This window comes from Microtus oregoni, unplaced genomic scaffold (genome assembly GCF_018167655.1).
Source record: "Microtus oregoni isolate MIOR12 unplaced genomic scaffold, Mior012 000114F_ref0000099, whole genome shotgun sequence".
Classification (NCBI taxonomy): Eukaryota; Metazoa; Chordata; class Mammalia; order Rodentia; family Cricetidae; genus Microtus; species Microtus oregoni.
Genome location: NW_024544743.1, coordinates 253,226 through 395,761, shown reverse-complemented (window position 1 = coordinate 395,761; position 142,536 = coordinate 253,226). Strand labels below are relative to the sequence as shown.

General features: G+C 49.1%; 2 protein-coding genes across 4 annotated transcripts; both read left to right on the top strand.

The window, feature by feature from the left end:
- Window positions 1–7,861: 7,861 nt before the first annotated feature.
- LOC121443909 (heterogeneous nuclear ribonucleoprotein A0) lies at window positions 7,862–10,506 on the top strand. The gene has a single exon (XM_041645667.1). The coding sequence runs from the start codon at window positions 8,124–8,126 to the stop codon at window positions 9,012–9,014; it is 891 nt and encodes a 296-aa protein (XP_041501601.1). The 5' UTR covers window positions 7,862–8,123; the 3' UTR covers window positions 9,015–10,506.
- An 11,456-nt stretch (window positions 10,507–21,962) lies between these two features.
- On the top strand, window positions 21,963–137,472 carry LOC121443906 (kelch-like protein 3). Of its 3 annotated transcripts, none has more exons than XM_041645663.1 (15): window positions 21,963–22,367; window positions 44,375–44,494; window positions 51,546–51,652; window positions 68,768–68,889; window positions 76,027–76,189; window positions 88,728–88,837; window positions 102,206–102,322; window positions 105,292–105,441; window positions 115,876–115,993; window positions 116,372–116,569; window positions 118,395–118,496; window positions 122,181–122,309; window positions 125,808–125,948; window positions 127,989–128,132; window positions 132,732–137,472. In XM_041645663.1, the coding sequence occupies exons 1-15, from the start codon at window positions 22,312–22,314 to the stop codon at window positions 132,758–132,760; spliced, it is 1,806 nt and encodes a 601-aa protein (XP_041501597.1). In that variant the 5' UTR covers window positions 21,963–22,311; the 3' UTR covers window positions 132,761–137,472. The 3 variants fall into 3 exon arrangements, with proteins under 3 accessions (XP_041501597.1, XP_041501599.1, XP_041501598.1); XM_041645664.1 differs by lacking the exon at window positions 21,963–22,367 and adding an exon at window positions 22,882–23,351; XM_041645665.1 differs by lacking the exon at window positions 105,292–105,441.
- The last annotated feature ends 5,064 nt before the right edge of the window (window positions 137,473–142,536 follow it).

The window sequence follows — 142,536 nt, the reverse complement described above, 5'->3', positions numbered from 1 at the left end:
TGTAATCTTTAACTCTTTAAAGAATTCACAGGTAGCTGGGCAATGTTGATGCACACCTTTAATCCCAATACTTGGGAGGCAGAGTCAGGCAAATCTCTGAGTTCAAGACCAGCCTGGGCTACAGAGCAAGTTCCCAGATGGTGGCCAGGGCTGCACAGAGAAACCCTGACTCAAAAAAACAACTCCTGACCAAAAAAAAAAAAAAAAAAAAAAATCACAGATACGGCCTGGAGAGGTGACTCAGCAGTTAAGAGCAATGGATGCTCTTCCAGAGGACCAGGGAACCCACACAGTGGTTCACAACCAGCAAAAACTCCAGTTCCAGGGGATCGGAACCCTCTTCTGGCAAAATGTACAGGCAACCCACACACACATATAAAATGAATTAAACCAATTAAGAACCAGAATTTACAGGTAAATCACGAAGTGTCATGATTTACCTCAATCAATGGGCCTGGGAAATCCACACAAGCTGTATGGACAGGTGTCCATGAACAAGGTCAGAGCCCCTGGCCATGGCAACGGTGAGAGCTCTTCTGTGGGAGCATGGTCTCACAGGCTTGGGGGCCTCAACAGTAGAATTGTATTTTCTCACCAGTTTGGATCTCAGAAGTCTGAGATCCAGCTGTCAGTGTGGTTGGTGTCATCCCCCTCGCCGTCCTTGGCTTGTAGGTGGCTGCCTTCTCCTGATGCCTCCCCGCAGTCTTGCCAGTATGAGCACATGGATTCCAGTGTCCCCTTCTTGCGTGGACACTAGCAGTACTGAAGTAGGCCCATCTGAATGGACTTATTCTACTTTAGTCGCCTCTTTAAAGACCCCATTGCAGGACAGGGAGACGGCTCAGTCAGTAAAGTGCATGCCTTGTAAGTCCAGGACCCGAGTTCAACCCCCAGAACCTACGTTTACAAAAAGCCAGGTGGGATGGTGTGTGCTTGTAATCCCGGTGTTCGAGACGCAGAGACACGTGGGTCCTTGGGCCTGCCTGCCATCCGATCTAACCCACTTGGCCAGCTTCAGGCCAGTGAGAGACCCTGCCTCAAAAAACACCCAGACACCCTCTGGACTCCACATGCAAATGCATATGTGAATGAGCGAGTGCGCACACGCACACATACACACATGTAAAATAAATAAAGTGCAAAATGAGGAGGCAGAGGGGAAATCAAACAATCAGTCAAAATGCAAAGTCAGGTTTTATTTCAGGAAGTTAGATGCCCCTTTCACCCCATGGCTTAAGCTTCTTCTTGTCTTGATTGAATTCAGTTCATTTCCTTGTCTGTCTTGGGCAGTCCCAGAATCTCCCCTGCTCATTCTATGGTCACTGTGCCTTATCAGCTTCCTCATCCTCCAGTCAAACCTAGCTGCGGCTGGCGTCTAGCTCCCTGGCTGGCTCCCACCTCCTGCTCAGGAGGCAGCAGGAGGTGCTCAAGGGCCAGGGTGTGGACACCCAGCTCTGCTCTGGATGTCACCCGACCACTCTGTTTTGTTTTGTTTTTGGATTTTCGAGACAGGGTTTCTCCGTAGCTTTTTTTTTTTTTTTTTTTATTATGTATACGATATTTTTTCTGCGTGTATGCCTGAAGGCCAGAAGAGGGCACCAGACCTCCTCATTTCAGATGGTTGTGAGCCACCATGTGGTTGCTGGGAATTGAACTCAGGACCTTTGGAAGAGCAGGCAATGCTCTTAACCGCTGAGCCATCTCTCCAGCCCCTCTCCGTAGCTTTTGGTTCCAGTCCTGGAACTAGCTCTTGTAGACCAGGCTGGCCTCGAACTCATAGAGATCAGCCTGCCTCTGCCTCTGCCTCCCCGAGTGCTCGGATTAAGGGCGTGCGCCACCACCGCCCGGCTACACCGACCACTCTGAAGCTGTATGGTGAATGTCTTTTTGTGCCTCAGGTTCCTTATTGATTCTGCGTAGGACAACACCTGCCTTGCAGAGGCGTGTTGCAGACCCTGTAAAATGCCCTTATGCTGTGACCTCACGAGGTGCTCCGTTCCATACGGACCTGGGCTCAGCCTGTGACCTTCCCTCAGCTCCATCCCAGGAATTTTCACTTGCTGTTGTCTCCTCTCTGTCTGTTCGGTTTCAGAGTTCTGATGTTATTATCTCAGGGCCCCCCTTAAATCTGCTCTCTATTCCCCTTCTGTCTCCCATCCGTCTGTCTCTCTTTTTTGTCTCTCTCATTCTCCCCTTCTCTATCCTTCCCTTCCTCTCTCCCTCTCTTTTTCTTCCTACTGATTTACTTTCAGGTTTTTATTGTTTAGAACATTCATTTGGGGATGGGAGTTTGCACATGTCACAGTCTGAGGACAGCTTGTGGGTGCCGGTTCTTTCCTTCCATCTGTGGGTCCTGAGAATTGAACTATGGTTGTCAGGCTTGGAAGCAAGCACCTTTACTCTCTGAGCCATCTTGCTGGCCTCTGTTTTCAAGTTGGTTTTTAAAAAAAAAATTTTTTTTTTTAAAAACTTTTATGTACCTTAGCATTTTGCCTGCATGTGTGTCTTTGCAAGGCTGTCAAATCTCCTGAAACTGGAGTGTGAGCTACCATGCGGTTGCTGGGAATTGAACCTGGGTCCTCTGGAAGAGCAGCCAGTTCTCTCAACTACTACCTCTTCAGTCCCTGTTTTCAGTCTTTAAGAAGAATCTCCCTAAGTCATTGGACCTTAGCCCTACACAGAGAACTGCAGGTCTCAGAGGATGCTGAGAGGGAGAGGTTGTGTGAGTTCAAGAGCTAGTTCCAGGACAGGCTCCAAATCTACAGAGAAACCCTGTCCAGAAAAACGAAACTAAAGAAAAACAAAACAAAAAGAAGGGAAGCCTCAGAGTAGAAAAATAGGGGACAACCAGCAAAAGGAATCCGGAACCCGCTTCTGTAGACCAGGCTGGCCTCGAAACTCAGAGATCCACCTGCCTCTGCCTCCTGAGTGCTGGGATTAAAGGCGTGCGCCACCACCACCCGGCTCATACACTGCGTGAGTCCTGCAGAATGGGACTTACACAGAAATTAATTTTCTCATAGTTCTGGAGGCTAGAAGTGCGAGATGGAGACAGTGCTGAAAGTGGGTTTTGGTGAATCCTCTTCTGGGTTTGTAGATGGCCACCTTTCCCTGGGTTCTCACATGGCCTCTTTTCTTGCCAGTGCAGAGATCTCAACATCTCTCCTTTCGTAAGGATATTCTAGCCCTATCAGGTTATAGTCCCAATTATGACCTCATGTATCTTTCCCCACAACTGGCTCAAACTGGACTCAGCCTAGAGGGGCCAGGAGAGAGGCAAAGCTTTTCACTGGGTTCTGATTCCCTCCAACACCTTGAACATTTCCTGCATTTCCATGCCCCATACTTAGGGTTTTGCCTCTTGAAGCTGACATGAGAATCAAGAACAAAAATCCCCAACTACATCAGCATGGTCCATTCACCAAACGAAGCAGTGGTTCAGTTTTACGCCCACAGTGCTTGCTGTAAAGCGGTTCTCAAACTGGAAGAGCTGTGTTAGTTAATTGTGCCTGTGACAGAACACAGGACCTACACAATGAGGGAAGAGTTCATTTTGGCTCACGGTTCGAGGGGATTAGTCCATCATGGCGGGAGGGAGAACGAGAGACAGCTGGCAACAGGGCCTCTGCAGTCAGGAAGGAGAGAGTCGGGATGAAAGCTGGGGCTCAGCTGGTGCTAGCCTGGATCATTCAATCCAAGTTCCCAGTCCCTGAGTGGGTGCTGACTTCTAATAAGGTGTTAGTTCACTCCTTGGTTAGCTTTTTTTTCTAGAAATATCCTCACAGACTAGATGACCTAGTCTTACCTAGGTCATTCTAAATCCAGTCAAGTTCATGATAAAGATTAACCACCGTAGCTGGGTGTGGTGGTGCACACCTTAAATCCTAGCAGATCTAGGGAAGCAGAAGCAGACAGGTCTCTGTGAGTTCAAGGCCTGATTTATGTAGAGAGTTCCAGGATAGTTAGGGCTGTGTAAAGAGACCCTGTCTGAAAAATAAATAAGATTAACCCTCATAGCAGGTGATCTCACAATCTCTTTATGTCCTTTGGGCAAAGCTGTCCATTTATGGGACACCATGAACACCAGGGGTGGCAGAAGCAAACTGTGCAGGGCGTGACATGAGTTTGGGAATTGGCTTTGACCCTCTGGGAATCTAGAGATAGAGGGGAGGGCTTCTGCCACTCACAAACGAGACACCGAGGTTGATACTCCATGTTTTGATTTTTCCTTTATCAAATACAAAGATTCAAACTGGGGTCAAGCAGTAGGTGTTTCCTCTGCATCTACAGTCATGCATTGCTAAGCCACAGGGATGTGTAACTTTCCAAGAAGCGCTTCATTAGGTGATGTTAGTGTGCAAACACCACGGGATTACTCACACTAATTAACACTTGACAGCTCCAGAGTCGCTAGGGGGTAAAACCTTATGGGACTGCTGTTGTTTATGTTAATGATTGACAGAAACAGTACTATTATCCTCAGATGCAGTTAGCTAGGCACATTAATGATATCAAAGTGACAGCCTCTTCCTTGGATTCTTAAATATTTAAAGCAAAGGAATTCATGAAGATGTGGGCATGGTTGATTCCACTTCCAGTATTGTAATTCTTTGGCTTAACCCTTTTTGTACAAGAAAGCAGATGGTACAGATGATGATGGAGTTTGGACAACTTAATGTGGTGGTATCCTTGGTTTCTTCAGTGGAAAGACTGGCATATGATATGCGTCACATGATGCTACCTCTGAGAAGACATCTCCACACCCTGCACAAGGAACCAACAACAAACCAAATTCAAGATATTATAGGGGTCCGACTTAGTGAACCGGTAAGTTTTATTGGGGTTACTGATAGAAGCAGACGTGCCTCGACACCTGCATCACCAGATGGCCACCCCAGAACAGGAGACAGCTCAGGGAAGCCAGGAGACCGGAGCGCATCACATAACATGCAGGTGCAGGCAGTTCTGGAGACTGTCTTCCTGGGGCAGTTCTGCTGGTCTCTTCTCTCAGCAGAACTCACTGCCTATACATCCTGGGGCATGGCAGGAATGTTGGGGAACCTGGGGGGATGGGGTGGGACTTCCTGAAGTTACTGAGTTATTTACTTCCTGAGCTTGTTATTCCACAGTTATGAATTGTAATGTAAAATCTGTGTTTTCTGATGGTCTTAGGCAACCCTAAAGGGGCTATGACCCACGAGTTGAGAACCACTGGTCTAAGGCATTAAGACTCCAGTGGACATCTTCAAGACAAGCAGAGCCCAGGGAGCTCCTTGATACTCTGAGTTTGTCTCCTAGCTTTGGTTACTGGGGTGTGAAGCTTTCACATAAGGATTGTTGCTGGTCGACCATCTCTACCACCTATGGCCAGTTAGCTGGCTGGAGGCTCCTTTGGCACCACACAGTACAGGAATTGTGGGCAGCCTGGGCAGCACGCAGGTGGGAGCCTCAGTGGGTGGCGCCCTCTAGCGTCCGTCCCCTTGCAGGCCGAGTATCTGAGGCTTCAGCTGCGAGCAGCTGGCAGGCTCGCTCTCAAAGACCAGCCCGCAAACTGCTCGGGGGTCGCTGCTGCCTGCTGCCCCCTTCATCCTGTTACCAGGTCGGCCACCACTAGAACAGAGTAAGGAAAGATCACGAGAGAAACTTTACTGGGGTGACATACGGGGGTGTCTCTCAGCTGACACACCATGTGAGCCTGAGCATCCCGCTTACAATGGCTAGTACTGCCCTTCTGGTCTAGGAGGAAATAGTGGCGGGTCTTCTAGAGTTTACCGAGACCTGTAATAAAGTCTGGCATAATGCCCTCTAAGGCTCAGGGAACACTGTGTGGGGACCTAAGAGCCAGAAGATAGAAGGGAAATGTCATCTTCTCACACAGCCACCACAGCTACACACTGACACACCTATGGAGGCCTCTAAGAGGTCTGTACAAGAAGGGGCCTGTCATCAGCCAGGCGTGGATGGCACAGGAGCTCGCGGGTTCCTGGTCTCACTTTTGACCTATTTGCTACGAACAGATTCAAGAAGAGAGAACTGTTGCCTTGTGTGCCCCTGGTGACCCCACCAGGCTCCAATGGATAGTTCCAATCCAATAGTCAAAAGATCAGCCTGGCTAGCTGGGTGGTGGTGGTGCACGCCTTTAAGCCAGCACTTGGGAGGCAGAGGCAGGCGGGTCTCTGTGAGTCTGCCTGGTTTACAGAGTGAGTTCCAAGACAGCCAGGGCTACACTGAGAAACCCTGTCTCGAAAAACAAAAACAAAAAAAAACAAAACAAAACAAAAAACGGGGGTGGGGGGAGAATAAGGAAGAGATGGGAGATGGCTTGGCAGGGAAGGGAGAAAGTCATCAGAAATGTCATAAAAACAGAGACCTCAGAAGAGTTCTGGCAGCAGAGGCCCTGGGTTTGAGTCCCAGGACCCACGTGACACAATCCTCTAACTCCAGTTACAGGAATCTGGGCACCAACACAGCTCCTTCCCTTGCGTTTCCTGCTTCTGTTATGTCCATGCTTTAGCCTTCCTGTTTCCAAACGCTGTCAAGCCCACGCCCCCATTTCTATCAAACCCTGGCATGCAAATTTTGGGCAGTATCTTTAAAACATTTCACTACTTAAGCAAAACAATTTTCCTTGTTGTAGGTAGCGCTTATCTGTGGACACCTAGTACAGTGACGGATTATCTAGTTACAAGGGTAATGTGCTAGAAGCTGTCCATTTTGATGAAGCTGGCAGCCCAGTGGAGAGAGGCAGGACGCATCGAAATAGGGGCGAAGGGGAGGAAAATGAGGGGAACGTGAGCGTTGGGGGCACAGTTCTAGTGAAATTGGGTTTAATTCCCAAACGGGGGTGGCGGTGGGCATGGAGCAAAAATGTTCAACTTCTTAGCTTGGGAAGCTAACGTCCCGCGAGTTCGAGGCCAGCAGGGGCTAGATAAAGCCCGGCTCAAAAACTTGGGCGAGCAGCGCATAGATGGGGCAGATTAAACAAACGAGCTCTGGCTGGCGTGTACAGAGCATGTCTGCAGGAGCCTGCAGCATTGGACAGGGCAGAGAGCATCGCTAAGGCCACCGCGGGCCGGGGCTCGGGCCCTGTCCCGGTCCGAAGGGCTTTTGGAGTTGTCACTTCACTCAGGCTCGCTTCTGGCATGGGGCCTGAGCCACGCTAGTTTATCCGGGCCACCAGCCCACCTAAACGGCCAGTAACCGCCTTCGGGGCAGGCCTCGGCCCTCCATCTTTGCGCCCCGGGAGGGGAGCCGACGCCAGGCGCGGGCCCGTCCTAACAGTCAAGGTTTCAAAAAGCCCGCGCGGGGACCCGGGGCAGATCCGTTGGGAACGGCCAGCAGCGCCGCGAGGGCGCGCGAGGACGAGGCATGCGGGCGGCGGCAGCAGGCTCCGCACAGGGGGCGCCGGGCCAGCGCGTAAGAGGAGCGCGCCCGTCCCGCGGCAGACGGAAGCGGGTCCGAGAGCCCGGCGGTGATTGGCTGGCCGGACACGTCTCTCAAGGGGCTGGCGCGAAGGCCACTGCGGAGTCGGGCCGGGGCTTCCGGCGAGGGGAGGGAGGCGAGGCTGCGGGAACAGCCGCGCGGCCAAGAGGAAACGCTCGGCGGCTGCGCGCCGGGGGCTCGGGCGGGCCTGCCCCGGGGCCGTGCGGCTTCGCGCCGACCGAGAGTGCGGAGGCGGAAGGCCCGGCGGACGCCCCGCGGCGCGAGGCCCGGACGAGGGAGCGGAGGGCGGGGCGGCCGCGGCCTAGAGCGGCGCTGCGGCGCGGGGGGCGGGACGAAGGCGAGCGCGGAGCCGATTGGCCGGCGGCCCGACGTCGCGCGTGACGCGCCGCGCGGGGAGGGTGCGCGCGCCTTCAGCGGCCTCTTTGTGTGGTGCCCTGGCAGGGGAGCGGAGGTGGCGGCCGCGGCTGCCCTGGTGGGGTTCCAGCGTCCTCGGCTCGCCGTCGGGCCGCCAGCGCGCCCCTTCCCTCCCCCTCCCGCCCCTCTCCCCGCCGGCAGCGGCGGCGGCGGCGACGACGGCGGCGGCCGGGCCCGGGCTCTGACGGCAGAGGCCTCGGCGACCGCTAACGGCGACGGCGACGCCGCGGAGCGCGCAGGGCGGGGGCAGGGCCCGGGTGGCCGACATGGAGAACTCGCAGCTCTGTAAGCTCTTCATCGGCGGCCTGAACGTGCAGACGAGCGAGTCGGGGCTGCGCGGCCACTTCGAGGCCTTCGGGACGCTGACGGACTGCGTGGTGGTGGTGAATCCCCAGACGAAGCGCTCCCGCTGCTTCGGCTTCGTCACCTACTCGAACGTGGAGGAGGCGGACGCCGCCATGGCCGCGTCGCCGCACGCGGTGGACGGCAACACGGTGGAGCTGAAGCGCGCCGTGTCGCGGGAGGATTCGGCGCGGCCCGGCGCGCACGCCAAGGTGAAGAAGCTGTTCGTGGGCGGCCTCAAGGGCGACGTGGCGGAGGGCGACCTGATCGAGCACTTCTCGCAGTTCGGCGCCGTGGAGAAGGCGGAGATCATCGCCGACAAGCAGTCGGGCAAGAAGCGCGGCTTCGGCTTCGTCTACTTCCAGAGCCACGACGCGGCCGACAAGGCGGCGGTGGTTAAGTTCCACCCGATCCAGGGCCACCGCGTGGAGGTGAAGAAGGCGGTGCCCAAGGAGGATATCCACGCGGGCGGCGGGGGCGCGCGGGCGGCGCGGGGCGGGCGCGGCGGCGGCCGGGGCCGCGGCGGCGGCGGCGGCGGCCGAGACCAGAACGGGCTGGCCAAGGGCGGCGGCGGCTACAACAGCTACGGCGGTTACGGGGGCTACGGCGCCTACGGGGGCGGCGGCGGCGGCGGCTCGTACGGCGGCAGCGACTACGGCAACGGCTTCGGCGGCTTCGGCAGCTACAGCCAGCACCAGTCCTCGTACGGGCCGATGAAGAGCGGCGGCGGCGGCGGCAGCTGGGGCGGCCGCAGCAACAGTGGACCGTACAGAGGTGGCTACGGCGGCGGCGGCTACGGCGGAGGCTCGTTCTAGAAGCCGGCTTGCGGATGCCGGGCGGCGGCGGCGGCGCTTCTCCCCTCCGCGCCCGCCCCAGGTGCCCTCGGGGGAGCCGCTTACCTGGGGGGGGGGCACCCCCCCTGCCTGCCTGTCTCCCCCTGAAGGTGGACTCGGCCCCACACACACATTTTTGTGTTACAGTCATTGATGGACTCTATTTTTTTATTATTACTTGGACCTTGGTCGTTTTTATACTAGCAAAAATGTCTTGTTTTAATTTGTGTTTTTTTGGGGGGTGGGGGTGGGAGGGAGTGAACTTGCTGATTCTGTAGCAAAACCTGGGCGGGGGTTGGGCGGGGGGTAGTTTACTTTGTTGTAAGGACTTGATACCTGGCTACAGCGTTTTCTATGAAACCTACTTGGATCCCATGCCTGGAATTTGGAAGCATATGTAAAAAAATCATTTTTACGTTTTATTTTTAATAAATCATTGTGTTTGACCGTACATGTCTAACATTTTTTTTCCTAGGATCCACCCCTTATCGTTTTCAAGGATATTTTTGTTAGTTTTTGATGTGTACTTTGAGAAACTTAAAAGGAGGTCTTGTGGGTTATTTTTTTCTTCCCGTTGCCCAGCTAGTGATGTGTTGACTTTACCCCTTAGAGTCAAAACTTTTTGAAGTGGTGGATGTGGCTGTTTAAAGTTTCTGTGCATCCATCCATCGCCTTGTAATAAGCGAGTAAGCTAATCATCTTGACATGGTTGGTCACTTCTTTCTATGAGAATTTACTTCAGAATATGTACTGTGTAGTTTTAAAGGAAATAGTTTGTGTTTAAGCATGTGTTCTCATTCATATAAAACTGTTTAAAACTATTTTAGATGGCCTAGTTTCATCCTTATTGGTTTGTCTGTAATGAATGGTTACAAATAAGGGTTATGTTTACCCGAACACTAGGTGATTTTTTTTTTTTCCGGAGCAGGTTTAAAAATGTTTTTTTTTCCTAGATCTGAACTTTGTCCTTTTAAGTCCAGCCTGTGTAGCGCCATCTACTGGTTGAGTGGCAGTATAGCTGCAAGACAGTTGGTTAAAGATGATTTGTTGAGGACAATTTCATCAGATTTAGCAGTTTGCCATCGGAAATGTGCAGACTTGAAAGCTCCACATTTCCGTGTGACTGAGACGGGCTGCACAGGAGTGTGGTCAACAGCCCTGATCAGTCTCTTTCTACAGGAGATTTGAAAATGTAAACTGCTCTGCATAGCTCGGGCAGTAGCCCCAAACTGCTCTGACAGCTACTGAAGCAGCTATGTGTACTGGGGTTTTAGGTGCAAGTTGTAAAACAAAATATATGTATTCTGCTTGGTTAACGTGTATTTGTAGCCCTTCATGCAATAGAGTTCAAGTTGTTGTTTATAAACGAGAAAAAACAAAAAAAACCCTGATAATAGGAGAAAATTGCCTTCCTGGATAGAAACATAGAATAGCAACGTTTATGGATATCACAAATAAAGAATTCAATTCTTTACATGATTGAGTGAGAGTATGTATAATCTGGTGGGTGGGCTCAGTATCAGTTAACTTTCTGGGTTAAATGCTATGGTAAGCTTTTGTGACTCGGAGTTTGAAAGCCCAAAGCCTTATGTATGGTGGTAATATTTCAACATTGAGAGCCCTCCCTACATTTTGTCATGGTGTAATTTCTAAGATCTGTAATTCCCAAGGCTCTTAAAAAAAGGGACGTGGATGGTAGATTAGTTTGCTCAGTTACTCCAATGGATGGTGGCCGATGCTTGTTTCAGATATTTAGCACCTCTAATGGCTAAGGGTCTGCACATGGAAGTAAAAAAATGGGATGAAATTCTTTCGTAAATTTCTGCTTGAACTTTTCACTCACAAGACTACTTGGAAGATTTAATGCATTTTTTTTGGGGGGGGGTGCCTCGAAGTTACAGGAAATGATTTAAAGCTATCGATATGTGCTGTCTCTACGTTTGCTTATTTTTGGTGAAAAGATTCTGAGTTAGCTGGTAGGAATTGTGGAAGATTGTCACACAAGATTGTCATTTTTTCCTTGGAAAAGGTGACTTGAAAAGTAGTGGAGGACAAATTTGCTGTTGGAAAAGAACCCATGACTCATGGTAAACTAACAGCTCGCCATGACATCTAGTTGAATAGTATGCCAGGAAAAGGGAAACATGTTTAAGCACTTCCTGTGTTTCCCTGGCTGCAGGGGGAGCTCTGGAATGGGTGGACAGCTGTTGGAGTCACCTGTGAGAATCTGAAGGGAGTACTTGAAGTTGACAGGAGGTGGTGGTTATGTTTCATGTTTGAATAGAATCCAACTTCAAAGATGAAATTGCCCCAATTCCTTGCATTTCAGAATCTAAATTCTAAAGTGGTCATTAGTTAAAAGACAGTTTGGGAGATCTTTACGTTTATTTTGTGTGAGTGTGAGTCTGCCTTTCACAGAGCGCTACCTGTGGAGGTCAGGACGTTTTGTGCAGGTCTGCTCCTACCGAATGGGTGAGTTGGGGATCAAACTGGCTGTGAGTGCTTTTACCATCTGAGCCATCTTGATGGACTTGGAAGATCTTTAAGGATGCTAATAGTTTAAAGCCTTTTTTCTTTTTGGTCTGTTTTTAAAAAGGCCCATGTATGTGGGCATAGGTCTGTGGTGCAGGTTCTTGCAGCTCCAGAAGAAGATACTGAATCTGCTGGAGTTGGATTACGGGTGGCGGTGAGTTGCCAGATGTGGGTCCTCTTCGAAAACAGCTCTCCAGACCCCAGAGTTTCTTTAAAAGCCTAAAAGTGATTTAGGTTCACAGAGTGCTGCGAGTGTGAAATGTACTCATGGTTGTTATACCCTAGTATGGGATCTTAGTTTTAGGAACAAGATTAAGGGATGAAGGATGCCTGAGAGTTTGGAATTTAGGATTCCTTGCTCAGGACCACAAGTGAGAGTCAGTTGATTTGTCTCTTGGTTGTTCACACCCTAAATTGGATCATGTGCATTTTATTTTAGGTGGATTTGGACATGTCTGGTGGTTGTGAGTTGGTCTGTCTGTGCATCACCTGTCTTTAGCTAGTGTGTAGGTGTTACCTGTGGGACGTTGCCCTGCTGCAGTCAGTGAAGGGAAGAGCTCCACCAGCCTCATTTTGGCCTCCTCGTCTTCCCCCTCCCTCCACCTTCTGCTGTGTGTCCCTAGCTGGTTTGAAATTGTCGAAGTATTCCAGGCTGGCCTTGATTGTTTCAGGCGTCCTCCTACCCCCCTAGTGCTAGGATTGTGAACATGTGTTCTTCCCCCTTTCTGGAAGGAGCAGCCAAGACTAAGGAGCTTAGTGGGACAGTTTTCCTCGTCTGATGCACACGAGCTTGAGGCATGCCTTTTTCTTGCTCTCTTAAAAATGAGATAAGCTGTTGTCGTCATCCCCCCCGCCCCCCCAGAAAGTTTGCAGAGAGCCTAAGAAGTAGGTAAGTGTTGATGAGTGTTCATTTCTGTCCTCAGTCACTCCATGAAGAGATGCTGTTTACTGCTGGCTGCAAGTTCGTAAGCAGTTTGCTTAATATGAAGGATTGAAAATAGTCAGGAATCTTGCAGCTTTAAAAAAAATTATTTCTTGGTAGGGACAGGCTCTACTTATGTAGACCTAGAGCTCAGCTCCTCTTCTGAGGGGTTGCACAGTGAGTTCCGAGCTCATAGCAGTGAACGTAGAAATTTCTGTATCCTACTTAAAGTTGAGGGCATAGCATTCCAGTCGCTTTTGCTCAAATTGTAAATGATTTACCAAATACTTTTATCATGAATGAAGCATTTTCAAGAAGTTGGAGAAAATAAGGAATTGGGAAGTGCTGGGTGAGGTTTGCTCTGGGTCAGGTGAATATCTCCAAAAATGAATTTCTAGATTGAGATATAACTTCAGTTTGCTATTTAACCTGGAAAGTCAGTTTATTTTCTAGACTGTGCAGTTGTTTAGGTCCCATATGATTTAATACGGCTTTCAAATCATTCTTGGTAATAAGTCTTTGAGAAACCCTGGGATTCATTTTTATGATACACTCACCAGAAAAATTGATGAGTTCTAAGCTGATTAGGGGCCAGCCTTTTCTCCTAAGGTACCCACAATTTTGTCACGATGATGATAATTTAAACAATTATGACAGTACCAGCATTTGAGTTGGAACTGTAAGCAGTAGCGACTGTCACAGGAAAACGTGACAGGTGTTTGAACTAGTCAGCATTTGGATTAGCAAGAAAAGCCACAGAGGACATTCCGACTGCTTAGCTGAAATGCAAAGCATGGTGTATTGGGTTCCTTATGTCAGAGCCATTTAAATTTTATTATTTTTGCCAAGCACTAATAATAGCAAAACCAGCTGTGGCACACATTCAGTTATGGAAATACCAGACACCTGAGATTTTTAGTGAAAAAGTGACGTAGGGCTTGGAGAATGGGCTCAACAGCTGAGAGCACCCACATGGCAGCTCATAGCTGTAATTCCAGTCCTAGCCCTCTTCTGACCTCTGAAGGGCACAGACCTGCACACGGTGCACACACGTGTACACACACACGTGTACTCCGGCAAAATACTCATACATACAAAATAAGCCTAAAAAAACGACAATCATCATAGATTAAGAAAACATTCCACAGTGTAATTCGTAGTTTGAGGTACCCTGTGAAGCTGCAGTCTCTGAGCCACAGCTTGTTCTGGCTCTCATTTTGACTCGTTTTACTAGGAAGAGGTTTTCCAGTTGTTTCACCAGTTCCTGATGAAAAGGAGAGTCAACTTGCTGTATATGTGTGGAATTTCTTTTTTTTTTTTTTTTAAGATTTATTTATTTATTATGTATACAACATTCTGCCTCTGCCCGCATACCAGAGGAGGGCGCCAGATGTCAGTACAGATGGTTGTGAGCCACCATGTGGTTGCTGGGAATTGAACTCAGGACCTCTGGAAGAGCAGCCAGTGCTCTTAACCTCTGAGCCATCTCTCCAGCCCATGGAATTTCTTTTGTAAGAGAAAGTTATGTGACTTTGGAAGCAGCAAAATAGTTCGGAAAGTAGTGGATAGGCTGGGATTAGTAGTGTCAGCTGGAGTCTGGTGTACCATGCTGCTGTTGATTTTTACATTCAGTTTCTTACTAAATATAATTAAGGAAGATTTATCTGGAGATTTACGAGGGTGGCTGCAGTTGAGGAAAAAGAGCAAACAAGAGCCCATTGAGGTGTGAGAGCACCAGATCCTGTTTTTGGTTTTGTAGGCCACTGTCGGCCTCTGTGGTGGTTAATTTGGTTGTCAACTCGACACTCCCTGGGACAGGGTGCCTCAGTTGAAGGAATTGCCTCCATTAGATCAGCCTGTGTGTAAATCTGTGTGGCTGTCTTGATTGATGTTGATATGAAAAAGGTCCAGCCCACTGTCGCTGGTGGCCTGGACAGATCGAGAACACCCTGAACGGGAAGCTAGCCAGCAAGCAGTGTTCCTCCATGGCTTCAGTTCCTGTCTGAAGTAACCTGTAGGCCAAATAAGCTCTTTATTCCCCCAAGTTGGGGTGTTTTTTTTTGCCTTTTTAAATTTAATTTATCACAGCAACAGTGAAGCAACCTAAAACACCTCTGAGCAAACGAGTAGAAAGCCACTCGGGGTTTTTTTGTTTTGTTTTTGAGACAGGGTCTGGTGCGTTGCCTGGCAGGTGGTGTACTAGCTGATTAGCCTAGGCGGCTCTGAATTTAAGATAGGTCTCCTTCCTCTGCCTCCTGAGGACTGAGATTACAGGCATGCTGCCTAGCAATTTGAGGGTTTTGAGTAGAGGAATGGCATGGTCTGAATTTTAAAAGCTGCTTTTTGACTTTGACAGAATTTCTATTCTTTTGGTATAGCTGTTTTTGGTGATAGTTCATGAGGCTAGCATTTGGAACTAGTTGGATTAAAGTATAACAGACTGTCTCTTCCATAGCTATATGGTTTTCAGCCAAGGAAACTTAGCGTATCTCACCTGATGGTGCCATCCTTTCAGATGGCCTATTTGTCATTTTGACTTTTATCCAGGCACTTGAACTTAGGGAGTTGTCTCCCTATTCTCTAACTTACAAAGGTGTTTACTGTACCAGGGTCCCCCGCTTTCCTTTTGGGAGCATATACTTAACCGTGTCATTACAGTGAACTTCAACTATGAGTTCAGCAGGTAAAAGTTGGGCTTGGGGCTCCCTGACACAGGTAGGGGTGTGTGTGTGTGTGTGTGTGTGTGTGTGTGTAATTGACACTGTGGGGCAAGTGCTCACAAGTCAGCCACCTGTGCCCCAGGGAGATCTTTCTCCAAACACTCTCTGGGGTGTTTGGAAATGTCACAGAGCCAGAATTCTGGAAGTAAGAATATTGTGCATCAGAGAGTTGCCTGGGCCCCACATATGGAGATCTGCTTTAAAGAAACAAGATTGGAGCCCGAGAGACAGCTCAGTAGTAAAGAGTACATATTGCTCTTGTAGAGAACCAGAGAGTTTGTTATAACTCCCGCTCCAGGGGATCTGATACCTTCTGACCTCTGTGGTCAGAACAGATCTGCATTCACATGTGCATAGAGATCATATATATGAGTAAATAAAACAAAAAGTCAAAATGCAAAATAAAGTGTAATTTTTAAAAAATATTTATTATTTATCATGCATACACTATTCTGCCTGCATGTATGCCTACATGCCAGAAGAGGGCACCAGATCTCATTATAGATGGGTGTGAGCCACCATCTGGCTGCTGGGAATTGGACTCTGGTCCTCTGTAAAAGTAGCCAGTGCTCATAACCACTGAGCCATAAGAGTAACAACAACAAAACCCTTCCACAAACTTCCTAAGATCCAAATGCTATTTCTACTTCTGGTTTCCACTTTCTCCAAACTGACTTCTGACGGGCACGTCTCTTGAGTGCCATTATGTGTGTAACCCTGTCTGCCAGCCTGTGAACGCTTGGGTTTTCTAGTCATGCCAGGTTTACAGAACTTTATGCCATAGCCCCGTTGTAGCCCATTGCAGAGTTCAGTGGACCTTGGCTGAAGTATAAGCTATCAAGTGACCAGAGACATTCTCTAGCTCCCTAGTCCTCCACACTGGGGGTTGAACCAAGGGTCTCACGCACGCCAGGCAAGCGCTCATCCACTGAGTTACACATCCCCAGACTTGCTTTTTTACTTTCCTTTCTGAGACAGTTTTACTGAGTTGTTCAGGTTGACCTCGAACTCTGGTTGAGGCAGGCAGCACCTGAGAGTATAGCCCTCTGTTACCATGCTCAGCTGCATGTGGGGTTTTACATTATTTCACATGTGTGCACCCTTGGTGCCTAGCTGGGCAAGTGGCATACACCTGCCATCCCGTGCTCTGGAGGCCCATGTAGACCGCTGGTTGGTGTCCACCCACCCTGTGCAAGGTCATGGAGTTCACCGTTAGCGCTATAGAAAAACAGTCTCTAGCTCCTGGGTGCGCGCACGCATATCGCGGTACACTAGGTTGGTGGGGAAAGATGTGTCGTTTGTAGTTAACCTCCTTATGCAAAACAGGCTTTCTTTGTATCCAGAAAAGAACTGAAAGCCGAGGTGGGAGCAGTAGATAAAGGGCCAACACCATCAAAGCTGAACCATGCTCATCCTCGAATCTGTCTGTGACCGAAGCAGGCTTTTCCGTTTCTTTCTAGACGTCTAGACGTCAGGCTGACGTGAAAAGCGGTTTCACTTTTGCTAGGAGAGATACACAGGTTGACCAGCAGAGGGCGCCAGTTGTGGGCTGCAGACCTGGAAAAGGAGAGCGTTCCTGGGAAAAACTTGAGCATTGTAAATCCTTTAGGTGTGTGGAGGCTGCTTCCCTTCCCGGGGATGCTGCGCAGCTGCTTTCCACACTGGCTACCTTGCTTGGGGACCAGAGGTCATTCCTAAAAGAGGGCTTTGGAAGCTTTGGGTGCCAGCTCTGATTTAGGGGTTCCTAAATCAGAAGTGAGGTTGAAAGTTGTCTGGGCCAGGCACTCTTGGTCAGGCCTTGGTCAGGTTATTTACCTCAGAACCTCAGTCCTCTTATGTTCATAACCCTTAACTCAGAGGTTCTCCACCTTTCTAATGCTTTAGTCCAGTTCCTCATGCTGTGGTGACCTCCAACCATAAAATTATTTTGTTGCTACTTCATAACTATAACTTTGATACTCTTACGAATTGCAATGCAAATATCTGATATACAGATATCTGATATGTGTCCCCTCCCCCATGGGTTCACAGCCACTGCCTTGGAGGGGATAAAAATACACAAAGGGTACAAGTGAGTCAGCAATGTGGAGCCTGCCGCTGGCTCTGAGCGAATACAGAGGGAGCGGGAGCTGTTGCGGTTGCTCACCGCGATGTGAATTGGAGGCAGAGGAGATGCGAGCATCGTGAAGGTGGAGCACAGATCTCAGGAATGATCTATGGGCGGTCATCCTTAGAAGGCTGACCCAGGACACGCATTCTCTGTCTTCAGAGCAGAAGGGAAGGAAGGCAAGTGTCCCCCTGGACCAGGAAGTGATCTGCTGACCTGTTGGGGGCCCTCGGTTCTTTCGCAGTTTCCTCCTGCTTTTCCAGGGCACTTTAGTTAGAGTTCATTCAGCAAGTGGCCCAGAGTCTGCGGGGACTTTGGGAGGCAGACAGGCAGGTGGGCTCTACCCCAGCCCCAGTCTTGGCCGCTCCTTGCTGATCTGTTAGCAGCTGTGGCCACTGGGAGCGGACGCTAACCCACAAAGGCCCTCTCAACTTGACTAACTTTTTCCTTGGCTCCAAGATCAGGGGGTCAAGGCTGTTTAATAACCTTGAGGAAGACCATCGGACTGGGTGCCACTGGTGGCTTTTAGATACTTGTCATAGGCCAGGTTTTCTGCTGTCTGCTCACGTCTGTAGTTAAACTAAGAACTCTCGGACATAGCTAGTGATATTAGCCTCTTGTTTTAGAAGGGAAAAACGATGCTCCTAAAGCAACGTGCACGGGGTCGTCTGTCTGGTGAGCACGTTTGCACCGTGCCCTGTTCATATATCAACGTCTGGCGATCTTCTCTCTAGCTGTGCATTCAGTCACCTATAGGGTTGGTGAATTCCTCATGCTGAGCTCTGTCACAGGTGTGAGGTAGAGCCTAATAGTCCAGTGTTCTTTTTGTAATATACAGACTTAGGTAGATGTCCCCTTTCTAATTAAATAATTAATAAAAAATAATTTATAATTTTTTTTTGCTTTTTTATTTTTGGTTTTTCGAGACAGGGTTTCTCTGTGGGTTTTGGAGCCTGTCCTGGAACTAGCTCTTGTAGACCAGGCTGGTCTCGAACTCACAGAGATCCGCCTGCCTCTGCCTCCTGAGTGCTGGGATTAAAGGCGTGCGCCACCACCTCCCGGCTAAATTATAATTTTTATAATTAAAAAAATGCAGTAGTCTCTCTTTAAAACAAGATTGAGTTATATAAATATGTGTAGGGCCGTGTTTGCATATGTGCATGGGTGAATGCAAGCACCCGTGGAGCTGGAGCCCCAGGTGGTTGTTGGGGACCGAATTCAGGTCCTCGGCAAGAGCAATACATGATTTTAACCACAGAGCCATTTCTCTGGCACCCCCCTAAGCTGTCAAGACAAGGAACATTTTCATCACCCTAAAAGTCCCTTTGTGCCTTTGATCCCCCTGTGCTTACGCTTTAATGAGTTAGTAGATGGTTCAGATGCACAGTTTGACTTGAGACGGTGCTGTGCTAGGCACCTGCCAAGTAAGAGAGCAAAGCACTGTGGGAGCCAGAAAAGAGAGAAAGGGGCCTTATGGGAAGACAAGGTCTCCAGACGACATCCTGGCTTCCTGTGCTGAGGAAGAGCTCAGGAGAGAGAACTTTCTAGACCAATCAAGACCTAAAAAGGAAGTTTTTCTTTCAACACTGATTCTCCTCAAGACAGTTGGGAGCTGGAGGATTCTGGATGAAGCTGACGGACAGCATCGTGGCTGGAAATGCTGACTGCATAAATTGCTTTGGGTCAAAAACCCATTGCCATTGTTCTTGAGTTCTCAGTATTCCTCATTGTCCGCTATGTTCAGCAAGTCCGGTTTTATCCCATGCTTTTTCAGACCCAGGCCAGCTGGCCTTGGTGAGTTCCCGATAGAACATCCCCATTGTCTCAGTGTGTGGGTGCACCCCTCGCGGTCCTGAGTTCCTTGCTCGTGCTCTCTCTCCTTCTGCTCCTGATTTGGACCTTGAGATTTCAGTCCGGTGCTCCAATGTGGGTCTCTGTCTCTGTCTCCTTTCATCACCTGATGAAGGTTAATATTCAGGAGGATGCGTATATGTTTGTCTTTGGATTCACCTTCTTATTTAGCTTCTCTAGGATCACGAATTATAGGCTCAATGTCCTTTATTACTAGACCTGGATGGAGGTGGGTGGTCCTTGGAACCCTGATTGCTCTTCGAGCTGATGAGGGAGGAGGACTTGATCGGGGGAGGGGGAGGGAAATGGGAGGCAGTGGTGGGAAGGAGGCAGAAATCTTTAATAAATAAATAAATTAAAAAAAAAACAATTTCCTACAAAGTGCTCAAAAAAATTGCTTTGGGGTGGAGGGAGGCCTGGGGTCGCCAGGTGTGCTTGGCTGACTGGGGAGGTAGCCTGAGGCATGGGGAGGAACAGCGTGTTCCGTCTTTGCTTGAGGTCTGTGCAACAGTGAAGACATTTAACAGGTCAAAACTATAACAGTAACATGTGGTGAGTGTCTCTTCTATTTCTATACTTCGGGACAATTCACAACTGGGATTTTCCTCCAGGAAGGCACTGCTTGGGTCCTTTTGCTTCTCCTGCTAGTCTGAAGCAGAGTTCTGTCAGGAGCATTAGCCTAGCCCGAGGAGGTCAGGCTGTGGCCCAGATGAAGGCTCTTGGCTCAGCTCTGTCCCCAGCATTGGTAGACGGCTTTCCTGGACAGCCTTCTCCACCCTGGCTCCCGGGTAATGGGTGGTGAGAAAGTACAGGCGTGGTCTGGCTCTGACACACCCAGTGACACTGGCTAGTGTGGCGAGAGCAGCTTGCAAGGAAACCACTTGGGGCTTTATATTGGCTCTAATAATTCATTTTGAACGTGAATAAGTTTAAACCATAAGAATTTCCTTTTCAGACTGGTTTCCCCTTCCTCTTTCCTGCGTGGTGAAGACATGAATGAAGGCATGCACAAAGGGAAGTCAGCTTTGCATCCCTCTTGTGGTTCACCCAGTTGACTTCCTACGCTAGTTACGTGCCTGCGCTCTGGCACGGATTCTGGGATCCCACTTCCTTATTTGTGATGCTCAGCTTCCGTGGTCCCCGTGATTGACGGCCAGAGGAAATATCTGGAACAGAAGCACAGAGCTGATTAGAGGAGGAAGGGAAGTGGTGGGAGAAAGACAGGGGTTTGGCTGTGAAAAAATGGAGATACAGGGCCGCTGGGTGTGAGCTGTCACTCGGGGCTCCTCTCATCTGAGGGAAAATGACTTTGGGTAGTGGTCCCAGCTAAGAGGACACGGGGAGGTCGGGGAGATAAACTTTGAGACTTACGCCTTAGGCAGTTTGAGGTCAGAACATTATGTCAAGTTCAAGTCATTAATACATCTAGTTTCTATATAGTTTCTGTACCTGTGTTCCCGCTTTGTGGGATGACTTGAGGTCTCTGCAACACTGAAGAAATTGAACAGATGGGAACTAGAACAGTTACACACGTGAGTGTCTCAGGTCAGAACTATAGCAGTAACACACATGAGGGTCACAGGTCAGAACTATAATGGTAACATATGTGAGCATCTCTTATATTTTCACACGCACCATGTATCCCCCTAGAAGTTCCGCACAAACATCAGAGCCCAGGAAAAGTTCCCTTTTAAGCAGATGTCCAGGGCATACCGAGAAGGAAGCGGGACACTCCGAAGGTCAGGAGGGATTGTCTCGTGAATGAGGGGTTGAGTATCCATCAGGAGCGGGGAAGACCTACTGAGCTGAAGGCTACACACTCGGCCTGTGCTTGAGTGGCTCAGAGATGCCATGTGTGTCGGCTGGTGAGCAGTCCTAGAACAGGGACACACATGTCTGTGTTCTCTGCACCGTCGGGGAAGCTGCTGAGCCGATTTCCATCACTAATTGACCCAATTATCTCTGAGCCTGTTGGTTATGTCTGGGAGACACAGCTAGCTTCCGGCTTTCCAGAAGATTGTCTGTTAGCCTGAGAAGCTAGGCATGCCAACACGAGCTCCCGAGATGTTCATTAGGGGAGATGAACAGCCGGAGTTATTTTGGAGGTCACTGCCGTCATTGGTGTCACGTAGGGAAGGTTTTAGAAGACCTGTGATCTATTGCCGTTCTATAAAGATTCAAGGACCGAGGCTGGAGGAGCCACTCCAGGTAGGGCCAACAGCCAGAGCGAACAGGGACTTGGGCTGGACATGGGGCTCGGTAGTAGACGTGTGAGCCGGAGCTACAGCTTGCTGTGTTTCAGCTTGGCAGACCTTAGACCGCTGTTCTGTTATGGTGGCCTTTCAGCGTGGCCCAGGACGACAGCGTGGCAGTGTTCTTGTGGCGACTGACCACCGCAATGATCTTTGGCGTTTTTTGTAGTACAAGGGGCTTGTTTCAGTTGTAACCCCGCCCCCCACAACAATGCGCATCTTGCTCCAGTTCCCTTGTCCAATTCTTCTTAATCGCATCAGTTCTGTGACACCCACCCGCCCCAATCCCACGTGTCTCATTGTCGCCTCTCGGAACTACTGTGGATTTGGTGAGAGAAATTAGGCGGAATTTCCCCAGGTGGGTCAACTCCACCGCAGGCCACAGAGGGGCCTCCTCATTCCAGCGATGCGGCCAGGCCCACAGACTCACACAGCCTAGGAGGAGGAGAGAAGGAGGGGTCAGCTTTTCTCTGTTAGTGAGAATTCCTCCGGTACTTTGCGACAGCAGAGGAGGCAGGAGACAGTGGGGTGGGCTAGGCGCTAGGGCTGGGGATGCCTGAGCAGATGAGGAAGCAGTTGGAAAGGTGGCATAGCCCTTGGGTAGCCGCCGCCGAAGCTGTGGCTGTTCCTAGGAGACAGAGGAGAAGCCAGCCTGCGGGGGAGGGGGAGCGAGTGGGTTGCTGCTTTTAGCAGCTGAAAGGGCTGCAGGGAGCTCTGGGTAAGACATTTTCTACCTCTGTCGCTTCTGCGGTAGAAGCTGCCGCGAGTAAGTCAGAGGAAGAAGGACCGGGAGGGAGGAGGTCTCCGTTGCAGCCATGCTGAATCACTGTTGCTGACCAGAATCCCTCACCGGGCTGCTGGGAGAACCCCGAGAGCAGCGCTCGCTTCTGGGTGCATGCACAGTTTGGCGGCTACTAACCCCGCCGGGCCTCCCACAATGGAGGGCGAAAGGTACGTACGTGTAAGCGTGTAAGCGTGGTGTGTGTAGTATGCATGTGTACGTAAACGGAAGCCTAAGGTGTCACCACGGGCATTTTTGCATCAGCCAGGCAGGGTTGCCAATCCTGGCCGCTGCGGGATCCCAAAACAGAGTGAGGACAGGAAAGTCCCTTTGGAAACCTACCTCCTCCAGGGCTCAGAGATATAGAGCGACCCAGCGCCTGCCAAGGCAAGTCTGGGTTTGCTGAGCGGCAAAGCACGCCGAAAGAAGGAACTTCCTGGCTGGCGTTGGGAATAGTTTCAGCGCGGCTGGAATCAGGATTGCCCTTTTCAGGCTGCCTCGGGGAGGCGTTCCCTCTCCCCAGGGTGTCTTTCTTCGGTGGGGTGTTTTGATGTCACTGCAGGGCTGGTCTTGGAGCGGGACGCTTGCCTCGGTAACACCGAGGTAGTTGAATCTTCAGGAACCAAGCCAAGTGGACGGCTTTCCTCAAAAAACGAAGTCTGTGAATGTATGTTCATGGACGCTGGCTTGTGTGCCCGGAGGGGTGGAGGAAAACCCAGACAAGTGACATTTGCTCATAACCGGTTTTGTCTGTGTCTAAAAGTTTGAGAGATGCTGTGAGGTCTGTCTTAGAGGAGCCCACAGACTTTCCAGAAAGTAGGAACCGACAGGAGGCATTCAGGTGCTGGTATTGAGCAGGAACAGGCTGACCAGGGTTCCTCTCCTGGCCAGCAGGAGCTTGTACAGTTTTTACTTTGAGGAGCTGAGCCTCCCACAGTGCAAGGCCGGATCTGGCAGAGTTCGGATCAGAAGTCTGAGCTCCACCACCTCCTCATCCGTGGGTTGGTGCAGAAAACAGGCTTTGCCATTTTCCTTGAGGAGAGAAGACCACAGGGAGAGCCGGAAGACTTTTCCTCCAAGTTGTGAGTTGCTGGTCCCCTGGGAACCACTCAGTCAGTGCCGACACCCTTGGAGTCCCTCTGGAGAGCCCCTTGGTGAGAGCACAGCAGGTCCTGACAGCCCAGCGAGAGCAGCTGTTGTTCCTGCGCCTCTTCGTCCACACTCACAGGAAGTCTGGGCCAGTGGCTCTCAGCCTTCTTAACGCGGTGACCCGTTAACAGTTCCTCATGGTGTAGTGACCTCCAACTGAAAATGATTTCCATTGCTACTTCATAACTGTAATTTCGCTACTGGTATGAATCGTACTGTAAACATCTGATATGCAGGATGTCTGATATTTAATCCCTGTGAAAGGGTCGTTTGATCTCCCAGAGTGTCGTGACCCTCAGGTTGAGAACCACGAGCCTAGGACTTTTGAGACTTTGCTGCCTCATAGCCACTTTCCGGGCTCCCTTCACAACAGTGAGACATCCAGAGGCCTGGGGGCAGAGGAGGACAGAGTCCTTGCCCTCTCTCATCGGCCTGTGGCTAGCAGAGGAAGGAGTCATGTGTTGGAGGTGTGAGGTTCTGAACTGTGTCTGCTTGCATGATCCATAGCATATCTGGGCTGAGGTGGGCACGAGACTGCTCTGCCCACTGAGCATTTGGGGACAGCGATCGCGTCCCCAGTTCGTGCTTGTGAGTCCTTGCAGCGCAGACCTCTAAAGCTGGTCAGTGAGGGGAGTGGATCCTATGGTTGAGTACTCATTCGCTTTAGTCTTTCGGAGGCTGCACATAGGCAAGAAATCTCAGCTGAGAATTTCCAACATTCGCCAGGCTGCCCAGGTCATTACTTTTTATCTCTCTTGTGGGGACAACCTACCTGCCGAACAAATAAGTCTTCTTCGATTTGTCTCCTGTCTCTTTGCAAAGCATACCCATTTCCCACCAAGAGTTCTGTTAGAGTCTTTCCTGGCCACTCCCCCTCTGCTCCCCAGCCACAGAGCCCCGTTCCCAGAGCTCTTATTGATAACTCTTCTCCTCCCCTTCTCCTCCCATCTTAGTCCTCACAGACGTTCTTACAGACAAACCTACAAACCTCTTTTTCGGTGGGTGGGGTGAGAAGTTGAGACAGGGTCTCTCTACGCATCCCTGGCTGTCTTAGAACTCATTCTGTAGATCAGGGTGGCCTTGAACTCACAGAGAGCCACCTGCTGATGTCCACCCCAAAGTTCTGGGATTAAAGGCGTGTAACACTTTACCTGGCCACACTTCTTGCTTGTATCTTAGACCTGGATGAGAGGCCCTGCATGTCCACTTGTGCTTCTGTTTCATATAAATGACAAGTCCTCAAACTTGGAGCCATGCCCTCACATCTAAGGATGGTGTCTTTGGACTTCCTCCTTACAGTTCTCACTGACACAGCTCTGCCCGTGGCAGGTGCTGGGTAGTGAGTTTCTAACTGATAATATAACAAGTCTTAGTCATTCTTTGAGGATTTCATACAGTGTTTTTGATTACACTCTCCCTTTCCCCAACTCCTCCTCGATCCATCCCCACCTTCTTAAGCCGTCCAGCCTTCATGTTCTTGCTTCTCCCTCTCTCCTATTACCCCCCCCCCCGCGCCCCCATCCCACTCCCCTCCTCTCCTTCACCACCCCCACTCCCCAGCCTTCTGAGTCTAGTTTGTGTTTCTTGATCACTACTGGCTGTGAGGCCGGCCCTGGAGTGTGGTCGGTATACCAGGTATTACAGTGCTAAGGATGCCTGACTCTCCCTGTCCCAGCAGCCATCAGATGCTGGCGTCTGCTCAGCTATGGGTGGGGCTTTGTGAACCCCCCATTGGGAGTTTGTATGTCTTGAGCTTACATGGATCTTGTGTATGCTGTCATAACTGCCGTGAGTTCCCGTTGCCCTGATACCTTGTAAAACAGTTTCCTTGAGGCCCTCCACCATCATTGACTTTCCTTTCCTCCCAACTCTTCCACAAAGACCCACGGGCCTGGGGGTGGAGGGGTTACCATGTAGACATCCCTTTTTCTCTCAGTCTCTGCATCTTGACCTTAGCTGGTGACTTTTGTGAGGAACTCTGGTAGCTGAAGAGGTGGGAGAAAAGACTGAACTTCCTTGGCTATCAGGCTGATTGGCCCAGCTCCACTCGCAATGCCCTGACACGAAAGAAGAGGTGGAGGCAGCTTGGGTTTATAAGTTTCCTGGAAGCCAAGGGTGGAAGCTGAGTAATTGGCCCAGGTCACGAGTCCGACCTCAGGGGCTGGAGGCATTCCGCGTCTCATGCTTGTTCCACATTTAACCTGCTCGAACGTAATTGGGGCTATTTTTAAGCATTAAAACATTTCAGCCAAAAGATTTCTATGAATAATTTTCTTTCCTTGCTATGAGGATACAAAAATACTTTTTACCTTGAAACGTTATTAATTGTAAAGTGTGGGCTTGGGAACAACACAGATTCCAAGTGAAGTGTTTCACAAGCCATACGACCTTGTGCGCATTGTGTTTTTACTGAGCTGTTTTTTATATGTAAGTTACGGAACAATAACACTGTTCTTCGTGGGTTGTTGTGAAGATTAAACGAGGCAGCTTGTGTACACTACTGAGCTCCGTCTTTTGTTTTTTTCTGGCATGGAGTAAGCACTTAGAGTATGGCAGCTACTGTTGTCCCTGGACCCTCTGTTGCTTGCTGCGCCCTGCGATGCTAACAAAGCCGTTAGAATTTTCCTGAATCAGTTATCCAGAACAGATTATGTGGGACCATTCCCTCAGGAGCACGGAGGAAAAGTGTAGCGGGTGTCTCCTTACTTAAGCGATCTCTCCACAGTGAGGTGCCTCACAGGCCTCACACCGCTTGTGTTTTATGTTTTAAGGTTTCGCCAAGATCTGTTTTTACCTCCCTTTACAGTTGCCATGTGGCACAAAGATGCCCTAGTGGGCATGAGCTGGGCATCCTCGTTCAGGCTGAGACCTCAAGAAGAGCCCATGGAGTTGCACTTTCTTTGCTACATCCCAAGCTCGTCAGCCCCCTGCTAGGTCTGCTGGTGCGAACTCCTCCTCTCTGGGTGTCACCAAGGCTTGGTGAGTGGAGAAAGGTGATTGGAGGTTCCAGCTCTTCGTGACTTGTCCTCTCCCTCCTTCCTTCCTCTCCCACTTCTCTCAGACACGAAAATGGTAGTTGCCCTTACTGTTGGGGTTTTATTTTAGATTTGAAAACCAACCTTATGGATGAATTAAATTTTCCACTTCCAAGATAAACTCAGTTCATAGCAACAGAAAGTAAAGTGGTTGCCAGGGGGTAGAGGAAGGGGAGTAGGGATTGCGTCGCAGGTGTGGGATTTCGAATGGGGAGGTGAGCTGTAGAGATGGGTAGTGCTGACGCCTGTGCAGCAATGCCATGGGCGCCACGATAAAGCATACATTTTGTTGTGTATGTTACACACACACAGATATAGACAGACACACAAATACATATATAGACACACCGACAAACACATACACACATAGATACACACAAATACACACAGACAGACATTATACACACAGACATATACAGACACACAGACAGACAGACAGACCAGACACACACATACATAGACATATACATATATAGGTACAGACAGACAGACCCTCAGACACACAGAGAGAAAGAGACAGACACAGACACATGCAGACATACAGACACCACACACAGACACAGACATATACAGACACACAGACAGAGAGACAGACAGACCAGACACACACAGACATAGACATACACAGACACATAGAGAGAGAGAGACAGACAGACACACAGAGACATATACACACAGGCATTGACAGACAGACAGACAGGCGCGTGTGTGCACGCACTCGGACAGACACACATCCTGAAGGCCCAAACTGACAGATCTTCAGTGGTTGCAGAGAAAAGCATTCTTTAGTAGAGAAGTCATCACAAGGAGAAGCTAGTTTCTATTTTTCTTAAAGCTGTATAATTTTTGTCATCGAGAGGGTAGGGTGTTCCTGCCTGAGAAGGCTTTTAGGTACAGCTCTGCTGTGACTACCTGTCCTTAGGGGACGGTCTTCTTGGCTGGCTCTTATTGACAAGAGCCTGCTGTTGTGCCTTAGGGAGCTCCTGAGAAGGAGGTGTTTGTTGGGTGTTTGCTCTTGACAGCGGTGGATAGAGGAACACTGCGGAGACAGCCTGGATAGCCGCTCTTCCAAAGGCTGAAGGTTGCATCAACAGGTCACCACTGGTGAGACAGCGCAGGGCGCATGTCCAGCAACAGAACCTTGTTTTCTACTCCAGTTCCTGCTGGCCAGGCCCTTCGTCCTCTCTCTGGCCCTAAGAGTCACGAGTAGACCCTTGTGCAGAAATGTCTGTCTTCCCACACCCCCTGAAACCCTGCCCATCATCACGATGGTAATAACGGAAGTCAAGTTCCCTCTGGAGATGGAACTTTTATTTCTTTAAAGTGGAAAGGGAACAAAATCAGTAAAGGCGGACATTTTATTATTTTTTTTTCCAGATCAAGATTTGGCCTTTTAGAGTTTCTTTGATAGATTGTTGAGGCATATCCAGGCAAGAACAATTTTTCCGTGTGTGTTCCAAATCAACTGTTTTATTTGATACTATCCCACTATGGAAATGACCTATTTTTTTTTAAATGTCTAGATGAACCCAAAAGTAGGTTAGATTGAACAGACCAGCGAGAAGCTATGTAAAAATAGTTTGAACATGCTTTGTTCTAAGATTTTTTTCTTGTTATGTAAGTTCAGTGAATCTCAGGCTGGAATGTGACTTCCTATGATTTGTGAAGATCTTAGGCTGTCTTTCCTTGCTTATTTTCAGTGTGCGTGTGTGTGAAGATTTGCTTGCATGTCTTTGCTTCCAAGTATGTCCCTGTTGCCTTTGGAGGTCAGAGAGGCCATCACATCTCCTGCAACTGGCATTATCGAGATCATGAGCCACCATGTGGGTGCTGGGAATGGAACCTGGGTCCTCTGGAAGAGTAACCAGTGCTCTTAACCACTGAGCCATCTCTCCAGCTCCCTACTTTCCCTTTTATGTGTGAATTCGCACCAGGGCCTCTGTCATGCTGGCATACACCATGAGTTCAGCTCTCCCGTTCCAGCCTCATACAAGCTTGGCTTTCAGAAAACCACACGGCAGGGAGCTTTCCTTGGCTAATTCTACCGGTATGAACTCAAGTGTTTTCTATCTTGATATAACTCGTTTTTAATCCAGATTTTTTTTTTTTTTTTGGTTTTTCGAGACAGGGTTTCTCTGTGGTTTTGGAGCCTGTCCTGGAACTAGCTCTTGTAGACCAGGCTGGTCTCGAACTCACAGAGATCCGCCTGCCTCTGCCTCCCGAGTGCTGGGATTAAAGGCGTGCGCCACCACCGCCCGGCTTTAATACAGATTTTTTAAGGCAAGTCGTGAATTAGGCCTTCAGGAATGTGATTAGTAACACCTGTTCTTGAAGTTGGTCAGGGAGGAGGGTGCTGTACAAATGGCAGCAGCTACGAACAGCGTTCATGAATCGTGGCTGGCTGGCGTGAAGGGCTGCTAAGCTAAGGAAAATTAGTATGATGTAGGACTGTCTGGACAAATTCTGTCTCACCGCGTCAGGAGATGGTAGTTCCTGCTTCGTACTATTGTTCTGAAGATGAAACTAGATAATGGATGTAAGACCTTTTAGCGTTGTCAACTTCCAGTAAACGCTGACCTTGATTGACTGTCCCTGGGACTCGGAGCTTTCTGAGGCTTCTAGTGTGTGACTCTGTGGGCTAGCGTTCAAGGTGGCCCTGCTGGAAGAGCATGTAGCTTATGTGTAAATGCTGTTACTGGACGGCAGGGTTTAGTAAGGTCTAGATTCTGGTGGCTGGACATACTCAAGTGCCGAGTTCTTCACCAACCAAGAAGTACACATCTAAATTTTGAAGTATCTAATTATCCTTTCTCAATAAAAACTCAGGGTAAGAACCTGAATGATTATAGAAGTGGTGGAGAAATGACCAGTGACCTCTTCTTTCTCTCCTTCCTCAATCCAAAAGGGTGGAGAATCTTTCTAAGCTCCACCCTACTACTTCCTGTGTCTCTCTGTATGGCTTCTGTCTTCTGAAACCTCTATGACTAATTTTGGTCAGCTTGTATCTAGCTCCATCCTCTGATTCAAAGTAAACTTTACTGGTAATCTCAGAAGCGTCAGAGTGTGATCAAAATATCCCATACCAAAATTTGGTAATTTTTATCTTGAATTTTAGGATTGGGTTACTTTTTAGATATGTAGTTTATCCAAGGTCTCATGGCTTAACCAAGTGACATCATGGGATAATTAAGCCTTTCTTTTCTATATAGTGTGAGATGAGGTGGACCTATTGCTAATTTCTAGATTTGGTTTTACCTTCTAAAGGACCTTTCTTTGCTGAAAGAATATAGTGAATTGAGTCTGGTACTGCTGGCCTTTCTTAGCATAGCTCTGCCTTCCCAGGCGACTTTGTCTGTCTTTATTGCCTTGCTAGTTTGAGTAGAACATTCTTGGGCCCCACGTATGAGGCCTGGCATGAGGCAAGGCTTTTGAGCTCTGTTGTGTGAATATTTGTGGAGGGGAATCATTAATCTACAAGCTTTGGATGCCTCGCCTCGGAGACTCCTTATCCCCTGGAGATCCTCCACACTATTCATGTTTTGGAGGTCTAGGGCCCTAACCCCCTGCTTGGTAGTTTGCTTGGAGGGGCTACCTGCCTCCTAGCTTTCCTTCGGGCTCATGGCTTGGCTTTTCCCCACAAGGGAACCGAGGACTCACAAGGTAAGTGCTGACTTATCTGCTTGTCCCTCTTTTGCTGGCTTTTTCTCTCCCCGAGTCTTCCTGCTTTTGCATTATATGCAGGGGTCTGGGCTATGCCTCCTCCCCAAAGTGATGGGAGAGCATCAGATGAAAGGACATAAAGCCAGGCTTAGTTTTAGACGGGGGTGTGGGGGGGAAGTCAGGAAGAACACAGCTGTCGGCAGTTTCAGCCCACGTAGCCTTCATTTGCCCAAGGCTTGTTGAGCACCTGTCCAAGGCTCACTGTTGAGCACCCATCCAAGGCTCACTGTTGAATGCCCGTCCAAGGCTCACTGTTGAGCACCCATCCAAGGCTCACTGTTGAATGCCTGTCCAAGGCTCACTGTTGAGCACCCATCCAAGGCTCACTGTTGAATGCCCGTCCAAGGCTCACTGTTGAGCACCTGTCCAAGGCTCTCTGTTGAATGCCCGTCCAAGGCTCACTGTTGAGCACCTGTCCAAGGCTCTCTGTTGAGTACCTGTCATGTGCTGCATGCTAAGAAGATGGAACTGAGGTGACATCTTGGTTCACATGGAGCTGAAAGTCTCACAGAGTCAAACTTGCCAAAGCCACTTTTACTAAATTTTTAGGAATTTTGTGGCTCAGTTATTCAATTTAGCTATTAGGAAAATCAGATAACATAAATAAATCATATGAAAATGTTCAGAACTCAAGCTCTCCAATATCACTCTCACTGAAGCCTTTGCATTTCGGTCTGCTGTGTCTCTCAGGAGACGGCTCCACACCTGTGCACTAGGAGCACATACCTGTCTCCAAATCCCGAGAGACAAGATCTCTCATGGAGCGACAGTTTATAACATAGGGGAGAATAAATAGTTGTAATTAGTCCGGGTGCCTTCCCCTGGTCACGCTGTAGCCACTGAGCAGCACTGTGTGTTGGGGACAGACAAGAGCTCTTCAGAGGACAACATAGAGAAGGTCGGAGTATGATGCTCGGAGTGTGGGAGAGAACGGGTAAGCGGATGGTGGAGGGCAGTAGGAGAAGCTTCTGGGTAGACACGTAAGGACCTGGGGCTGAGCTACACCTGGGCAAGACAAGATGGTGATGTAGACACACTTCACCAAATCAAAGAGCATCGAGTATTTAGGTTGTTGCAAGTATGTTAGTTCTATGATAAAAAAGAGTCTCCAGGGCAACGATGGGGTTATGAAAGACCATGATGGCTCTCTGAGGTTCGTGCTGAATCCTGTGAGGACTCAGGAAGAGGCTTCATGCCGAAATGTCTTCACCACGCTGACGTTGTGGAGGAGGTGATGTGATAAGCGAGGCAGAAGGGAGGTTGTGGTTGTAGCAGCCAGGGGAAGATGGCTAGCAGACATGCAGGACAGGGAATAAGCTTGCGGATGTGTGTGACGAGGGTGTGTGTGAAGCAAGCCTTGGAGGATAATGCCCCCGTTTCTGTCTGGGACCGGCGTGTTTGTAAGTGTTACAGCTCTGAGGGGAAAGGTTTCCCCACCTTAAGTGTTATAGCTCTGCTCAGGTGTGTGTGTCTGTGTGTGTGTTTGTGTGTGTGTGTATAGGGAGGCTTCCCCGGTATACAGTTCTGAAGGGAAGATATCCTTGCAGTCAGGAAGCAAGGGGTACCGCCAAGTCACACTACACAGCAAATGTCACACGAGTGATGTATTGGCAGGGAAAACCCCAGGCGGGTGGCCGCCTCTGCTCAGGTGAGAAGCAGCAGAGGACTGAGCAACAGACAGATTTTATGTAGAGTTTCTTGGGGGTAGAACTTCCCAGGGTAGGGACTGGTAAGATTTCAGGTCCAGAGCTCGGGCTTTCTTCTCTGTAGGGCTGGGTCTGTGCCAAGCAGTTAAGGCAGTTAGAGTGTTCTGTGGGCGGAACTTGGTGGCTGGGAGTCCTCAAGGGGCTTGCAGTGTTCCTGCTGGTTATGTCTTGTGAGGTAGAGAATACAGAAAGAACTAGCTTGAGAGAGGCAATTTGGGATATGTGTGGATTCACTTATGTGAAATTTCAGTAGGGGAGAAGGTAAGACATTGCTATGGGATTTGGGATTTAGAGGGCAGGGACTACAGAGAGGCAGAGTCAGAACATATCTTTTTTAATTTGTTTGTTTTTTCAAGACAGGGTTTTCCCTGTGTAACAGCCTTAGGTGTCCTGAACTCACTCTATAGATCAGACTGGCCTCAAACCTACGGAGATCCGCCTGCCTCTGCCTCCCGAGTGCTGGGGTTAAAGGCGTGCACCACCACTACCTGGCGAGTGTGTGTCTATGTACATTTTAATGATGGCTTCTGTGTATTCGTTCCTAGTTCGGCCCTGAGGCCTGCTCTACTGTCAGTATCTGCAGTTGGCAGAGATAGAGTCAGACCATGCGTAGAGTAGTCCTATCTGATTTACTGTCCAGCCCTTGCAAAGACAGATGAAGGTTTCAGCTCAGAACCAGCCATGACATGCAACGAGAGCCTGGTGCATCACGATCCCGTGCTGGGTGCGCTGAGTTGCCAGTCTTACAGTGTTGTGGGGACCCACCAGAGAAGACTGCTCAGACATGAATTTCAGCCAATAGGAAGCCTTTATTAACCAGCTGGTGACTACACTGGCTATTCGGGATCCCAGTGTAACTCTGAGCCTTTCTCAGGGTGAGCTTTAAAGCATGGGTTGTCAATACTTCAGTTAACGAGAGCAGTTAGCCAGAAGCAGAACTAACTACAGAAGCCAAAAAACAAAGTTAGTGCATTTAGAGACTTTCCACAACTATGGGCTTTGATGGATTAGGCCTTTGTTTTCGCTTTGGCAGGTGGTGCTGTCTACATGCTGAGTTTGGTGACCTGAATGGCACTTCCATCATGGAGTCAGTTGTGCTAAGGTTTGGGGGCTTACTAATGCTCAAGGCCTTGTTACAACAGACAGTCCACGGACACACGGTCCTTGCCTGCCAATATGTTGGCTAGATAAGTAAACGAAAAATACTTTAAGCACAATCATGTTCTATGTACCGGTTGGATCACAGGCTAGGCATACAGTAGGATTTAGGAAACAGAGAAGAGTTGGGGCTGAAGTATTCCAGGGGCCGCCTAGAGGAGGCGAATCTGGGGGTCCTCACGGACAGACTCGCGGGTGGTGAGACTGGGAAAGGGAGGGCCGTTCATCCACTCAGTACCTCACAGTCCTCAGGAAATGTCTGAGTAAGTAAGGGCTGGTGGTTCAGGTTCAGCTCAGGTTGGTGTGTCTGTGGGGTACCTGGATGCTGGGCAAGAATCGTGACTTTACGTTGAGGATTTTTGAGGTTTATTTCACTATAGCCGTTTTTGAGACAATCTCACATGACCAGTAAATACATAGACACAGTTGGCCACTGCGAAGAGCCCTTGGATGGTGAGGCTAGGACGGCACCCCGCTCACCTTTCGGGAGAGCAGCTTGGCTGTGCTGTGTGGCTTGGAGGAAGCCTTGAGAAGAGATCATCTAAGTGGGGATGTCAGGTGGGATGACAGCGCCATGGTCCAAAACAACACCAAACACCAAACCCTCAAGAAAGAAGGGGCAGTCGTGTTTGTCCCTTTCTGAGGCTTGGCTGTCTTAGTCTGACTTTTTGAATGGAGTCATCAGACACCTGGGAGAAACAGATACAGTGAGCTAGCTTGTGACACTTCCTTCCTGTGAACTTTTGATGGGTTCCTAGCCTGTTTTTCTTTTCTTTTCTTTTCTTTTTTTTTTTTTTTTTTGGTTTTTCGAGACAGGGTTTCTCTGTGGCTTTGGAGTCTGTCCTGGAACTAGCTCTGTAGACCAGGCTGGTCTCGAACTCACAGAGATCCGCCTGCCTTTGCCTCCTGAGTGCTGGGATTAAAGGCGTGCGCCACCACCGCCCGGCTCTCTTTTCTTTTTTTTTTAAGATTTATTTTTATTTTCTTATTTATGTGTGTGCATGTTTGTATATATGCATATATGTATTCTGCTGTTCATGGAGACCAGATGAGAGCATCGAATTCCCTGGAGCTAGCATGGCAGGTAGTTGTGAGCTCTCTGGTGTGTGCTGGGAACACAATCCCGGTCCTCTGGAAGAGTAGCAAGCACTCTTTGCCCTGAGCCATCTCCGCAGCTCTAGTTCTTGCCATTCTTGGGCTGCAGGACGTCAGTGTTGACTCTCACAGGTAAGCTGAGTAGCAAACAGGTTAGTGTGTGTATTAATTGTCGGTCAGATCTCCAGGTATTTGCTCAAGTGGATTAATTTGGTGTGTTCGCAGTCTGTTGAAGCTCATGCAGCAAGTGGCACAGGTGACTCTTCCTTCTGAGTACATTCATGGTCGGTTACCTGATTTACTCTTGTTGGCTGTGGTTTCTGTCCCACTCGGTCCTGCAGCCGTTTGTCCCAAAGAAACACACAGAGGTCTACATTAATCATAAATGGGTTGGCCTATTAGCTCAGGCTCCTTATTAACGCTTACATCCTACATTAACCCATAATTCTTGTCTGTGTCAGCCATGTGGCTTGGTACCTTGTTCAGCGAGGCATTCTCATCTGTGTCTCTGTGTCTGGGTGAAGACTGCAGACTGAGACGTTCCTCTTCCCAGAATTCTCCTGTTCTGGTCACCCTGCCTATACTTCCTGCCTGGCTACTGGCCAATCAGCATTTTATTAAACAAATACAAGAAACAAATCTTTTTAGGGTAAAACCATTGTCCCACAGCATACTCTTTTTTTAAAATTAATTAATTACTTTTTAAAAAAAATGATCTTTTCTCATTTTACATACCTATCCCAGTTCCCACTTCCTTCCCTCCTCTTGCTCCTCCCTCACTCCCCCCACGTTCCCTCCACTCCATCTCCTGATCTACTCCTCAGAGATGGTAAGGCTTCCCATGAGGAATCAACAAAGTCCGACACATCACTTTGAGGCAGGACTAAGGCCCTCCTTAGTATATCTAGGCTGAGCAAGGTATCCCTCCATAGGAAATGGGTTCCAAAAGGACAGTTCATGTACTAAGGATAAATCCTGGTCTCACTGCCAGTGGCCCCACAGACTGCCCAAGCCACACAACTGTCACCCATATTCACAGGGTCTAGTTCAATCTTAGGCAGGTTCTTCCACTATCAGTCTAGAGTCAGTAAGCTCCCACTAGCTCAGGTCAGCTGTTTCTGTGGGTGTCCCCATCATGGTCTTGACCTCTTTGTTCATATTATTGCTCCTCCCTCTCTATGACTGAACTGGGGGAGCTCGGCCCAGTGCTTAGCTGTGGATCTCTACATCTGCCTCCATCAGTTCCTAGATGAAGGTTCTATGATAATAAGCAAGGTAGTCATCAATTTGTTTACGGGGAGAAGACGAGTTCAAGCACCCTCTCCACTATTGCTTAGGGTCTTAGCTGAGGTCATACTTGTGGATTCCTGGGAATTTCCCTGGTGCCAGGTTTCACACTAGCTCCACAATGGCTCTCTCAATCAAGATATCTCTTTTCTTGCTCTCCCTCTCTGTCCTTTCCCCATCTCAACCATCCTGTTCCCTCATGTTCTCCTTTTCCCTCCCCTTCTAACCTCCCTTCTGCCCTCCCTTCTCCCCCCACCCCACAACCCCAATTTTTTCAGGAGATCTTGTCTCTTTCCTCTTCCCAGGGTGATCCATATATGTCTCTCTTAGGGTTTTCCTTGTTACTATCCTCCCTGAGACCATGTATTTTTTTTTAATTTATTTATTTATTAAAGATTTCTGTCTCTTCCCTGCCGCCGCCTCCCATTTCCCTCCCATCCCCCAGAGATCATGTATTATAGGCTGGTTATTCTTTGCTTTATGTCTAAAATCTACTTATGAGTGAGTATATACCATGTTTGTCTTTCTGGGTCTGGGTTACCTCACTCAGGATGCTGTTTTCTAGTTCCTTCCATTTGCCTGCAAATTTCAAGATGTCATTGTTTTTTACCACTGAGTAATACTCCATTGTGTAAATGTACCACATTTTTTTAAATCCATTTTTTGGTTGTTTCCATTCTAGGTTGTTTCCAGGTTCTGGCTCTTAGGAATAATGCTGCTATGAACACAACTGAGTAAATGTCCTTGTGGTATGAGTGAGCATCCTTTGGGTATCTGCCCAAGAGTGGTATTGCTGGGTCTTGAGGTAGATTGATTCCCAATTTTCTGAGAAATCACCAAACTGATTTCCAAAGTGACCATACAAATTTGCACTCCCACCAGCAATGGAGGTGTGTTCCCCTTACTCCGCACCCTCTCTAGCATAAGCTATCATTGATGTTTTTGATCTTAGTTATTCTGAATGGTGTAAGATGGTATCTTAGAGTCATTTTGATTGGCATTTCCCTGATGGCTATGGATGTTGAGCAATTCCTGAAGTGTCTTTTGGCCATTGAGATTCTCCTGTTGAGAATTCTCTGTTTAGATCTGTAGTCCATTTTTAAATTGGATTATTTGGTATTTTAATGTCTAGTTTCTTGAGTTCTTTATATATTTGGAGATCAGTCCTCTGTCAGATGTGGGCTTGATAAAGATCTTTACCCATTCTGTAGGCTGCTGTTTTGTCTTGTTGACCATGTGCTTTGCCTCACAGAAGCTTCTCAGTTTCAGGAGGTCCCATTTATTAATAGTTGTTCTCAGTGTCCGTGCTACTGGTATTACATTTAGGAAGTGGTCTCCTGTGCCCATGCATTCAAAGCTGCTTTCCACTTTCTCTTCTATGAGGTTCAGTGTGGATGGATTTGTGTTGAGGTCTTTGATCCATTTGGACTTGAGTTTTTTATTTTTATTTTTATTTTGCTTTGCAACAGTTTTATTGAGCACAGTTGCCTTTAAAACTACAAGGCTGGGCTGGAGAGATGGCTCAGTGGTTAAGAGCATTGCCTGCTCTTCCAAAGGTCCTGAGTTCAATTCCCAGCAACCACATGGTGGCTCACAACCATCTGTAATGAGGTCTGGTGCCCTCTTCTGACCTGCAGGCATACACACAGACAGAATATTGTATACATAATAAATAAATAAATATTAAAAAAAACTACAAGGCTTTGGGGGTGCTTAGAGGGGCATTAAGTCCCACAGTCTGGGGAGCCTTTGGTCATCGCCACCCATTTCTTCCCAGCTGGCAGGACGGGATCTCCCAATGCTTCTCTGCTGCCATGGCTGTAGCCAAGGTGGGGCAGTTCCTCAGGCCTCTTTTATCCTCTCTTTATTCAGTTTTTGTTTTTTATTTTTTTAAATTTATTTATTAAAGATTTCTGCCTCCTCCCCGCCACCGCCACCCATTTCCCTCCCCCTCCCCCAACCAAGTCCCCCTCCCTCATCAGCCCGAAGAGCAATCAGGGTTCCCTGATGTGTGGGAAGTCCTAGGACCACCCACCTCCATCCAGGTCTAGTAAGGTGAGCATCCAAACTGCCTAGGCTCCCACAAAGCCAGTACGTGTAGTAGGATCAAAAACTCATTGCCATTGTTCTTGAGTTCTCAGTTGGACTTGAGTTTTGTGTATGGGGATAGATATGGGTCTATTTGCATTATTCGACATGTTGATATCCAGTTATGCCAGCATCATTAGTTGAAGATGCTTTCTTTTTTCCATTGTATAATTTTAGCTTCTTTATAAAAAATCAGGTGCTCATAGGTGTGTGAATTAATATCATGGTCTTCGATTCAATTTCATTGGTCCACCTATCTGTTTTTATGCCAATACCAAGCAATTTTCATTACTGTAGCTCTACAGTAGAACTTGAAGTCAGGGATGGTGATGCCTCCAAAAGTTCCTTTATTGTATAGGATTGTTTGGGCTACCCTGGTTTTTTTGTCTTTCCATATGAAGTTGAATATTGTTCTTTTGAGGTCTGTGAAGAATTGTGTTGGGATTTTGATGGGGACTGCATTGAATCTGTAGATTGCTTTTGGTAAGATTGCCATTTTTATTATTCTGATCCTACGTATCCAAGAGCATGGGAGATCTTTCCATTTTCTGATATCTTCTTCAATTTCTTTCTTCAAAGACTTGAAGTTCTTATCATATAGATCTTTTACTTCTTTGGTTGGCATTACCTAAGATGTTTTATATTATTTGTGGCTACAATAATATCAGATGTTTTTCTGATTTCTTTCTCAGCCCTCTTATCATATGTATATAGGAGGGCTACTGATGTTTTTGAGTTGATTTTGTATCCTGCCAAATTGCTGAAGGTATTTATCAGCTGTAGGAGTTCCCTGGTAGAATTTTTGGGTCACTATCATATCATTTGCAAACAGTGAAAGTTTGACTTCTTTTTCAATTTGTATCCCTCGATCTCGTTTTGTTGTCTTATTGCTCTGTCTTGAACTTCGAGTATTATATTGAATTGATATGAAAAGAGTGGACAGCCTTGCCTTGTTCCTGATTTTAGTGGAATTGCTTTGAGTTTCTCATCATTTAATTTGATGCTGACTGTTAGCTTTCTATATATTGCTTTTATTTTAGATACATTCCTTGTATCCCTGATCTCTCCAAGACCTTTATCATGAAGGGGTGTTGGGTTTTGCCAAAGGCTTTTTCAGCATCTAATGAGATGATCATATGTTTTTTTTAAAGTTTATTTATATGGTGAATTATATTGACAAATTTCTGTATATTGAGCCATCCTTGCATCTCTGGGATGAAGCCCACTTGATCATGGTGGATGATTTTTTTTTTTGATGCATTCTTGGATTTGGTTTGCCAGTATTTTAGCATCAATGTTCATGAGGGAGATTGGTCTTTAATTCTCTTTCTTAGATGAGACTTTGTGTGGTTTGGGTGTAAGGGTAACTGTAGCCTACAAAAAGAGTTTGGCAATGTTTCTTCTGTGTCTTTTTCTTTGTTCCTATTTTATTGATTTCAGCCCTCAAATTGATTATGGAGAAATCTCACACTAGTGACTTAACAGTATACATGAAAGCTCTAGAACACAAAGAAGCAGACTCACCCAGGGGTGGGCAGGGCACATTTGCACGTCATTGTCTTTTCAGGGAGGCCTCGTGATAGTTAATGCTGTGTTGGTCTTCATGGGCACTTCATATTGGAGGCCCCTTTGTAAACAGTGTGGCATTAGCAGGCACATGGATTATTACTGGACCATTCTGGAAGGCTGGAAAGCAAAAAAAAAAAAACAAAAAAAAAACAAAAAAAAAAAACCAAAAAACAGTGGCAGAGTCACCGTAGAGGGTGTGTCGGTTCCCCCAACCCACCTGTTTGATTTATACCTTTTGCACACTTGTGAAGTGGAGCTAGCGGCTGTCCTGAGCTCTAACTTATGAGTTCCCTGCCTAGGACCTTCAGTGGTTCCTGGATTTGTTCCATATTAGCTCTTCTGATCCTGGCTTTTCCACACTGAAAATCTGTATATCATCATTTTATTATATATGAAAGGTTATTTGGTAAAATGCAATATAAATATGATTTAAAAGACTAAATAAAAACAGAAGAGAATCCTCCTCTCTCTTCTACTCCTTTCCCCTCTGCTCCCACCCCCTGTTCTTCTCCCCACCTCATCACTGTCCTCTTCTCTTCCCTTCCACTTTTGACACAGGGTCTCCCTATCTAGTCCAGGCTGGCTTGGAACTCACTGTGTGGCCCAGGCTGACCTTGAACTCACAATCTTCTTGCTCCGGTATATGATGGGATTATGGACAATTGCCACCACACCCAACTTGGGAGTTTCCTTAACTCCATAAAATGCATGTAGTAAGCATATGCAATGGGAAACATTAGGACACCTTTGAAATCAGGACCATGGCAGGAATTCATGATTGCTCTCTCTTTGGCATTAGTTTATCATCTTAGCCAGCACAAAATTTCCTTCCGTAAGGAGATGCACAAAGATGATTAGAATTGTGTATTCAACCTGGTTAAAAAAAAACTCAAGGGGCTGGAGAGACGGCTCAGTAATTAAGAGCCCTGGCTGCTCTTCTGGAGAATCTGGGTTTTGATTTCAACACCCTGTGTGTTGGTTCACAAACATGTGAGTCAAGTTCTGGGGGATGAGATACCCTCTTCTGGCCTCGATAGGCATCAGGTACAAGCTTGCAGTACACAGATGTACATGCAGACAAAATGCCCTACCCATAAGTCTAAAATAATTTAAAAAAGTAGACACTAGGCTTAGTGGCACAGGTCCATTCTCCCAGCTACTCAGGAAGTCGAGGCAGGAGAATCATACATACAAACACACACAAATACACACACACACACACACACACACACGCATGCATGCATGCACACATAGAGATATAGATGATTATAATAAAATAGTCCCACACTAGCTCAGAATGGGTTCTTTATTTAGGGGTAGACTCAGATCAGCAGTCCTCTGCATGAGCCAGGAATAGGACCCAAATCCAGCAGCCAAGAGAGGTCATGTACATCTGCATTTATAGTATAAGAGACCACGCCCAAGTGGGCTGGTATCTTAAAGGCTTTTGGCTGAAGGAGTTCCCACAATACATAGACAGACAGAAAGATAGAGAGAGAGAATGGAAATATCATCTCTGGCATTATACACTAATGATATAAAGTTTATCTATAAATAACATTTAATTGAATCAATGGCAAATGAGATCGTTTGGTATGGATGCTGTCTAGAAAATCAATTTGTAAATGTAATTATATTTCATAAATTGCAACAATCAGCAAATACACTCTAAAAAGAACATTCTCTCTGTCTTTCTCTGTCCTTCCTTCCTTCCTTCCTTCCTTCCTTCCTTCTTTCTGAGACAAGGTTTCTCTGTATAGCCCTGGCTATCCTGCAGCTCACTCTGTAGACCAGGCTGACCTTGAATTCTGAGATTTGCCTGCTTCTGCCTCCTGAGTACCAGGACTAAAGATGTGAGCCACCACTACCCATCTATAAAGGACAATTTCTATCATAAAATAATAAGAAAAACTGTAATATACTTAGGACAAAATCGAGCATGATGTGTGTATAAGATCTCCAGATTGTCTTGCAGTCAGTTATGAGAGGCTATGTGAGTGCTGGGGACTGAATTCCAGGCCTCTGCAAGAGCAGTAAACACTCTTAACCACTGAGCCATCTCTCCAGCTCATTGGTCCTTTTTAGTGTCACTCATGCACCTGTGTATTTCTGGTTCTGGGGACTGAAATCCGCTTCTGGCCTCTGTTGGCTCCTGCATGCATGTAGTACACATATGTACATTCAAAATAACTTAAAAGAAATGTTGGTTCAACCTAAATTGACCTATAATGAGGTCTCTATCAAAAGCCTGCAGGGGTGTCCCCTGGAACTCGAGAAGCTGGTTTGTAGAAAGAATAAAGGACTAGATGGGACATACAAGGTGATTTCTCAAGAACAGCCAAAGGCTTGAGGACTTATCCTGTCAGAAATCAGACATCATGAAGCTACAGAAATAATGTATTTGTGTAAACTGACCTTATGCAATTGGCTAGAGAGACAGAAATAGATCACTGTGTATGTGAAGTCTTGTGACTTCACGGTGGCATGACAGGGAATGGGAAAAATAAGGATCAGTAAGTAGAACTCATTGGAAAATTTGAATTTCCTTTTGACATTGTGTTATAAAACAGTAGCTAATAGATGAAGAGCTTACATATCAAAAGTAAAAGATTGCAATTTTACCTTCCTACCTTGGGATGCAAACTTTTATCTTTGTGGGTGCTTCCTCTCTCTGGCCACATTTTCTGGCTTGATATTCTAATATATATATATTATATATTCGATTATTAATTATAATTATATATATTTTAATATATGTGTGTGTGCGCGTGTGTAAAAAGAGACTGCTCATTCATTTCCCGACTACTCAGACCTGAATAATCACACAGAAACTGTATTAATTACAACATTATCTTAAATCAACCCATTTCTATTAATCTGTGTACTGCCATGATGCTGTGGCCTTCCAGTAAGTTTCCCTCATGTCTCTCTCCTTTGGCAGCTACATGGCATCTCCTTGACTCCGCCTACTCTCTATATATCTCTGTTCAAGTTTCCCACCTGACTTTACTCTGCTAAGCCATTGGCTGAAACAGCTTTATTCATTAACCAATAAAAGCAACACACATACAGAAGGACCTCCCACATCATTTGTGTGCATGCGTCCCTGTACCATATGTGTGCCTGATACTGGGGAGGCCAGAAGACAGTGTCAGATCTCCTGGGACTGAAGTTATAGGCGGCTCTGAAGGAGCAGCCTCAACCATAGAGCCATTTCTCCAGTCTTTTAGGATTTTTTTTTTTAACCTGCTTGAATATATATTTAAAATCGTCTTTGTGTTTCTCCATATTTATCTTCCTCTGTTGAGTTGATTTCCTTGTGCAAGGACTCCAAACAGCCCCAGAGCTCATGATCAGGTTCAAGTGAAGGGAGGAGAGGTCAGGAAAGCCAGGAAGGTAGGAGCCAAAGGCAGGGGGATCAGACAAGCCATGGGTCTGGGATTTCAGGTAGTGACGAGTACCAGCATGAACTCTAAGACTCCCAGGACTTTGGTAACCCTTGTATAAAGCATCTTTGTCTTCAGCAGTTTGCAAAGTGAGGGAGGCAGCGGCAGATGGAGCATGCTTAATGGGGATGTCCTAAGGACCACCTTCAAGGTCACGTCCTAAGGACCACCTTCAAGGTCACGTCCTAAGGACCACCTTCAAGGTCACGTCTAAGGACCACCTTCAAGGTCACGTCTAAGGCCACCTTCAAGGTCACGTCTAAGGACCACCTTCAAGGTCACGTCTAAGGACCACCTTCAAGGTCACGTCCTAAGGACCACCTTCAAGGTCTGGGGGCTGGATAAACTGTAGGCTCCCAACTCTGCACAAAGGGGCGCGTTTCTGTTTTCCCAGAGTGGAGTCTGGCCTAAGCGGTTCCCTCCAAGGTTCTGGGTTTGACTCTGGAGCTCCTGTCTGAGGAGAGAGCCTTCTCTTAGTCATCTTGCGAGTCCTCCTTCCTACTTCCAGGACACTGCAACATATTCAAAAGTTTTATACCTTGATTTTCGTGCAAGCAGTGTTGAGACAATGGGTTGTGAGGTCATGCCTGTTCCCACAGGCCTTACAGTCCGTGCCTTCCCACAACAACTTCAGGCTCCTATTTCTCCTTTTAGAATTCTTACTTTACTTTGCTCTATGCAGATGGGTATTTGCCTGCATGCATGTCTGTGTACTGTGCGTGCTTGCAGAGGCCAGAAGAGGGCTCTGATCCTTTAGAACTGCAGTTACACGCAGTTGTGAGCCACCATGGGGTGCTGGGAATCGAACTCAAGTCTATGGAAGAGCAGCCAGTGCTCTTAACGGCTGAGCCGTCTCTCCAGCCACGCTGCCTATCTTTCAATAGAATGGTGGTTTCCCGAAAGTTTTCACTTGTGAGTCCCTGTTCTCTAAACTCGAGCCATTGTGGGTTTTCTAGATTATAGGTGTGATCATTTGCTTCCGGTTTAACCCATTCCTGCCCTTCCCTTGTTCAGGAGGACAATTGCCCCAACTAACATTGCCTCCTGTGACCTCGTTTCCCTGAACCAGGGATGCTTTGAACACACTTGATCTTTTCCCCTTTGGTCTTGCCTGCTGTTCCCATTGTCTAGGACGCTGTCTGCCTTTTTAAGTTCCTGGCTTCCTTAAGTTCTGCTGCCAGGCCTTTACTTTCGGGAGGTGTTTTCTACCCTGGCATCACTGAATTGGTCCCTTGTGCTTCTGTAGTTCCTATGGAACTGTAATGCTTAAAATGTGATGTTTGTGGGCTGGAGAGATGACTCAGCAGCTAAGAGCACTGGCTGCTCTTCCAGAAGTCCTGAGTTCAATTCCCAGCACCTACATGGTGGTTCATAACCATCTGTAATGGGATCAGATTCCTTCTTTTTGTGTGCATGAAGACAGAGTACTCATATACATAAAATACATGAATAAATAAATCTTTAAAAAATATGATGCTTGACTGTTACCTGGTTTTCCCCCTCACTGAACTTGGAACTTTTAGTTGGGAGGGACGGGCCTTTGTTTACCATTGTGTTTCCCATGAACTGAAATATAATTCCTGTCATATATTAGCCCCCATTAACTGCTAAGTGGATCCACGTCTCCATAGAGGGTGTTAGAATGCTTACGCTGCTCCTTTTCTGGGAGGAAGGGAGGGCAGAGTGGAGGGAAAAGACTTCTCACAAAGTCGCAGTGCCTGGTGGGAGAATCTGAGCAGGAGCCCAGCTTCCTCCAGAGAAAAGTGCTGTGCCCTGGAAGGTCCTCCAGAAATGGGGCAGTATTTCCTCCACTGCTGTCTTGGGAGTCGCCCCTCATGGGTGGCTCACGTCCGTCAACTTGTGGGGATGTACAACTGTGCTTGCTAATACGTGACCTCTCTTTCCCTCCATTTTCCGCTCACAGCGTCAAGCTGAGCCCTCAGTCCACGGTGCAGGCCCAGGATGATGATGAGAGCCGGAGGACGGTCACTGTCAATCCTGCCCACATGGGAAAGGCCTTCAAGGTCATGAATGAGCTTCGAAGGTAATTTCCTACCCTCCCTGTGCCATTTGAGATGGAACCCGAAGGGTGAGCTCCACTAGGGGCCAAGAACAGATGTTGGGGCACACCACCTACTGGGTTCCAGCTTCATGGCCCACTCTCGCTCTGCTTCCCCTTCAGATTCCGAGACTGAAGCCTCCCCTTTATAATTATTCAATACCTACATTTCAGTGATTAATCACAGGGGGCGTTCATTTGTGGGTAGAGCAGGTCTGTGGCTAAGCCTGGGGGCTGACATTGGGGTGACTGCGCACTACACACAGGGCAGATGAGATAGCAGATGGCACACACTGTTTAGTCTCTGTTGAGTCTCTCGGATGGAGTTCGGCTTGGGAAGGCCTCCACACAAGTGGCAGAATGCGCCTCTCCTGAAACGTATGTCTACTCTGTAAAGACGTGAGGTGAAGCCGGGCGGTGGTGGCGCACGCCTTTAATCCCAGCACTCGGGAGGCAGAGGCAGGCGGATCTCTATGAGTTCGAGGCCAGCCTGGTCTACATGAGCTAGTTCCAGGACAGGAACCAAAAGCTACGGAGAAACCCTGTCTCGAAAAATCAAAAAAAAAAAAAAAAAAAAAAAAAAAAAAGACGTGAGGTGAAAGTGCATCTAATCCCTTCAAGTTGGGTGGTGAGGGCAGGAGGGCTATTTGTAAGGCCAGTGTACACGTTTGGCAAGCATGGTGCGAGATGGGTTCTGGGCACTGAACGTGTTCTCTGGTACAAAGCCAGTTGGGAGCATTTCCTCCTTTCTCAGCTACTGCCCAGGCCCTGGGAGGTGCGGGTAGGAGCCACGAGGTCAGGAGTGTGAAGAGGTATTGAAAAGAGCCTCTTAGAGCAAGTGTGCTCGGATGTAGGATGTACCAGGCCTGACAGCCGCAGGTGCACACTCTTATATTTGTGTTCTAAAAGGTGGAACAGAAACAAGCATGAAAATGAACTTTGGGCATGCAGGAGACACTTGAGCTGAGTGTTGAAGGCCAAGGAAGAGTTAAAGACACAAAGGGTGGTGGGGTAGGGAGGAGACCTCTGGGCAGAGAGCAGCACATGGCTGAGAAGTGTATGCCGCGTGGGGGACGGACCGTATTTAAACAGACGCTCTGTTTCATTCCTTTAGGAAATCTTTTGAACTTTACTATCATTGTATGTGTGTATGTCACATCACGCGTTCGTATGTGTCTGTGTGCAGGAACGTGTTTGCACTACAGTGTGCATCTGTGTGTATATGTGTGTCTGTGTGTGGGTGTGAGGGTGTCACAGTGTGTATTTGGGAGGCAGAGGACAACTCTCAGCCAGTTCTCTCCTTTCCCCTTTAGCTGGGCTCGGGGATTGAACTCAGGTTGTCAGGGTTACACGGCAAGCTCCGTACCCAGTGAGCCACCTCGCCAGTCCTCAAGTTCTCACTCTGTTTGTTTTCTCAGTTCTCCTTTCTGCATGGCCAGTATTTAGCACATGCGCTCGCACACACACACACACACACACACATACTCAGACCCACAAAATTAAATTAAGCAGCACATGGCATATTGTTCAATTTGTTTAGGCCTCCCACCAGATTCCCTGGAAAGTCTGGGAACGTATGCGCTAGGATGGAGGCCATGCACACGGACCCAGATCTTCCATCCCTGAAGAATCTTTGTGGTCTTTCCTAGACACTGTTGGAGCTCCACGTTTAGTCCCTCAGGGCACAGATTAAGTCAGTTGTCCAAGAGTGGGTTTTCTCCCCAGGCCTGAGTTTGCCTGTGCAGATTCTCCCTCCTCACCCCCGGCTATGACACCCCTTCCTTTTAGATTTAGAAGTCACCCTGGTGTACTTGTTGGTTCCTGGATTTCACGTCTTTCTCCAAGAGCGTCTGCTTGGCTTGGGTCTGCCTCTGCCTAGGAGTCCTACTGTTCCTTCGCCTTTTAGGGCTTGGCACTGCTGACATCTGAGGAACGCTAGCTCCTTCTAGACACTGTGGAAAAACGGAGTCTTGTACTTGAACGCGATTGGCCTTGAGAATGCACGTAGGCACATTGAAGGCTCTGCTGTGGCTGACTAAAGATTCTCACACGTACTTGAGACTTGGACTCGGGTTAGCGTTTGGGAAAACATCAGTCTGAGAACCACAGTTCTTTGCTGAGGTTTAAATGAATACTCTCGTCCGTCCTCTTTCTGCTTTGTTCAAATGGACATCACATTCTGTCTATATTTGAAACTTTTAGTTTGGGTGTAGGCATGAGCTGCGCCTGCCCTCTGTCTCTGTCTTCCTTTCTGCGCTGTAGTTATTGCAGCAGAACATTTAGAGAAGGTAGATGATCAGAAAATCACCAATAGAGGTGGCTCAGTGGTTTAGAGCACTGGCTGCTCTTGCAGAGGACCAGAGTTCAAATCCAAGCTCACAACGATTTGTAATTCCATTTTCAGGGTCTGACACCCTCTTTTGGCCATAACAAGCACTCACTGCATGCATACTGCTCAGATGTACATCCAGTCAAAATACCCACATACATAAAATAAGAATAAAGTTTAAATGTTTTAAAAAGTCACATAGAATTTTGTTAATGACCTATCGGTAGAGCTTTGGGTAATTGTTTTCTCTTCTTTGGCTTCTTTCGTAGTCCTATCACTGAACCATTTTTTCCTACCTCACTGTCTCTAACATGAATCACACGGATAGACGGCATCCCACTTTTGGCGTATTATAGTAAAAGTCAGTCCCCTGCTGATGGATGTCACCATTCCTCATGCCGCATGGGAAAACGCACTCTTAGTGGTTGGCTTTCCATTGGCGTGTCCTCTCACGAGCACAGACTTGGTTCCGGTACTGGTTCTAGCTCATACTAACCACGTGGCCCTGGGCAATTTACTCTCCCTGATCTCCCTTTTGTCAACCATGAAGGGCGGCTAATAACACCACTCTTGCTACATTGTTAATGGTGGGTGAGTGGCCCACTCACTCTTGCTGGATTGCTAAGGGTTAGTAAGTGACGTGCTCAGAATAGTACTAGCACATGTCTTGTGGTTGTTAAATACGCGTGCACCGTGGCAATTACTTCTATAGGATCAATTCCTGGAAAGAGAGTCGATTCAACAGCCTGGAAGACCATGGCGATGAGGCCTTAGTTAGTGCTGAGCTCTGGCTCATCACCGTTCTGTCACGGTTAGCTTGACAACAGCAGCCTCTGTGTTGGGTTGCAGATGATGGGCAGTGGGTAAGAGAATCAAAGCCCTGGCCCTCAGGGAGGCTTCTGTTCTTACGGTACTGAAAGGCAATATCAAGCCCCAAGGTATTCGAAGACCGTCTTTAAAAAGTAGGGTCGATGGGTAAGGCAGGCAGAAGGACCTGCATCACTGTGCTCTAGATCCGGGTGACTTTAATGGGACTTTAGTGGCGAGCTGATAGGCAGACTTCACTCTGCTGAGGCCGCACCAATGACTGCTCTGGAGTACCCAGGGGCCTGGGCCTGCATCTCCCATTGTCTCCACATTCCCCTCTCTCACTTTTGAACTATTTTAGTTCAAGCACACATGCTCTTTGCAATTTATGAATCACACAACTCCCGAGTTTCCTATTCTTTTTACTTCTGTGGTAGAGAAGGAGCTGTTGCCTTGGCAACCACTCAGCCTTGCCCCTCCTTTCCAATTCAGTGCGTGGTTCTGACTGTGGTGCTTTTGGGTGGCAGAGCTCCCGTGGGGGACTCTGGCTCCTGAGCTAGAGCAGGTAGTGGAGACTAGTCCTTTCTGGAGATGCACATCCTGACCAGGCCTGAGAGTGGGGAGCGGGAAGCGTGGAGGCTCCAGCCTGTGTTTAGAATTCTCTCTCTCTGCTGAAGGTTGGTTGGCCTTGCTAAGGGTTGCATCCTTTCAGTGAGCGGTACCCCGGCGCCTCGGTGCTTTTCACGTGCCTTTTCTGCATGGCTACAGATTGTTCTATGCCCTCTTGAAAAATGACTATTACTTGCGGGTGTGCATGTGTGTGGGTGCAAGCAAGTAAGGTGCACATGCATATGTGTGTATGTGCATTTAGAGGTCAGAAGACAACTTCAGGCTGTCCTTCCTCAGGAGCCACTCAGCTCTTTTAAAGATAGGGTCCCAGTGACCCGGAATTCACCTAGTAGACCAGGCTAGCTGACCAGCGGGCTCCAGAGAGATTTGCTTGGGATTACAAATGTGTGTCCCCCACACCTAGCTTTTTGCTTTTTTAATTTTGTGATGTGGGTTTGGGGGACTGAGGACCTGCTTGTAAGATAAACACTTTACCCACTAAGCCATCTTCCAGTCCTATTTTTAGGTTTTTGACTCTTGTAGCCCAGGCTAGACTCAAGTTTCTGGACCTCTTGCCTCCATCTCCAGAGTGATGGGGTTCTGGGAGTGTGAGGCCACGCCACCCTGGCGGTTCATCGCCTCCATCTCCAGAGTGCTGGGATTCCCGGAGTGCGAGGCCACGCCGCTCTGGTGGTTCATTCACGCTGCATGATCTTCATACAACACACACATGCTTGCTATGGCATGACCTTTACACACACATGCTTGCCTTGGCATGACCTTAGACAACACAATGCTTGCCATGGCATGACCTTCACACAACCATGTTTACCATGGTATGACCTTCACATGCACACATATGCTTGCCATGGCATGACCTTCACATGCACATATGTGCTTGTTATGGCATGACCTTCAAATGTACATACACTTGCCTTGGCGTGCCCCCCACCCCAGTAAAACATGAAATGTAGCAAACTTGAAAAATGAGATGGAAAATGAAGAAGACACCTGACATCGACCTCAGGCCTCCACATGTATGTGCACACATGTGTGCACCTGTACACGCATGTACATATATACAAACATGCACCCTCTCATAGGTTCATTGACCATAAATGTCATAAAATACATTAAACAGTAGCAAAAGCCTGTTTTTATGGCCTTCTAACTCTTTTCTGTGGATCTGTACAGCTGCCTGAGTGACTGTTTCTGTGTTGTGATAAAATGCCCGGCAAGGGCAACGAAAGGACAACAGGTCTATTTGGGTTCAGTCTGAGGCTATGCCCATCAGTGGGGGGGTGGGTGTCATAGCCCCAGGAACTTAGGGCAGATGGTTACATTGTATTCTCCATCAAGAATGGGGAACCATGGATGGTGGCCCTCAGCTCGTTTCCTCCTGTATATGCAGGCCAGAATCCCAGCCTAGGGAATGGTGCCGCTCACAGAGAACAGGTTTTTCCATCTCAGTTAACCTAACCAAGATCACCCTCCATAGGCGTGCCTACAGCCGTGTCCCAGGTCATCCTGGGCCTTTGACAATTGAGATACCATCACAGTGGCTGTTTTTATGTTAGTGTATTCTTTCGGGGGCTTGGTTCTTGCTCAGTGTTTTTAGACAAGAGTCTCACCGTTTTACCTAAGTTGTCTCAAAACTGGGCGGCGTAGTGTTTTTCCAAGCTAAGACAGTCAAGAAAACGGTGCAGGCTTCCTTGCTTGTGCTCTTGTGGCTACTTACAGCAGAGTCAGTTCTGTTCCCATTGGTGCCGCCTGCTGTAGAATGAGGTCCAATGGTCTTGGCTTCTTAGTTCCCAAAGGTCTTACCCATCCCAGAAGCCCCACCACCAGCCCTCCATTCCTTGTCTTTTCTGGCCCTAAGTGCCAGCCAGTGATGAAGCCTGGGGATACTTCGGAGAAGGCACTGTATTTAGTCTAGAGAACTGTATTCAGGGTTCAGCCTTCTGATTTGGGCATCTCTTCCCTTCTTTGAGTTTCAGAGGCCAGATGCTATCCAAGGCCAGGGAGAGTGTCTGCAGGTCTTGTGGGCTCAGGCTTTATGGTTCTGTTTCTCTGAGAGAAACTTCAACAGTGCATTGGTGTTGGTAGTGACTAAGTGTGCCGCTCCAGAGATAGCAGGTGCTCAACTTCTCTTCCACCGTCAGCCACAACAGACTCATTGATCCAGCATCCTCAGACAAAAGCCGGACACGAGCAAGCTGAGACGAGCTTGCCTTCCTTGCCCGTGAGCAAACTGAGATGCCCTTGTCTTCCTTGCCTCTCACCTGTTGCTAGCATTTTAAAGAAGAGGCTAGTGGTGATCAGGGTACCACAGAAGGAGCTGGGGGATTCAGTTACATGCCTTCGAATCCCATCTCTACTTTCTTGTGGGCCTTTGAGGAACTTATTGGTTTCTCTGGGCCTCTGTTCCCTCGTTGCAGGATGCAGGCATAACAATTGCCTCACTTCAGTGAGTTCGTTGTAGAGAGGATTAAATGACATGGTGTCAGGCTGCGGGAGCACTTAGACAAGTGGTTGGCAATCCCTCACTCAGCAAATGCTGCCGTGACAATAGTGAAGGCTGATGGAGAAGGTCTGGGATTGCCTAGGTCCTGTGGCACCCTAAGGTGCTCAAATATCCTTTTTTGGTCTTTTTTGAGGTGTTGGGGATCTAGCTCCACTGAACCTAGAATCTTACATATACTAGGCAGGTTCTCCTCCACTGCCTATACCCCAATGCCTATTTTACCTTTTGTTTTGAGACAGGGTCTTATTAAATTGCCTAGGTGAGCCTTGAACTTACTCCGTAGACTTGAACATGAGATCCTCCTGCCTCAGTCTCCTGAGTAGCCAGGATTACAGGCTTGTGCCACCAAGTCCAGTTCTCAATTACCCATCCTGTCGATGAATGTGTATTGATTATTTCCATATATTTGTTTGTTTGAAACAGTGTAGGATCTATTATGTGGCAGGTATGCAGCCTAGTGTCCAGGGTCCAAGATGAAATATGCTAAGCCCCTTTACAAGTTCATGGTGGCACGTTGGTGACAGCCATGTAAGAAGATAGTTGCAAGATTCTGGTGTGTGTGTTCACATGTGTGCACATGTGTGGAGGTCAAGAGGTCAGTGTTGGGCATCTCACTGAGACAACATCATTGAGCCCTCCTCCCTGCCTGTGTCAAGACAGAGACAGTCTCTGTGCCTGTCCTCTATATGGACAGCGTGTGAACTGGGTGGGACAGGGGTGGGTGTCCATGCTGTGACCTTTTCTGTCACCTCACTGGTGTCTTACAGTAAGCAGCTGCTGTGTGACGTGATGATTGTGGCAGAAGACGTGGAGATAGAAGCCCACCGAGTGGTCCTGGCGGCCTGCAGCCCTTACTTCTGTGCGATGTTCACAGGTATGGCCAGGGCGCACAGCAACCTAAGGAGGACGCTGAGGGTGGCTGCAGGAGGTGGGGGAGCAGGACGAGGGGAGGGAGGAGAGGCACGAGGAGCGTCTGTGTTCTGAGCTTTGTACATGGAGAACCTGAGGGGGCCTCAGCCTCAGCCAGGTCAGCGGGACATGTAATCTTCGGGCCCCCACCGGGAACAAAGATAGAATCAAAGGGCTCATGAGTCTCGAGCGTCAGAATCACAGCCGTGGGGGAATGTCGTCCACAGTGTAGACCTCTGGCTGTCTGCTGCGCCTGCTGAGGGCCAAGGCAGAGAACATCTGGTGAGAAGGGAGTGGCTTCTTCACACCTGGCCCCGTGCTTGCCCCCAGGGACTGTTCTGGTCATTTCTCCCAGGCGTGAATCAGGGGTCTCGTGTAATCTCTCTGAAGGTGTGGACATCTGGTGATGGTAGAGGAACAACCAGGGTCTGCCACAACTCCAGCACCTTTGCCAAGTTTGCAGGGAACAGGTCGGCCTGCCTAAGGATCTCCCATAGTTATGCCTGGGCTGAGTCCCTGAATCCCATAGGCTGAGCTGCCCGTCTGCGATGCCCCCTTGTACCGTATGACTGCTGTCGGAGGGTGCCATCTGGGCTTGTGAGACACCCAGCCTGCTCAGGTGTCCCTGCCACATGCTTCCTAAGTGGCCTGGGCTTGCTCTGAGTGTGGCACCCATCCTCTTACGTCTATCTGGCCTGTGCCCTGGTGTCCGCGACACTTGTGCCCTCGTGTAACTGGTGCTTCTCATCCTGTACACGTATCCCCTCAGAAAAGGCCCTTCTTGTTGTCGTCTTAGCTCTGCAATGAGGCTCTTTCCATCCTATGTCATAACTATTTTTTTTAAAAGACTAAACTGTCTCCTCATTTCTTGTGAAGATGGGACTCTTGTTTGACCTGTTTGTCACCCTATCTTAAATGCTCATAGCAGGGCACAAGTATTTTGTTAATGTGTGACTGAAGTGTCACCACCTGCTTAACTGTGAGCTTTAGGTGCTCGGGAGACCCGTCTTGTCAGCGTTGGGTCCACCCTGCCCTCTACAGAAGACAGTGGACGAGTACAGGGAGGAAGAGAGCCTGAGCTTGCAGAGCAGTGGACACAAACCTTTTCCCTCTGTCGCATCTCGTTTTCCCTATTGTGGTGCACAGCTGGGCGGGAGTGACAGGGTTGTTGGCAGGGCCTTGGTGTTGTTCTGTAAGAATCCCCTGTGTGTGTATCCCCTGGCTCATCACACTAAGGGGTCAGTCTCAGTTTGGAGTTGTGTACCTGCTGAAGTTGGCCAGGTGTCCTGTGTCACTTGAGTCAGGGAAGGTTTTTTACCATATAGTCTGGGAAACCAACTGTGCTCACCACCTGGGGCTCTCATCGTCCTCTCTTAGAGCAGCTGTGCTCACCACCTGGGGATGTCAGCCGTCCTCCCTTCAAAGCAGCTGTGCTCACCACTTGGGGCTCTCACCATCCCCCCTTAGAGCAGCTGTGCTCACCACCTGTGACTCTCACCATCCCCCCTTAGAGCAGCTGTGCTCACCACCTGGGGCTCTCACCATCCCCCCTTAGAGCAGCTGTGCTCACCACCTGTGACTCTCACCATCCCCCCCTTAGAGCAGCTGTGCTCACTACCTGGGGCTCTCACTGTCCTCCCTTAGAGCAGCTGTGCTCACCACCTGGGGCTCTCACTGTCCTCCCTTCAGAGCAGCTGTGTTCACCACCTGGGGATGTCATCCGTCCTCCCTTCAGAGCAGCTGTGTTCACCACCTGGGGATCTCACCGTGCTCCCTTCAGAGCAGCTGTGCTCACCACCTGGGGATCTCACCGTGCTCCCTTCAGAGCAGCTGTGTTCACCACCTGGGGCTCTCACCGTCCTCCCTTCAGAGCAGCTGTGTTCACCACCTGGGGCTCTCACCGTGCTCCCTTCAGAGCAGCTGTGCTCACCACCTGGGGCTCTCACTGTGCTCCCTTCAGAGCAGCTGTGCTCACCACCTGGGGCTCTCACTGTGCTCCCTTCAGAGCAGCTGTGCTCACCACCTGGGGCTCTCACTGTCCTCCCTTCAGAGCAGCTGTGCTCACCACCTGGGGCTCTCACTGTCCTCCCTTCAGAGCAGCTGTGCTCACCACCTGGGGCTCTCACCGTGCTCCCTTCAGAGTGGCCTCAAACTCTAGCCACAAGGGCCTTACTTCCTTCCGCCTCTTTCCTTCATCTGCAGCTAGTCATTTTGGAAGAATTTATCTTTCTCCAATAGTTATTCAGCCACAGTTTCAACATGCAGCTTAGCCAGGCACGCTTTGTATGCACGGTTTTGTAAGTTCAGCACTGACAGAGGAATCGGCTCAGAAATATAATGAATTGAACTGTTGGCTCCAACAAACAGGCCTGTGGGTAGCAGAAATGCCTTAGAGAACAGACACAGTTGTGGGCGTGTGTGCTCCTAGGACAGATCTTGGCCGTAACCGAAGGGAGGAGAGGACCAAGAGGAACAAATCTCCCTGCCCAAGCCTTCACATGACCTGGTGACCGTCCATCCCCTCATCTTTTATCCACCCTTCCTTCTACCCATCCAAATACCTCTACACACATTGATTACAGATATAAAGATCAGAAAATGGGAGCAAGCATAAAGTAAAAAAATTAAAATAAACCCGTGCACTACTGCATTTAGGTGGCCATTCTTTCAGATGTTCTATTGATGGACACGTACGTATGCAACATAGCTTTCAAAATAAGTGAGTTCACATATGCTTGGAGAGCCATGCTTTAATACACATGTATTTAAAAACTGCTGTTAATCTGGAATATTTTCTTTCCCCTTTCCACTCTGCCCAGCTCCTTTCCACCCTTCATTATGACTCACGCATCAATGCCTTAGCCGAGTCTCGCGAGGCTCCTCCATGCTCAGATCCCTTTGCCACCCATGCCCGGCAGTACCTTACGCTTCTCTTTGGTATCACGGCCTCCCTCAACGCTTCCCTAACCGCTGACCTTGCTTGTCAGTCATCGGCTTTCTGAGGTAAAAAGCCCGTGTCTGCCTAACGAGCTCCACCCGCCGTGGACAGGTGCTCAGAAAACATTAACGGCACTTAGCATCCGTCCTTCACGTGTTCCTCTGCCCGTGAAGTCATGTCTGTATCCTGACTTCATAGCTTCATAAAATTCCGTCCTAACCGAAAATCCATTCCCTTATTTGTTAGAGATTATAGTTCTTCTCAGCATTTTTGGTTACAAACAATGTTTCCATGGGAACCTGCATCTTAGCTGTCCTTACACCACTAATCATTTTCTTAGAGTAGATTCCTGTGACAGGAAGCGCTTGACTGAAGGCCGTGCGCATCAAAGGAAATCCACTATTAGATCCGTTTGTTTTCTTTTATGTAAATGGGTGTTCGACCACCATGTATGTATGGCGTGCCTGGTGCCCGTAGAGGCAGAAGGGGGCTTTACAACCCTTGGACTAGAGTTGTGGATGGTCGTGAGCCACCACGTGGGTGCTGGACACTGAACCCGAGTCTGCACCTGGGTCTTCTGCAAGAGCAATGGATGCTCTTAGCTGCTGGGCCGTCGCTTCAGCCCAGCCACGCTCATGTTGAAGACCCAGGAGACTCAAGTGTTTTGTATAAACACGTATCTCTGAGAACAACTGGGAAGGGCGTGCACCTGAACACCCTACTGCATATAAGTGTTTACTATTGTTCGTTCACGGTTTTCCGAGTTTCCTCTCTTTGCCTTTGTTGAGATGTCCTAGCCCACGCTCCTACTGGTGCCACATAAGCCTTGTGTGTGTTTGAGACCTCTCGGCTCTGCTTAAAACCTGGTAGACATTAAAAAAATCCCCACACATGACAAAATGTTCCTACTTATCAGATTTGGTTTTAAAATGTATAAATTCACCAGGAAAAGGCCCAGGTGGCTTCTGTGGAGTCTGTTTCTCTCAGCATGTTCAAGTCCAGAGGCCTCCTTTTAACTGAGGAGTGGGACCTAGGCCTTCCAGTCAGGCTTGAGTGCTGCCGGTTTTCATCCCGTGGTGGCTCCGAATGCGAATTCACACCCCTGACCATGGTGGCTCCGAATGTGAATCCACACCCCTGACTATGGTGGTTTCGAGTGCGAATCCACACCCCTGACCATGGTGGTTCCGAGTGCGAATCCACACCCCTGACCATGGTGGCTCTGAATGTGAATTCACACCCCTGGCCATGGTGGCTCCGAGTGCAAATCCACATCCCTGACCATGGTGGCTCCGAATGTGAATCCATACCCCTGACCATGGTGGTTCCGAGTGCGAATCCACACCCCTGACCATGGTGGCTCCGAATGTGAATCCATACCCCGACCATGTCCTACCCACAGTAGCAAGAGGGACATGCTGTAAACTAAAGGTCTGAGTGCTTGCTAGAGTATCTGCATTCCTCCTGCCTGCAGAAAGGTCTGGAACAGGCAAGTAACTTAATTGCTTCTACTGCTTTTAGCATAAACTGAGTGGCGAGGCCGCAGGGCTATGTGTTGCCCATTCTTTGGTTGTGGATATGGGATGAGTAAGACTTTCTCGTGCATTCCACCTACTTCAGGGGCCACAAAGTTCTTATGACAACTGGCAGACCGGCCAACTTTTTTTTTCTCTCTTTAAAAAGAAATTTATTCATTATTATTTTTCAAATGATGTGTCTGTGTGTGATATGCACACATGAATTCAGGTGCCCACAGAGAGCATAGGAGAGCATCCCTGGAGTTTGAGCTACAGGCAGTTGTAAGCTGCACAGTCTGGATATGGGAAGTGAACTTGGGTTCTTTGCAGGAGCAATATGCATTTTTAACCACCAAGCCACCTCTCTAGTCCCCTGTTCTCTTTTTGTTATGCCCTTTAACCTGTGTTCTGTTGTTTTTATCCAGAGGTCTTTGTTGTGCATGTCATCTAGATATATTAGAAACAAGCCTTATTGTTCTTGATTACAATAAAGTAGTCCCACACAAACTCAGAATGGAGTATAATAAAAGTGTCTTTATTTAGAGGCAGACTCACAGATCAGCAGACCTATGCACAAGTGAGGAACAGGAACCGAATCCAGCAGTCAAGGGGGCGTGCATGTTTTACATCTGTATATAGAGTACATGTGGCCAGGGTCTTAAAGGCTATTGGCTGAAGGAGCTCCCATAGTACCTCCTCTTTTTGTCTAAAATAGAAGAGTTCTAAGTCTAATACAAAACTATATACAATAAGAACAAATGCCAGGTATAAAAATTAGAATTACAACCAGCACAAACAATATCAAACAAGAAATATATGCTAGATGTTTAACTAGCTATCCTATCCTAAGGGGTCTAAGTCTTATGTTAGAAATGGCTTGGCTAAGTCATGAGAGGAAAGTAACTATGACTATCTAGTCTTCAACCCCATCAAAGACCTGAGAAGGGAAATAATATTACTTGAGTAAACAGGAAGTGCAATCAAGCGACTCCCAAAATGTGCAAGGAATGGCAGACAACTGCCTGCCTGGGCAACCACCCAGAGTCTCATCGCACTGCTGAAGCAGCCAACGCTGGCTAAGGCCTAGAGCAACTGACAGACCATTTTCAGAGGTAGGAAAAATTTCAAAACTGTCTTACCCTGTCTTGGCAAGGTTTGGCAGTCTTTTTTCTTGTATCCTGCTTGTTAGTCCTGACACCATGCATTTTGTCAGTGGTCGAGGCCAAAAGACCAGTTTTGCCAAGAAGGAAACAAGCTCCAAGTGGAGTGTCTTCAGTGCCCAACACCTTATATTATGGTATTAAAGTGACTGTGGCCTAAGGACAGTGTGAGCTCAGGGTCCTTGTCCTACCATAATGGCTAAAACAAAACATATTTGGGGTTTTAACTCAAATAAAACCTTTGGAATAACCTGGTTCCATTCTTTAGATCCTAGTGTGTTATAGTCATTAACGGTGGTGGTGGTGATGGTAATGATGACGGCAGTGGTGGCGATGGTGGTGATAGTGATGTTGTTGGTGATGGTGGTGGTGACGATGGTGATGATGATGGCAGGGGTGCTGATGGTGGTGGTAATGGCGGCGGTGATAATGGTAATGATGATGGCAGGGGTGGTGATGGTGGTGGTGACGATGGTGATGATGGTAATGATGATGGCAGGGGTGGTGATGGTGGTGGTGACGATGGTGATGATGGTAATGATGATGGCAGGGGTGGTGATGGTGGTGGTGATGGTGGCGGTGATAATGGTAATGATGATGGCAGGGGTGGTGATGGTGGTGGTGATGGTGGCGGTGATAATGGTAATGATGACGGCAGTGGTGGCGATGGTGGTGATAGTGATGTTGTTGGTGATGGTGGTGGTGACGATGGTGATGATGATGGCAGGGGTGCTGATGGTGGTGGTAATGGCGGCAGTGATAATGGTAATGATGATGGCAGGGGTGGTGATGGTGGTGGTAACGATGGTGATGATGGTAATGATGATGGCAGGGGTGCTGATGGTGGTGGTGACGATGGTGATGATGGTAATGATGATGGCAGGGGTGGTGATGGTGGTGGTGATGGTGGCGGTGATAATGGTAATGATGATGGCAGGGGTGGTGATGGTGGTGGTGATGGTGGCGGTGATAATGGTAATGATGACGGCAGTGGTGGCGATGGTGGTGATAGTGATGCTGTTGGTGATGGTGGTGGTGATGATGGTGATGATGATGGCAGGGGTGCTGATGGTGGTGGTAATGGCGGCGGTGATAATGGTAATGATGATGGCAGGGGTGGTGATGGTGGTGGTGACGATGGTGATGATGGTAATGATGATGGCAGGGGTGCTGATGGTGGTGGTGGCAGTTGTGTGCCATTCTGAGGGTGGTGAGGGAGAATGTGAGGATCACTATGGTTACCCAGGGATTTCCGTCTGTTATTAACTAAACAGCTAGAGGAGGGATGGGGTTCCATGGAATCTGGTTGTTGGGGTGATCTTCCTCTCTGTGGCGTTGCTAAATCCCGAGTCTCAGCCTCCACACTGCGATTACCTCCTTTGATTCTTACACAGCCTAGGGATAAAGGCAGACCAGGAAATAACCTTATTTCCCAGGAGACAGAAATTGGACCTTGGCAGTAAAATGGCTCAGGCCACCAACTGCTGGAGGACTAGCTAGGATTCAAGGAGCAGATAGGATATTTCTTTTTGCCATGTTAAGCTAACAACTGAAGTGAGCCTTAGACCTGAGGTCTAGTTCACTGAGTTGGCAAGGCAGGTCTTAGAACTTGGAGGAGGGTTAAAAACATCATCTTAACTCTTGTGAGGGATCATTGAGTAAGGGGTAAGTGTTTTCCTGTTTTCTTTCTGCCTAGGGCACAGGACTAAACTACAGGAGAGATCACTCAAGACAGGAGAAAGAGGAATTCTACAGTGTAAGGACCCTTGAACGTAGTAGCCCTTCTTTCCCTCTAAGAGCGTGCTCTTCAGAGACCTGCTGCGAATCTACCATTTCTTTCTCATCATCAAACCTTTATCTGCTTAATAATAGGATTGGACTTGTCTGGAAGATGGGCCAGTGATTTTTCTAGACTTCTTGAATCTCATATAATAATTAAAGATTTTTCTCTTCCTTGCTTGGTTGAGTCTCTACCCACCTGGTCCTGCTGGGCAGTCTTTCACCTGCCAAACAGGACATGTATACATTTAGTTTGCTTGTAGAATCTGGAATGTGGGCTCATGTCTAATGGGCTGTGAAACTGTTCTATGGTTCTGAGAGAGGGCTGAGTTCAAAGTCCATTGTGGATCCTGAAGACTTCAAGGTCAAACCCTTTAGTGCGGGACACCAGACGTTTTCCCCTGCTTGCTGCAGGGTCTTTCTCATTGATAACCCTCTTCTAGGCTCTTTCTTCATCCTCAAACCACTTGACCTGGTGTAGCTACAGTGATCCACTCCAAACAAACATACGGAGCATCCCTCAGCTACTTCAAGCCTGCGAGGGTGGCTTTCTGCTCCCTCCACACGAGGGCGGAACGCCTCAACGCTGTCTGTGAGCACTCAGGCAGCCTGGCTCCTATCCACCTCTCTAGCTCTCTTAGTATTCCCTGTGTATTTCAATGTTTTTATCATTATTGTTCTTGTTTGAGTGTGTGTGTGTGTGTGTGTATGTGTGTGCGTGTGCACGCCACAGAACATGCAGGGAGGACAGTTTTGGAAGTTGGTTCTCTCCTTCCATCATGGGTAGCAGGGTAGAACCAGGCTGTCAGGCTGGTATTGTCAACACTTTTTCTGCTGATCCACCTCACTAGTCCTAGACTGAACTTCTTGTGGTTCCGTCAAGGCTGCTTTCTTCCTCACTTCTGGACTTTTTTTTTTTTTTTTGACTATTCTCTCTTCCTGGAATACTTTCCCCCTTTTTCTCACTTCCCTTCTGAGTAGCCATGATGCCTCCGGATGAGTGGCTTTTAAAAGTAGGCCAATCCAATAGGAACCGTGGACTCCATGACCAGGGAAGCAAATGTGTGCTCTCGTGTGTTCGTCATGTGTGTAGCGTGTCCAGTGCAGGGATTCCTGGCCGCCAAAGGTTTTCTAAGCACAGTCCCTTCTTCTAGCCTTTACTACCCTTTGTGATTGTGGGATTGATGGTCTGTCCCGTCTTCCCTAAGTTCACTCCAGGACAGAGGGATGACTTGTTCACCACATGTCCTGTAGGTCAAGCATGTGCTTTCGCTATGTGCTAGCTGAATGAGGAAATATCTGTCCCTCATGGGACATGAGTGTCAACATACGACATCAGAGATAGAGCCAAAAAGATATGTAAAGTGAGTTTCTCTGGGTGTCTGGCAGAGCCCCGCTGGGAGAAGCCAGCAGAGAAGGCTCTTTTGGGGTTGCACTCAGAGATGGAAAGAGCTACAGGGTTTGTATTTCTATTTTCTAGAGCTATTTTGCGGAACTTTTAGAGATAAGTGAAGAACCACGTGTGGCCAAGCTCCTAGCTTGATGTGGTAGCACACTCTGCTCTCTTGGTACCCGGGAGGTTGAGGTAGGAGGATTATGAATTTGAGGCCAGCTTGGGCTACACAATGAGACCCTGTCTTAAGAAGCAGAATGAAACAAGAATGAGCAAGTCTCTGGGTGGCTTCTCTCCCGCAGGAATGACTGCAGCCCATGACGTCATGAGCTGCCTAGAGAAAACCTCTTTCTTTAGCTCCCACTCAGCGGGATACTTCCGAGGTGTTTGTTCCGTGCCAGCTCCTCTGTTATGTGATGAGGCTGCTGGGGAATGAGCGTAACAACATCTCAGCCCTCTTGGTCCTCACTTGCTAACTATTATGGTGGCTAAGTCCTTAGACTTTTAACCCAAGTTTTAAGTTTTACAACTCGTTTGTCAAAGCTGTTGAGTAGAGTCAGGTTCAAAATATGGAGGGATTTATTAGCTATGAGTCTATTATTAGACATGAGTCGAGATTAAGTCTAGAGTTGGTCCAACTTCAAGTCCTAGCCCTGCCTTTTTCATCTGTGTATAAGCAACTCTTGAGATGACAGCTCAGTAATTTGCCAAAGGGCAGTAATGTCGCCCAGCTCTGGAAACTGTCACAAGGATGAAATGAAGTTCTGTGGATAATCATTTAGCAGAGGGCCTCATACACGGTAGTGACTCTTAGCACTGCCGTTTTTCAGAGCCAATTTAAATTAAAGTTTTCATTTGGTATAGTCATTTCTACTGTTTCAGAAAAAATGATAAGATTGGGGCCAACAGGATGGCTCAGCAGGTAAAGGCACTTGCTGCTGAGCCTGAAGATGCAAGCATCACACACACACACAAGGTAAGTAAACTTAGAACATTTTAGAAAATTGCAGGAGTATTTTCTAGTTATGTGTCCACAGTTACATCTCTTCGTTTACTACAAGGAAGCTTTCGTTTTAAACATTTATTTATTTATTTATTTGGTGTTTATGTGCGTGCGTGCATGTGTGTGGTGTGTGTGTGTGTCATAGCGTGTGCGCGGAGAGTAGAGGAAAACCTGCAAGAGTTGGTTTTCCAGCCGCGGACTCTGGAGGTTGAGCTCCATGGCCAGTCTTGGGGTCAGGAGCCTTTGCTCCCTGAACCGCCTCGCGGACCCTCCGCAGAGCACACTTAGGAAGGCACCGTTGCTGGGAGGCCCGGCGTTTGCTTTCAGTGTCCTTTTCTTATTTACTGAAATTTCACAATTATCCAAAGAAGCAAGAAAAGTTTTGTGGCATAGGGTTCCTTAAACCTTTTCTGCTCATGACCATGAATCATTTGAAAATGTAAAGTAGCTATATAAAACAGACATTAAATTTACTTTTTAGAAGTTTATTTATTTGTTTCTTTAAAGAATCTTTTTAAAGATTTAATTTTTTTTTAAAGATTCATGCAGTGTTCTACCAGAAGGGGGCACCAGATCTCATTATAGATGTTGTGCTGGGACTTGAACTCGGGACCTTTGGAAAGAGCATCCAGTGCTCTTAACCTTTGAGCCATCTCTCTAGCCCCTATTATTTACTTTTTGAGACAGTGAGGCCTGGCCTAGATACTCACTATGTAGCCGAGGATGACTTTGAACTTTCAATGCCACGCCTCCAACGTGAGACCAGAATGGAATAAGAACAATGTTCGGTGTAAATTGACGGAGACCAAACTGGAAAAAATAGACCTTGTAGGTTAAGAGTCCCGTTTGCAGTTAGGACAGGTAAGAATAACTTCCCGTTTGTCCTGTTTGCTTGCCCCACCTGCACTGAGTGTGCTTAATCACCTGTGGGTGGGAGGTTGTGGGCTGGGAATAGGTCAGGATGTAAGCTTGCCTCTGATTGGACGTAGGTGGGAGGCACGTGGTCAGGAAGTACATCAGGATGTGTACTTTTCCCTGATTGGATCCGAGGGGAAACACAGTAGCCCTGTGGTTTTGTTCCTTAAGTCTCTGCAAAATGTGACTCGTAGCCATTTCCTGGGAACCCAGGAGTGGACTTGGTCAGAGTGCAGCTTCCTGCCAGTATCTAACTAAAGCTTGCTTCAAATTGGCTCAAAATTGTTGAACTGGTTTTTCTCTCGCAAAACTCAGATTTAACTGTATGCTCATTCATCTCTTTAATGTAAAAATCTGTTCTCATCTTTAATAAATGATAAAATTTCTTCATAGGCCTGAGGATGTAGCTCTTGTGGAACAGTGTTTACCTAGCATGCAGGAAGCCCTGGATTTAACCCCAGCACAGCTCAAACAGGATTTGGTGACACATTCCCTTAATCTCAGCCCTCCTGGGAGGCGGTGTTAATTCTGAGGAAACATTCAGGTCAGAAACTTAAACAGGAATTAAAAAGATACAAATTTTTAACCAGTATACAAAGTATTACAGCATTTCAAACAAAATAGTTCTTGTTTCTTCTGCCCACTCCCGTCCTCCTGCCCCAGGCTTTTATGATTCTACCCAGTAGCCCCCTTTCCTCCACGTTGCCTAGTCTTGTTTCCTCGCCTCAGTCTTCAACATCTCCCCACCCCCATTTTATGGTGGCTTCTTTATGCTGTATGACAGACACCCAACCTCTATACACACACACACACACACACACACACACACACAAACACATGCATACAAATACACGCATACACATACAAGCACACATATACACATACAAACACACATATACATAAAAACACACACATACAGACAAACATACACAAACACACACACACTTTAAAAACGGGGAAGCTAAGATACATATATTAAGAGAGAATATACAATATTTGTCTTTCTGAACCTGGGTTACTTTCCATAGTAGAGTATTTTCTGGTAGACTTCACTTTGCTTTATGTCAAAATAGAATTTCATTGTGAATTTGGAGCCACATCTGCATTTTCCACGTGTCTGTTTGCTGGTAGACATCTGGACCAACTCCATTTCCTTTATATTGTTGAGTAAAGCAGCAGTGAACATGGATGTGTTGGGTGTGAACAGAGCAGCAGTGAACATGGATGTGTTTGGTGTGAACAGAGCAGCAGTGAACATGGATGTGTTGGATGTGAATAGAGCAGCAGTGAACATGGATGTGTTTGGTGTGAACAGAGCAGCAGTGAACATGGATGTGTTTGATGTGAACAGAGTAGTGGCGAACAGGGATGTGTTTGGTGTGAACAGAGCAGCAGTGAACATGGATGTGTTTGGTGTGAACAGAGCAGCAGTGAACATGGATGTGTTTGATGTGAACAGAGTAGTGGCGAACAGGGATGTATTTGGTGTGAACAGAGCAGCAGTGAACATGGATGTGTTTGGTGTGAACAGAGCAGCAGTGAACATGGATGTGTTGGGTGTGAACAGAGTAGTGGTGAACATGGATGTGTTTGGTGTGAACAGAGCAGCAGTGAACATGGATGTGTTTGGTGTGAACAGAGTAGTGGCGAACAGGGATGTGTTTGGTGTGAACAGGGCAACAGTGAACATGGATGTGTTTGGTGTGAACAGAGTAGTGGCAAACAGGGATGTGTTTGGTGTGAACAGGGCAACAGTGAACATGGATGTGTTTGGTGTGAACAGAGCAGCGGTGAATATGGATGTGTTCGGTGTGAACAGAGCAGCAGTGAGCATTGATGTGTTTTGTGTGAACAGAGCAGCAGTAAACATGGATGGATGTGTTTGGTGTGAACAGAGCAATAGTGAATATGGATGGATGTGTTTGGTGTGAGTACAGGAACAGTGAACATGGATGTGTTCGGTGTGAATAGAGCAGCAGTAAATATGGATGGATGTGTTTTGTGTGAACAGAGCAGCAGTAAACATGGATGGATGTGTTTGGTGTGAACAGAGCAATAGTGAATATGGATGGATGTGTTTGGTGTGAGTACAGGAACAGTGAACATGGATGTGTTCGGTGTGAATAGAGCAGCAGTAAATATGGATGGATGTGTTTGGTGTGAACAGAGCAGCAGTGGACATGGATGGATGTGTTTGATATGAACAGAGTAGTGGCGAACAGGGATGTGTTTGGTGTGAATACAGCAGCAGTGAACATGGATGTGTTCAGTGTGAACAGAGCAGCAGTGAGCATGAATGTGTTCGCTGTGTGTTCAAGACTGATACAGTTGGGTCAACAGGCAGTTCTGTTTTTAATTTTTTGGGAATCTGATTACCAAAACGGCTCCACCAGTTCACACTTCTACCATCTGTGGCTACACTTCTCCTACACATCCTCAAAAGCGTTTATTGTCACTGGTTTTCCTGGTAATAGTCATTCTGACTGGGTTGTGATGGAATCTCAAAGTAGTTTTAATACATATTTCCCGGATAGTTAATGATATCAAACAGTTTAAAAACATTGGCCACTTTTGTTTCTACTTTAGATAAATATTCTATTAGCCTATTTACTGACTCACAGTGTATGTGTGTATATGTATGTTTAATTTTGTAGGGTTTTTTTTTTTGTGTGTGTATGTGTAAGCACCCACATGTATAGAGGTTAGGACAACCTTTGAGCATTGGTTCCTCCCTTTTGCCTTGTTTGGGACAGAAACCCTTCAGGCTGACCTTCAGCTTCTGGAGGTTCCCCATCCCCACTCCCATCTCCTGAAGGGGTGTCTGGGATTGTGGACAGCTTTGATGCGGGTTCTGCGGTTCCAGGCTCAGGCCATCTGCCTCGTGTCGGAAGTGCGTCACTCACTGAGCCATCTCCCCAACCTTTAGTTCTTGTACTGTGTTCTAGGTATTAACCCGTGTCTAGAGCACGGCTAGCAAACTCTCTCCCATTCTGTGTTTTCCTCTGCTAGAGTTTCCTTTGCTCCGGACAGCAGTTTTTAAAACTAAATATTCTAATACCACATAGTGCAGAGATACACTACTTCGATGTATGCTGGGGAATGACAGCCAGGATATACTTAAAATTCTGTTTTCCAGCTTTGAATGGTTATGTTTCTATAGGTGCAGAATAGCTTATATGACAATAAAAACAACGCGGCCCATAAAATACCATATTCTCTGAGCCAGTGTGCTTCAGGCAGTTTCTTGGCGTGGCAGTGGTGGCTAGTGCAGGGTCCAGTGCATACAGGTGTTCAGGCTGCAGCAAAGCTGAATGGCCACATGCCAGCGAGCACTGCCAGAGACAATGAGGATTCTCCGTGTGCTTGATTTTGAGCGCCATGCAGGATGATCCACAGCCCAGGAAGCCCCGTCTAGAGAGGCCTGCTTGTCTTCTGCAGGCCACAGAAACCTGAAAGAGTCTGCTAAAACTGTTATCGTTCCAGAAAGTGGAATTCCACTCCACCCTGTGCCCAGGGGTGTGTTAACACACACACACGGAGGTTTTCATACAATTTCAATCGTTTCGCCGGGTGGTGGTGGCGCACGCCTTTAATCCCAGCACTCGGGAGGCAGAGACAGGCGGATCTCTATGAGTTCGAGACCAGCCTGGTCTACAGAGAGAGTTCCAGGACAGGCTCCAAAGCCACAGAGAAACCCTGTCTCGAAAAACCAAAAAAAAAAACAACAACAACAACAACAAAAAAAAACAAAAAAAAAAACCAATTTCAATTGTTTCGATTTGTTTATCTAAAGTTCTAAAACCCTGACTTGACTCCCACATGTAGATTCCAGAGGGAGGGCGGTCAGCCCAGACCTGACTGCATGCTTCTGAGTTCTTGCAGCCAGCTACGCTTTCAGAATCCTATTTCTAAGGCCTAGGTTCTTAAACCCAGCATCTTTTGTGATACAGTTCACAGTTTGACCCTAATTAGTGAACTTCTAAGCCATCTGGAAGAAGAAACATTAACTTCTGATTTCTTTGCCTGAGCTTGGTTTTGTTTGTGTGACTTAGCATAAACTCGGGAGGATCAGGGCCCCCATCTTCGGGGCAGAAGTCAGCCACCTTCCCCTGCTTCTTCTCACCTCTGCCCCAGCCAGGACTAGCCATTGGCCTTCCCGGTACTCAGAGAGGGGAAAGTCGGAAAGGGGCTCCTCGCAGAGCTGGTCAGACAAGGAGACTGGCAGGAGGATTTGACGACCCCAACACATCCGTTCCCCCGTTCTAGAGCCACTCAGCCCTGGAGCTGTGGCGGGATGGGGTACTGTAGGCTGGTGGCATGTTTCCGTAGCTGGAGGTGGGCGGCAGAAGCCTGCCTGCTGTGCTGTACTGGATTTTTTTGGCTCTGGCATGGATTTGAGAGAGAATGATCACCAGGCTCTGTGTATACTCACACCAGCTTCTGGCTGTGTTTTCCCTGTGGTCAGATTGACCTCTGTTTTGGTCTTCTGCTGTCTCTGTTGCCTGAAGTCCCCAACCCTTGCTGAAGAGACTGGTTCAGGCCAACACGGGCACTGTCTGCTCTTGTGACTGAGAATGTGGTACCCACATTGCTCTTGCTTCCTGGCTACATACTCTTCCTAGGTTATTATCAGGGCCTCCCGGCTGTTCTTTCTGCCTTCATGGCGGCTCTCTCCCACCCCTGTATCCGGAATTTCATTCAGAAATTTCCATCTGGAACCCATCAGAGAAACCCACAACTGGTCTAAATTCAGGTAACAAGTGACCATAGAATACCCATCTAGAACACAGCTGCTACTCCCAAGGGAACATCAGGCTGGAGGAAGCAGGATTGTCAGAGTCAGAGGACCAGGACAAGTCCGCAGAGAGGCAGTGCCTTCTGCTAGGACAGGGAGCTGCACCCACAACATTGTAACGCTGTAGTCACCGAAGCAAAACCTCCAAGTGACAACGCCAGTTGGCATGCCATCTCTCAGGGCCCCACCCCTAGGTGAAGAGCTACAGGCAGCTAGTGACTGATGAGAGAGAATCAGTCTTCTCCGGAGAGAGGCCCCCCTGAGAGGTTATCGAATCCTGAATGGTCAGCCCTGAGCACACAGACGTATGACCAGCACTAATTGGACTCAGGAGCTGCCAGTACGCATGTATGAAATTCTCAAGGAAAACATTCCATCTGTTCTTGTAACTCCCTGTTTAGAACTTCTCAGTGACATCACCCTTTGGATTAAGCCCCTTTGTATCATGTATAAGATTCTACCAGCTATGGCCATGCAGATCTCTCTAGTGTGATGTATAGGGCTCTATTATTTATGGCCATGTGTGCCTCTCTAGCTACCGTCTTCACCCTGTACCCAGTGCCCAGCCACACTAGCCTGCTGTAGGGATTCCTTCAACCAGTAGCCTTTAAGTTACCGGCCCACTTGGGCATGGCCTCTTATACTATATATGCCAATGTAAAGAGCGCATCTGACCTCTCTTCCGGGCGGTGTGATTCGGTTCCTGTTCCCCATTCATGCAGAAGATTGTGATCTGTGAGTCTACCCCTAAATAAATAACCCTTTATCATACTCAGTTCTGAGCTAGTGTGGGATTTCTTTTTAGCGTCCTTCATCAGCCTCTCGCTGTCCCTCGGATACAGAATCCTCTTGGGTCTTTTCTCCTGTCCACTTAGCCCACATCCTCTCCCCCCTTCCCACCTTTGCTGTCTCAGGAATATTTCTTCATCCTGTCACCCCCAGATAAATGTGCTCTCTCCTGGGAGGCCTTGTTATAGCTCCCAGGAATGATCTGTTGTTTCTTCTCTGTGTTTCTGGAACTTAGGATCGCACGGTGTTTAAAGCTGTGGATTCTCAAGTCAGACTCCCTTTCAACTCACCCTGGCCCTTCAGATGAAGGAGCACAGGAGGAAGGAGCTGCCTTTCTGGGCCTTGTTTTCCTCTCTAGAAGATGAGGCTGATATTGCAAACACCACACATTTCTGTGACGTTTGGAAGAGGCAAGAATTTGAAGCGCTTCTTTCAGCATTTGGCCATAGTTAGCACACGGCAAGTTCTAGTTTTTTCACGTTGTCACGGTGGTTTGGGCATTTGCAAATTCCTCTTCCAAGACCCGCCCACCTTCAGGGCCTGTGAAGAGTTTGCTCGCCTATCTGGTCCTGAATGCAGCTGTCAGGAAGTGTTGCCCAGGCCTCTGTCTACAGAAACAGGCAGCAGAACACAGAATGCCTACGCTTGGTTATAAGTGGTCCGAGACCCACGGTCATTATGACCTGATGTCTCTGTGCCTGACTCTCTCCGGTGGTTTCCAGGACAACATGGGAAACCAATTGGCCACAGGCACCCAATTTGTGTCCTTTCTGTGTTGTTGTGAACTCTAGGTGACATGTCTGAGAGTAAAGCCAAGAAGATTGAAATCAAGGACGTGGATGGGCAGACTCTCAGCAAGCTGATTGATTACATCTACACGGCGGAAATCGAGGTGACCGAAGAGAACGTGCAGGTAATCTCTGCCTCTGGCCCATGTGCCACACACTCAGTCCCTGCCATTTAACCCTCACGGCTCCTCAGAGGTCACTACAGCGGAAACCAAGCTGCAGAGAATTAAGCCACTTTATCTGGGTCACATGGCCAACCCGTGGGCCAGCTGGCCCTAAATACCTATGTTTAATGTAAGTAGCTATGCTTTTCAGCACTGGGTCACATAATAAACCCCTTTGCCCAGCCCGGGAGTCAGGAGTTTTTAGCTCATGTTGTGTTTAGCTTATGAAGGGGGAGCCAGAAGCTTGGTGACCCCTTCTTCTCTCCAGGTTGTTCTTTCGTCCCAGCGGGGTGTGAGGCTGTTAATGTTTATCTTTTAGCTTTGGTCATGTGAAGGCCCTGAGCAGAGGATGGAGTCTCAGGTAGTGTGGTTATGGCATACTGTGTGTGCCTTTCCCCCTTTCTCAGCCCTGCCTGGCATCTGAAGCCTGGGAGTCAGTGAAGACAAAAAGGACCCAAGAGAGGACATCCATATTGTGCTCCAGTTGGGGAGCTAACTGGGAGGTACTCTTGACCTTCACAGATCACGAGGCTAAACAGACAAGGATACATTCTCCTGCTTTTACTGTTTAACAAGAGCAATGGCGTATGTGTGATTAGAAGATTTTTCTTGTTGTTGTTATTTAGTTTTAGTTTTTGGTTGTTGTTTTATTTTTGCACAGCCACTTTATGTACTTGAGGCTCACACCTCTTTAGTGAGCAAGAGGCCTATTTCCCTTCTTAAAGACATCACGCTTCCAGGCTGGCTCTGTCTGAGAGACTGGATTGGTAATTGCTTGTTCTTTCATCTCAGCCCCAATGTTTCTATTGCCTGCCACACCCCTTGTTGGGCACTGTAGATGTAACAGCACTGGTCCCGTGGTGTCTGCAGGGTAGGGGTAAGGACAGACATCCCTTAGGCAAACACACAAGCCACATCTGTGCACAGTCCCTTGCAGCGAGAGGATGCTAAGGGACACTGGATGAAGGAAGGGATGTGGGCAGGGCCTTTTTTAGGGTTAAGTTTCAAGTTGAGGCCGTGGAATGAGTGTCTGTGTGCCTGCCCTTTGCTTCCCAGCCACTTCCCAGAGCCTTATCAGTCCCTGGCCCTGATACCCTGGAGTCAAGTTCAGTCCCCTCCACAGAGTGGAGGTGTGAGGCACCCATTCTACAGGTTGTCTCCTCCACAGAACGGAGGTGTAGGGCGCCCATCCTAGAGGTTCTGTGTCCTCTACAGAGCAGAGGTGTAGGGCACCCATTCTAGAGGTTCCGTCTCCTCCAGAGCAGAGGTGTAGGGCACCCATTCTAGAGGTTCCGTCTCCTCCACAGAGCAGAGGCATAGAGCACCCATTCTAGAGGTTCCGTCTCCTCCAGAGTGGACATGTAGGGCAGCCATTCTGGAGGTTCTGTGTCTTCCACAGAGCAGAGGTTTGGGCACCCATTCTAGAGGTTCCTCCAGAGCAGAGGTGTAGAGAACCCATTTTAGAGGTCTTCATAAACTCACTGTGTTCCGACCCAAGCTACTTGATCTCCTTGAGCCTTGTTTTCCAGTGTTTGTATTTCATTTATATGGGCGTGATAACACCATTTAATCCGATGGAGTTGTGTGAACATGTTGACACGGGTTTCAGAACGAGAGACCTAGCATGCAGTGCATATGAGTACCTAGAACAGAGAACTGTGATGTCATCACTTACATGCAGAAGGCACTGGGTGCTGATGGGGACTGAGGACAGGTAGCAGGGTGGCCAGATAGTCATGGTAAAGAGTCGGGGTGGGGCTAACCCCATCTGATCTAGACGAGTCTGGGAACTCTGCCAAGTAGGAGCATAGTTTGGGATACCTCCTGGGGTGTGCCTAGAATGCTTGGCATGGACAGAGGCCTGGGCCAGGTACCAGCTGTTCTTCTGAGAAGGGCTTTTGGGCTAGCTTCTCAGTAGTTAGGGGTAGAAAGCACCATGTAGAAGGCCCAGGGCTGCAGGCTGTTGGAGCCTGCTTCCCTCATGCTGGGCTGTAGATCTTCATTCGATTGGCTGTTCAGTGCTGGGATGTACACCTTCATTTATTGGACACTCAGCACCTTTTTTGTTTTCTGAGCTACTGCCCCATGCGGGCAGACAGTGTCTACAGAGAAGACACTGTGACAGGCTGCTTCCCCAAGGAACAGCTGCTCTGTGGGCAGACACAGATGGGAGGCCCTGGTGGAGGCGAACAGGAGGAAGTAGTCACTGCTGCCTGATGGGGATAAGCAGGGCAGACCACACTCAGGAAGTGTTTGGGCCAAACTCTGAAGGAAGGTAGTCTGGCTTGCCTCTGCTGTCTGTGTGCCCCTCCCCTCCCCCAGGCTGGGAGTGTCCCCGCCCCCATCCCCTGGGGATGTGCTGTCAGGAATTGGGGCTTGATTGAATGGCCCTGAGAGTTAAATCTTACTCCCTCTCCTTCCGGTCCTTGGAGATGTGGCTCTCCCATGGTGGAGATGCGGACAGGTCTGTCTGACAGTAATGCTGTTAGACTCCAGTCCCTTGACCTCATCCTCATTAGCACCAGTGGGACACCAATACCAGCCCTGTTTGTAGCTGATGACAAAAGGACTTAGGGACCTGGGTCACACGGGAGTAAGTGGAGTGGGGACCTGACTAACCTTTGTGGCTGTGCCGAACTTAAGCGAGTGACTGGAGCCTTGGTTTCTGCTCCTGTGGTTTAATTATAACCAAACCCGACAGCGACTGTGCACTCTGTGTAGGGCTGTGCTCGTGCTACGGGCGTGCCACCTGGCTGATTCTCACAGCTGTTCTGGCACGACTGTGCTGTTGAGACTGAGAAACGCAGGCTGTCGTCCTCAGCCACGTGGCCAGTAAGTACGTGGAGACAGCAGAGTTAAAAGTGACGCTTTGATGACCGGGCTGTCCTGTCACCCGTCCGTTGCTTGTGCTTTTCTGTTCTCCCTTCCCCTCTCAGGCTCTATGGCACCATTGCTCCGTCAGTCTTCGCGGAGTGCAGCTTCGAGGCTCTCTGGGTGCCCTCACCTGGCGCTCCACCCCCCCCCCCCTCGTGACTAGCCCTGCCCCCTCCCACACCCCCTGGATGCTGTTCCAGGACTAGGTACTTTCTGAGGCAGGGCATTTCCTCTTGTTTTTGCAAAAGGAAGCAAGGCCTGCGACGGGATATCCTTTGCCATGCTTTCATGTTATCGGAGGGAGAGAGAAAACAAGACGGGCCCAGCATGTGAGGAATGGAGACCTGGCTGTTTGCAACAACCCGAGGGGAACCTGTAAACTCTTCACCATGGGCCATTCAGGGTCTTTTAGGAGTGAGGCAGGAAAGGCATGCGGGAGCTTTTGACCTGGGATAATCTTCCATGCTGATGGGAGTTCCCGCTGACTCCCTTCCCAGGGCTCCAGCTTCTGTCCCTTCAGTGGCCAAGGGGTCTACTCCCACAGTTTGCTTCAGAACTGAGAATGGAGCTGGCCTCAGGAAGCAGGGAAGAGGAAAGGCTCAAGTCCTGCAAATGTGGAAGATGGGACTGACCAGTCACCTCATACATGTTTACCCCTGGGAGTGTGTGTGTGTGTGTGTGTATGTGTGTGCGTGTGTGTGTGCATGTGTGTGTGTGCATGCGTGTGTCTGTGTGTGTGTGTGTGCGCATGTGTGTGTCTGTGTGTGTGTGCATGTGTGTGTGTGTGTGCATGTGTGTGTGCATGCATGTGTCTGTGTGTATGTGTGTGCATGTGTGTGTGTGTGCGTGTGTGTGTGTGTGAGTGTGAGTGTGTGTGTGTGTGTGCATGCGTGTGCATGTGTGTGTGCATGCATGCGTGGGTCCGTCTGATGGGGTCTCAGTGCATAGGAAATGGCTAATCTCTTGGTCTCTCCATTCTCTCCACTTTCCTTTCTGTCCTGAGTGAAGCAGGGAGGGTGTGCGTGTGTGTGTGTGTGTGTGTGTGTGTGTGTGTGTGTAGAAAATAGCCTTTGAGTCTGAGATCAAAGAGTGTAGGAGCCTTTAGGGAAACCAGTAACCCATGCCAGTTCAAGGTGCTCAGGTGGGAGTGGGCCAAGCAAGATGAAGGGTGGGGGTGTGGGCCACAGTAGGGTGGGAGTCTCATTGGTTTTTGTATACTAAGTGGGTTTGTGAACAGTCAGGAAACTGAAAGCTGTGTGGGTAACTTGCCCACAGAGGTGTTAGGTGCTGGGAGTGCTAGCGAAGGCATGTGCTCAGGAAATAATTTATTATTATATTTCTCGAGCTGGTTGTCATGAGCTTGAAGACTTAATCACTAAACTGTGCTTTTTTTCCCCCCGGAGAGAATGAGGGGGAAGGGAGGAATCTGTGTATCTGACGAGGTCTCACTGGGGCTCGGCCGGGAATGCAGTCTGGGGAGAGACAGGAGTCTCAGGCACCTTGAAAGTCACCGGGTAAGATGGAACCCCATCCTAGCATGAATACATGTCCCAGGCTGCCTAGAACTGAGGGGTCCCCCAGGACTTATCCTGAAACTAGCTGGGTCAGACAATGACAGACAATGCAGGAGGAACGGCTGGGGTGCTGTGGAAGCTCCCTGGTGTACAGCCTTCCATTCCCAGTGCGTATTCAGCGAGAATGGCTAACGGACCTTCAGCTCACCGGCAGGCAGAACTAATCTGATCTTGGAATCTGTGTGGCCAGGCTGAGCGGCCCACAGGTTAATTGAGTTTTCCAGTTTTATGACTGCTTAGTGGACGGAGGCTGTGTGGTGGGGACGGAGCTCCTGCAGTTAGATCCGGGCTGTAGCCGGGTTCCCTGACGTTTTAAACTCTGAGGTGAAGGAGATTTTTATCTTCTTCAGGAATGAATCAGTGGGCCAGCAAACACCAAGGACACTGTGCTAATTTAACTCAGCCTTGCTGGGGACATAGCAGGCGGGAGGCGGCAGGAGGGCAGGAGTGGGGTGGGAGAAGGTGAAGCTAGCTGCAGATGGGCAGAGCTCTCTGTGGCAAGGAGATGCTCGGTCCGCCTGACACACAGGGGGAGGGGGTGGGCCGCTGATGCCTTTGGGAGGGAATGATGAATGGGACACAGTCGTCCTTCCACAGCACAGAAAGTCCTGTGATGTCCCCAAGTCCTGTCGAACCAGGACAGTTGGTTACCCCTGTGGAAGGACAAGGCCCAAGAATGATCAGTGGGACATTGTTTTGGGCCTAAGCATGTAGAGGTGATGGGAGTCTTTATGGGGGGTGCAAAGATGTTTTGGGAGAAGATCAGCATTTAAATTATCTATCATCTATCTATCTATCTATCTATCTATCTATCTATCTATCATCTATCCATCCATTCATCCATCCAGAATTACACACACACACACACACACACACACACACACACACACACGCACATCTGTGATGCCCAGAATAAAGCACGCAGACATATCTGCCTGCTGCCATGCCTTCCTGGGCGAGCCATTGCGGATGGGAACAGCTGGAGCTGGTCTGCCTCAGCTTCTCTCCCTGAGAACAGGGAATTGCTGGGAGGAACTGGTGCTGGGCTCTGCAAATTACAGAATCTTTCAACACTCTGTGGTTTTCCCCTAAGTTTCTTTTTGGTAAATTATCTGGCTACCTGTCTCTTTCACAGAGTGAGTGGGACAGCAGAGTCCAGAGTGGGGGTATGCCTTTTATCTTGTTTTTATGATCTAGAGGACAGGTTTGGGCAGCCTTGGGAAGCTTGACAGAGGGTGCCCAGCAGGCCTGCTCGATCCAGTCTCCCCTGGTTCCTAGGAAAAACATTTGCACACACCCAAGCAAGAACTATTCTGTTTTCCATGATGCAGACTTTTAAAAAGAAAACTTGGCTCTCCTTTCGGTCAGTGGATAAGCACCGTAAAAGCAAGATCGGGTTGTTGTGCTTACGACTGAATCCTAGAGCCTCGACCCGTGCCTGGTACACAGGCGCTCAACAGTGAGAATGAGCCAATGAGGCACACAACAAGTACCTTTCTGAGTGAGGGCAGCGCACTGAAGGTCGCAGGGAAGTGGCTCTCAGACTTGGCTGGCTGCAGAAGCATGGAAGGGAGCCTTAAACATCTCGCTGTGCCCAGCTCAGACCTGTTGTGTAGCACTGTTCCAGGGGAGAAGCAAACCGACACCCATTCACCCCAAACAGGGAATCGACAACAGACCAAAGCGCAGATGCCGTCAAAGCCTAACTTGGTAAAGCCGATCAGTTCTATTGGAGTCACTTAAAGGAGTATAGGCGAGGGTGAGCTTACAGGGGCAGAAATGACTCCAAGAGCAAAGCTCACCCCAGCAAAGCTGGGAACCTGGAGCTCACGGCATAGTCTAGTCAGCTCAGTAGGTTGGAGATCATCCTTTGCACAGAGTTCAGGAGGAAGCTCAGCTGGTCTCCTCTTCCTTCAGATTGTCTGTCTCTCCCTTGTCCTTATTGCTTGGATAAACCTGGGGAGGGAGGGCCCAGTAGATCTGGTGAATTTCGGGGACTTCCTGGAGCTGTTGGGTTGTTTGCTTCCTTAGCTTGAGAGCCTCCCTGAAGGGTGGGGTGTTTCTCCTCTCCATGGACCGTCTGCTGTTTAACCTCTCGGCAGCTCAACAAGATTTCCTCCAAGATGGAAGGTTTTGATCTCAGAAGAAACCGTACAGACTGCTCATACATATCAGAATCTTTAGACAGGACACCCAGGCATCAGGATTTACAATTCTCTGGGTCCCACCAGTGTGTAACCAAGGACACAGAGCCTCTGCGTGTGCTGTACATGGGTACACATTTTGTCACCCTGACTGAGGTTCCTGGTCCCGCAGGTATAAGGTCGCTTGAGTTTTTAGTAATGAATATGTTCAGCCTACCTTCCTGCTGAACCTACCTGCATTTCAGTAAAGTCCTGGCCTGGGGACCACCCTGGGAGACTTTACAGGTTAGGATGGTACTGAGACCCCATGTGGGTGTGGCCTTGAGGGCAGAGTAGCAGAAAGCAAGGCTGCACAGCAGACTGGGAAGTTTGGACGACTCAGTGAAAGGCTGTGGAGAGCCGTGAGAAAACCTTGAGTATACCATCACAGACATGGGAAGACTGGTTACTGGGGACGAGCCCTGGCGGTGGGACCCGGAGTCTCAGACTATGGCCTTCTCTTGCAGGTGCTGCTCCCGGCAGCCAGCTTGCTGCAGCTCATGGACGTTCGGCAGAACTGCTGTGACTTTCTGCAGTCCCAGCTGCACCCCACCAACTGCCTGGGCATCCGCGCATTTGCAGACGTGCACACTTGCACCGACCTCCTGCAGCAGGCCAACGCCTATGCAGGTAAGGCCGGACGGCCCGCGTTTCGGCAGGGCTGGTGGATTCTGTCGAGGACCCGCCGAGGTTTTGAGAAGTTGTTCCTATGGCAGAGCCTCGATGATTTGGTTAGGGAGACAAAGCACAGACAATTAACAGTACACAAGTTTCAGTTGTTGCTGAATGGGATGTGGCTGATTTGTCTGTGGGAAATAGCTGGCAGAGAAATGTCTGAGGAGTCTTGGGAGTGTGTGTCAGTGAGAGAGAGAGAGAGAGAGAGAGAGAGAGAGAGAGAGAGAGAATATGAGTATTTGAGTGTGGATGTGTGAATTTGTATGTGTGTGTATGAGTGTACATGAATTTGTGTGCATGTGTGTATATGTAGCATAAACTGAGCTTAGGGTTGAAATAGATCTTTGTGGTTTAAGACCAATTTCCTTTGGTTAAATTGTTCTTTGTAGATGATATTGGAAGTTAAATATGTTCTGGGCTCCTGGTGATTAACAGGTATCCTCTGTACACACTATTTTGCTTTCTACAGTCACTGATTTTTAATTATACTTGTGATTCAGCCCTGCAGAGGCTGGAGGATCACTACAAGTTCACGGCCAGTGTGGCCTACTTGATAAAAACCCCATGTCAAAACCAAAACCAAAGCAAACACCAACCAACCCCCAAACGAGAATGAGATTGCAGAGTCAGACACCGTGTTGGTGTCTCGCATTCTTTAACTCCAGCTCGAGGGATCTGATGCCCTCTTCTGGTCTCCTTGTGTACTTGCACCCACATGCACACACCCACACACACATACCCACACACAGACACATAGTTAGACATAAATAAAACATCTAAACAAAAAGCTATTTCATGTGTTGGCTTCCTCCATTTACCTCTGAAAATTGTGAACATTGTTAATTTTAAGTTTGCTTTAGATTCTTGTGTTGACTTCTCCAGGAGAATAAGAACAGGCCTTCACAGACTTTCTGTCCCTCACACACACCACCTTACCCACACTTCATCCTCTGTCTTCCTCCCAACCGAGCCACTCAGTTATCACAGCTTTAACCAGAATAAATGTTCACAAACATCAGAAAGGCAGAAACCGTCTTATTCTTTAGTACGTGTGTGTGCAACCAGACAAGGCAGGACGAGCTTAGTATGTGTGTGCAACCAGACACATCAGGACGAACTTAGTATGTGTGTACAACTACACACAGCAGGACGAGCCTCAGTCTGACATGTCTCCTGGGCAACACTGTCCCTTCGAGAGAGCTTGTCATCCTGGTATTTTGATGGAGTCTTGGGAGGCAGAAGAAACGAAAGTCACCAGGCAGGCAGTCCACCACAGTTAGCAGGATGTACACTCTCCCTCACCATTCACTGCAGCAAGTGGAAAGTTAACTAGGAAATGGTCTGGCCATTTTAATCACTAGGCCTGTGCACAGCGTCCTCCTTGCCTCTCAGTGAAAAGCATTGTCTTGTCCCACACCCAGCTGACCATGGCCAGGTCTGCTCTGCTCTTCTGCTTTCTGTCTGGCCAGGGCCTTGGAAATGAGTGGAGGCCCTGCTGTCTGCCCTGTGCTGCCTTAGCCCCGAGTCCATGAGACGACAAGTGTCCTGTTTGCTTTTGTTCTCTAACCAAACCCCTGGCCCAGAGGCACACATGGCCAATGGTCACAGACTGTGGAGTCTCTGTGTTCAGACACACATGGCCAATGGTCACAGACTGTGGAGTCTCCGTGTCCAGGCACACATGGCCAATGGTCACAGACTGTGGAGTCTCCGTGTCCAGACACACATGACCAATGGTCACAGACTGTGGAGTCTCCGTGTTCAGACACACATGACCAATGGTCACAGACTGTGGAGTCTCCGTGTTCAGACACACATGACCAATGGTCACAGACTGTGGAGTCTCCGTGTTCAGACACACATGGCCATTGGTCACAGACTGTGGAGTCTCCGTGTCCAGGCACACATGGCCAATGGTCACAGACTGTGGAGTCTCCGTGTCCAGGCACACATGACCAGTGGTGAAAATGACCTTGAAGCTGACCTTTGTGAAGGACTTCTCCAGTAGCCCCAGTTATCACTCCTGTTGGCCCATGTTGTCTGTGAGCCCGAACACCGCTGCTTGCCATCTGTCCGCCTGTGCTCTCCTTTCTCTGCCTTTGTTCAGGATGCCTTTTCTCTCCTAGCAAGGGTCCCCGAGTGGAAGAGGCCACCTTCCCGAATGATGTTGTTCAGGTTTTGCTTAGCAGGAGCCGGGCCAGGACAGGCATGTGTGTGCATGGGATCTCACTGTCCCACTTGTCAGTGTGGCGAGGGTATGACGCTGAGCTGCTTGGGCATCTCTTTCCCTCTTCCTTGTCTCTTTCGCCATCTTTTGCTAGCCCACCTAGCATGTACATGAATACAAGCCCCGTGTTTTCTTTACCCCCCTTTTCCCTGTCTGATGGGAAGCCAGATCTGTGGGAGGATGGAGACGATGCATCCATCGTGCTGGTGCTCCCTGGTCCTGATGCTGTCAAAGTGATTGCCTGGCGCATGCGTGTCTGTCCGTAAGTAGCCTAGGGAACTTCCGTTGCTAGTATTTATTGGACTTTTGCTTTGGTCCCCTCCTACGCTAAGCACTCCATGAGCATCCTGGGGAAGGTCTACAGCAGTTGAGGAAACTAAAGCCCCAAGAGGTGAGATGGTTTGAGGGCACGCGGCTAGTGAGGGCAGCGGCAGAATTCAAACCCAGAGCTGGTGTTTGTAACTCTTGCTGTCCACAGCTTCCAGTTTGCAGATCAGGGTAGCTCTGTGAGCCACCAGGGAGGAATGCAGGTAGCTGGAGCGGGCCTATTCTGTCGAAACGGTGCTTGGTAGCCCGTGTCTTGGAGTCACCAAATTCCAGCATCAGACAGTGTAGACAGACAGGCAGACAGACAGACAGACAGACAGCTGATGCTAGTACAGACTTACAGCCATCTTGGGCTTGGGGAAATGCAATATGAATGTCTTCTTCTCTTTCTGGCTGCTCCATATCCTCCCAGCCACACAGAGATTGTCCCCTCACGGCCCAAGCAACCATTCCTATGTTCCGTGGCTCAGTTAGCATGATGACAGACACGGGATCTCCTTTCTGGGGTGCAGGCCTGTGACTGTCTTCCAGATGGCCTTCTGAGCAGCTGTAGCTTCTTGCAACAGGGAGGTCACGTTTTCCAGGTGCAGATAATGCAGCTGTCAAAAGCACAACGGAAAGACAGAAGGGCAGGAAGGCTGCCGAGCTTAGAGGGGGGGTGAGTCCTCTTCGACTGGTGTGGGCCTGCTTCATCTCATTGATCTTTACCTCTGGCCTCGGGTGGGGCTTGGTCCTCTCAGCTGTCCCTGCTTCTCCAGCCAGGCCTTTCACTTCTCTTTGTCCCACCGTGAATTTGGATGCGTGGTGACTCCTAGGGTCACAGACAAGGAACTGTGTCAGGCTTAACGGTCATGTGCCTTCTAGAAGGGAATCTGCCTTGCATTACGAGATATTTCCAAGCCAACATTTCTAGGAAACCCTTTGGGTCAGATCCAGGAGTCAACGCTCAGGGCTGAGCGACTCTGGCCTGTCTCCTCTGTGGAGGGGATGATACACTGTACTGTTTTCAGGATCGTGGGAGATGAGGGGCAGGAGGAGATGTCCTGTAGCTGACACCCCTGAGTCTGTGCTCTGGGTCCCCCGTGACAGACCCATCTGCTGCCCTGAGGGAGCCCCAGAGTCAGGCTGTAAACACTAGAACCATGGCTTCTGACTGCTGGTTTTCAAACCGTATGCATGCTGGGGAAGGGGACCAGTTCAAGGCTCCTGAGTTTGGGTTTTTAAAATTTGGAAGCACAGGCAGGTGGGTCTGTGGTCCCTCTTCTCCCCTCCCCAGTCTTTAGCCAGCTGGGCTCTGCATTCATTTGTCTGCTTGTCCCTAAACTCTTGCTTTTACAACAAATGCTGTTTTTTTTCCCCCCAACACTTTGTTCCTATTTCAACTTTAATACAAAACCCGTCATCGATCGTTCCGGGAAAACAGACTGGTTGAAAGACCATGAGGACGAATGGTTCCATCAGAGGGAGGCCCAGGCAGGGCATTCGTGTGCTCCTCTTGGATCCAGCAGGATCTCTTTCTTTGGACATATATGTTTCACGGGCTGGAGAGAGGGCTCAGTGATTAAAGAGCACTGGCTGCCCTTCCAGGGGACCCAGGTTCTGTTACCGGCACCCACATGGCGGCTCTCAGCCACCTCTAACTCCAGTTCCGGGGTTCTGATGCTGCCTTCTCTTTGACTTTTAGGGTTACGAGGCAGTCACGTGGTGCATTGACATACATGCTGGCAAACACTCATGCACATAAAAAATATTCCCAAGGTTATAAACCTTCTTAGTAGGTTCTGGCAGCTTCCCGTATCCATAGTTATATTTCCATACCATTGCACTAAACTTGTTAAGATATATACTACTATATGATCAGGTTATCTTCCTGTCTGCCCAGAAGTGAAGGTATGAAAGCTCGCCAATCTCCTGCCTTCTCTGAAGGGGTCAGAGGAGAATATTGGGTATTGCTATAGGACGTAAGAATATGTGTTTTAATGGACACAGATGCATTCTGCACACATTGTACTTTAATTTTTAACATCTTATTTTTTATGTGTTTGGATGTATGTCTGTGTACCATGTGTGTGCTTGGTGCCAGTGGAGGCCAGAAGAGGACATTAGGTCTGAAACTGGAGTTACAGGCAGTTGTGAGCTACCGGGTGGGTACTGGGTACTGACCCAAGTCCTCTGGAAGAGCATCCGGTGCTCTTGACTCATGAGTCACCACGCCAGCCTCTACCTATTATACTTTTATTTGACCTAATAGAAAAACTTAGAATCATGTCTAGATTATTAAGGCTGTTCATTTTAATGTGTATGTGTGTGTGTGTATGATGTGTGTGTATGTGTATGTATGTATGTGTGTGTGTGATATGGGTATACCATACTTGACTAGTATTCTGTTGATGGATATTAATGCTTCCAGTTTTACTTTTATAGAATATACTTCAGGGAGCATTAAATCTTTTTGCAATTATTTTATTTTGGGTGGGAGTTTCTGGATCCATGGTCATGCAGAGGTTAGAGGGCAAGTCATGGGAGTCAGTTTTCTTCTGTGACCCTGCGTGGTCTTGGGATTGAACTCAGGTTGCAGCCTTGTCTGCATTTTTTATGCCTAGTCTTTTGGAGTGCACTTGGAAGGATATAATCTTGGCAGCATAATGGGATCAGAGAAAATGTACATTTAAGCTGGTGTGGCTGGAGGTAGAGCACAGCGGTGCTGGCCTAGTGTGTGTGGGCCCTGAGCATAGCGGTGCTGGCCTAGTGTGCGTGGGCCCTGAGCATAGTGGTGCTGGCCTAGTGTGCGTGGGCCCTGAGCATAGTGGTGCTGGCCTAGTGGGCGTGGGCCCTGAGCATAGTGGTGCTGGCCTAGTGGGCGTGGGCCTTAGTTATAGCGGTGCTGGCCTAGTGTGTGTGGGCCCTGAGCATAGTGGTGCTGGCCTAGTGGGCGTGGGCCTTAGTATAGCGGTGCTGGCCTAGTGTGCATGGGCCCTGAGTATCACGGTAATTGCTGGTCTATTGTGTGAGGGATTTCCAATTCTATGTACACGGACAGATAGATACTGTCAAGTTTTTCTCCTTTTAAAAGAAAAAAGCCAGCTCTTGCTTTCTGATTAGTCTCCATCCTTTCAAGTGATAGAAGAACTCCGTTTGTGTGTGTGCGCACGTGTGTGCGTATGCGTGTGTGCGTGTGCGTGTGCGTGTGTGTGTGCACGTGTGTGTGCGCACGTGCGTGCACATGTTAGAAAGCACTGCCTCTATTCAGCAGTCTGTCTGGTTTCCTGTTTGGAACGACCCCGGCTTTTGCAGCTGGGCAGTCTTTCCTGCTTCCTCCGGGTCCGGTTTTACTCGCAGGGTGATGTGCTGTGACTTTTGCCCCGATGTCGTGTTTGCTCTGTGTGGGAGGAGAGCGGGCCTACACTTACAAGTTGACTGCTCAGATCTCTGCCCTCAGCTGACAGCGCCCCAGTCCTTGTGGCTCGCTGGAGGCTGGAAACGGTCGAGTTTTGCACACCCTGTTTCTTATCCCTCGTAATTGTGGCTGACTGCTTAATCTTTAACCTCAGAGGTCAGGGCTGGGTTATGAGGACTTTGTTGTTTGGGAGTTAGAGGGCCATGTGCCTGGGCCATCAGCAGAGCTGTTTAGGGGATTTTAATGGGGCCTCATTAAGGCAATGGCAATTAAAATTCTTTCGGTATGTTGTTTACATCAACCTGCCAAAGCTGGGCTGAACCCCTCCAGCCACAAGATGGAAAAGCCATTGAATTTCATGTGCTCATGAGGAGAAATGTCCCCCTAGTTTTGATTGATTAGGTCATTTGGTGGAATGAAATAATTAAATCAAGGGCAGAAAAGTTTTGCAAAGCACTTAAAAAAGTGAATCCCTGGCCCAGTGAGACCTTCTTGTGACTGGCTACACCCAACGTGGTATGAGGAGAAGGTGATGGTGGTGGCAGGGACTTTTACTGTTCTGAACACTTGCTGTGACCCAGACCCAGTGCCCTAACAGCACAGACGACTGGGCAGTTTTAAAGAACCCATGGCAGTGTGTGTGTGTGTGTGTGTGTGTGTGTGTGTACACGTGTGTGTACACTTGAAAGTGTAAGAGGAGCATATATGTATGACTTGGAGGGAACATAGACTACATGGAGATTTCCTACCATCCGTGGGGAAGGCGGAAGAATATTTGGAGTCTGAGGGCTCGTGAGTCTCTGCCTCTTCTGGGAAGAGGTCAGGGTGGACTCTATTGCTTCCCTGTGGAAGCTTCGGTTTTTCCTTGGAGCAGAGGTGCAACAGGGCTAAAAAATCAAATCCTGACTCAGGAAAGCTGACCTCTGCTCTTCAAAAACAGGACAATAAGGAACTGAGTGGGGTGGGGGGTGGGGTGGACAGGGTCGGGAGCACCTTGGCAGCTCTTTTAAAGTTTCCTTTCCCCGCCAAGCACTTTGATTCTGCTCAAGCCCTTTGGTGTCAGCCAGGATTCCCAGAGACTGCCCAGTAGCTCAGTTCATGGGCTTTCCTCACGGGTCCTGGAGTTTGCGGGTTCATGTCACCTCCGTAAGTCAAAGAAGTGGGTTATGAGTTCCTTTATCCTGAGCTCATAGCTTAGTTGGTCCAGAGCAAAGGTCTGGTTAATTTTATCCCATTAAGAGAAAAGGAGCTCACTGGGGCAGTGGCTCCAAGCCAGAGTCCTAAGCCATCCTAAAGGACATGGTGGGATCGTGATGGTAACTGCAGACAGAGCAAGAGGGCTGGGTCCTGAGACGTTAGCTCCCATGAGGCAGATTTGCAGCTGCCCTCATGGGTTCCCCAGACCACGCACTGTGGAAAGACCTCATATGATAAAGCAGTGCCCATGGGGGCCAGAAGAGGGCATCAGATCCCAGGAACTGGAGTTACGAACAGTTGTGTGCTGCCATGCCGGGGCTGGGAACTGAACCAGGCCTTCTGGAAGAGCAGCCAGTGTTCTTCGCCTCCGTGCCATCTCTCCAGGCCAAGGCACTCCCAGAGTGTGTTTTCCTGTAATCAGACAGTCTTGCTTTCAAAGTCTGGATTTATGTTTACTGTTGTGTGAACTTGAGTAGGAGACACAGGCTTTATTCTTCTGTTCCTTCTGTCTCTGATGTGGAGAGATTGGTATTCACTTTGTTAGGGCTTTGGAGAAAATTAAATTACTCTCTCTCTCTCTCTCTCTCTCTCTCTCTACACACACACACACACACACACACACACACATATATATAGTAATATTGCACATAATATGATATAATAATATCTATATATTTTCCCAGTGCAGTGTTAGCTAGAATTAGGAAACACCTCACTCAACCTTCTCTGGCCAACCATGCCCCCAGAGAAAGCCCTGTCGACCCTGAGGTAAACGCCTTGTGTTGCTTAGCATGGGGGAAGTCTGCAAGTTACATGCAAACTCTCTATTGTCCACAAATTCTCATGCAAATGGACAGACACGCACAAATGGTTTCATCACCAGCACTTGGGATTCAAACAGTGTTTGTTATTGGTAGTAAGGGCTGGTTCGTTATAATGATGGCTAGGACCCTTGATTATGTTAATTCCTTCCTGTTATTCCTTCTAGGGAAATAGGAAACAAATGACAATGAAGGTTGTAATGTATTATTGGAGGGTCTCCCTCTCTGGGCTGGGCCATGGTCACAAGACACTGTCTTTGTATGAGTACCTCTCCAAGACCTAGCTCTCTCTGGCATCTCCCTCAGATGACATGGGGCCCCGATGAATGAAGCAGAGCCCGGAGCTCCACTAGACTGTGCTCAGCGTTCTCTGCGCAATTCTCTATTTTTTTCCCCACGATTCTGCTGTTTCTATTCGTGAGGTGCCTCTTCGAGAGGGAACATGCAGCCCCAGTCCTCAGCCCATTGTCCTCTGTAATCAGCACGTTAGAATCACCAGGAGAAGGGAGCTGGAGAGATCAAGCACACCTAACAGTCAGGCCATCAGCTTCAGGCTGGGATTGCTTGGGGCCAGCAAGCCTGTTTGTAGGCATCGCCTTGCTTTGCTTGATGTTTGAAGAAACCACGTTTGAAACATCATATGCCGACCTAGTGCTAGACTCTTAGCAAATGCAAGTTTCGGATATTTGCTTCTTTTAAGGCTCACAACTCTTTTATGAGCTGTTCTATTAAGAGCTGAGAAAATAGTAACCACAAAAGACTGAAATACTCGCATGACTATAGAGTTTGCTGAATTCAGTGAAATTAAATTTGATATCTGAGATCTTTTAGGACCACCACCCCACCATCTCAGAGGGTGCCCCACAGCTGTGGACAGGCATCCCTGTCAGAGCTGGGCAGACAGACTTCATTTCTAATGAACTGCTTAGGGACTCCAGCGTAGACTAATATTCACTACTGTTTTTGAGCCTCAAGTAAGACCTAGTTCAAATGTTTTGGTTATATTTTTTCAATGATGAGCTCAAAGTCTGGAAAAAGTGACCATAAGGCCTTCTCTTAGCCGAGGCTCTTTGCTACATCCTGCATCAATACATTCAAGGGGCCGGTGTAGCTGTGCATGCCTGCCCTTGGGAACCTGAGACAGGAGGATTGAGAGAATGGCCAACCTGGGAAATATAGCAGGACCTGTGTCAAAATGACATCAGAAAACAACCACCAGCAGCAACAACAGTGAAATCTACAATATCCAAAGTACCAAAATAAAAAAATCATAAAATACACCTAATTCAAAACAAAACAAAGAAAAATTGAGCAGCTGTTAAACACCTGTAGAAGGCAGAGTGGGTGCTTCTGGGGGGCATGCAGAGGGGTTAACTCGGGTCCACAGTCTTTTGGGGATGCCCTTCTTCCCAGGAAGCTCAGTTTTGTGCCACAAATCGTTCTTGATTTTTTAAAAAATCTTGTTTTTTTTAAAAAAATTAAAACAGATTGTGATTCTGTTTGCCTGCATGTCCATCTGTGCAGCACATGCAGTGCCCACAGACGCCAGAAGAGGACATCAGGTCCCCTGGAACTGGAGGTGCAGATGGTTGTGAGCTACCCTGTGGGTGCTGGGTCCTCTGCAGAAGTCAGTGCTCTAACCTCTGAACCGCCCTCATGTCTCTTAAGCCCATTGTTTCTAAAGTGTGGCTTACAGAAGGTGACTCGGGGCCGAAGACTGTGGCTAATGTCTCCTCAGACTGCATAGAGAAATAGGATACTCCCCACTCCCCCCTCTTTGCTCCCCAGCCTTTTCTCTTCTTCTATTTCTTCCCCTCTCTTTTTCCCTTCTCTTTCCTCCCTTCCCCTCCCCTCCCCTCCCTTCCCCTCCCCTTCCTTTTCCCCTTTCAAGTGTACTTATTTCTCCCCCCTTCTTATTTTAAGGCCGCAAGGGGCACAGCATCACACAGGCTCTGTGGCCCTTAGAAGAAAGTTGCTTCCAATCTTGGCGGGAGATGCGGTGCTGTTACCGCGGGCACGGATCACTTTCCTCTGGAACTCTCCAGCATTCTTGGTTTGCTGCCAGAAATCACGTGTTGCTCTCTGGTCTGTAAACACAAGTGCATCTCTTGCTCCATGAGAATTCAGTTTCATCTTGAGCATAAACACCTTCAGCTTCGGGAAGAGGTCTGTGCTGACCTGCCTCCTGAGAGCCAGTATAAAGGCCTTGCATTGGCATCATGTCCAGTCCTCTCGGGCTCAGGGGTGGCCACAAGCAGTTATAGCCATCATCCTGGATGCTTTTTCTCATCCTTTGCATTTCTCCTGGGTCCCTGAATCCCAGCCTGGGATGGGAAGCCACTGTTCCTCACTCCCCTTGGTGCCCCTCCCCACCAGACACCCCGTGGCGCATGGCCTTCTAAGGGGGCTTTCGGAGGGTAAGAAGCAGCCCACTGCAGCAGGGAGGGACCTGGGCTGACAACCCACACTGGTCCTCAGGGCTGTTTTCTGCCGTCATTGATCTCGGGGCCTTCTGTCTTGTCTCCCCAGCCATGAAGAACGCGCAGTGGGAACCGCCCCCAAGCCCAGGTACTTCTAGCCTCAGGTTCCGCAGGGAGTTCTTCTCAGCACACGTTTGCTTCTTTACCTCCTGTCCTCTTCACGCTTTTCGTTTTCCATCCATCATGTTTTGGCAACCGAGCTAAACTTGGATGGCCAGAGGCTAGGTGTGTGGGCTTGTAAGTCTTCCCTGAAACCTAAGAGCCAAAGGCTCAGAGGAACAAGACCGTCGACAGCTGCCCCCTTAGCCAAGAGTCTGACGTCCAGGTTTGTCCTGGGTAACGTCGCTGAGCGCCATGATAGGCAGTCACACCCACAGTGATGTTATCAGGCTGACCAGCGCTACCTTCTACCCAGGAGGAAAAAAAGAAAAAGTTCATAAATCCCCATTTAAGAGTAAAATATTAACCTTTGGGTAACCCAGACAAAGGGAGGAATTCGCTAGGAGCTTGCTAGGCCTGACATTTTCTCAATCTAAAATTAGAAATAAGTTTTGTAAGAAATGATTTGAGCAGGGGCTTGGTAGCTCAGTGGTTAAGAGCACTTACTGTTCTGGCGGAGGACCTGGGGTGGGTTGTCAGCACCCACATGGCAGCTCACAACTGATTTACAGTCTGTCTAGTCCCAGGGATCTGATGCCCTCTTCTGACCTTTATGGTCTTCTGCATACATATGGTACACATACGTACATTTAGTACACACACGTGCACACACATAAGCACACATACAAACACACACACAAGCACACATACACATAAGCACACACACACATTAAAAATACTAATGATTAAGTTCCTTTTCAACTCTTTAGAAGGCAACAAACGTGAGAGGGATTTAATATGCTCGAATTTTCTTTTGCATTACAGAGCTTTACCAGTCTTTTAGAAGCCTTCTAGGGCTGGAGGATGCTAAATCTCATTTGAGAGATCTGCCAGACTGGGCAGAGCAACTCTAGTGGGAAACTGGGGGTGCATCCTGTTAGAGTTATCCAAGAGACTGTCAGTCTGGGGGAACGGGGTGAGGGGGTGGTGAGGGAGCAGAAGTGGAAGGAGACCGAGGGCCAACGGGAGGGTCTCGTGAGCCTCAGAGCTGCCTGAACTGGAAAATGCCGTCTGGGTAAGCTGACATGGGGAACGCTGGTACAACACTTCCACATGGGCTCTTATCATGAAACCCACAGAAACGATGCCGTTGGCCCAAGAATACAACTCATAAACGGCGAAGCCAGGCCTGCACCTAGGTCCTTCTTTCCGAAGTGGGTAGCCTTTCAGTGAACACAGCGCTCTGGATGATGGCCCAAAACTATCTCTTGTTCTTTTCCTCTGTGGACCCCAGACCTGTGGAATTTGTCTTGCTTTAGCTGTTCCAAGATTGTCCTTCTCTTAACAGCTGTGCAGGCTGACTGCGATGGACAGTTCCCCGTGTTTGTGCAGCCAACTTGTTGTTACCTGGGTGAACACTAAACCGGACATCCCTGTCAAACAGAGACTCACTAGATAGAGCAGGCTAGGTTTGGAAAGAGCCATGCTGCCTCCTGACTTCCACTTTTATGTGGCTGAGCTGCAGGGGGCACTGCGCTGTGCCCGGACAGCGAATGAGCTCCGTTATGTAAGCAGGTCCCAGTGAGGCTTTGTTGCGAGGCTGTCAGTCTCCAGAGCGTGGATGAAATACAAACTCAGATCGCTCTGCCCCACTTTTGCCTGTTGTCCAGGATAACACAGGACGATCCATGCCTTCACTTCTGAGTTAAAAGTCCAGTTTCCCCCCACAGCCGGGATGCTGTCGTTTTCTCTGTCCCTCCCCATCTTCTAGCTTTCTCCAGCCTCTACTCCCGCTGGCTGCTGTGGCATCGTCGCTGATGGACCTTGGACGTGGTCTAATGTTGTCCTAACTTCTTGTCTTGGAGCAGTGGCTGCTGTGGCATCGTCGCTCACGGACCTTGGACGTGGTCTAATGTTGTTGTCCTCACTTCTTGTCTTGGAGCAGAGCAGCACTTCCCGGAGGTGATGCTGGGGGAAGAGTTTCTGAGCTTAAGTCTGGACCAGGTGTGCAGCTTGATATCCAGTGACAAGCTGACTGTCTCTTCAGAAGAGAAGGTACTGTGCCCTTCTGGTAAAACATGAATCCTTTCGAACCTGAACAAATGTAAGGCCTGCTACACTCTGACCCCTTTAAAGACGTGTCTGGGTGCTAAGATAATGACTGAGCCCTCACGTGGCCATAACCAGCACCAAGTTCTTCTTCTGTCTTTTAGTTCTTTCTGCCTGCGTTGCAGCCCTGGGTGCAGGCATTGCTGCTGTCCTGTGTTCTAGAAGAGAAGCACAGATTAGATTCTTTCTGCAACAGGAAGAATTTCTTTGCTCCAGAAGTTTGTGTCTAGGGCGGTAAAAATCACATGAACCCCAGGTGTTGGCCAGGAGAGGCCACACCGCGTCTCTAGTTTATTAACAAATCAGCTGTGTGATCTTGGGAGAGCTACGTTGACTGTATGCATCAGCCCCAGTCCCATCACACATTCCTCCAGGAGGTTGTGGGGATGAGTGGAATGATGTCCTCTATAAGACGTCTGGGTGAACTAGTGGCCGGGAGGGACTCAGCGTTAGCCAAGGTTACCTCCACCCTTCCCCGTCTGTGGGGTTGGTTGGTTCTTCTGTATCCCAGGACACTCACCGTGTGCCTCCTCCTCTCTGTTGTGCTTAGCTCTGAGATAGGCTTACCCACAATGCAGTGTGAGTTCTCAATGCTGGGGAAGCGCATCTCAGGTATTTTCTTCATCCCCAGAGAGTCTCAAATGGTTTTCTTCCCAAATCCTCTTAGTCCACTCAACATTCAAGTGTCAGGCCCTTTCCTGAGGAAACGTTCAAGGAGAGACACTTACAGAGGAGTTTATACTGCAGTGGTTTTTCTGACGGTGCGTGCGTGTCTGGAGGAAAGTTTGGTTGAGAACAGCTGTGTTTAGAACTGTGGCTCCTCCGGACATCCATCAGGTGACCAGGACAGCAAAGTAGACGCTGCCCTGGGCTTGGGGGCCTCTGATGCCATCAGCACTGTAGAAACACCCTCTTCAGGGAGAGCACTGCCTCCAGCCAGGCCGCAGGCTCTCCCTGCTGTAGCCCCAGAAGCTAGGTGGACACTTGTGCTTCTTGCTAAGCCTGTTTATCATCCTGGCTGGATGTTTGCTGCCAGACGGACACCGCTGAAAGATATGAGCTGTGCTGGCTAGTTTCTGTCAACTTGACACGAGCTAGAGTCATCTGAGAGGGAACCCCAATAGGGAAAATGCCTCCTTAAGATCTGGCTGTAGGCAGGTCTGCAGGGCATTTTCTTAGTAATTGACATGGGAGGGCCCTGCCCATTGTGGATGGGGCTACCCCAGGTGTGGTGGTCCTGGGTTCTATAAGAAAGCAGGCTAAGCAAGTCATGGGGAGCAAGCCAGTGAGCATCACCCCTCCATGGCCTCTGCATCAGCTCCTGCCTCCAGGTTCCTGCTCTGCTTGAGTTCCTGCCTTGGCGTCCCTCAGTGGACGATGATGTAGAGTGTGTTAGACTTTATTTGTTTAAAACATTTCTTCCCCAACTTGCTTATGGGGCATGGCTTTCTAGAATCCATGCACGCTCGTCCTGCTCAGAAAGCGCAGTGAGTCTGTTTGCGGTGGCAGGGTGAAAGGTTCCGGGCCAGCTGCTTCACTGCGCCCTGGAAACCACCAGGCTCAGGATTCAGTCTCTGGACCTGGTCTCTGCTTGCTGTCTGTGTGACCCTGGGAATTCTCCTTAAATATAAAATAACACCGAGAGCACCTCCCTCTGGGAGTTGGCGTGAGAACTGGAAGGGACAGATAAAAACCCAGAGCCGTTCTCCAGGTGCTCAGTGAGTGATGTTTGTCGGCACAGCTCTGACCACAAAAGGAAGAAGACGGTTTCTCCTGGAGCCAAACATGAGCGGCCATGGCCCAGGAACGCAGACCCAGGTTGCCCCAAATACTGTGTTCTAACAGAGGAATTTATTGAAGTCTTTAAAAATATTTATGGTAGCGAAACAAAGAAAGCCATAAGTCAACACAGTTTTCAAATACATTGGTGGGGACATCAGGTTGGCAGGTTGTAGCAAGGTGGGAGGACTTCTACCGTGGGCCTCAGAGGCTAGCGGGTAACATCCTTAGCCTTTGGGTTGGTAGACACTCGGGGTCTGTCTGTATATTCCAGAAGAATTTACTCAAGAGTCACAGAGATGTTAGGTGACACACAGAGCTGGGCACAGAAAGGCTGGTTTTGCTTAGTTTTTAATTTTTGTGTATTTGATGTGTCGGGGTGTTTTGCCTTCCTGTGTGTGCACCGTGTGCAGGCAATGGCCGTGAAGGCCAGCGAGGGCGATGGAGTCACTGGAACTGCAGTTATAGATGGTTGAGGGTCAGCACATGGGTGCAGGGAATTGAGCCATGGTCCGCTGGAAGAGCAGCTGGTGCTTTTAACTGCTGTGTCATCTCTCCAGCTCCGGTAAATAGCAACTGAAGAGGCTAAGGCAGCCCCAGTTAGTTTGGCTCTGCATCGGTGACGTTTCAGCCTTGCCCTAATGGCTGAAGATGTCGTCCATCAGCCTGGAGGATACTCCGCGGTTCAGTGCAGGGGCCGCCTCCTTTTCAGGCACTTCCGCTAAGACCACGGAATTGCCACAGTTCTGTATCTTGAGGTCCCATTGTTAATGATGATGCAGCCAATATGACAAAGTTATGATAATGTTAGAATATGTTCTTGTGGGACGAGGTGACTGAGTTGCTAAGGTGATGGACAGCTAAAGTGTGTTCCTAAGTCAGCTGCGTCTTTCCCATAGCAGGGAAACATGAATTTACAGTGGCTCTCATTGCTCCATGTACTTAGGGAGGAGTCACTCTTTTTAAAGTCGAGTTTAGTGTGTGTATATGTATGGTTGCACTGATGAAATTCTGCGCACAAACCATCCCTGGAAGTTGTAAGGGCTTTCAGATTTAGGGACACTTGTCCTAAAGAGAATTGCGATAGTTGACTTGTCTACTTGAGTAGATTAAGAAGCACCTAGGGTGTTAGTGCAGTGGGCATGTCTGTGAGGGCTTCCCTGGGAGGAATAGTTGAGAGGAAGACCTACCCTGAGTATGGCTGGCGTCATCCTGTGGGCTGGGTCCCAGACTGAATACAAAGGGGGGTGGAAAAGGCTGTGCCAGCCTTCCTCTCTGCTTCCTGTTCTGTGGAGCTGTGAACCAGCAGCCTTCCCTGCATGACAGGAGACTGTAGCCAAATGAACCCCTTTCCTCTTAAATAGACTCTGGTCTGATATTTTGTTCTTTAATGAAGAAAGCAGGTAATACAGAAATTGGTACTAAGAAAACTTGTCATTCTTGCAATAAATCTGACCCTGGGGTTGCTGGGGCTTTGGAACTACTCAGCCTGGGGGATGTGAAAGAGATTACAGCTTCAGGCTAGCATACACCTAGAACACTGTGAGTTTAGCCCAGTATGCCCTGCGGGCCATTCTCTTGGGGAATCTAGGAAACCAGGCTGATGCTGAAAATGTAGACAATCAAAAGGTGCTCTTGACATTTTAGGGGGCAAAAGGGCTACATGAGGAACCAGGTTGTAAGACATGCATGTTCCATTCTGGAAAAGAATCTGGCTGCTTTCTGCCTGTGTCCTGAGCGCGGGAGTGAGACTAAGTTTACAGGAAACGGACTAAGTTGTTGGGAGGAGGCAGTTCCCGGACAGTAAAACATTCAGGCTGTGGCGTGGCTGCTGCTCCCTGCTTTTAGTTAGGTTTAGCGTGTGTGTGTGTGTGTGTGTGTGTGTGAGAGAGAGAGAGAGAGAGAGAGAGAGAGAGAGAGAGAGAGAGAAAGAGCACAGAAATATGTGGAAAATGTGTAGCTCGGTGAGGAAAGGAATGTGGGTGCAGCTGAACATGTGTGTAGACAGCACAGACCAGGCAGGGGTGGCCATAGAGCTCTAACGGTAGAAAAGATTAGTGTCATTTAGGACACACCTCCCACACTTTGCAATTGGGGCAGCAGGAAATTGCCTTAAGAGCAATATTCCCCCCATTGGAAGCTTCAGGGTGTAACAGTAAAAATGCGTTTGAAAGCAAACAATGTCAGAAAGAGAATGCCTAAACCAAGACAACCCAATCAAGCAGGGCGACCTGAAGAGGCTTTTCCCAGGTTCGGTCACAGAGGTGCAGTGGGCTGTGGCTGTTGTCCAAGGGGCCAGGTAGCACCATGAGCCAGCAGCAGACTGACATCACTTGCATGGGACTGGTCTTGGCAACATCCAAGACATCGAAGTGAGGAAAGTTCTGGAAAACTACCAAGGCCAGGCCACCGATAGCAGGATCAGATTCCCAGTTTGGAGAACACCTGGGAAGGCTTCGAATGGAAGCTGAGAGGTTGCAATGGGGATCCCCAACTGTAGACGCCAGAAACAGGATGCTGGCTGAGGGAAGCTGAAGATACTGAGTGGAGCTGACCCTGGAGAGAGGCCACAGCTGGAGCAGCAACAGTGTTGCAGGGCAGGGGCTGCTCATGTCAGCCATGATGCCAGAGGCCCCAAGTGGCTGTCTTTTCCCTGCTGGGTTTTACGTTACTTTGGTCCCAGCTTCTTTCCTAGCCTCCTGTTCCTCTCTTTTGGGCTGGGATTGTTTACTCTGTGACTTTATTTATGGGGTGATAGGAGACTTTCAGGGCCATGGGTGGAAAGCTGTGGTTTAAACTGATATGTCTGGGTGTTGAGTTGGCAAGGGGTGGGCTGGTGATGGTAATGGTGGCGCACACCTTTAATCCTAGCACTCGGGAGGCAGAGGCAGGCAGATCTCTGTGAGTTCGAGGTCAACCTGGTCTACAGAGCTAGTTCCAGGACTGGTTCCTTAGCTACTGTGAAACCCTGTCTAGAAAAACAAACAAACAAACAAAACAAAAGAAAAACAAAAAAAATGAAGAGGAGGAGGAGAAGGAGGAGGAGGAGGAGGAGGAGGAGGAGGAGGAGGAGGAGGAGGAGGAGGAACACCTAGTCTAGTCCCAGGACACTAGTGAGGCAGACTTATGGATGTGTCTGGGAGGGTTTTTCCCAGGGAGGATTAGTTGAGCGGGAAGACACACCCTGACTATGGGTGGCATCTTCCTGTGGGCTGGGATCCCAGACTGACCACAAAGGGGAGGAGGGAATTCCAGCCGAGTGCCAGCCTTCCTTTCCCTCTCTTTCCTGGTCCACAAAGTTGTCCATGAGGAGTTCCATGCTCCTGCCACGGTGGCTTCACGCTGTTCCTATTGCTGTGCCTTCCCCTCCATGACAGACCTGCTCTCGGACCGTGAGCCAGCTAGGTTATTCCTCCACTAAGTCATTTCTTCTCAGGAATCTGGCCACAGGGACATGAAAAGTTACTAATACAAATATTATCTGTCCTTTAATTGCTCTAATGTGTTGAAGAGTGAGGCTTATCAAAAAGGAGAGTGTGGGGGCTCCGTAGTTAAGAGCACTGGCTGTTTCTTCTGAGGACCCGGGTTTGGTTCCCATCATCCACATGGTGGCTCACAACCACTGTAACGCCCGTCCAAGGAGTCTTCTCTTCTGCTGTCCTCTTCTGGCCTTTACAGGCTCCAGGGACACACATGGCAGGCAGATACACATGCAGGTAAAGCTCCCATGCCCATATATATATATATATATATTTTTAAATAGTAGGGTTTTAAAAAATAGTAGCTACATTTTCTTATTAACTAGCCCCCACCTTCACACCCCTTTTCTGACAAGGTCTCTCACTGTGTGGCCCCGGCTGGCCTGGAGTAAACCAGGCTGGTCTCAAACTCAGAGATTCACAGGCATGTCTGCGTGCCACCTGCATGTCTGTGTGCCACCTGCATGTCTGTGTGCCACCTGCATGTCTGCGTGCCACCTGCATGTCTGCGTGCCACCTGCATGTCTGCGTGCCACCTGCATGTCTGCGTGCCACCTGCATGTCTGCGTGCCACCTGCATGTCTGTGTGCCACCTGCATGTCTGCGTGCCATGCGCATGCGGTGCCTATGGAAGCCAGAAGAAGGCGTCGGCTTCCCTGGAACTGGGGTTACAGATGGTTGTGAGCTGCCATGTGGATGCTGAGAGACCAACCCAGGTCTTACGCAAGAGAAGAAGGTGCTCTTAACCGTTGAGCCACCTTTCCAACCCCTAAAACTCATAGTTTTATTTTTCTTAGTAGATCTAACATTGCTGGGAGCTAAATAGCTCAAAAACTTCTGACAGTGTTTGCCATCCTTTGTGCTTTGGAAATTGTGCCCCAGATTTCATGGCTCCTCTTCCTGTAATTGCACTGGATGCGAGAAGTGAAGTCTGGCACACACAATAGCTTTTCCTTTCAATTTTGTTTCATAGTTGGGTTTTTTAAAAAAATGTATTTGAAGTAATGTTAGGGATATTAAGTTGAAATTTAACTGGGTTCATAATTACATAACCTGGACTTGTCTAAATCTGCATTTAAACAGTTAATGTAGCTAGCTATACTTTACACTTACTTTTTTGCCTGTAGCTCACAGGGTTCTTGTGAATGTATTATAAAGTGCAGGCAGGCTTCAGACATTAAAGTTGGAAAAACTTCACCTGCCCTTCCTGAAGCTGAGGAGACAGGTGCTTTACTGTTAATGACCGATATTTGCAGCACGGGCCGGGTGGAGACAGCTCGCTTCTTCAGAGCTGATAAATTGCTAACACAAGCAACTTCTGTCCTGCTAGAATGTGTCCACCACGTGGTCAGAGGTGTGGGCTGTTTTCTAGATTGATGCCAGGCTCGTGGGAGACAAAGAATTTGCTGAATAAGAGACTAGAAGACCCTTCTAGGCTCAGCACTTTCATCTGTACAAGTGGGTAGCGGTGGCGCAGCGTTTACCCTGCAGCGGTGTTCTTGGGAGGAGTGAACCATTCACGGAATTGCCGAGAGCACAGAAAATACCGTTTTACTGGAAGATCCCATCAGTGCCGCTGTTAGGAATCCTGCTGAGACTCCCTGTCTGGCCACTGGTAGCGTTAGTGGTGCTGGCTCAGGGCCCATTCAGGGATGCTCTCCCATGGGTGTGGCCTAGAGACAAGGGTACCACAGTGATCTCAGGGCTGTACACAGTTCTTGACATCATGAGGATGCTCAAATGATGTTCCCCGTAGGAGTGAGGGAGGCAGGCTGAGGCTGGACCTGCCCTAGGCCAGATGACTGGACTCATTTCAATACTCCTTCGGAGAAAAGAGCAGGCATGTGAAAGTGGGGGTAGGGTGGAGGAGAGGAGCGGGGTGGAGGTGGGGGCAGGGGTACTAGTAGGCAGGCAGGTATCAATCTCTCCTCTCTCTCTCTTCTTTATTTGGTTTTTGTTTTAAAAATTCCTTCTGCTTAAGGTTAGAGATACGGCTTAGTGGGTAAAGTGCTCGTGTCCAGGCATGTGTTCAGATACCAAAACACCTGTGTTGGAGCTGGGCTGGCATCCAGTGCGTATTCATAACCCTGGTGCTGAGGAGAGGAGACTGGAGGACCCAGGGGACTCACTAGCTGAGTGTTCTCGCCGAAGCTGGCAGTTCCTGGTTCAATAAGAATTTGATCCTGTCTCCAAAAGTAAGGTAGTGAGCAATAGGAGATATCCCCAATTGAGAAAATGCCATTGGCCTGTGCGCAAGGCTGTGGCATATTATCTTGCCTGATGATTGATGTGGGAGGGCCCAGCTCACCGTGGGTGGTGCCATCCCTCGGCAGGTGGTCATGGGTTCTATAAGAAAGCATACTAAGCAAGCCATGGGGAGCAAGCCAGTAAGCAGTGACCCTATGGGGTCCTACCTTGAGTTTCTGCCTTGACTTCCCTGGATGCTAGACTACCAGCTATAAATTGCAATTAACCCTTCCCTTCCTAAAGCTCTTGGTGGTGTCTTAGCTCAACAGTAGAAACCCTAAGACAACGGAGCTTTTCATAGGCGGCCCTGAAAGGACACTGAGGGGGTGTGGCTTTCATTTCAGTCATGGATCAGAAAGAAATTGATTAGGTTTCTTAAAACTTACGTTTTCATGTACTCCAGGTTATATTTCTCTGTATTATACATTTCAAGTGTCTAATTGTTATACTTTGTTTCCTGGGAGAAACTGGAGCTGTCTCCCAGGGACATCAGTGCTAGAGGCTCTACCATCTGAATTCTTAGGACCTGGGCTCAGGCCTGGGACTTGGGCAGACAATTCTCCCGCAAAAGGGCTGCAGGGGCTGGGAGGCTGGGCTTGATCTCCATGAAGGGGTTATTTCTCAGTGACTGAGCCGGTGAACTCCCCTTCCTAGGGTGAGCTGTTGGAATCCCTGCTGTACCCTGAGGTCTGTGTCCTTTGGGTATATGCCCAAGAGTGATATCAATCACTAAGTCTTGAGGTAGATTGATTCCCAGTTTTCTGAGAAAATTGATTTTGGTTTTCAGAGTGGCTGTACAAGCTTGCACTCCCACCAGCAGAGGAGAGGAGCGTCCCCCTGGCTTCACATTCTTGCCAGCACGAGCTATCAGCAATACTTTTGATCTTAGCCTTTCTGACAGATGTAAGGTAAAATCTCAGAGTCGTTTTGATTTGTAGGAAATTAATCTTGAACTGCTAATGGGGCAGAGCGACTTTAAGGGTTGTATAACGCCTTCATATGAGAAAAAACGCGAAGAAAAGCAAGTCAAACAATTGAGAGAGAGAGAGAGAGCTGCAGGACCTGGAAGATTGCCAGCACCTGCGGTTATCCACTCCGGCTTTTCCTCTGAGTTAAGGAGGGGGCAATAACTCACTACTGAGGCTTGGATTTTTGCACAGACATAAAAAGTACATTTTCCAAACCATTCCCTTGCACTCTGTGTCTCGTGTCTATTGTCAGCAAGCTCTGTAAGGTGCCCAGGAATCCTGCTATATCCTATGCAATGCTTTAGGTCAGCCCTGAAATCATACACACGCAAGCAACACTAAATGGACACAGTAGATTGTGTATGTGTGTGTGTGCACGTGCGTGTGTATGTGCATGCACTAAAAGGGGCCATGAGTTTGAGAGGTAGGAGGGGAATATGGGAGGGTTTGGATGGAGGAAAGGGAAGCTGGAAAGTGATGTAAATATATTTTAATTTAAAAAATCAAGGGCTGGAGAGATGGCTCAGAGGTTAAGAGCATTGCCTGCTCTTCCAAAGGTCCTGAGTTCAATTCCCAGCAACCACATGGTGGCTCACAACCATCTGTAATGCCCTCTTCTGGCCTGCAGGCATACACACAGACAAAATATTGTATACATAATAAATAAATATTTAAAAAAAAATCAAGGGCTGGAGAGATGGCTCAACAGTTAAGAGCACTGGCTGCTTTTCCAGAGGACCCAAGTTCAATTCCTAGCACCCACATGGCAGCTCACAACTGTCTGTAACTCCAGTTCCAGGGATCTGACACGCCCACACAGACATATATGCAGGCAAAACAGCAATGCACTAACATAAGAATAAATAAATCATTAAAAATATTTTAAAAAATAAAAAATCAAGGAAAGAAACAAAACCTGACCATTCTTGTATACAGAAAGAAGCCCCCAATTTAAAAGTGTGCCAGTAGACTTGGAAAATGCCCTTGCCCCCGTTCCTCCCCTGGAATGATGTCCCTTGGCAGTGTGGATGGCTGTAGTTAGGATTCCAGACTTAAGAACCTGGCCTCCAGCTCTGCAGCCGGCACAGGGTTAAGCTACCTGCGACTGAGATGCACCTCTTTGCCCAGCACTCAAACTAGGGGTCTGGGGCTCTAGGTGAGTTTGCATCTGGGTCTCCTCCCTGGCAGTGTGGTGTCTGCTAACTTGTCACTCCCCGAGGCTGTTTGGTCATCTGTAACACGTGAATCGTGACACCTCCTTTGGAAATTTTGTGTGGATTAAATGAGGTTATGCCTGTAAGACGTCCCTGATCAGAATCCTCCAGTCCTGATCAGCAACCGGGTCCATGGGCAGGAGCCTAGCTTTTTCTTTGGCATTGTTTAGTGAGCTTCGCCTCCGATTCCTGTTGCAAGGGTCACTTTACCAAAGTCCTGTCCTACCTATTGCTGGAGTCTGCCTTCTTGATTTTCAAGCTACGCACCAAAAGCTAGATCAGCGCTCAGTCCTCCAGCCCCCTTTACCCGAGGCATTCAGATCCAGCCGGACTTGGCAGCCTGTGTGACCAGGGTGTGGGTGGCTGTTTAGCCAGTGCTCTCAAGTCACGGCTTATGTGCAAGGATTGAGGGGCCCAGAACAGTAAAAACTTCGCCTCATTTCTTTTGCCCTTATAGCATCCAAGAAACTGGTTCAGCAGCATACATCAGTGAGGGAATGACCCTGTTTTTTTGAGAGTGAGACCCCAAGCGTGAGTAGCAGAGGAACCCATGGAAATGTCACCGAGTAAGCGTTACCCCGTCCCATGGCTGGAGCCCTGGGATAGCTGTAGATTTCCCTGAGTACAAGTTTCTGGCATTTCAGGGCCTGTGCTCTGTTGTTTCTCATCTCTGCTGCTGTGTAGGAAGCAGCCTGGAGAGTCTGAGCCAGCGTGGCGCTGTTCCAGCAAAATTTCATTTGCAAAACAGGTGCAGGCTGGATTTGGCCTGTGGGCTGTACTTTGCCAACCCAGGCCTAGTAGACACTTGAGAGGCAGCTGGGACTAATGGAAAAAACAAATGGGAAATCACAGGTGAGTTTGAGGGGACCACACGTCTGCCTCTTTCCAGTTCTGGCTTGGCTAAGTCTATAGAGCTCAGGAGCCTTGACTTGTTGCTTGTCCCGAGAGGTCAGTCAGGAGAATGGCATCTCTGAGGGAAGAGCCGTCGGGGACGACTTCCAGTCCACTCAGGGCTGAAGCTCTCTGCCCATCCACTTGTTTGTTTTCAAGCATGACGCCCAAGTGGAAGAGACGTGTGGTCTTGGGTAGGCTCTGTGGAGTTGGTGCTGTTACTGGCTGTGGCTTTCACAGCTGAGCAGATTAACAGCGCAACTGAGCAGAGCCGGTTAGGCCGGTCCAACCAAAGGAGAGCTAAACTGGAATATCCCAGCGTTGGATGAGTGGCCCTCGTACTTTTATCTTTAAAGCAGAGATTAGGCTGCTTGGTGGGGGAAAACGGTGATCCGTCACCCAACCTACCAAGGCCTCAAGTCCATTCCTCAGCCAGGCTCTGTCAGCCAGTCACTTGGTATCACACTCCATGAGGAAGGAGTCAGACAGCAGACTTCTCAATCCTGTAGGAGTTCACAGATAACACGGAAAGGAGGAGGTGTGGACAGCGTGCAAGCCAGGCAGCGTGGCAACAGCCCACCACATCCCCGAATAAGCCAGGCTTCTCTGCCAGACTCTGACTCTATGCTACCCAGCAAGATTCCAGCCCCTCCTTCCCAGCCTGGCTTTCCACTTCAGCCCGGCCAAGTGTCCCATCCTCATCATAGGCATCCTCTGAACTCAGTCATCCGGTCCCTCGCTGGCAAGAGCATTTGAGTGACTATTACGTACCAGGAAACACGGCTGTGTCTAAGGGACAAAACTCTATTGATCTTATGCCTTTTAAGATATGCAAGGAGGATTTCTATGATATTCGTCTGTTTATGGTTAATTAATATATAGCTTATTGCATTCCGAAAAGAAAAAACACCTGCACATGTATGCTGCCCATTAGTTCTGCTCTGATCTGTTTTTAAAAATGAAATTCTTGGCTGGAGAGATGGCTCAGTGGTTAAGAGCACTGACTGCTCTTGCAGAGGACCCAAGTTCAAACTCCAGCATTCAGCTGGTGGCTCATAATAACTACAGTCCCGGGGAGACGATGCCCTCCTCTGGCCTCTGTGGTTATTGCATTGTGAGAATGACACAAGAAACTTTAATAAAAACGCAGGTTTGATGACTGGGTGTGGTGGCGCACGCCTTTAATCCCAGCACTCAGGAGGCAGAGGTGGGAGGATCTCTGTAGTTCAAGGCCAGCCTGGCCTACTTGGGGCAGCCAGGATCTCACAGAGAGACCCTGCCACAAAAAAACAAAAGCAAGCAAGCAAACAAACAAAAACGAAAAAAAAAAAAAAAACCCGTAGGTTTGTTGTGTTACTGGCAGTAAATTTAATATGCTTGATCCTTGTCTAAGGTTGTATCTGTCAGAGAGAGTGCTGCACTGAGAATAGAATTCTTATTCCTAGACAGCTTCTGGTGTTAGCACCCACTGAGTCAGTTCCTATGGCGGTACTGCAAAAACAGCTTTCTCAGTTCTGTCATTCTCCCACACTTAACCAGGCGGTGGATTTCTTTACAGAAGAGCCTGGCTTGTACTCCCTACGGTAGCCACATGCTCTTGGCTCTGATTTTTATTTACTCTGCTATGATCTGTTACTGTATTTTGAAAGTAGCACTGTTTGCTATTGAGGTAGAGTGTGCAAAACAGTGAAATAAACACGGTAAGTGTAGAATTTGGTTAATTATGGAGAGGATATCAGATCTTTGGAGCTGGAGTTATGGAGGGCTGTGAGCTGCCATGTGGCTGCTAAGCACTGAACCTGCCTGGGTCCTTTGCGAGAACAAGTGCTCTGAACTGCTGAGCCATCTCTCCAGCTCATGTTTTAGTCTCCTTAACAGCAAAAACCACTGTTTCCTCAGTGGTCTTCAGGTCCTTCTTTTTAAAAATCCCACTGCAAGAGTATCGCAGCTGACACTTGGACACGTGTTCTTGCCCATTTAAGTGAGCCTTTTGGCTTTCGCCCTAGAAGGGGTAGGTTTTATTTTTTGACCAAAGACTTTGTGCATTTTTTCATTTTTGTTGGCTTCGCCACATCCCCTCTGTCCCACAAAACTGTACGTCTTCATTTCAAGATTGCTGGTTGGTTCATCCTCATCAGGTCTGGATTTTGCCAGTCTGTGTGTGCGTGATGGCGTGGAGTTTGAATTTGGACTCAACCCCCGTGCAAAGCGAATCATAGTCTCTCCCTTCCATTCCAGGCTCCCCAGCTTTGATTTGCACAGAAGTCAAGTCTCTTCTCGAAGGAGAAGTCCAAGGAGGGTGTTCTGTTCTCTGGCATTCTGTGTCCCTTTCGTCACCACGGCCAGCGTTAGGCAGAGGGCAATCTTACTGCCATCGTTCTGTATTACCTGGGAAATAAATGCAGGGAGGAAAGAAAACCATGCTCTGAAGGCTTCTGGTCCTTCTGGGACTCTTACTATGTCATGGTTTGCAGTTTGCACTGTGCAGCTGTACCCTTGAGTGACGGTCATAACCGACTTTAGTATGAGCCGTGATGACTGCACACCTGGGGTAGCAGGCTTAGCATTCTACACGCGTGCTCTCTGATAGGCCAGCTAGTATTCACAGCTTTCTCGACTTTTGTCCTAAACACCAAGTCTTAGACGAATGGCCCATGTGGATGCCTGGCAATTTTGTTTTCCTTCCAGGTGTCTGAGTGGAGGCAGCTCTTAGCAAGTTTTCTCTTTTCTTCCTAGGTGTTCGAAGCTGTGATTTCATGGATCAATTATGAGAAGGAGACTCGCTTAGACCACATGGCAAAGCTGATGGAACATGTCCGGCTCCCTCTCTTACCTAGGGATTACCTAGTTCAGGTCAGTGTCTGCGTGGTCAGTGCTGGAGGAGAGCGGAGGCCACGCTGGCTGTGTGGTGTGCCTGTGCGTGTCCTGAGTCTCTGTGTGGACGGAGGGCGGCAACCCCTTGGGCTAAGTGTGGAGAGCTGTTGTAAGGACTAAGCAACTGTAAGTGTCCGGGCAGGCGGTCAGCACGGAACCTGTAACCTGCTCCGTACGTGCTGGTTCTCTCTCGGAAGAACAGAGACGGGAGCATCATTTCATGAGGCCCCCGCGTTCTGCCTCTGCTGTGCTCTTAGGCAACCTGAGAACCAGGGCAGGACTGTGAAAACTGACTCTTCATAGATGCACAGAGTTCTGTTTCCTCCAAGAGAAGAAGGAGAATTAAGCAATCTTGGGTGCACTTGAGTGTTCTCATTTAGTCTGTGTAACGACCCTTTGAGGCAGTGGTTACAGACCTCTTGGTTACGCCGCCGCCCCCCCCCCCCCCCCCCCCCCCCGACTCGCCTTGAAGCCTGGAGACTGAGTTGGATCTGAGGTCTCTGGCAGGAGGGAGTCAGGATGGAGATTCACGTCCACACAGCTCTGAAGCACACACTTCCACGAGCTTCACCTTTGATAGCCTCTGTCTCATTTACACACAGGGTGACTTATTTTGTAAATGGTGTTAGACTCTCTTGCAAACCTTCCGAATGTGACTCTAAGACTGTCAAGGCAGTTGGCTAGCCCTCAGCGGTTCCCAAGGAATGCTCGCTCGCATACAAGGGTGAGAGAGAATGCTGAGCGGGCCAGCAGCACCACCCTGCTGGTGTGTCACTCCCAGCCATTCTAAGGGCTAGAACCTCAGTCTCTCATCTGGTCAAAATGACAGCAGCCCTGATAGGATGGTGTGGGGACAAAAGAGATGGTCCATGTAAGACCCGTGACAGTGTTCGGTGACTGCTACCTGATAACTGATGTCTGGGGCTACAGGGGCGGCTTATTCCTTGGGTACTCGTGCAGTGCTGTGCGCATGTCCCTGTTGTTCAGGCCTGAGGGGTCAGTGAAATGCCCTCTCTGTCTTCTTGTGTGACATCTTTGCAGGTACTTAGAAGTGTGCTGGATGCCCCCACAGTGCTGCCACCTAGTGGCCGCACGCCACCCCCAGTTGGCCTGAGTTACCAATGTTACTGCCAACCCCACTCTGTCCCCTGGAAACTGCCTGGGGGGAGTGGCCTCCAGCACAGACTCAGTTTCCACAGAGAGCTAAGGAAGCTGCCAAGGCCTCACGTCAGAAACTTACCAAAGACACCGTCTTATTCCGGTTAGCACAGAAGGTCAGGTTTGTTATAGAAAGAGGGCCAGAGGCAATGGCCTGAGAAAGGTTTTGTGGACCTCCCACCCCCTTAAAAGGGACTTTTATCCGTCCTCAGGAGGTCAGCTCTAGGAAAGGATGCTTCACTAACATTATCTGACCCTGAAACTTAAAGTACTTTAACCTGATGGTGGCTCAGGAGGTGGGGCGAGTGGTCAGCCCGGCACTCAACAGTGTGCAGTCTTCAGGCTTCTCCCAGCACTCAATAGTGCGCAGCCTTCAGGCTTCTCCCGGCACTCAGCAGTGTATAGCCTTCAGGCTTCTCCCAGCACTTAACAGTGCACAGCCTTCAGGCTTCTCCCAGCACTCAACAGTGTATAGCCTTCAGGCTTCTCCCAGCACTCAACAGTGTGCAGCCTTCAGGCTTCTCCCAGCACTCAACAGTGCACAGCCTTCAGGCTTCTCCCAGCACTCAACAGTGCACAGCCTTCAGGCTTCTCCCGGCACTCACCAGTGCACAGCCTTCAGGTTTCTCCCAGCACTCAACAGTGCACAGCCTTCAGGCTTCTCCCGGCACTCAGCAGTGCACAGCCTTCAGGCTTCTCGGTTACAGACAGTTACTCAGCTTCTCCCAGGCATTTTAAAGCAGTATTCAAATGGATATCGTGCTATTCTGTGACAAAAATACACAGCATAAGCTTCATAACTTTATCATTCTTATCAAAGTTTTTGTTTCATGTGTATGAAGGTTTTGCTTGCATGTGTGCTGGTGTGTATCTGGTGCTCATGGAGGCCAGAAGAGGTCAATGAATTCCCTGGGGTTATGGACAGCTGTGAGCTACCTTGTGAGTCGTGAGAATGGAACCCAGGTCCTCTGGGAGAGCAGCCAGTGCTCTAACCGCTGAACCACCTCTCCAGCCCCCATTCTAATCATTGTTAAGTGTGCAGCTCGGTGGCATTGGTGACCTCTGTATACCATCACCATGTGTGTCTAAGGCCTACTTCTCACCCTGTCCTGTAGCTGAACCTGAGTGCCAGCTCCCCAGGGGGCTTCTGCCTCAAGCCAAAGCGGCATTTTGGGACCAGCTGCCTGAGCATTGGTGCCCTCGACCTACTTCTTTAATCCCAACCCTTTATGTTTGTTCCAGCCCAGTTCCATCCCCTACTGGGAAGGAGAAAGTAACCCAGGTTACGTCTGGGAAAAAGGTCTCTGGAGGTGAGGGCCTTGTTTCTTCAATCCGTCTTCTCTGCCAGCTCCCAAGCTGCCAGAAGGTGTTAGCCCTGGTCATATGTCCACTCATCACTGCTGATGGGGCCAGGCAGGCTTGGCCAGGCCTTCTTTGTACATGACTGGCTTGAGGGCTAAGTGAATCCACTTCCTCCATTTAACCTGCTCGTGGTCCCCCATTTGCCTTGTCGTGTTCATCAGTGTCTTCCTTGGGGCTAGCTCCTCAAATAGAAGCTATTGAGTCTGTACCCATGATATGCCCATTTTGTAGATGAGGAAATCGAGGACCAGGAATTCTATGTGGTGGAACAGGGATCAGAGGTGGGACTCTGAGGGCCTTCCTTGGCGTCTGGGGTGGTGTGGTAGAGAAAGGAATGAGTGAGTGTTGGGAATGACCCAGCCTGGGGAGAGGCTAGGGACGCATGGTCCCACTATGCTGGAGGGTCACCTGTGGACTGTTATCCCCAGACAGTTGAGGAGGAGGCTCTGATAAAGAATAATAATACCTGTAAGGATTTCCTCATCGAAGCCATGAAGTACCATCTACTACCCCTTGACCAAAGGCTCTTGATCAAGAACCCCAGGACCAAGCCCCGGACTCCGGTCAGCCTGCCCAAGGTAAGCCCCGGCCCAGCCTCTGCTGATACTCAGGACTGTCCAGGGGGAGAGGCCTTCCACTCTCTCTGCAGTTCTTTCTGGCTCAGGATTATGTTTGTGGCCCGAGAGATGGAGTCTGTTGGCTCCTCTTCAATTCGCCGGTACTTCTCTCTGCTTGCTTAGAGTCCCAAGGTGGCCACGGCAGCTTCAGGAGATCTGAGCATAAGGTGGCTCCCCCCCCCCCCATTTTACGTCCAAGAGAAGCAGGGGATTGGGCATGCTGCACAGTGGGGGTCAGGGCACTCCCAGTTTGGTGCCTTTCCTCATCCTGGGAACCCATATGAGGGACAGCTAGGACTGACAGACAGTGGAGCAGGGCTGGAAGCTGGGGAACTGAGAACCTGTGGACAGGAAGGTGCTAGGGGATCCTGAGGTTCAGAGTTGTCAGTGGGGGTGCCGAGTGCTTGGTGCTCTCTCTCTCTCTGGTCTGCATGTTTCTCATCTGTGGGATGAGGGAGGTGGGACAGGTGGTCCCTAGAGTCCCTAGGCTTGTCAGTAACATATTGATGAGGTGGGGTGGGTGGGTGAGTGGGGGTGGGGTGGGGGATGGTCTCAGTCAACCAGCAGGGAAGGGAGGCAGGAATGAATCACTTTAGCCACAGACTACACAGCAGGGTGTTACAAGGAAAATGTTTAGACTCCTACTCCATGATCCCCCTCCTCCTCTTCTCAGCTAACTCCTGGCTCTCCTTGCCTGCTGCTAACACTAACCCAGCTAACTGCTAACATTGCCCAACACTAATTACTTGGCTTCTCTGAAATTGGCAGCCCCCACCATCCCACCGCAGCCCCCATCCTTCTGGACCACGAAGGATATGGTAGATGCAGTGTCAGCTGGTACAAAGCAGCTCGGTCTTTATGAAGTTCTTGTCGTAGTCAAGGTTACCATGGCTGTGATGAAACACCATGACCAACTACAGTGTGGGGAGGAAGAGGTTTGTTTGACTTACACTTCCACAGCTCTGTGCGTCACTGAAGGGAGTTAGGATAGGAGCTCAAACAGGACAGGGACTTGGAGGTGGGATCTGATGCAGAAGCCATGGAGGGGTGCTGCTTACAGGCTTGCTCCTCATGGCTTGCTCAGACTGCTTTCCTACAGCAGCCAGGACCCAGGACTTCCAGTCCAGGAATGACATCACCCACAATGGGCTGCGTTCTCCTCCCCCAATCACTAATTCAGAGAATGCCCTACAGGCTTGCCTACAGCCCAGTCTTATAGACGCATTTTCTCAACGGAGGGTCCCTCCTCTCAGATGACTTCAACTGTGTCAAGGTGACATTAGACTAGCCAGCGTGGCTGTGTTTTATGTAAAAGTCTCCACAACCCTGAACACTGGTCCCTACAGAGCCCGAGGTTAGCAGAAGTTGGATGACTTGTCCAAGTGTCAGCCCAGCCAGTGTGGTGGCCATCCTCCCCCACAGCTGTTCTCTGAACCACCCCTACTCCTGTGAAAACCTGAGTGTGCGTTTGCTGGCTGCTCCTGCCACCCCACGTCCACATAGAAGGTGCAAGAACAGGGTTAGAGACTTGGTCTCTCTGGTCATCTGCCTTACAGTCCCTCAATGTCTTTTGTTTTGTTGAAACATTAAACTGAAACTTATTTTATTATATCTGATTACTCTCTCTCTCCCCTCTCCCCCACCTCTCTGTGTCTGTGCGTGTGCGTGTGTGTGTGTGTGTGTGTATGTGTACATCTGGTGGGATTCCATTCTCCTCTCCCCACCTCTCTGTGTCTGTGTGTGTGCATGCGTGTGTGTGTGTGCACAACTGGTGGGAGTCCGTTCTCCTCTCCCCACCTCTCTGTGTCTCTGTGTGTGTGTGTGCATGTGTGCCCGTGTGTGTGTGTGTGTGTGTGTGTACATATGGTGGGAGTCTGTTCTCCCTTCCACAATGTGGGACCCTGGGGTTGAACTCCTGTTGTTAAACTTGGAGGCAAGTACTTTGACCCACTGAGCCATCTTGCTGCCCCATCCTGTATTTTTTTTTTTGTTTTTGTTTTTGTTTTTTTGAGACAGGGTTTCTCTGTAGCTTGGTGACTGTCCCGGAACTAGCTCTTGTAGACCAGGCTGGCCTCGAACTCCCAGAGATCCGCCTGCCTCTGCCTCCCGAGTACTGGGATTAAAGGCGTGCGCCACCACCGCCCGGCCATCCTGTATTTTTTAAATGGAGAAATGTACATTTCCTGAATTACACAAATATAAACTTACTTCAGCTTAGTAAGAATACACACAGCTAGGAGCGTGGAAGCCACCTGGATTCCCTCCACTGCGGCCACTGCTCTGCCAAGTTTTCTTTTCAGAAATATTTCTGATCATTTATTAATGAATAACTGAAAATGTACATTTTTATGTCTGTGGGATCTTCTGTATGGACTGAGCTATGTTTCTCTGCCCTCTGCTTAACTAAATGCTGCAAACTGCGTCTCTGGCACGTGTGAACGAAGCCAGCGTTTGAACTGTAATGGGTACATGTGTTTTGTTTATGTCTGTACCACGTGTACCTCACAACTCTCCACTGATAGTCTGTGAAGCAATATCTGTGTTAAATATTTCTTTATTAAATGACGTATTTTTGTCTGTGTCTCTTTGATCTTGAGCGATATTAATCTCGGTTTTATGTCATTTTTATTTGTATTTCTTTTTGGGGGAACTGTCTGTTTATGCCCTTTGTTCCTGTCCCTAACAGATTGCTTTATTTCACTGGTAGCTCTTAAGGGCCTTTTCTATATTAAAAGCATCAGGCCTTGGTATGTGCATAGTTTTAGTTTGAGGTTTTAAGCTCTTCATGGTATTTTCTCCCAGCCCATGCTTGTCTTTTTGTTTTCTCAGTAGTATCTTTGGAAGAGTGGAATTCATAAAAATTAGCTATTTCAGTTGACAAGAAAAATTGTATATGTTTATCATATACATTGTGATTTAAAATATTTTAAAGTATGTGTACATTATAGAATGGCAAAACTGAGTAAAAACCAACATGTATTATGACCACATATGCTTATTTTTTTTTTGTGGTGAGAACATTCAAATTTTACCCTTACTGATTTTCAACAATGTAACATTTTATTAACTGTGGGCACCACGCTGTAGAACAGAACTCTGGAATTAGCCTTTCTACATGAAACAGAAGCTTTGTACCCTTTAATTAACGGCTCCCCAGCCACCTTCCCTCCCCCCGCCTGTTGTAATGGCTGCAACTCTGTCTCTGAGTTAGCCTGCTTTGGACTCTGCGTGCAGGTGAGAGCTGTCCTTCTGTCTGTCCTTCTGTGCCTGGGTTATCCTAGTGCTAGGCCCTCTGACTTCAAACATGTTGCAAATGACGAGGTTTCCTTCTTCTCCCAGGCTGAATACTATCCTGCCACATTGTGTCCCGTTTTCTGTTTGTCTTGTCATGGTACAGGCTGAGGCCACCCCGGACACGGCTGTAGTCCTCACCATAGTGACAGTGTCTTCTTGACAAGCTGGCTTCACGCTCCTTGGATACATATGTGGCAGTGTGATTGCTGGATCATATGTCGGAGCTATTTTTAACTTTCTGTGGAGCCTCCACACTGTCTCCCAAAGTATGCTCTGAATAGCAGGTGCCAACAGTTTCAAATTCTTTCTGTGGTGGTTTATTTTGAGTTTAAGCTGAAAACAAACAGCTCTTCCCCAAACTTTCACTTTTTTCCCCCTGTAAGTTGGAACCTATACATTTAAATCTATGGCTCTTTCTCAGAGTATCAAAAAATATGTTATATGAAGTAAGGATCAGGTTTCATTTATTCTGATAAGAATATGTTCATGCCACAGGTTGGGGGGACCCTCCCCCCTCAGTCCTTGCCCCTTTAGCTGTACACTTGGCCTGTTTCTGTGTTTATACTCTGCGTCTTGTGTGCTCTGTCTGCCCTGTGTGAGTCATGTGACCTCTCTCGTGGACCATAAGTCCCGAGGTCCCACTGATGCCTCAGTTTTGTTCTTGGCCGTGGTGTCTGCTAATTTCAGAGTCGGCTCCTTTTCACCGGGGTCGATGCAGGAATTATCTGGGTCTGCCATGCGTCTGTCCCTGTTTACTGGCTCGGTGGCTTCTCTCAGTGATGTTTTCTCTTGTCCACGCATGGCTTTTGCTTGCTTGTTGTCAGTTTTATTTATGGGTATTTTGTTCTCTTTCTTTTGGCAGTACTGGGAGTAGCCTAGGGCCTCACACAAGCAGTGTGCTTAGGAGACTTAGTGCCGATCCTTCATACCACAATATCTTCCTTCTGAGATCTGACTTTTGTTAGTTTCTCAACCGTGCATGGAAATACAGTTGATGGGGAAGGATATTTAATGACTGTGTTGGTGATGTAAATGTTTGTCTGTAAAGAACAGGGATGTTGGCTTTGGGAGCACGTGTGCACCCAGGGTTGAGGCTTTGCCAACTATTTAGGGTTCCCTTCTGCAGTGTGCACTCTTCACTAAGCTGTATGTTTGGTGCAGCAGGCATTTCTGCTGGTGTCCTTGGCACACGGCCCAGATCCTGGCACAGAGTGGCCGATAGTGAAGGTTCTCGTGAATGATAGATATTTTCTTTTTAAAAAGAAGTCATGGTATGGGATCTAGCACTGACCTCTTTTTCCGCCTCTCATTTGTTTCCCCTGCCTTCACTGCCCAGACACGTGTTTTTGCACAGGTGCAGTAAGGACGCGCACCCCACATTATAGAAATTCGGCACAGCCCACAAAACCATTCAACCCTGAGGGAACCTAGCCACCATTCCTGGGAGACTAGAAGACACTTAGATGAAATAAACAGATCTCAGACTCCAGTCTGCTCTCGGCTGTCAGCTGTCATGTGGAAATCAATTCATTCAGTGCCCTTCCACAGTGGCCCAGCACGGGGTAGGTTGCAGATGTGCACAGAGAGTAGCTGTCTGCTCTTCAAGAGACTCCCAGGTAAAGGGAGGGGAGACAGATGTGCAGGACAGTTATGTTATCCAAGTGCCATAATAAAGGAATGCCCAAGATGCTCTAGTACCATGGAGTAGAAGAAGAGGAATTTATTTATTTATTTCTGTGCTGGTACCCAGGCTGAGTGCTCAGAGTTAATGCAGACTGTCTATGGAGCTCATGTCTGGACACTGGCTCCCACTCTCTGATGGCGACTTAGAATGATGGGTACTTTATATCTTACTTCTTTCTGGGTCACTGTCCTGATGGCACAAAGTGTCCACGATGACACAGAATATTGCTTGTATGGCAGTTGCTAGGCAGCCTCTCCGTGTTTTCTGCTGAGCATGAAGCATTCGTTATCTTATTTGGTCTTTGCAATGAGTCTGGATGCTGGTGGAGAACACCGAGATTCCGTAGGGTTGGGTGACTGTCCATGGCAGCACGAGGGCTGACAGTCCCTCTAGTGGGTCTCAGTTACCGAGCGAAGGTGCTCAGTGCTGGGCTAGGCGCTCCGGTTTCTGTGCAGAGAGTTTTCACTGTCCTAAGCCATCCATTTTGAAGATAGGGAAAGCTGACTCTAAAGATACGTCGCCGACTCCCCATGGATTTATGCGTTATCTGTTTCCATATTCCTTGATGCCTCAACACAACAAATATCGAGTGTCTTTCAGCTTCTGTGGGCAGGTGTCCCAGGGGGATGTGCAGGCTCTGGTCTCTCGTAAAGCCAAGCCGGAGGTCATGGCGACAGCCATCCAAAGGCTCGTCTGGGGAAGACCCCACTCACACAGCCATTGGCAGACTTGGTTTCTTGCCTCCTAGGCCTCGGTGCAAGGTAGCTTGCTTCTCCAGTGAGGGGCTCTACCACATGGAAGTGAGGGGGCATACTTCAGACAGAGGCCTTGGCTTGCTGCACCCCATGGCAGTACCACCACCCCATCCCTCCTGCTACTTTCTTTGGTAGACATAAATCCCTAAGATAGCACACACAATAAGAGCAGGGGACTTGCAGAAGGGTCAGAATATGTCTGCCCTTTTGTCTGCCCAGTGGATGGTTGGGCTGAGATTTAAGCCGAGGGAGAGTAGCTCCAAACCGCTCTATGGCATGGCCCCTATGCTCTTTCACCTTAGTCCTCTGTGGGAAGACTCCTGAATTCTGCCCTCTGGGAAACTCTCTGAGATGGCAAGGGAATTTGCGAATGACTGAGGACACAGGAGATCCTTGGGCTACCCGGAGTTCCTCCGAGGGCAGACTGGCTTGGGCTGTCAGAATTTCAGCTCAGACAGGCTTCTGATATACCAAACTTGGAGAAACGGAGTGATGGAGAGGGATTCACACTCTCCCTGCACTTCCCAGCAATGGCTCTGTCTGCTAGCCACGTCCTGAAAGGAATAGAACTCCTGGAGACAGCTGCAGAGGGTGGCAGGAGAGTGTTCCTGAGCTGGGGACAGGAGATCATCCTGACACCCTCCAGCAGGAACAGCGAATGGCATGTTCTTGGCTCCCATACCTTTGGCGCCCAGCACACTCCCTGAGGCTGGGTTGCTATGGACAACCAGAGGCTGTCTCTCAGTCTCAGAGCCTGTCTGCATTGCCCAACTCCACAGATGGCAGCAGAAAAAAAATATCAGCCACTAGGAGGTGCAAAGGAGACCTTCGGAAATGTGCTGAGCGTGAGACTTTGCTGTGACTCTGAAAGATGCCCCCGTCCACCCCCTTTTGAAATGTTACAGAAGCCATGCAGGATGGACGAGGGCAGCCTGCTCCTGAATTGAACTGTCCTGCTCTCAGATAAAAGCTGTTAGAAGCAGAGGCTGCTGGCAGGTGGTTAGGGTGACCTCACACCTGGCCCACATCCCTTGATTGGCACTGCCTCTCTTCCATCTTATTCCATGCCCCATCAAACACCCTGGGATCCTGAGAGCCCTCACCATGACCCCTGGGTGCCCATGTACCTCCCTCTCTCATTCAAGGCTCGTGTGTATTTCTTTTCTACGTTTTCAGTTGTCTCTTGTAGCAAAGTCTCCAGGCAGCAATGATGAAACGCGGTGTTTACTTATCAATACTGCTGGCTGTTCCCTAAGCCTTGGAAGACAAGCATGACATCCTTAGGCCTACAGACACTGTGAGAGAAACAGCCCAGTTTTCAGATAATGAAAACGAGGCCTAGCAAGGCGGAAAGGCTTGCCTGTGGTCCACAGCTGACTAGTGATGGGCTCATAGCTGAGCCGAGATGTGTCTGACCCCAACGCCCGTTGGCTCTCCAATCTTTTACTCTCTCTCTCTGGGCCTCATTCTCACGCGGTCTGCCTGTCAGACCCCTATTGCTTCTGCATCTTGCCGTCAGCTCTTGCCAGGGACACCTGTTGCTTAGGAACCTGCATGGACCAGTCTTCTACTCTACTGGACACACTTCCTTCGGATGAATGTTTTGGTGTTAGCCCTGCGGCCCCACGCACCAGGGTAAGAGAGACTCGCTTCCTGCCCTGGCCCGAGGGACCGACTGGCTGGGCCTGCCTTCCGCCCAGCTCAACTGTCATGGAAGAGAGTTTGGACACACTCTACTCTTACCCCATGAAGAAAGTGTGCACAGCCCAGGTTCCTCTGACCTGAGTGGATATTCCCTGTGGCCAGGGTTAGAGTCTTGATCCGTACATGGGCTGGAAAGCTTGGTCCTGTTTGCCAGTTGCTCCAGTGTGTTCTTTCCTGTTGTGATCCTCCTGGAGGCAGGATGGCAGGGGCGAACAAGCATCGCATGGTTTTTAAAACTCATTATGTTGGCCGTTCACCTTCTAAGAAACCAGGCTAAGAAACTGCACTAAAATAAATGGCCCTTTGACCTTCCATAGTGGTAGTATTCTCCTTGGGAGGTTCCTAATAACCATCCCTTTGGTGGTGGAGTTCAGCTTGTCCATGTTCAATCAACCAGAACTCTCCAGCGAGCAGAACTGTACCTTCACCATAGTGACAACTGAGACCTGGGATCAGGACCCCTGGGCACCTGCAAGTCTTTCAAGTACATCACAGTTTTTAGGATTACACGCTGGTCAGTGAGCGTTATTGTTAGCCTAGAACCTGCTCTTCAACTCCTTACGAGTCCTGCATCCCCATCCTTACCCAGGCTCATCCCATGGACAGAATGAGATGGCATGTGGCTGCAGTTTCACAAGGCTGAGGCAGGAGGATTGCTTGAGTCTAAGAGTTTGGGGCTAACCTAGACGACAGTGAGATACTTAAGGCATGTTTTAGGGAGGTTCATGGGCACATAGTCTTTAGAGTCGCCTTGGAGGAGGGAGTTGGCCTTGTCTGGAGTTTGCCAAGAAGCTGAGTTCATTAACATTAACATCCCCTACCTACCATGCAACCCCATGGACTGCCCATGACTGCCATTTAAACAAGATGCGGTGGGAAGAGATGTATAATCTAACTTTTCTCTGCAAAGGGTGCTGCTGTCTCCAAACTGAGGACTCTAAGCTGAGGCTTGCAGGAGAGGGGCATGAAGGCTTGGTCTGGGAGCACAGCAGTGAGGCCCGTGTCCTGGTCTGGGAGCACAGCAGTGAGGCCCGTGTCCTGGTCTGGGAGCACCGCAGTGAGGCCCGTGTCCTGGTCTGGGAGCACCACAGTGAGGCCCGTGTCCTGGTCTGGGAGCACAGCAGTGAGGCCCATGTCCTGGTCTGGGAGCACCACAGTGAGGCCCGTGTCCTGGTCTGGGAGCACAGCAGTGAGGCCCGTGTCCTGGTCTGGGAGCACAGCAGTGAGGCCCGTGTCCTGGTCTGGGAGCACCACAGTGAGGCCAGGCCTGTGTCTTTTGGTTTGCTTTGGAAGGGATTAGAGGTCAGTGACTCCTGATCTTGAAGAGTTTGTGACCTATATTTGGGTCAAAGACCCTGTGAACCAGTTCTAACGAGCAGTGACCAATGACACGGGCAGCAGGGAGTCAGTGTCACACCTGACAATGTGTAATGCTTGTCGTAGGGCATTTCCTGTCCCTGAGGTTTGCACTCCTGTCAAGGCACATGGCCGCATTGACGAGCCCTCCTCTCTCCAGTAACACGCCGTGAGGCAGTAAAAAGCACTGTGATAGTTCAGCGTGGCAGACATTGTTAACGGCGTGCCATCAAGAAATTCCCACAGGCCAGGGGTCAAAACTGTACTTCTCACTGCCTGAGTTCTGTAGAGCAGGGCCTTGGCATCTCCCGGGCTGTTTTGCAAACAGATCCTCAGACAAATCCTGGACTTGCTAAATGGGAAATGGGGTGGGGCCCAGCAGTTTGTGTGAGGACTGGCAGGTGGATAAGACAGGCTTCGGGTTGTGCTCAACCCTGTGGCTTACGTTGGCTAGCGGAGACGTCCACACGTCCCCACCTCTTAAGAAGGGTGTGCAAGTGCCAGGAAGGGGTACTATCATGATGGGGGCAGTGCGGGTTTGCCCAAGTTTATCAAAATATCCAGGCTACTGTTATCATTGCCATTTTGACTCTTATTTATTTAATAGCATGAACAATGGCTTGAGAGCGTGGATTCCACGAGTCAGTACAGTTCATTAACTCAGCGAGAACATGGCTTTCCTTTGGTTTGACCACACCCTGCAGCTGAAATACATATGAATTGCTATTCAAAATATACGCCCAAATATGTATAACCAGAACAAATATTTCATAAACCAATACCCTGGCTGTGTATTTTCTGTGCTGTTCAATTTGATGTGTTCTGGTCACAGCCCACTGAATTGGTTTCTGTGACTCCTGAATGAAGGGCAGCATGCAGGGGGCAGCGTTGACGGTGAGGAGAAGCCATGGCAGCCTCCCCTCTGGGTCAGGTGGCCTTGGGTTCCCCTGCCTGCTCTGCCTCCCCTTGCTGAGTGACCTCTGGCTGTTTACATGTGTTTTCTGAACTTTTTTACATCCCTCATCTGTCAATCACTGACAAGCAAATGACAACACACTTCGTGTGCCTGGCTGTGCCAGCTACGACCTCCCCCTGGAGGGGAATGAAAGCCCTTTGAACACCGGTTTCCAGAGCTGTCAGTCACCTAACTCGATAACTGCCATGAAGCAGTGCTTAAAAAATATTATTTTTTCTTTACACAGGTACTGGGTACCCTCTGCAGTCCAGATACTCAGAAAAACTTATGAGTAATATAGTATCCTAAAAATGTACCCAGAATCTGGGCTTCCCACCCCAAATATATTTGTTTGCCTCAATGTAAAAATCATGCTCCTCTGCCTCCATCTTGTGCGTACTGAGATTGTATTAGATGCATTCCTTATTGCGGCATCACCCAGAGAGGGCGTGTTTGCAAAGTGTGGGCCTATCTGTGGTGCTTGGCTGTCTTTCCTTGAATATGTAACCGCCCTCAGTGACTAGGGCAGCATCTTTCTGTGTGTAACTCTGCAAATTGGCAGGCAGTGCGTGGATGGGCCACAGATCTGTCATCCACTCCCGCGCGTGCTGGGCAGACCTAGTTAACTTGTGCTTGTCTTTCTGGAGGTCATGATTGTGGTTGGTGGCCAGGCGCCTAAGGCGATCCGCAGCGTGGAGTGTTATGACTTTGAGGAGGGCCGCTGGGACCAGATAGCTGAGCTTCCTTCCAGGAGATGCAGAGCAGGTAAGCGGCCCCAGCCCCCTGCCACACCTGGGCTCCAAGCAGGCTCTCCTCAGCTGCTCTCTGCCTTGTGCGGCTCCTTCTGCAGACTCCCCGCCCCTCCCACCAGCAGGTGTGCACAGCACATTGCAACTGCTTACTCTGAGCTCAGTTCTTACATGCTTGTGGGTTTAAGCCAATTCATGAGTTTACTCAAACCAGGCTAGAGAAACAAATAGGAGAAGAAATTGGAGTCCCATAGTTCCTCGCAGATACCTAGAGCTAGAGGTGGCCTTCCATTGGGAGTCGGTTGTAAGCCCATCTTGCTTCCTTGACGTCAGACATCAGCTTGGGCAGGCGGCCCTCTTCCTGACCCTCATGCTTTGTTTCCTCCCGGCTCAGGTGTGGTGTTCATGGCTGGCCACGTATATGCCGTGGGCGGCTTTAACGGTTCTCTGCGGGTGCGGACGGTGGATGTATATGACGGCGTGAAGGACCAGTGGACGTCCATTGCCAGCATGCAGGAGCGCCGGAGCACGCTGGGTGCAGCCGTGCTCAATGACCTCCTCTACGCAGTTGGAGGCTTTGACGGCAGCACCGGTAGGTCCAGGGAGGGTTGCCGTACTCTCTTCTCGGGGCGGTTTTGCTTTGCTCGGTCAGTTCTTGGGCTAGCCTCCGGCATTTGCAGCAATGCTCCAGGCATGAACCCATTGGAATCAGTGAGCTCTTCTTCACTGTCAGGAGATACTGGCGTAATCTTCACAGAAAAGATACCTTGTGACTTACAGCGGTGCAGGTTCAAGTCCACAGACTGTGTGGACCTGTGGTGAGGCCGTTCACCATGGTACAGTGTGGGCTCATGAAACTGCTCACATCACTAGCCAGGAAGCAACAGGAAGGCCTCAAGGGTCACCCCAGTGGCTAAGGACCCTCCCCCAATGGTCCCACCACTTCCGCTGCACCACTACCCAAGGGCAAGACTTCAGCGTAAACGTGGGCCTCTAGGGCCTTCAGTATCCAAACTCCTAACTGCTGTCCGCCAGAAGCAAGCCTTCTTGTGGACCGAGTCCGTATCTGCTCCATGATATGGTAGGTTCTGAGGAGGTCCACACTCAGAAGGGCCCCCTCTCATCTCTCCCGTGCCTAGTAGCCTGTTTCCTCAGAGGATCAGACAGAGAAAGGGAGAGTGTCCTGCTGGAAGAGCCTCAGGAGTCTAGACTGAGCACCTTACTGGCTTAAGGGGAAGGCACCTGGCTCTGAGCAGGCACAGTTGCCTGATTGGCCACTGCTCTTTCTATTGCCCCCAGAGGGCACCTTCCTCCCAGATTTTATCTCCCTTCAAAATGTCAACCTGGGGTCTGGAGAGAGCACCCACTGCCTTTCCCTAGAACACAGGTTCTTTTCCAAGCGTCCATGTGGCAGGCGGCTTACAGCTGTGTATAACCTTGCGTCAGCTGCAGGGCAACTGATGCCCTCTTCTGGCCTCCTTCTGTATGTGGTGCACAGACAGACGTGGAGGCAAACACCCATACACATTCAGCCTGAACTGTTAGTGGGTTGTGACTTTGGAGAGACATTGTTATCTGTACTGACGTGGTCAGGCGGATAACCGAAGATGGCGACCCAAACTACCATGATAGTCTTTGGCCCCAGGGAGGGAAAAGCTGAATTTATTTATTTATCAAACACCTCTCTGAAGGCTCTTCAGTGAGTGTGGTCTAGGATGGGCACTGGGGATTATTTCGGCAGGACTTGCTTACGGTGCCTGTGAAGGGGGTTTTGTTGTATCCAGAGAGGAAACACAGAGTCCAGGGGCCACTTTCCCAGCTTGGTCTGACTGTACATGGATACTGGGGCCAAATTCTCTAAGCTCCTCTTGGCTTTCCCCATGATAACCTTAGAGCGGTTATAACGCCAGATAGGGCATTTGTGTCCTTGGTAGCAAGAAGCAGGAAGGGGTCACCTTGTATCAGAAATGAGAAAGCCATCCCAGAAATTCCCCCCAGATTTCTACTTAGGGATCAATGACGCATTGCTGCAGGGGATCTTGGGAGGTACATTTTTAGCCATCCAGCTTGTAAAGTGGGAGAAGATGTGGGAAAAGGGATTCGGACTGGTGCCCAGTGAAACATCCTTGGGCATTTACTTGGGATCGAAGGTTCCATTCTGTAAGTTTAATGTGTGCATCTATAACACACTTCAGATGTACCCCTTGCTGTCACCAGATTCCCGATATGTCATACCTTGGTGGTCAGTGGTCGCCTTATGTAGCCTGAGGAGTTACCATAGCCACATGATAGGCAGAGGCGTACCAGGCTGAACTCGAGTCTGTAGTCCCGGCTTGGACCCTTCCTGGCCTCACTGTTCCTTATAGAGTAGGGTGAGGCCCACGGCTGTAGGAATTTCATGATTCTCTTCTCCCTAGGTCTGGCGTCAGTAGAAGCCTACAGCTACAAGACCAATGAGTGGTTCTTCGTGGCCCCAATGAACACACGGCGGAGCAGCGTGGGAGTAGGTGTTGTGGAGGGTAAGGAGGCAGCAGAAGGTGGTGGCTGATCCTGCCCTAACCTGTGGGTCTTGTCCTGAGTCCAGCATTGTGCTTGAAGCTGCTTCTATTGTGGCTCCATTATCCAGGTCACTGGTCTGAGTTTGGTCCCACTGTCTCCAGTTAACAGATAAGGAGGGCTGGGACTCAAGAGGGCTAAAAGGGTTCAGGAGGTCAGGAGAGAAAGCAGAGATGCCAGGGAGAGTGATACCTGTCCTTTGGTCACCTGTCAGTATCTTTGCTAATAGTGGGGGATGGGAAGGAAGTAGGGAGCCCAGAGTCAACATATAAAGTCAGGTGCACATATAAAGCAAGGGTCTGAGTTAGTTATGCTTGTTAATTCCCTGCTCACCTTCATGTGTTGCATGCTAACAGGGCAATGGGGAAGGCAGGCTACTTTTCTTCAGGTCTGACACATCTCAGGTCTCAGGATAGACTTGGTGTAGGGTGTGGCTCAGGTGTGAGGGAGTGGTGAGACCCGAGGCCTGACCAGACAATACTCAGAAGTCTATAAAACATCTTCCTCTTCCTTATTCTCCCAAACCCTCTGGAAGACCATAGGTCTCAACTGGCAAAGCAGTCCTGGTGAGGGCCGATGAAACACTTGTATTATGACAGTCAACAGCAGAGCAGGCCTCAACCCAGGTCTTTTGACTCCTAATCTAGATCAGGAAACCATCCTCAAATGCTGATGGGTGCTCATGTGTGAGCTCAGTACCAATGCGGAGAGTATGAGTTGATTAAAAGTGTTAGAGATGATGGACCAATAAAGATTTATTAGTCTGCACTGATGTCTGCTCATCCAGATATGCATGGATGCTTCATGTGCACCCATGAAGGCATACACACATACACCAACACACATATACATGCACACGCATACACAGGTACACATGTGTACACATGGACATATGCACACATGAGCCTAACATGCAGTGAGGTGGTGTCTTAGTTTGTTTTCTGTGGCTCTGCTAAAACACTGGCCACAAACAACTTGGGGAAGGAAGGGTTTATTTGGCTTATAGGTCACAGTCCACCATCAAGGAAAGTCAAAGCAGGAACCCAAGGCAAGAAACTGAAGCTGAGACCATGGAGGGGAGCTGCTTACTGGCTTGCTCTCCATGGCACGCTCAGGTACCACCTTCCCAGGGACGGCACTACCCATGGTGGGCTGGGCCCTCCTGCCTCAGTTTGCCATCAAGGAAGTGATCCACAGACATGCCTATAGGCCAGTCTGAAGGAGGCAGTTCTTCAGCTGAGGATCCCTCTTTCAAGCTGATGAAAACTGACTAGCGTAGATGATGACTGCCTTTTCTCCCAGCGTTTCTCAGCCTGTACACTGTTATTAGTTTGAAATTTTCACTTGAAGGTATATTATCCCAGCATAGCCATCTTGGCGAGGGCAGGATCCTGTCCCTCTCAGGAGGAACTGCTTCTCAAGGTCTCATTCTCTTGGTGGGACCGAAACTGACCCGCCAGCCAGATCCAAGAGCTCTGTCGGTCACTTTCTCCTTTCCCTTCTTGTTCTTTAGCCAGGAACATCAAACAATTGACCAGAGGTTAAAAATAGCAGGCCCTCGGGAATGCTCTCCAGGAGAGACCTTGAGTGGCCCTTTGCTTTAGCTGGGACAAGGTTGAAGGTCAGAGGAGGTGCCTTGATGGTGGAGATTTAAAATACTGCTGGGGACCAGGGCTTTTGCCGCTGTGCCTGCTTGCGGAAGTGCAGTTCAATAGCTGGCCCTGCAGGTGTAGCTCTGTTGGCTGTGGGCTGCCTCAGGGCAGCAGAAAGTGTTTCTAAGAATGTGGAGGAGAAACTGGAGTGGGTTGTGCCTCACAAGGGTTTGAAGATTCAGCTCTCTCCTCCATCTTGTTACCTCACTACCAAGATTACACAGTCTGAGTGACCCCTAAGAATTTCAGGATAATTTACTACTCACTGCCTGGAAGAACCACTCATAAGACAAGGTACAGTGTGGGCTGGAGTGTAGACGGATTTGCTCAACAGAGGAGATGGCGTGTTACAGAGATGGGACCACACGAACCAGCACACAGTGTCACTGGCCTGGGACCATAGGAGCCAGTGCAGTGTCGCTTGCTCGGGACCACACAAGGCAGCACACAGTGTCAGTGGACCAGGACCACAGCAGCCAGTGCACAGTGTCTGTGGACCAGGACCACAGCAGCCAGTGCACAGTGTCAGTGGACCAGGACCACAGCAGCCAGTGCACAGTGTCTGTGGACCAGGACCACAGCAGCCAGTGCACAGTGTCTGTGGACCAGGACCATAGCAGCCAGTGCACAGTGTCAGTGGCCCGGGAACACCAGAGCCAACACAGTGTCAGTGGCCCCAGACTACCTGAGCCAGCACACAGTGTCAGCCGCTGGGAACCACCAGAGCCAGCACAGTGTCTGTGGCCTGGACTCTGGAGAGGTTAGTGAGTGTATTTCTTTGTCAGCTTTGACTTTGTGGGGGAGGGGCTGTGGATGAGATCTTTGTGAGAAAGGTCAATTGAAAAGACTCAGAGAAAAGATCCTGCGATAGCGGGATCGCTGGACCAATAGCCCTGATGCTACGGCATCATTTGGACCTGAGGAGCTAACAGCATAATCATGGATTTTTGAATCTTAGTTGTACCTACCGTATTAGGGACTGATATATTGACCCCCAAATCCTTGATTGAGTAATTCTGTTAAATAGATTTGCCCGTGTCTGTGTTTATTTACCCTGAAGCTAGTGTCATGGTGTCCTGTAGATCTGATGTCCATAGAAGAACTAGGGCCTCTCTCCTGTCTCCTATTGAGATTTAAGCCTCATGTGTTTGAATCCTTGTTCTCACATAGGTCAGATTTTCCCCTTCCTGTTTGTACCCCACTTCTATCCTCCAGCCTCAGCTGGGAATGACTCTCCCACAAGAGCTTAATGTTATCTTATTTTTATTTAAAAATAGTTGATAAGGGCTGGAGAGGTGGCTCAGTGGTTAAGAGCACTGACTGATCTCCCAGAGGACCTGTGTTCAGTTCCCAGCATGCACATGGCAGCTCATCCCTGCCTGTTCCAGGGGATCTGGCGCCCTCACAGACATGCAGGCAAAACTCCAATGCACATTTAAAAAGTAATTGATGATGCTTTGGGGTTCTGATATGGCTCAGAGAACAGAGGTGACTGGAGAAAGATCCCCGCTTCTTCTCCCAGAGTGCACAGAACCCTTCTTTTGCCCGCGCTACCTGCCAGAGTTTCTGGAGGTGTGACCAAGGCTGGGCTCAGATTCTCACAAAAGAATATTCTCCCATATTCTTCTTGCTTGTCATTGTGAGCCTAGAGCCAGACAGTTGGGTGTGTGGTCATGACTGAGAGCCTTATAGCTTCTAGCACGGCATGCTTTAACCTAGTTCTCCAAGCGAGACTCCTTTGAACCTCAGTGATGCCAGGCGAGTCTTCTTTTTAGAAAGAGCTTCAGCATCGCTTCTCAGTGTCTCAGGGCTTCAGAGCAGAGAGAAGGTAGGAACGTGAGGGAGATACGCGCCGTGTTTGGAGAATAAGCTGGGTCCACCGAGAGCTCTGAATGAGGCGAAGGTACCTCAGTGGGTTAAACACGGAGCGCCAGCCGAGCTGCTGCTCCAAGTCAGTGCCACCGCCACCATCCTCAGTCACTTTGTCTATTCCAGGGAAGCTGTATGCTGTCGGGGGTTACGATGGGGCTTCCAGGCAGTGCCTGAGCACCGTGGAGCAGTACAACCCAGCCACCAACGAGTGGATATATGTGGCAGACATGAGCACCCGACGCAGTGGCGCTGGTATGTGAGGGCCTTGGGGTTTGGGAGAGCCTTGGGGTACAGGAGAGCCTTGGGGTACAGGAGACCGCTGTGTGTGCATGCTGTGTCTACTTTCCTCATGGCTGGGACTAGAGACAGACAACGGAACTGCACCTTACTTTCCCGAAGTCCTTCTCTTTTCCTTTGGTAACCCCACCCCTACACCTCCAGCAGTGCTCACACAGGGATCTGCCTTTCCCAGGGACTCCTTGATCAGTACGGAAGGGGTGATGTCTTCCATGTCTTTCTATTACTGCTGGTTTCTGTTTTAGACAACTGTTCTATGACCCAGGCAGACTCCAAGCTCACCAATAGCCCAGACTACACCAGGGCATCCCTTTTGTTTGTACATGGACCTACGTCTCTGGAAAGTCCAGGCCTCTGTGAGCCAGGCGCTGTCATGATACAAACATTCCCCCTCCTTCCTCTGACACTCACTTTGCAGCCCAGGCTGACCTCAGACTTACAACCTCCTGCTTCAGCCTCCGCGTGCTGGGATGGCAAGGCGCACCTGACCGAGGCCTTTGTCTTCTTACTCCCCACCTCAGCCCTAAGAGGCTTCCGGATACTGATTTGACCTCAGAGCTGGATCACTTTGTCCAAGTATAGAATTAGAAACTTTCGGTTAGAATTCTCTCCCCAGGGTGAGGCTTTTTAGTCCTCAACCAGTGAGCATCATCCCAGTGAGGGAGGGCAGGTGCTGCTGCCCTGACAAGCCCAGCTTGCCTGCCTGAAGCTGGTGTCTTGGGAGTTAAAAGCCAGCATCACAGCTTTTACGGCTGGAGCTAAGCCTAGGTCCCTTTCCTACTTTCCCTTGCTTTGTTCCTTCCTCTCCAACATGGTAAGAGAAAGACTTCCCAAATGACTTTCTGCTTCTGCTGTGTGGGGAAGTCCAGGAACTCAGGAGCTGCTGCAACAGCCCCTTCCTCTCACCTTTGTCTCCTCCACCGTCCCAGGGGCTCACTGTCTGAGGGAGCAAGCAAGACCTTGGCCACAGTTCCTGGGGCTCCTGGAGACTGAGCTGATTCTCAGTTTGGGGCTGGTGGGAAGGCGGTATGATTCCTGAGACGAGAAACCACATACTCTCCATAGAGTTACCTGTGTTCGTTTTTTTCTTCGCTGCCCCATCTACTCCTGGAGACTGGATTATGACTGGATTATCTCCGTCCTTAGCATTCTGTAAAAATTAGGCTGTTTACATTTTTTTAAAGAGAAGTTTTGTGTACACATTGATGGGCTGTGAAGTTGAAAGTCTGAATGATTCTATTTTAGAAGCATGTTTTTGGAGTTCTTTTGGGGAGCTGTCTCTGCTAATCCTGACAACTTGGCAATGAATGAAGTCAAGAAACCTGAGCTTTAGAGCTGAGTGTGCTTAACCTCATCTTGGGCAACCCCCTTTGCCATCTTTGGCATTTAATACCTCAGCCATGCCATGCGTGGGCTGCCTCCATTCTCAAAGGACCAGTTCCATTCGTAAATCCTGTGATTTCCCCCCTTGCCCGATCATTTAGTAATTATAGCTTCTAGCACCTTCTTTGTACCTTCTAAAAATCCGTATGGTGACTTGGGGCATGGCAGCAAGTACTAAAGGACTATGTATATAGAAACAAGCCGACAGAGGGCACTGAGGCAACCCACGGTGGAGCTAGAGGCAACAGCCTGACACCGTGTCCTGAGACAACCCACAGTGGAGCCAGGGACAGCCTGACACCGTGCCCCAAGACAACCCCTGGTAGAGCCAGGGACAGCCTGACATAGTGCACTGAGGCAACCCACGGTGAACTAGGGACAACAGCCTGACACAGTGCTCTGAGATAACCCACAGTGGAGCCAGGGACAGCCTGACATTATGCACTAGACAACCTCTGGTAGAGCCAGGGATAACCTGACACTGTGCCCCAGACAACCCATGGTGGAGCCCTGCAGCTTCGGCCATGCCTGCCGCGATGTCTTTTCCCCACCAGTTGCCCAGAAGGTGGCTGGGGCAGAGGTCACCTGGCCCATCCTTGGCTAGAGGCCCTTGATGACATCATTAACTGCTGCTCCTGTTTCTGGGAGGGCCAGTGACCTTGACTTGAGATGAGAGTAGTGTTCAGATCCCTGTCCTCAAATTCCTTTCTCTGTGGAGCCTGTCCCGGATTCCTTTGTTCAAAGCTTCACTATACTAACAGTTGGGGACGTGTCATCTCTAGGGCTGGGAGCCCGTGTGCTTGTCATGGTGGGTGCTTGTGAGAGCCAAGGATCTAGAGACCAAAGGCTCTGTACTGCAGCTGCCTGAGCCCAGTGTGGCTCTCCATGGTGTCTATGAGCAGGCTGCCAAGGGATGAGGGCGGTGGAAGAGCTGCTGGGGTATGCCTGGGTGACCGCTGCCTCCCTCTGCAGTGGGCAGCATGAGCAGAGAGACGGACATGGTGGTGGTCCTGGAGGTGCCAGCCGCTGCTGACCCCGGGGGAAGGGAAAGCCAAGCAGCTTGGCGCCTACTGATTTTCCGAATCCCACAACCCGATGCCAGTCATTGTTGGCTCAGCAGCACCATCTGCTGCTAGTTTAGGGCAACTGCTGGGAAGCACCGGCTGCCCTGCATAAACAACCACGGGCTGGATCTGACATCTTGTCCTGTAGGTGTTATCTGCTGAGAGACCACCAGCATCAGCAGCCTCGAGCACAGGCCAGGGCGAGACTCAGCCGTTCCCGGCCTCATGAAGTCTGTAGTCTCCAGATCCAGCCCTGGACCCACAACCTGGCTGCACGTCCCATTCACTGAGACACTCTTTTGGACTTCCGACCAGTGTCTCTGGGACTAAGGCCCCAGCAGAAGGGATGCAGCCTGTCCCCACGGGACCTCTGAATCATCCCAACTCCCTCCCTCCAGGAATGGGAGAGAGAAAGGGTCATCCAGAGGGGACGGCCGAGTGCAGGTCAGCTGCTCTCACGAGGTGCCCCTTTCCTCCTCTGTGGCCTGTGTCTCCCCTGGAGAGGTCTGATGCCTTCTGCCATCAAGGAGAAGAGGGGCTGAAGGACCAGGCTGGTAGCAGTGTCTCCCCAGCGGTGACCTCAGTGACCCTGCTATCGAGGTGGAATGATACGATGTTGAAGGAAAACAAGGTGGCGTGGAAGGGGGAAACGGGTGTCATTTTACTGTCGAGAAACAGCCACTTCCCACATCTTAGTGGATTTCCTTGACTCTTACCTCTTTGTTACCCCGTGTATATGTATACACACATACATATTTACATCGTAAAAGCAGAAATGGGGTCACATTGGCTTTGGATCTCAGTGTTTCCAGGCTGCCCGTCCTACAAGGAGCCGGGAAGCATCTCATTGTGTTTGTACTGCATGTTAGGACTGAGGTCCAGGGAGAGAGAACTTGCTCCCCAAGTCACCCTGCTGGTGATGGCTGTCCAGGGCTGGACACCAGGCCTCTTGGTTTCTGGTTCTTCTAGCGGGCCTGAGGCTGGGACCCTGTGCTCTGTCTTTCAGGCGTTGGGGTGCTCAGCGGACAGCTGTATGCCACGGGGGGCCACGATGGGCCCTTGGTGAGGAAGAGTGTCGAGGTTTACGATCCCGGGACAAACACCTGGAAGCAGGTGGCAGACATGAACATGTGCCGGCGTAATGCAGGTACCGCAACTTCTCCTCTCAGGGCCACAGCGCGTTCCTCCTCGGAGGTGATTGCTCTGGATGACGGGAAAGGGGCAACGTTGCCAGAATTTGGAGCTGAGCCTGTGTCTTGAACGTAAGAGAGGCCATTTGCCCCATAGGCTTAGCGTTAGGAGGAAGGAGAACCTGGACCCCAAAGGCTAGCCATAGGACCCCCCCACCCCACCCCGAGACTCAGAACCATCCCTTCTCCCTGGTGGAGGTGGATGTCTAGATTCCTCAGGGCCCTGTCCAGTGGCTAGGCCTGTAGCCTTGTAGCTGCTTGGGCCCAAGCCAGACCGTGGTGCTGTGCTGTGTTTTCTCAGCCAGTGACAGACTGAAACGGCCTCGTACTTCACAGAGTCCAAGTTCCTTCCCGGCAGGGGAACCAGACCCTACCTAACCCTCCAGTGTCCTTCTTCCTTTATTGTCCTTGTATCCCTTGTCCCTGTGTCCCTTTGCTCTTTGAATCCTTCCTATAGGAAGGACCTGTCCCAGCGTACTCAGGGTCACGTGTTCTGGGGCCTGACAGCCTGGCCAAGCTGTTTCCTCCTGTGAACTTGTTTTGAGTTGTGCCCTGCAGGGCTGACCTTGCTCTGGGAAAGGGTAGGTTAGCTCCAGCCAGACGGACTGGACAGACTGACTGATGGAAAGGTGCTGCCAGGTAGACTTGTCTCCTTTATTCTCACATTACCTGTTTGCTAAACTCAGTGTGGCCGACTTGTCGGAGGCTTAAACAGAGGGGCATTACCACTTGGCCCGCGGCCTGAGTCTGTTGTGAGTGCGCTGGCATTTGGCCTTCAGCCACGTGAGCCTGTAAGGCAAGCCTGCCTGCAGTCTGTAAATTCAGTTATAGACATGGGCATGTATAAACACTCACACCTAGATATTATTTATGTAATAACATGTGGATCTTACCACAGTACTACTTTAAAACTTGCTTTTCCATTCCTCATGCATGTCTAATCACAACACTACATGTATCTTGTATCTTCACGCTCTCATTTAACATGGCTATGTCATAGTTTACACAATTAATTATTGAATACTTCATTTTCCATGCTACTCGTAATGCTGTAGTTACTATAAATGATCCTAAGGATTGAATCAATGTACACATTTAAAATTATTTCTCTGGAAGAAAAAGCCAAAAGTAGAATCCTGAGTCAGGGAAGAACCTGTATGTTTTCTGTCTGTGCACATCTGTGCACACCAGGGCAGGAAGGCAACACACTTTCTGCTCGCAGCGATATTGAGAGTATCTTTAATCAGAGTTGCTAGCTACTGCTTTTAAAAGCATCAGAAATAAACGTGTTTATAAAAAACAAAAACAAAAACAGAAGCAAACACTATCTACTGGACTATGTGTTTTAAGGTCTTGAATAACATCTCCCTGCTCCTCTGTCCTGCTTCATGAGACCTTGCCATCAAACAAGCTCACTCCGAGTTAAGAATAAGAAAGGATCCCCAACCTGAGTTGAATCTGGATGTGTCTGGATTCACATGCTCATCTTAAGAGGGTTTATGGGCACAGCCATTAGCAGCATATGGGGTGGACACAACATGTGTCTCAGCTGGGAAGACTGAAGGTGCAGAGAAATGGGAGTGTGTGGAATCTTGTCTTCCCTAGTTCAGGCTGATGGGGAGGGCTGCATGACCCACAGGAAATGTTCCCGCAGGGAGACCTGTGCCATCTCTCTATAATGTTCCCACAAGGAGAACCCGCAATGCTCACTCTATAATGTGGCAGCCCGTGAGGGAGGGGGCACAGCGGGAGCATCTGTAGGACCACATAGTAATAAAAGCTCCCCAATGAGAGCAGCGGCCTCCAAGAAAGGGGACCCTCAGAGCCCAGTGGCTGTGCCCAGCATGCTCCTCCATTGAGTGGACTCAGACCTCCAAGTGGCATCTCTGCTGTGCAACAGGAAATGGGAAAGAGCCTGCAGGGCTCAGGCATCAGCTGCCTGTGGTTCCTGGTCTCGGGTACTCCCACTGATCCTGTGACTTCTGCTTGGTTTCTAGGGGTCTGTGCAGTGAATGGGCTCCTGTATGTGGTTGGAGGGGATGATGGATCCTGCAACCTGGCTTCCGTGGAGTACTACAACCCGGTCACTGACAAGTGGACGCTGCTGCCAGCCAACATGAGCACCGGAAGGAGTTACGCAGGTCAGTGGCATCCTCTTCCAGGGACCACCACACCAAGGGCAGGAATGGCATGGGGGATGAGCTGGCTTAGCCGGGATGGAGTTCCTCCTGCAGGGCTGCAGGCAATTGTATCTTCACTGTGTGCCCAGGATCGATGCTGCTAGTTAGCACTTCCCCCGTGAACCTGGATGTAGCTGTGCAGAAGGCTTCATGTCATATTCCAGGGGTCATGAACCTGAGCCGTGACCTGCCTTGGTCATGCCTGGCTCACTTTGTGCCAGACATGTAGGCGGGAGAGCACTGTTCTTGCTCATTAGACATTAGGTTTGGTAGACCTGTCTGCACAGATGGGAAATACCAGATGCTTGTACAAGATTCCCGTGAACTGTGAATGGGGTGCTTCTGGACAGAACGGCCGGAAGTACGGCCAGCAGGGACGTGTTCTCAGGAGATGGGTCACAATCTCACACACAAACTGCCCTTTATTGTGTACTTTTGATGTTAGGTATTATCTTCTTGTTGTGACAACTTCCTGAGAGGGACTACGTGTGTGTGTGTGTGTGTGTGTGTGTGTGTGTGTGTATGCGTGTGTGTATATGTGTGTGTGTATGTGTGTGAGTGTGTTTGAGTGTGTGTCTGTGTGTTTGTGTGTGTATGTGTGTGTATCTGTCTGTGTGTGTATCTAACTATGTGTGTATGAATGTGTTTGAGTGTATGTATGTGTGTGTTTGAGTGTGTTTGTCTGTGTGTTTGTGTGTGTATGAGTGTGTTTGTGTGTGTCTGTGTGTGTATCTGTGTGTGCATATGTGTGTGTGTGTGTGTGTGTGTGTGTGTGTGTATGTGTGGAGGACTAGCGGGAAGGAGGGGATTGTCTTGTCTCCTAGTTTCAGTCCACAGTCTCCTGGCTACTTTGTTTCTGGGTGAGGCTCAGCATGTAGAGATGATATGGACAGCATGCGGGACAATGGGGCCTTCAGTCCCCAGGTAGCTCGGCAGCAGAGACTGGAGAGGGTCGGGTCTGAGACCCCTTCAGTGGCATACCTCCTGCCACTCGCTCCCTCCACCTCCTAGAACTTCTAGCACCTCCCATAATATCTCCACCAGCGGGGCTCCAAATCTTTACAGGAGAGCCTACAGGGTCTGTGTCCCGTTCCGACTCTAACCCCTCCCTGAGCTGTGAGCCAGCGCAGTAGGTATGGTGTATGCTCCCTCTCACCGTCCCAACAGACCTCGGGCTGAGTGGGACTTCATCCTCGATTTCGCAGCTGAATAATGGGGACTGTAAGCGGTCACTAAAGGTCAGCCACATTGCTAACAAGCATGCACCAGAGTCAGAATTCAAAAGTAGGTCTGACTTCTAGCTAAGCCACACCCCTTCTACTGTCCCCGCTCAGGCTGAGTAAAGGGGCTGGGGGAGTAATGGGCAGACTGGGAGGTAATGGGCAGACTGGGGGGTAATGGGCAGACTGGGGGGTAATGGGCAGACTGAAGGTTAAAGGGCAGATTGTGGGGTAATGGGCAGACTGGTGTAGAGACTCTTTCTTGTAGGGGGCGGTACCAAGTTCAGTGCAGTGCAGGGCCATGAGTTGCTATTGGTCAGGGATCCTGAAGAGGAGAAATAGAAGCCCTGCTTCTTATGTCTGGACTGAACATTCAGATCCATATGGACTTAATGTTTATTTACTGAGCACACACTACATGAAAACACCACGAGAGCCTGCTTTTTAGCAGGTATTGCTCAGTGAGAGAGGTATCTGAGGCACAGGAGAGGCTGCCAAGGCCAGGTGGTACCTTTTGGTCTGGAGTCAAGCTCCGCCCGCCTCCAGGCTCTTCTGTTGGTATCTTAGGCAGGGATGAAGAGGGAATGGGTATCTCAAGCAGAGCATCTATGATGGTGTGTCCTCCTATTCTTTAGCTTGTGTTTCCTTAACCTCACCTTCAGTCAGAGTATTTTATAGCTATTGGGGCATGTTAAAATAAATCTCCATGCTAGGCAGTGGTGGTGTACGCTTTTAATCCCAGCCCTCGGGAAGCAGAGGCAGGTGGGCCTGTAGTGGCATTTCATTTGTATTTTAATAAATAAAGCTTGCTTGAAGATCAGAGTGTAAACCAGCCCCACTTTTCAGCCATACAGACCAGGCAGGGTAGCACACACCTTTAATCCCAGTAGCCACACTAGTAGCCATAGAAACCAGGTGTTGTATGCCTTTAATCCCAATCCTAGAGAGGATTATAAAATGGGAGGAAACAGCTCTCAGACACAGTTTCATTCTCAGATTCCTGAAGGCATGATTGGCATTTCAGACTGAGGTTGAGGTAAGAGCCAGTGGCTGGCTGCTTTGGTTTTTGGATCTTCAGGTTTAACCCCAATTTCTCTCTCTGGGTTTTTATTAGTCATGCTTCATGGGCCTCTGAGCTTGAGGCCAGCCTGGTCTACAGTGTGAGTTCCAGGGTAGCTAGTACTACACAGAGAAACTCAGTCTTGAAAACAAAATAAAACCCCCCAAAACAGAACAAAAAAAACCCTCTATTCCCACTCCCTTTCCTCCTCTCATTCCCTCCACACACCCCACCCCCACACCCCATGCACTCCTCAGAGAGGGTGAGGCACATTGCTTTGGGGAAGATCCAAGGCCCTCTCTACTATATCTAGGCTGAGCAAGGTACACATCCAAAGAGAATAGGTTTCCAAAAAGCCAGTACGTGCAGTAGGGATAAATCCTGGTGCCACTGCCAGTGGCCCCTCAGTCTGCCCCAGCCATGCAACTGCCAACCACATTCAGAGGGACTAGTTTGGTTCTATGCTGGTTCCTTCCCAATCTGGCTGGAGTTAATGAGCTCCCATTAGCTCAGGTAGACTGTTTCAGTGGGTGAACCCATCATGGTCTTGACCTCTTTGCTCATATTCTCATTCCTCCCACTCTTCAACTGGACTTTGGGAGATAAGTCCAGTGCTCTGATGCGGGTCTCTTCCTCTGTTTCCATCAGTTGCTGGATGAAGGTTCTATGGTGATATTTAAGATATTCATCAGTCTAACTACAGGGCAAGTCAAGATCAGGCCCCCTCTCTATTGCGGAGGGTCTTAGCTGGGGTCATCCTTGTGGATTCCTGGGAATTTCTCTAGAGCCAGGTTTCTTGCTAACCCTATAATGGCTTCTTCAATCAAGATATCTCTTTCCTTGCTCTCATCTCTGTTCTTCCTCTTTCTCGACTGTCCCATTCCCTCAACTTCTCCTCACCCCTCCCCTTCTCCCCTTCTCTTGCCCTTCTACCCTCCCTTCTCCCCCCACCCCCATGCTCCCAATTTTGTCAGGCAATCTTGTCTGTTTCCACTTTCCAGGTGGATCTATATATATGTTTTTTTTTTTTTTTTGGATTTTTCGAGACAGGGTTTCTCTGTGGCTTTGGAGCCTGTCCTGGAACTAGCTCTGTAGACCAGGCTGGTCTCGAACTCACAGAGATCCGCCTGCCTCTGCCTCCCGAGTGCTGGGATTAAAGGCGTGCGCCACCACCGCCCGGCTATATATATGTTTTTCTTAGGGTTCACCTTATTACTTAGCTACTCTCGGATCATGAACTATAGACCCTTTGTTTATGGCTAGTATCCACTTGTGAGTGAGTACATAACATATTCATCTTTTTGGGTCTGGGTTACCTCACTCAGGATAGTGTTTTCTAATTCCATCCATTTGTATGGCACTTTTTGAGTTATTATTTACTGCCTGGTGCTGATTTCCACCAGGAAGGAGGTGTGTGGTCCCAGGCAGACAGCAGTGGACAAGCTGCTGTCACACCCCAGAAGGCTTGCCTTCCAGTCTCATTGGCTAGGGCCAGACAACAGGGCATTTGGGAAGCAGTCTAGCAGGCCGAGTGTGTCACTAGCTGGTGTGTATAGTGGAGAACAGTATGCAGAAAGGATGTTGGCTTCTTCAGTCTCTAACATCTTCCGGATGGCCTCAGTGGATTACAGTGAAACTTGGGTGACAGATGGACTTACAGAGTTAGGGCTTCAGGATGGTTAAGTTTAATAAAAGCAGTGATACACAGTGCATGCTTGGAAAGTTTATCCAGTTGGGAACTGAGCACTGGGTGAGGGTCTCAGTTCCATGACAGCAAGCAGTGTGAGAAGTCGCCTGCAGTTGTGACGAAACTCACTGAAAACCACGGTACAGATCACCTCTGGGCAAGGCTTGGGCTGGAGTTTCTTTTTGTTCTTCCTCCCACGGAGTTGGTGTATTGTTCTTCTTAGTCCATCCCAGTGACTTCTAAAAGTAGTAAAGTCGACCTACATCAGCCATCGCTTCTCCAGAAAATGATACCGATTTGGAACAGATGCCTCTGGGTCCTCAGTAAGGGGTATGTGGGGTGTTAATCTGGATGCTGTGGTCAGGAAGAGGAGTGGGGGTGTGTCTGCTGGCATGCGCTGTTTGAGATCATGCTTGTGGATTCAAATGTCCCGCCAGGATGTGACGTCAGAGTGGAAACAGCCAGCTCCCGGCAGCGATAGCATGTGACCCTTCCAAGGGCTGTGACAGGGTATCGCAGAATCCTGGACCCACTGGGACTCCGATTAACTTTGGAGAAGCGAAGATGGTCACTTTGTTTCCCTTCCATGTCAGGTGTGGCTGTGATTCACAGATCCTTGTGACCCAGACTCCCACTGCCAGGAGGTGGAAGAAGGAGCGGGCACTACCTGTGACCAGAGCACCGAGCGGCGGGACCATGACAACTGATAAGATTAACTGGGAGGCTCTGCAGTGATTTGAGAACCGCCCTTGCTGTCTTAGCAAGCCAGCTTAGCAAGTCCACACCCTCTCAGTGTGGACACTGATGGTCCACCTTCTGCTCCTAGGTGCTTTGGTTTCTGCCCTAAACAGTTGTGTTTCTGACAGCCCCACAAAAACTCCTTGGGCTTTTTGCATGTGTGTATGCGCGTGTGTGTCCGTGTGCGTGTGTGTATTTCTACAGGACAATGGAGAGAACCTTGAAGTGTGTGTGTGTGTGTGTGTGTGTGTGTGCGCTTCTACAGGACAATGGAGAACCTTGAAGTGTGTGTGTGAGCGCGTGCACACGTATCCATGTGTTTTTGTTTGTGTGTGTAGGAACCATTTCAGTGAGGGCTGGGGCTGTAAGAGTGTCTACTGGATTTCTTTACTACTGATCTTTCACGATGCTAAAACACCTACCAATGTGTTCTGGACTTGTCCCATGAGGACCCTCGACTACTGAAGCTGCTGCCTTTTGGGGTCCTGGTAGAACTAGGCAGAAGCAGCCCTTCAACCACATCTGGGATCATGCCTTGACTACTGCAGCCGGGTGGATGAACTGGGGCTTCTGCAGAGCTGCCCTACGTCCTCCACGCAGCCTCATCTGGCCACTGCCAGTCACTGCCCCTCGGCTGCACTCCAGGAGGCGGATGAGAACTGTTTTGTCTTCATGTCTTGGCCTCTAGTCTTTGATGTCACGGATTCCAGGTTTGGAAGATTTTGTGTCTTTTCAGCAGGGAAAACAAACTCTTCAGAGAAGCCCCAAGTAGAACACTGGGGAGAAATAGACAAGAAAAAGCAAAACAAAACCCAGAAAAGCCAAAGTGGTATGGATTTGTTCCCACCCAGTGAGGTCTCAGACAGGGACCCTGCTTCTGAGTGTTCACAGGGCATCAATCCTATTTCTTATGCTTATTATGTAGGCTTACTTATTCATGGTATCAGTTCTCATGCGGATGATAAGTAAAAGGTCACCCTGCCACTAAGCCCAGAGATAGGCTTGCCCCCATGTTAGGTGGGGCCACATGTAGCTCAGAGGGACGTGAATGGCTGGATCTGGCCATTGGAACTTTGTGATGATGGTCAGGGCTGTTTTTATCTGTCTTCCCTTTCTCGTGCTTCAAGGTCCATATCTGTTCTTCAGCCTCCCCAATACCCCTTCTTATTCTCCCCTTTGTGGAGGAGACGGTCGTGGGCCCAGGACTGGAGATATTCCTCAAAGACACTTGCTTTTTAAAAATGAAAGCAACTTAGGAAAGCTTTGCTCGGCCACAGAGCAGATGTCTCAGAGTGTAACGTCAAGCCCCCGGGGTGGTGTTTGGAGGCGCACGGAAGCGCACAGTAAGGGTTGGGGAGACGCGTTTGCTGCACAAACATGAGTTTGGTCTCTAGCACTGGTGTAAAAAAATCCAGCTACGGCAACATGCACCTACAGTCTCAGAGCTGGGAAGGCGGAGAAAGGCTGGTTGGTATCCGAGGCTTGGGGACAGCCAGCCTAGGCTAACCAGCAAGTCTCAGGACCCGGGGAGAGTGTGTCTCAAAACAGGTTGTGTGGTTACTGAGGACTGACATCAAAGGCTGATCTCGGGTCTCTGCACACACCCACTCTCCCCTTACACACAAAGAACCTCACAGTCGTTTGAACCCTTCCTAAGCTAGCAAATTGCCTGTATCAGGGTTTTTGCTCTTGGAGGAGGGGAGACTTTGTGTCTAGAGAGCAGTCTCACACCCAGGGCATGGAGTTTTGGCCTCCTGAAGTCAGAATCCATGTAGGGGAGACCATGGGACTTTGTGAACTCAAATGCTGGACTTCTGCTATAAGAAGGCTCTTCAAAGCACAGCGACAGGGGGATGGCACCTCCTGCCCTTTGTGTTCCGAAGCCGGCTTCTCCCAGAGAGGCGACCACTGTATTTACTGAGCCTTTAGTGTGTGCTCTTCCACAAGAGTGAAACCTTCCTTTCTAATGTTAAGCAAAAGTTAGGCGCTACAACACCCATATAGTTAGTAGCCTTAGGGATGGTCAGTAGCTAGGATACCCAGCTTTGGGGGTTCCAGAAAAATGTCTCCCAAAGGATGCAAACGTTTCTTGGCAGATGCCCTGGTTCCCAGAAAGCTCTGCCTGGCCCCCTGCTAGAAAGGGGGTGGAATGCACCCCTGATCCCCTTCCTCCCCCTCTAGGGAAGTCTGGGGACTTGTTTGAGGTGCGAGAGGTGAAGATAAGGTTGGGGACCAGAGTCGGATGTGCTGTTCGTACCAGCACCCCATTTCAGGTGAAAGGTAACCCCACCTCCTCCCCCACTCCCACCAAGAACTTAGACTTTTATGCTTAGGGGTCGAGATGAGTCTCTTCTGGAGAGAATCCCTCCTTCCATGGAAGCTGGCCAGCTGTGGTTTCTGCTGGAGTTTTCGCTGTTGGCCCCACCTTCCGTCTCCCTTCCTGCAGAGCGCTGCTTTTGCAGGCAAAGCTGCTAAGGGTTCCACTCATTTCACCCTCATGCGTCCTTTCTCTTGGGGACTAGGACACTGGTGCGTCATCACCAAAAGGCCAGTCTGCCCTAGCTGCCCACAGATGCTACCCCGAGACACATGTTGCACCATCCTCAGGCATCAGGTCAATGTCTCCCCACGGTGGGCAATTCAGACTCACTTTCAAGTCGGTGTTAGTCACATGGCGGGTAACACCCCCACCCCCACCCCCGTTAGAGCAGCTGCCACTGCTAGTGAGCACAGCCGTGCCAGGGGCACATCTAAAATCTGACTGCAGTGGCCAAATGGAATCGAGACCCAAGGTCAGAAGCAGCTCAGACACCACTTGGATGCTAATTCGGACAAATGTAGAAGTCAGTTTCTGAATCCCAAAATTACTTCTCCTAAGTACCCAATAGCCTCTCCATCTAAAAACATGGCAGTATTATGCAAATGAAGTGACCTCATTTTTCTGCTATGCAATAAGAATTCTTAATTCTATCTCGTGACAAACCAGTTGCAATATCCCCTCAGATGCTTTCTTCCAGCTGTTCTACTTTGATAATCTGTTGTGTAATGTTTGTATATCTCTGAGCCAGATCCTTTCAAAGATTGCCTTTTTATTTTGTAAAATAGAAGCTGTAGCTTTTCCAAGCTGAAGCTTTACTGTAGATATTTTTTATAGATAATTTTTTCATGATATTTGAATCGCTTTCTATTGTCCACAATAACGAGATGCTATTCCGTGTGTCGCTCACCCTGACAGTGTGCACCTGTAGCACTTTTTGTTTGGTTTTCTCCTCTCGGATGCTTCCGTAGCTCCAGGTTCCTAGCGTTTTAGGGAGACCGTGGGATTCCAAGGCACAGCCACAACGCTCTGTCTTCCAGTTTCTAGGACAAATGGTGAACTTGACTCAGCGCTTGTCCGTCTATATCTCCTCCCTCTGTGTTTCTGAATCTGCAGGGCTGGGGCTGGGTTGGCCCACACAGTGGTGGCCCTCATCCCCTGGCCTGAGCCTGTCTTCCGGCCTACATTCCCTGGGCTTCCCCGGCCCTGCAGACCTTGCTTATTCTTGACTGTCTCCTGGTTTTTGGAGGTTTCTAGTGCTCGAGGCCTCTGCGGCTGGGTCCTGTCTCTTCGGGAAGCTTGCGTTCTCTGTACTTAGGAAGAGGAGGGAGTCCCTCATGAGCTCTGGGAAGAATGTGCTTTAACAGATGCTCACACTGATTTTTTTTCCTGAGCTGTCTTCATTCCAGGCTCTGTTTTGTGCATTTATCTGTCCTAGGACTCTTGTTTCTCTTTTTTTAAAAATCTTAATTTATTATTTTTGGGATAGGTGCCATTTAAACTGCCTCTATGCTTCTTCCTGTTTGCACCTGGTTGGATCGAGTTGGGAGGCTGAGCAAACTCGTTTAGCTGGACAGAGTGTCCAAGGCTCTGATGCATAGAAGCAAGGAAGTTAGAGTGGTTTCAGTAGGGTTTTTTCCCCCATGTGTCTGTGTTTGCACTACTTAGCCCCTCTCCCCCCCCCCCCCATGTTCAGTTATATTGTTTATCTACTGACCAAGCAGAGAATCCAGCAGCACTTCCAACATACGGGGATGAAGAGGCTTCTTCTGTGTGGGCAATCACAGCCTTAGAGGCCCTGCGCAGCTTTTACCACAGGATTCAGTGACTCCTGGATATAGCGGCAGCCACGGCAGGAATGCATGGGGCTGTGGCATTTGCAGGGATATATGGGCCCTGTGCTGTTCTTGCCTTTGGTTATTAGATTGTAAATGATTTCCCTCTTTTGGTGGTAATAAAAGACCTTTGTTGGACTTCTTCTTTAATTTGTATATGATGTGTAAAATACTTTCTTTGAAAGAAAACTCAAGATACAGACTGTGTATATCTGTGTGGATATCCTGGCCTGGGCTTGACATGAGACACTGGCACAGCCCCATGGTCTGATCTGCTGTTTTCTGCATGAATGTCAGGGACTGTATATCTTGTAAAAGAACACTGGTCATATGATCAATACAGCGAAAGCCGAGGAACATTCCCCCAAATGTCTTACTTTAATAGGATCCCATTCCAGTTCCCCACACTGTACAACTGTACATGGCATTTCAATAAAAGCAGAACTGTACAAACATCCTCGGCTTCTTTTCCTCTGTGTAACATCTCTTACGTCTCGTGTACGTTAAGGGCAGACTCCTCCCCACACAATCGCATGGAAGAATTTCCCTTCAGAACCTGCTGCACACGGCCTTGAACTCTGACTTCTGTCACCTGGCCCCAACACAGTGCAGGCCCACAGAGCCCTTTCGAGGGGTCTAGAGGAGGCAGTCCCTCTAGAAGGTGTTGGTATGGGCAATGACCTGTGCAGCACGCAACGCCTGTCTGCGCTCTAGGGCTACCATACAGTTTGCGAGCTTTGGGAAGGGGTTGGAGGTGGAAACACACAAAGACACACAGACAGAGCGACAGTGTCACAGACCTCTAGTCACTGGTAAGAAGCCCTTTATTCAGCAGCACCATGGAGGCTTATATACCCAACAGTCAGGTGGGCCAACAGGTGAAAACCTTATCCTCTGATCCTCAAGGCAAGGCAACACGTGCTCGTGAAGCAGAGCTGGTAAACAACTTTGACACAGCTTTCAGTAACTCAAATCAGAAGGAAAGTAAAGATCACTATCAGGGAAGAGCAGCTGGAGGCCAGGACTCCAGGTCCCAACAGACAAGGTAGTTGCTGGGATCTGGGGCTGGAGGAGACAGTGGTTGACTGTTCTGACATCACTCCTAAAAGCTGAACTCTATCCCAGGTATGTGGAATGCTTGGCTTGGTGGCGGTCTCTCATAGCCATCTGCCTGCTGACATGGATGTCCCTCTGGAAAAAGACCACGTGGTTCTAGGTCTCTTCAGATTGCCAGGGGCTCTGTCTCATAAGAGGTAACAAATAGACATCCGGGGTCCAGTGCTTCCTTGGCATTCGGAAAGATTGTAAGGATGGAGGGAAAGCCAGCAAGTTGGACTCGGGTGACGGCTGGCTCTCTACCCCACACTTCTTCCTCCTGGCTTCTGCTCTGGTCTCCCTTCTTTTACCTCTTGCGGATGAGTGGCGGTTAGGAGGTTGAGTCTCACCGCAGCCCTCTGAGTCACGATCAGGAACTGAATGTCCCTTGGGGATAGAGGCCCAAACGGGAATACATGTGTCTGAGGGGAATCGTAAGGCAGAGGCAGAGGAGACCCACATAAAGGACACTGAACTTTGAACTTTTGTTTGAGTCTGAGGAGAGGCCCCAGGATGCAGTTGCTTTGAACATAACGACAATTAGCATTTACTGTACAGTCACTGTGTGCTGTGCCTACTTTGAAGAGGCAGGTAACTGTGTATTTCACTGCTAATTCACAGTACCACAAGGGACCCTTATTATTAGACCCTTGAGAGGAGAACTAGTCCCCCCATCCCCCTGAGGCTGCCTGCCGAGTTCTGTCACAAGGCTGGTGGCTATGTTCGGTAGGTGCTCTTCGGAGAAGTGGGGGTCATCAATGCCTGGACCTCAGAAACTTCTCCAAACTCCCAGAGAGACATTGATTTCTCACCCACTGTCCTCAGCTAGAAGGAGGCCCTGCACATGGCTTTGTTAGGAATTTGTAGGAATTCACATGCCCTCTCTGTCTTCTTGTTTGTAAAATGAGGGTCCCTTGTCCTTTTCTGAAGACACAAAACAAGAGAGTGAGACACCCACAGAACCAGAGAGGAGTTACCACATATTCCCAAAAAATATGGGAGAAGGGGAATGTGGTGGTTTGAATAGGTATGTGGTGTTGGATTCCCCTCTGTATGCTGTGAATACCATTGGTTAATAAAAAAAATTGTCTTGGGCCTGCACAGGGAATAGAGGTAGGTGGGGAAAACTAAGATGAATGCTGGGAGAAAGAAGGGCAGAGTCAGAGAGAAACCACGTAGCCCCGCTGGAGACAGACACACTGAAATCTTGCTGGTAGGCCACGCCCTTGTGGTGATGCACAGATTAACGGAGATGGGTTAAATTAGTAGGTAAGAGTTAGTCAAATATACTTAAGCTATTGGCTAAACAGTATTGTAAATAATATAGTTTCTGTGTAATTATTTTGGGTCTGAGCTGCCGGGAACCAACAAGCGGCCTCCTTCAACAGGTATGACCCCATAGACTCATGTGTTTGAGTGCTTGGCCTATAGGGAGTGACACTATTAGGAGGTACAACCTTGTTGAAGTAGCTGTGGCCTTGTTGGAGGAAGTGTGTTACTGTGGAGGCAGGCTTTGAGGTCTCATATGCTCAATCTCTGCCCAGTGTGGTACACAATTCACTTCCTGTTGCCTGCATATCAAGATGTAGAACTCTCAGCTCTTTCTCCAGGACCATGTCTGCCTGCACGCTGCCATGTCCTGCCATGATGATAATGGACTAAACCATTGAAACTGTAAGCCAGCTCCAATAAATATTTTCCTTTATATGAGTTGCTGTGGTCATGGTGTCTTTTCATAGCAATAGAAACCCAAACTAAGGTAAGGTCCAGCAGGACTGAGGTTCAGGGAGAAGGGGAGCAGAGGGAGCTAGAACCATTTCCTTAAAATTCTGGAGATTGACCAGTGTGATGATGTGGATAGATGCTTTCGGAGCGGAGACACATTCAAAGCCTCATTGTCTACAAAGGGGTCAGGTACCTTTGGGTCAGTCTCTTGCTTCTCAGTCAGCCCTCAATCTGTAAGATACAAGGAAAACACCTGCTGGTGACCTTGGAGAAACTGAAAGTTCCCTGAAGTGGAGCAGGCAGACTCTTCAGGCCTTAGGAGCAGCTGTGGCAGCACAGCCTTTGGACTAGGAGGCAGAGTCTCCTGCAGGATGGTTGTGTGTGTCCATATATGCTGTGCATGAGCCTGAGGTGCTGGGGGTGTGCAGGAGGGGTGCGCACACAGAAGGGGGACAAGTTGTCTATCTCTAGACCTTGGCTGGCCAGGCTTCAATTTTGCAGGAGGCCCAGTGAGGCCATCTGGAAAGACTTGGTTTCACCTGGAACCACTTGGATTTTTTTAAAAACTTTTTTTTCCCCAAGGGGCTGGGAAGATGACTTAGCGGTTAAAAACACTGGGTGCTCTTCCGGAGGACCAGGGTTGGATTCTGGGAACTCATAGGGAGGCTCACAACTCTACTACAGACCCAGGGGTTTACTCCTACTTTGGCTTCCTTGGGTACTGCATGCACGTGGTGCATATACACACATGCAGGCAAAACACCCATGCATGTAAATAAAATGTAAGGCATCAGATGAGTTTATTTGTGCTCTAAAATGGTTAGCTATGAGTGCACATCTTTCCACCCTGTGACTTTCTGGGTCATAGCCAGTGCAGAGTTTTGACAGGAAATCCCATGGCCCTGGTGTTTCTCTTTTGGGGCAGAGCTGCCCAATTATGTGTCCACTGCTTCTCCAGTTCTGTACTTCCCTTCAAGCCCATGAGATCACCCACCCTGGAGGCCGTGACGTGATGTGAACATCCTTCACAGGCTGTTATCAGTGATATCCACCTGGGGCAAGTATACAGCATTCTACACTCCCAATACAAGGCACGGTGGGACTAGAGCACCATGCTTGACCTCACCGACGTGTGGGCACAGATGGGCTTCCTGGAGATGCTGCTTGCCAGGCACCTGAGAGCGGGCTGCCACCTGGCCCCGCTTGGCTTCTCTATTCATCCTGCCGTGTGGTAATCCTTCCTTCTGAGTAGGCATGTGGTTCCTACCCTCACCAGACTTGCCTCTCACAGTTTCCAGTCCTTTTGGCTAGGATCAAGTATTCATGTGCTCATCTTCATCCAGTCCTTGACTGGTAACTCAGAAACAGGGCTTTGGAAGCACTTGAGGGATGGGGTTACATAAAGGCCAGGGCTCACTTGATCCTCACGGACGTCTTGTGAGGCAGTGGACATAGATATTCTTGCATGCACTGTCTCTGCTTGCTGTATATGATGGTTGTATTCTTGATGCAGTGGATGACAAGTGCCGAGGGCTCCTCAAGGAGCCTGCGCACAGTGTGTGATTCGCTACTGGCGTTTATTCTTTGTTGTCTCCTTTATATAAATGGAATACAGCTTTAAGAGGCAACACGGTTTGCCTGGATTCTCAGAAGAGCCTTCACCACCAAACAGGATTGTGCTTGGCTCTTTGCGAGCACTCCAGGGGCTTAACTAAGAAGTGGGTTATTTTGCTCATATAACCACAAGCCCAGGGGTTCAATTCTGGGGCCGGAGCAGTTATTCCATTCTGCCATCACTTCCCAGATCCTTTTGTTCGTTTTTCCATTTTTAGCATGTTGCAGGGTAGATACCCTATGGCTGTTTTCATATTAGAAAACAGGTATAGAAAAGAAGTGGTCCGAGGGGTAGAAGGGGCGGGGTCTATACTGGGAACACTTCCTTAGAAATCCCAGTGGACTAGTGCAGATAGTTCCTGCACTGTCGTACATGCAAGCGAGGCAGACGGCAAACTCAAACTCAGAGTTCAGTCGGGAGAGAGAGAGAGAGGTGGGGGGGCGGGGAATATTAGGCGGGCATTTAGCGCAGTCAACAGACCTGCTGGCCACCTGCCTCTTAAGACTTTGTGGTTTCCTCTCTACTGACCCCCTTGGACTTTGCTGTCTTGGCCTCTGGCGTCCTCCCTGAAGGTTATTCTGTCTGGGCACCGAGTAAATCCTGGGCTCCTTGTCACTAGTGAGAATGATGTTCCCTGTGTTCTTGGCTGAAGGGATGCAGCACAGGAAGGTGAGGCGGGGGACTTCTCAGAGCCCCAATTCTGCCGTCTTGCTGACTCTTCTTGGCATCAAGAGAGTATGTCCCTTTTGCAGGATGAATGAGAAACCCTGAGCAATGGAGACCTTTTGGGCCTGAGGCTGGGGCTTGGAGACAGCTCATTTATCAGCTTCTGGAAGTTTCCCTGAAGCACTGATTGAGGAGCCCTGTCAGCAGCAAGATCTAGGACCTTTATCTCAAGAATGACCCATCTGTGCGGCACCATAAATCTGAGTCACAACTGGAAGGTGGAGGTGGCTGTGGTTTGGTGTTGGCCTCTTGGAGGCAATTTTCTCTAGTTACTGGTCCTCCAGCCTTCTAGAACACCCTTTCATTTCATGGTAGCCCCTGACGGGCGTCCTGCACCAAACTAAACT

Excerpts from the sequence above, each read along its gene's own strand:
- LOC121443909 (XM_041645667.1), top strand. The coding sequence starts at position 8,124 with ATGGAGAACTCGCAGCTCTGTAAGCTCTTCATCGGCGGCCTGAACGTG.
- LOC121443906 (XM_041645663.1), top strand. The coding sequence starts at position 22,312 with ATGCACAGTTTGGCGGCTACTAACCCCGCCGGGCCTCCCACAATGGAG. Across the intron at positions 115,994-116,371 it reads TTCCAGGAGATGCAGAGCAG|GTGTGGTGTTCATGGCTGGC; the intron begins GTAAGCGGCCCC and ends CTCCCGGCTCAG. Across the intron at positions 116,570-118,394 it reads AGGCTTTGACGGCAGCACCG|GTCTGGCGTCAGTAGAAGCC; the intron begins GTAGGTCCAGGG and ends TCTTCTCCCTAG.